We start from the raw sequence: 144,179 nt of genomic DNA, 5'->3' as shown, positions 1-144,179 counted from the left end.
TGCATGGAAATTATGCATTCAATTGAGCAAGAATTGATAGAATGCTTGGCTTCCTGAATGCTGAATCAGTATCCATTTCAAGCATCCAACACATTGCAGTTTGGCAAAAGGGATGTTGTATCATGTGTAAATGGAACACTGCATAAACTTTCACATAACAATTAAAAAGCTCCAAGTTTGTAGTTAAAATATTTTTAATTCTCCTGAAATATTCACAACTCAGTGCATAAAACAGGTGGTGGGTCAGTGGCAATGTGGTTTTGGTGCTACGCGTAGACCCATACTTTAATCACCAAACATTCAGAGTTTGAGTCTTCCTGTCAGCATGGATGTGGTTTGCTGTACAGTGAGATGCATAAGAATTGCAAAGTAAATTGCCCATCGCCATGTTTATTGCCCTTGTTTTACGAAATGAGAGCTTAAAAAAATGAAACAAACATTCAGCTGAAAATTTCTACACCAGCACTTTCATACATAAAAAAGCCAGTCCCTAAAAACACGAAAGATGCAAGAGAAATATGAATGAAAAAAGTTATGGACATTTTGCTGAGCAATACTTGTGCATCCCACTGTACCATTCATTATTTAATCATAATATTGGTCATTCCTCATGTTAGTTCTTAGATCTAAAAGATGAATGGTTTAAACACTGAATGCAGTACTAGGTTTACCATATGATTTGGCACACATGGAACGAAAGTAATGTAAAGCTCCTCATACACCCCGCCATGAAGGCACAGCGCAATGTGGAAGTTGGCCCCACCAGTGCTGTGATACCATAATTTACCACAGCTATACACTAAATTTCATGAAACGTTAAGTGGAAACCATGTTTCCATTAACTATGGATTATGTTTCTTTTAAATATATGGATGAAATCTGCAAACTTCTCTAAAAATGTGTCACTCATGGTGGAATACTGATGATGACTATATATGGTATTTTACAAATAAAACAAATATGGAATACATATTTTCATGATTGCATTTCAACATGCAGGCTACAGTACAACATGTTATTGTATCTCCATTTCATGTTTCATTGCATTTTTGAATTTTAGTTTCTTTTTCTGTTAACAACTTGAATAATACTGGTAATGACACTAAAATTAAAAACTTGCAAAAACGTACAAAAGAAGTTCTCTTCCTGTTTAAAACTGAAATAATACAGACTTCAATTGTCTCATGGCAGTAAAGACACCCAACTAACTGGATTCTCATGGTTCACACAGGAGATGTACTGCGTAGAAATTTTTGCAAAGAAAATTCAGCCTTGACCAGGACACAAATCAAGGTATTTGGCATACCATGCCATTGCTCTACGGACTGAAATAAACAAGAGCTGGCTTAGTAGCTAAGTTAGTATAGTTACTTTTTCAAATTAGTTACTCTATGGGTAACTGAGAAGGGAGGGGGAGAGCCAGCTGAAACATGGTACTGATAACATCATCTCCACTGTAGTCAGTAGAGAATGTGGCACCATGTGCCTTCATGGAATGGTGACAATTTCTACCACCTTTCCACATATGTATTTATTTTTTGAGGGAACTGTATCAATGGGAAACCCCTCCTGAGCTCACCCACCACTGAACACCTTTGACAATGTTATTCTGTTACTTGAGAATTAATGAAATTTTAAATTTAGGCTGTTGCAATTGCATTTGGTTTTGTATCAAATTCCTTAATTGTATATTTCTTCTTCCTAGGTGATTTAATCCAGTAGAAGAGTCCTAAGTTAAGAAAAAAAAGGACAAGTGCAATGTAGTAATTATTTGACAAAATGCAAATAAACAAGTGTAAAGTGAAAATAAATAAAAGTGAATTATAATTATGTACTTGGTTGATTTGAATAAATTATTTATATTATTTGAATTATTATATCTCATTTGAAAATTCCATTTTTAAAACTGATAAGTATTTTAGAGGATTGCACCAATAGCAGGGATGGGAGATTGGTAGTAATGTCAGTAAAATAAAGTTTTTGATCTTATTTTACTTATTTATTTATTAATTTTTTATGTTGAATTGATTCTCTTGGGCTATCGATCAAGTGGGTTGTGCAACTGTTTCTGAGCTTTTGAGAATAATGCCACTACCTTCAGGCTAGAATTACTTCTTTACCTTTACCCTGAAGATGAGAGTAAAGTCAGATCTAGGAACTTCTGAGACTTTTGTAGAATTCATGTGGTCAAGAAGAGAGAATCTGTTCATCACTTGCCTACCGAAAAACATCGGCTTATTATAGCAATGTGTGTGTTCATGAGTGCAATTTGTGATTTATTTGTTGCATTGTGAGAAACTTGAAGTGAAATGATTTTTTTTTTCACTTCAATTACAGATATTTTTGTAATTTTTCCTAATTTAAGTAATAATAATTATTGTACTAACAAAGTAGTCTCATTATGGAAATGTATTTCCACAAATGCTAAAACATAAAAATTTTAAGGTTTGAGGGCTATGTTTTCCTTTCTGCTTTCTATTATGTTTTTCACAGAGTTCCTGAATATCTAAGCAACACTGAGAAATTGTTTGTTTTTTTTGTTCTGAAGGATTGTAAACATATTTCATCTTTTCCTCATAACTGTTTTTCTTTGTGAATGTGTCATATCCTTACAATGCATGCGCGCACACACACACACACACACACACACACACACATACATATTGTAGTAAATGGAGAGGTATTGTTTCGAGTCCACTTTGTTCAGATAGGCTAATTGGGGCTGGACCTACAGTTTTGAAGTGGAATCCAAACCATTGCATTATGCCTCCACCAGGGTATTGATCTCAGGACTCGATCACAATGTAAGAATAATAGCATTGTGCCATCAGCGGGGCCTGGAAGTCTCTAATAAAATAATTAAAACATTGCCTTCAAGAACACGTTAATTTTGTCCAATGAAAATGTATTTCATTGCTGGTTATGGAGTTGGTGGATGCCATACAAATGCTATTTTATTATTAAGTTGTAATTCTTAATTTGGTATTTTTGTTTCTTTCTGAATATTGGATTAAATGTGATAATGATTATAAATTATGGAATGGGTATAATAAATACAATGATACACTAATGTATGAACTGAGTTGTACACCTGGTACCTCTAGCTTTGTGAGACGTTAGCTCACCAGTCCAATACAGAAGCCAGAGGGGGGCTCTAATAGTTCAGTATTTCCCCCCGAGTTAGACAGGTAATTTTTACTTTCTAACTACTGTCTACCTCTGCAAGGGTATGTAAATCAATTGTGTGTTGTGCAAGTGTAAAATTTTCTCTAAATGCCTTAGTATCGTGGAAAACGATTAACTATGCTGGTATTTAGTTTCGAAGTACAAACATTTCTCTTCGTGGGTCCCTTGCAATTATCAATGAAAATATGACAAAGTGCCATAACTCTTATCATTCACAAAAGTTTAGAGTATCTCGTAAGAATTTCATCTGATTTGTGGGTAGTTACCAATGAGGTTATTTTCACCTTCCTTTGTTCTGGTACTTCTATAGGTGCATTCATTCCAAAACTGATCTCGTTGATGGCCAAATTCGGATCTTTATCTGATAGGCTTAAAAATACAGATCCTTGTAACCAAAGTGAGTTTCCCTTTAGCTTCAGGGGTTCGACTCCTCTCGATAACATATCAGCAGGATTGTCCTTTGACCTTACATGCCGCCAATAACACACCTGCGTGTATTCCTGTATTTGAGCCACTCTATTTGCCACAAAGGGTTTCCATGTCTCTAGGACCTTTGCAATCCATGCCAAAACAATCTGCGAGTCTGTACATAAATATAGCTCGTTTATTTGGAGTTTCAATAAAGGTATCACTTTATTAACTAATATTGCCAATATAAGCGCTGCGCACAGCTCAAGGCGAGGCAATGTTAATTTCTTAATACGTGCGACTTTACCCTTGCTGCATAATAAGCGTGAATGAATGTCTCCTCTTGAGGTTACTGTTCTGACATAAAGGCACGCGCCGTACATTCTCTCAGACGCGTCAGAAAACCCGTGAATTTGAATATTTATTATCTTCCCTTTTGGTAAAATACATCGTGGAACTTTAATATCTGAATGTGACATATTTGTGCTTTTAAAGTCTTCCATTGGTTTAATATATCTGAAGATAACTCGTCATCCCAGGATACATTTATTTTCCATAGTTTCTGTAGAAACTGTTTAAACAGTGCAATAACAGGCCCAATAATTCCTAGCGGATCCAAGTGTTGTGCATATTGACTGGCAACTCTGCGTATACTTACAACTTCGTGAATGCTCAAATCGTAGCCGACCAAATTGTTTTCTTTTCTTGCACGTATCGCCGAAAGGCTTTGTTTATCGTAAGGTCTGCTAGAGCCAGCAGCCCTACTATTTCTTTCATTGTTGATAACTGGGTGATTGTTTACACAAAAAGCCATAGGTTACAGTGTTTAATTCGTAGATCATCAATGGTTGGTCGTAAGATTTTCTCCATAATATGCACTGCAATTTTCTATGAGAAGGGTGCGTATGAATCGTCCTATACATCTGCTCGATATCAGATTTTAAAGGCGATTACCTATATGAGTCCTAAAGCGAAGCAGTAACCCGAAAAGATCCTCTTGTAGAACGGGGCCGGCAATCAGCGAAAAACAACTAATGGAACCAAGTAGTGGCAGCGAGGGGATCATTCCAAGAAGTTGTAAAGAATTATTTTAGAAGGCAGCTATCTACAAGGAACTTGTTAGGCCGAATCTTGATAACTACAGAAACTGGGATGTAATATGTTCTTAAAAATACATTTGTAGGTCTAGCACGTGAACTTGTCCCTCTCCAACAACTGCAGTGTAAGTGACAGACATGGAGAACGCTTCCATCAGGAAATATACATCATGGAATACCGTTACAAAGCTAAAGTACATTAAAGTATCAGGCTATTTAGCCCGCGTGTAAAGTAAGTTAGGGACTGTAAACAATTCCCAAGAGGTCATATTCGAAACTTTAGAACAGCGATTGATTTGATCTTGTGGCTGTGAATCTCATTATTCTACATTCCTATAAGTGGCAGAGATCATGTTTATAACAGAAATATCATCGATTGTCAAATAACACTTTAAACCAACTAATGTCTATCATATTTCAGATATTAAGGTGAACGGAGTTTTGATGTTACCATTCCTATTTCAAGCTTAAGAGTGGACTATTTGAACAAGACTTACGTGACTAAGAATAGTACGTTACTTTATCCACAGTTACGACAAGTTAGAATTTACATTGGTAAATTGTATATACTTTCTTGACCTTCAATTCTGCAATAACTTTGACTCCCGTTGTTGTAATGCAAGAAGCGAAAGTAAAAATGCTGATAGTATTAAGCTTCAGGGGTGCAGATAATTATGGCAACAGAATTTTAGGGGATGTTCAAAATAAAATTGGCGTTAACGCATAGTCATAGTTGACCATCGAATACCATATATCAAGGAAATACTTCTACAAAATAAATATAACAAGCGATATCAACTCGTAAATGCTAATTGTTGTCCATAAATTGAAAAGGAAAAATATTCAGTCAAACAATGTAAGTAGTATAATTGATGCAATAACCATTTCGAGAAATGATGACCCCCCTCAGGCAGATTTGCCTACACTTAAAACTAGCTCAACATGCCCATATGAGCTTTTTGCTCAAGTGTGGTACTCTGTCTAATCCAAGATTTTTGTAAAAATGCCCTCGGAATTTTCCTGTGAAATGATGAGCCCCCTCAGACTGATTTGGCTACACTTACAAAAGGCACTTCTGTGAGATTGTTGTCCATAATCCTGTCAAAAATATGCCCCTCTTGATATTGTTTTTGGCCACACCTAAAACTAAGCCACCCTCACCCACACCCACCCACACACACACACACACACACACACACACACACACACATACATATTTACTTCCGGTTTAAGTTTAATTATACACCAGGCCCAACTTGTGTAATATGCAGAGGCCCTCTAGAATTGCTCTGTGACTCTCTCATTTCTTATATCATAAACATATGATTTTTCACTTATAAGAATAACACTACATATGGTGTCATCGGGGAGTGTATCGTGGAATTCACAGATAATTTTAATGTTTGTCCTGTCATTAACCACAACTTGTTTCCTTTTTGAAGTGTTGATGACAAACATGGGTCTCTGTGCTTTGAATTCATCTGGTGTGTAATACATGTCCGTATTGCCAGTAGTGACCCTTTTGTATGCTGTAAATGCTTCATATAATTTGAGGAAATCATCCTTGGACATGTCTAAATTATAATTTTCTCTAGGGAATACCTCATTTCTGCCATTTTTAAGATATATGTTCTTGATGTTGCAGCTATCAAATTTACTTGAATTTTTTTCCTGATTATTGTGTCTTCCAGTCTGAAACAGTACCACCACAAAATCCGGCATGTCATGTTGTATACTGGAGAATGAATTTGTAGCATCAAACTCATAGTAAGTACCAGTGGCAGGTTTCTGTACACATTGATATGTATAAAATTGTAAAGGAACTTGTGGATTTTTTAGGATATAAGCTTTGTATTTAAGAGCATAACTGGCTTCATACTCAACAACCGGGATTCTTAGCTCCATAGTCTGAATAATGCATTTGCCTTCATCAGGTAGGGTATTAGGCAGAGCTGTCCCGGTAGAGTTTATTGCACTGTACCTCATCAAAGCATTATTATCATTGGCAGCTCTTCTAAATGTGATTCTTAAACCACCCTTCCACATAATATCTTTGTAATCTGAGAAGAATCCTGGCAACAGGCGCATGGGGAACAGCATTGTGAGGCTTTTAGATATAATTTTATCACCAGCCTCAAATCCACCTATTTTGTAGTAAGAAGCCTCGGTTTTGGATAATTTTAGTGTGGCCAAAGCTGTGGAGGTAATGCCGGGATAATCTACTCTGTTTATAACAACACCATGCTTTCTGATCTCAATTTCAGAGAACAGATGCGGCACAAAATTGTCTACCAATCTTATATTTGAATTTGCCGGATAATCTGTACCATCGAGCTTTACAACATCAAATTTGATGTATAGATCTGCTCTGTGGGGGTGTATAAAGCCATCCCCCACATCAAGATCAATCTCAATCTCTGTGTTGGGCTGATTTAAATTTGCAAAGGTCCTCCTGTTTGGGGGGAATGATTGTAGCTCATAACTCTCAATATTTTCCATTTTTTTTCTTGTATGTATTTTTATTTAAATATTAATCTCTATGATAGCAGTTGTTGTGGCTCCAGCAAAATCAACTAATTCTTCTTTTTCATTAGTGACCATCAACTCAATGTAATCTATTCTATTATGGCACACAGGAAAATATATTGTTGGGGATGGAGTGTAGATGATTGGCTCCATAAATTCAGAATTAGGTTTAAATGTTGCAATGATGACAGTTTGTTTGTGAGTGCCTATGCCATTTGATTTGGTGATCATACCTTCAGCCACATTACAGTGAATATTTAGAGTTTCTATGGCTAAGAATTTGGGTATATTAATAGCAGTGTGTTTGATGGCCGCTTCAAGTTTTGTGTTGTTCTCAAAGCCTAACAGCTCTCCTATAGTACCCAGATCCACTGTCTCTGTAGCAGATACAATCTCTACTCTGTGAGTGACAGAATTTTGAGTTAAAACTATACCTCTGGGTAATTCAGCATTTAGAGTGGACAGATTATACTGCCCTGGAGTGATGACAATTTTTTGATCCCCAACTGCAATTGTCTTGTTGTGGTGTTTAATATTAGGGATCAAGTACATTCCATAAAATGCTCTGAGAGCTATTGTTTTGGGATACACTATATCATCATGTAATCTAAGTTTCAATATTGAATTTTGGCTGGTGAGATGGAATACCCCCATGATGTTTCAGATACCACAGGGCTTTTTGAAAATCTTCAATTGATGGTTTATTTATTTGAGACATATATATAAGAACAGATAAACACAGATGTCCGCAATTAACATCTTTGAAATTTTGAACACGGGCATTATTGTAATAAAGATTAGTTGATTTTAGATATTTTACTAAATTTTCAGGTGGAACACCTCCAAATGAATCAAACACAAATGCCTCATTTTTTAAATATTTAAGATAACAGATCCAGTGAGTGCCCTGATTTTTGTACTTATCCAAATTAACAATGCCACACTCTTTGTTGAGTGGTTGCTCTGGCAAAGAATCAGACATGTACACACCTCTAAAATGTTTGATGCCCAGTGGCTTGATTAAAGCTTCAATATCTTGGTTTGTAAGCGGCTCTTGTTTTTTTAAACTTATTCATGGCTCTCTTAACACCTTTGCCTTGTTTCTCCATGGCCAGGTTATGGCGCTTCAATTCATCTAATTCTGCCCTATTCTTCTTGGCATCTATTACTGTTTTTGCTATGGCAGCTGATCCCCCAGCCAAGCTCCCAACAGCCCCCAAAGCTGCTAAGATGGCCGGGATAGTAAATATGAAGCCACCCACATGTGATTTTTTTTCTAGATTGCTGTATTTTTTTTAATTGGGGGGTACTAAGTAATAATTTCATACCATGGCCCTTGGCAAGACAAGAATTTTTTTCTTGCGCTGCTTTTTGGTTAAAAGGCTATCAATAGTTTTAAGAGATTTAAGACCTGCATAAGGTATTTGATACATAACACCCTTGGCCTTCATTGTAGGTTTATTATATATACATATTCAGAACCCCCACTACAGTTTTTGTTTTGTGTTCATAGCTATGGTGGTCCCCAATGCTGCTATTCTCTCACTTAAAGAAGCATCTTTGCTTACAAATCTACCAAATGCAGCCTCTTCTAATTTCTTGTCTGCAACATGTCTCTTGTCAAGATCAGAATGTGTGTTGTATGCTATGTCATGGTTTCTACAAGCAGCATCTAGAGGATTAACACCAGGATCGCCTCTGTTTAATCTATGGTCCAATTTTGTGCGTGGACCACAATACTGATAGCCTGGAATGGGTAGTTCAAATGGCAGCTTGTTTATGATGTCATTAACCAGCCCCCGACCCTCAGAAATATTCCAAAATTTAGGTGGTAGAGTATTAATAATTTTTATAAGATATCCAATCCCCTTAGTGTCATTCACTATAAAATTAGACAATTTTGTGCTTATCATGTCCATAATTCCAACCTTTTCATTGTAAAAATTGTGGTTGCCAGCATTTTCCTTTCCCAGCTATCACCAATAACCTATCTACAAGTTTCCTGACATCATCAACCCACACAAATTCTTTGGGCAGGGTGTTGTAATGTTTGATTCCACTGCCAGTTTTGATCTGTGACCATATGGGCTTGATTAAATTGTTGTATTTTGCTCCACTGCTAGACTTGACTCTTTTTTGTGTGGGATCATTGTTCTGGTATAGAGCATCTGATTTTATTAATATTTCTTTGTAATGCTCATAATCTTGATCTGTATAGCTGCCAGGCCTTTTCCTAGTCATCAGTTCCCACAATCCAGGTGTGCCAAGATACTTAACAAAACCACCTCTTTCCCAAGATGAGATTCTGAATATACAATCAGATCATCTCCCATAAATGTTACTCTGAAATTGCCAATTCTATGTATGATGCTACCATCACGCTCTGTGTCAGCATATAAGACAAATACCTCATCTTTGTTGTCTTTAGGTGTGCTTAAATATTTTTGAGCAAGAGGACCCAATTCAATAGGATCCTGAGTAGCTTCAATTCTTCGAGGAGCAACAGGACTAGGTGTATGAATACTAGAAAGTGGGGTGAATGGATAATCTAATATGTTTCTTGCAGCTACAGGTACAAGCTCTGTGATCGAATTTTGATTTTGCTCTGTAACAGTTTTGATATTTTTACCTAATTCACTAATAGCATCAATAATAGGCTGTTCTGTTCGTTTGTGTTTTTCATAGATTCCTCGGTTCTCTTATTTCCATCCCTTAAATCTTTTTACAAGATAATCTTTTAATTTAAGGTCATCAATGATTAGCCTTTTCATGGTTATTTATATATGTTTCAATGTCTAGAAAATTGTTCATTTTATTTCTGTATTTGCTACTATTGGGTGTTCTTGTCATATCAATTGTGACAAACCCATAACTGTCCTGGTTCCAGCACCTACTGCAAAACTTGGAAAAATCATTGTAGCTCAAGTCCCCACCTACATATTCATCATGTATGTGTTTGAGGTTGGTATGATCTTTATGAAAGACTCATATAAAATTGCTGTTGTCTCGGATCAGCTGCTTCGGTATTTTAGAAAAGTCTGTGCCAGGTAGAAACAATCTGTTTTTGTGTCAGCCCTGTGTAAAAAAATTTCTAACCTTGTTTTGATTATCCAGTATAATGTCATCAAACACAACAACAGAATTATCGAGACATTCATGAAGTGGCTTAACATCCGATTCAAAAGTGGCTATATCCAGTCCATCATATAGCTTCATCAGCTGCTGATATTTTAATTGTTCCAAGCTCTTAGAGAAAAGATACAAGTGCCTGTTTTTCCAGTCTAATCAGTTGGGTGCCAATAAAAAATTATCAATCGTTAGTGTAGTTTTACCACAAGCCGATGGCCCAACAATAAGACATCTAAAATTATCAGGCAGCAAGTTGCCATTTCTCTTAATCTGCTGTTCAGGTTCTGGCAGCCTCTTTATAACATCCCAGGTGCTCATATTATCACTTTGTCTGCATCGATCCAGCTGTGTTCTGGAAGTCCTAACCATTTGACAAATAACATGTTGCCTTTTCTGCGGATGATTTTTTCTATGAGATATGTGTCAGGCTGTTTAGTTTTGGTGAGTTCTTCTTCATAGAACCTGCCTTTGAGAATTTCTCCTCGGTGGTCTTTTATTATATATGTGTTAAGGGTCCCAGGTTTAACTTGAACCACTGTAAATAATTCAGTGCTCCAGTTTCTTGTAAAGCCTCTTTTGAATAAGTGCTTATATATGCTGATTCTTACTTGATCACCCACCTTGTATTTGGCTTTTCTTGTTGTTGGCTGATATTTAGGATAATAAACAGTACTGATCAATTTTTGCTCATCAGCTGAAGTTACTTCAGAGGGTTTCATGTTGATTGTGGAATAGACCGAGTTGTTATATTTATGTAGAAGTTCTGGAAGAATATTAATCCATTTATAATTACCTTGAAGTGTGAATTGTTTATACATAAGATTTTTTAGGGTTTTGTTGAATCTCTCTACAATTGAGGCCTTGAGATCACTGTAACTCGAATAATGTTGTATTGACTGGCTTTTAATAAATTGTTGGAACACAGAATTATAAAATTCTTTGCCATTATCTGTTTGCAAATAGAGCGGTGATCTTCCACTCTGATTGATGATTGTCCTGAAGGCTTCTGTAACATATTTTCCAGTCTTGGATTTGAGTGGCACAGCCCAGGCAAATTTTGAAAATGTATCTATGACAGTGAGTAGATACTTGTAGCCCTTGTTGATTTTGTCTAAGTTTTTCAGCTGTCCACTTGCCATTTCCACCAAGTCGCACTGCCACAAATCATCTATGCCTTTTGTAACTACTGGCAATCTCTTAAAATTATGTCTGGCGCTTGTCTGTGTAATTCATCAACAATAATTTGTCTAGACATAATATGTAAACGAGAATATTGCACTATAGGGTGTTTAGCAGCTGATACTACAGGATTTTCTAAATATAATTTGTCTCCTATTTGTATATTAAATTCCAGAGAGCCATCATCTTCAGCATAAGATGTTTCTAATGTATTGGAGTCTGTAAAATCCTCTAACTCTACACTGGTGATTTTTGCTTTGTTATCAGCATTTGTTATTGATAAGATAGGGTAGTGGTGTGCCTGTGGTTGTAGCCAATATTTGATCTTGATTGGTCTCAGTGTGCCCCCAACAAAAAATTGGTAATAAAATTGTGCAGGGGACAGCATATATATTTTGCCACCTGGTGTAAATGGTGAATCATATTCTTTGTTGGGGATGCTGTACAATTCAAGAATTACTGTATGTTTAGGATTCTCGATTATGCCGGTTATTTCTTTTTCTGCTGTAAGCAATCTGCTTGTTACAGATTCAAGGTGCTCATTGATGGTCCTAACAACATCATCATGGCCTGGCTTGATCTTTATGTCCACAACAAGTTTCTTGTATTGTTGCACAATTTCTTGTAGCTGGGTGGCAAAAACAGACAGAGCATTTGCTTGATTGGATTCCATGGTCCCTAGCTGTTCCTTGATATTAGCTACAATTTGCTGTAAATTTTCAACAACTGCCAATTTTGAATTTTGGGTTGTAAGATCATGGACCTGTCTCCAGATATCCTCAAACAGGGCATGCAGTTCATTAATATGTTGATTGGTAGGTAGAGTGGCCACTGTCTGAGTGAGTTGTTTGATCTCTGTCTGGATATTCTTGATATCTTCTGATTTCAATATGCGACTCACAGCTCTCTTAATATTTTTAAGTTCCTGTGATGTAGGCAGATTTGATACAGTATTTTGCAAAGATTCAAGTGCCAATTTCACATCATTTAATTCAGAAGCATCAACCACACCACGCATAGCATCTTGGAGCAAGGCTATATCTGCCTGAGTGGGTGTTGATTGTTGTAAAATTTCAAGCTTTGTTTGGATATCATCAATCAAGTGATGAAAATGAGATAGCTTAGATTCAGTGTTGAGGTTTTCAAGTTTTGTGATCTGTTGCTGGACACTGGCAAGGGTATCTACAATACCAGGCAAGCGAGATTCTAGAGTTTCTTGTACATTTGTCAAATCACTTTGCACTGCTGCTATTATACCTTCAAGATGGGTTATGGTACTTTGAATTTTTCCAAAATCTTCAAATGTTTCAAGTTGCAGCTTAATGTTGGCAACACTCCGAGTTATTGCAATCAAAGCATCAGAAGATGGCAAGTTGTTCATAAAATTTTCAAGTGTCTCAATTTTTTCTTTAACCTCGGCTATGGTATTGTTCAAGGGGTCCAGATTAGGTATCTGTAATGATTGAATCTGTTCTTTTAGAGTAGAAATCACTAGATCAAAATCTTCTTGTGATTTTATGCTTTTGACAATTGTTTGGAGCTGTGTCTGGACATTATTAATCTGCTCTTCCAATTGTTGTTTCAATTGCTCAGAGTTGGTGGCCTGGGTCTTAAATTTGGCTTGAAGAGCTGCTACAGCTTCTTCTAAACTTTGAAAATTATCCAATGTGGCCAAGTCAGTATATTTCTGAAGCAGCAATTTGAGTTCTGAATCAATTTTAAGAAGAGGGTCCATGCATTGTGATTTTAAATTTGTAATTTCTAGTTGAAGACTGGCATTGAGTGTGGTTTGTAAAGCTTGTAAATCACTTCTTAATTTTTTGACTCTGACATCAAGCATCAAAATCTCATCACTGTGATCTTCATGTCCTGTATGGCCAAATATATCATTTGGCATTTTGTTTAAGTCGTTATTTATTATTGAATATCTGATTCTTAATTCTATAAAAAAAGGTATAAGCTTGTCATAGGATCCCGGGACCTCAATATATAAGCAATCACCAGCAGAAACAGTATAAACAGTGCCAGAAATCATGTTTGAGTGCTTTATCCTGTAAATATTTCTCCCTATTGAAATCTTGACATTACCCTCAGGGGTTGTAATAAATTGCAATTGACCACCTACAGGTAATTGGTAATAATTTAAATTATTGTTAAATATATACAATATTTTACCTGTTTTATCATCAATATCTATAAGTATGCTGTTCAGATGAATAATTAACACAGAACATAGTTTAGATATTATATCAGTAGAGGCTTGTGGTGTTGGCAGGTCCATAATAGCCTGTTTTTTGAACACAAATAAGTTCATAGGCATGTTTATTTATTTCAAATCATGCTCTGTAATTGGGCATTGATTGCTATTTTTCAAATCACAATGACCCCATGGTAGAGTATGTATGTCTCATGATAAAATACATCTCTTATCATCATGTGGGTCCAGAGCTATTTTTCTTACAATATTGCTAGTCAATAAGTGATCCACACTCTGAATTCTGGATTCTGATGTTCTGATTGTGCTACATGATTTGAGGCAATTTTTGTAATCTTCAAATTCAAGCTCTTTGTCTACAATCATTCTGCCAATGCCCTTGGCCTTTCTGGCAACAGCGCCACTACATGTTTCAAAACTGTACATCTTGGCCCTTAACCAGGCAAATGCCACAATAACATCACCAAGTGTCTCATCTTTTAACTTGCCAGGCACCTTTTTGTTGTGGGGTTGAATCCTTGTATGTTCACTGGTATCAAAAAATTTAAACAATTCAGGCTGTGATATATCTTGATAAACATCTTCTGTCTGAATATCAAGAACAAAACTATCTGTATCCATATACATCAATTTTACACGATCCTTATAAAAAGGCTTCAACACATCATAGTACAATTTTAACATGTGTAATTTGGCCAATTCCAATATTACAGAACCTACATAAATAAGCTTATCAAACTTAATCTTTGTTTTTTTCATATTAAAAAGTTCCACATTTTCATCATAAATTCTTCTGTAGTTGAAATTAGGCTTTGCAATCAATTTTTTGCTCAGGCTGGGGTCAGTAATTATTTTAACGTCAATATGTTTTCTGACATTTTCAATTGTTTAGCCATATACAGAATTGACCATCAATTTAAACAAGGTCTTATCAAATTGGCTCATTGCAGATGTTCGAAGCTCTGTGTTTGTATCAATATATGGCTTCAACCATCTTGAGTGCCTGAACCTCAAAACTTTTCCAACTTTGGTCACTTGAACACCATGATGCATTAGGAACTGGAGGTTTTTGTAATATAGGACATAATCCTGTTTTGGCTCTAGAGTCATCATCAATTTCTTCTGTTTAGAGCCAGGTGAGCACTTAACCTCAGGAATTGGGAGCAGATCAGAAAAGTCTTGTGTAAATTATCTGGAATTGTCAGATCAACCTCTAAGAAGAGGCCACAGTCACTGTCATCAAAATCCTTAAGATCTTCAATATTAAAATCTTCAACCCACTCAAGCCCTGCATATGGTAGTTTATCCATCATAGCATAACCATACAGGCTGTTTGCATCCACATACAGGCTGTTTGCATCCACATACAGGCTGTTTGGATCCACATACAGTATATAATTTGATGGCAGTGCTGGATCATAATCAGGAATATATTTGTTATTTGCTCTGGCATATCTCTGAGAGCATTGCACCATGCCTCCTCTTATACATTGCTCCATAAACAGATACATGTCCTGATCCTGGATCAGATCCAATTGCATTTTAGTGTTTAAAAACATTGCAGACCATGCTAGGCCCGGCGCACTGTAAAAATACATTGGATCCAGTTTATAATTTTGCATGGAAGATTTTCTGAATGCCTGCAGTATATCAGCTAAGAGGGTCACATCAAGTTTTAAATATGCCTTGTGATAATCACCAAATGACTTGCATTTTAAATTGTTCCACATTAACTGGGCATGGTGATAATCATCATCAGTGATTCCAGATGCTCTGATTTTGCTGTAAAACTCTTGTTGTGGTGGCAGAGAACACTCATCAAATTTAGAAAAATCTGTAACATAATCATATGGATATACACCCTTCCGCCTAATTAATTTCAGGTCCTGATTTGGAATCAAAGCACATGTGATTTTGAATTGATCATCAGATAATTGAGTGGCCAGTGTAGCCAGGCTAGCCGATTAAATTCTGTATGAATCAAGAAATTTTAAGTGAATAGGAACACCATTAACTTTAATTATTTTGCTAATGGCAATATATTTCTCATTATTTTCAGCTAAAATATTTAAATTCTGCTTGTCAAACCCCTCGTACCTGATCAAATGATGGAAATCATAATTGGATGCTCCATGGCAAAATATGGGGACAAATTTTGGTCTCTGGATCTTAATATTACAGCTATTACACAGGGCCATTAAGAATTTACCATCTGTATGAGAATGGTGTTTCACCTTGATATTTGTATCTGAAAATTCAGAATCACATACCGGGCATTTTTCTGCATTGTTGAAATATTCAATCTGATCCTCTGTTAAAGGCAACATGGGTTTTGATTTTAATAAGATATTAGATGCTATGTCACGGCACTCATTTTCTATTCTATGTGCAAATTCTTTGATGGCATCTGCTCCCATGTATAAATATTCTTTACTAACAACACCATCCTGTACAACAACATAATAAAAACTAGAAGGTTGATGTAGCTGGTATGGTGTAATTGAAGATTAATCAGGATCTGGGCTGCAGAATGCAAGAGTTTGAGGTTTGATTCAAAATCACAGACTATATATGCTGGGTGTTCCAACAGGGCTTCAAATTTTTTGAATTTGGCATTTTCACTTGGATTGGGCATTACCATATGAACAGGTTTATAATTGCCACAGTATTTCAGATGCTCAATTAACTTGTTTTTAGCAATTTCTGCATTCACTTCCCGAACCCCATTCACCATTTTTCTACCATCAAATACAGTTAAACATCTTCGGCACAACTTAAATATTCTATTAGATTTGTCTAGTTGTGTTCTGACTAAAGCTTCAAGATTATGTATCACAGTGTAATGGTGTGTATCATCCCCTTCAATTAAGAGCAGATCAATCGGAACAGCAGAATCATCATAAAATGTACTGATTCTGAGAGGTGCTATCAAGCAATTGCCACGGCCAGTAGAACAAATAAATACATTAATAGATAATTGTTTACCATTAATATCCCTGACCTTTTTTTCAAATTTATCAATATTCTGAACAGACATTGGATATTCCAAACCCTCCATTGCTTCATCAAGATCGTGCTCATGTTGTTTATAATAACTTATTCGCTCAGGATGCCTTGAAACTGGATACAAAGCAGCTAAAATACACCACAAAAAGCATTTTTCATCATTATTTTTTATATTAACTACGGCTTGTTTGTTTTTAATATTGGCAGGTAATGGCAAATATGTAGATCCTTGTAATGGGCTGAATTCAGAAATATGAACATAGAGCTTGTGTGAAGAACCGCATAGGCTCCATCCAGACTCTTTTGCTGCAAATTCAGAGTGTTCAATATTCAATTGATCTATCAAACTGCTTATTATTTTGTCTGAATTTGCATTTGAATATACAGCTACAGTTTCTGTTACGTGGGGCTGTGTAAATTTTGTGCCATTTGGCTTCTTATATTGTGTAAACAATTTGAGGGACAGCTTATAAGAGCCATTTTGTGCATTTAGAATTGCCTCCACATCAGGATTTATACTGTTCAAAAAATTCTTAATATCACATTTTGGCTCTGATACAAACCGGTAATCCCTTAATTGGCCAGCAAAACTGCTATGGATAGGTGGTGCATAGCGTGGCTGCTTTGCTGCTCTAGCATTAACAGGTGCTTCATGCTTCCTTTTCAGACCAGATGTAGATGGTTGTGGGGGCAATGTTGATGACTGTGCAGAACAAGTATCTTTATGTTTATATGTGAAATATTCCAGACTATATTTTCTATGGCATTTAGGGCATATTTTTGTGGGAGTTCTGCATTTGTCTGGATTACAATTCTTTTGGTGCCTGGCCCAATTGGGGCTGGATATATTCTTATTGCATTGATTACAATATTTTTGATTTGGCATTTTTGTTGTTGTTTATTATATAAGATTTCCTGGGGTCCAAATCAAAATTCTATGCTTAATAAAAAATATCATTTGAGTTCAGTAGTGTGTGTGTGTGTGTGTGTGTGTATGTGTGTATGTGTGTTAATATTTTTGGCTTTGGTACTTATATAAAATTTCTTGGGGTTCAAATCAAAACTCTATACTTAATAAACCTATGACAGGTTGTCAAAAATTCCGTATATTAAATCAAATAGATTTGAAATTCAATTTATACAAATCTGCAATATTTTTGTGTTTAAAAAATATGAGCAGCACTGCAACAACACAACCTTACTCTTCAACAACTCTCACAATACTGGCTGATATGCAATGCAAAATCTCTTTATATAGCCTAAGCACAGACCGCATTGAAAACATCTGAAACAATAAGCCAATCAGAATATAACACATCATCACATTATGTCATAACCAACCAATCAGAAAACAACACATGTCTAATAATTTATTGCATAATATTAGGTAATAATTTGTTGCAAATCATGATGCAATATAAATAAACCAGAAATAGGCCACAACTTGGCCACAAGTGGACCGGAAGTAGGCAAACCGGAAGTGGACCGGAAGTGGACCGCAAGTAAATATGTGTGGGTGGGTGTGGGTGTGGGTGTGTGTGTGTATGTGGGTGGGTGTGGCTCTTATGAGCATCTTGGCTTAGTTTTATTTGTAGCCAAAAAAAATATCAAGAAGAGCATATTTTTGACAGGATTATGGACAACAATCTCACAGAAGTGCCTTTTGTAAGTTTAGCCAAATCAATCTAAGGGGGCTCATCATTTCACAGGAAAATTCCGAGGGCATTTTTACAAAAATCTTGGATTAGACCGAGTTCCACACTTGAGCAAAAAGCTCATATGGGCATGTTGAGCTAGTTTTAAGTGTAGGCAAATCTGCCTGAGGGGGTCATCATTTCTCGAAATGGTTATAGCATCAATTATACTACTAATGTATAATGTATCTTGTGCTTGCTTGTATGAATCTGAGTCTAATTTTATTCAGTAACCATTTAAAATGATTCTATGTGTCTTTTAGCTTTACTTCTTCTACGATGCACACAATTCCTGTTCATTTCGAAATCATAATTTGTGTTATGAAATGATGGTTTCTCTACAAGACAAATTGACCATTTGGGTCAATATATAATTTGTTATGTACTTTCGTAAAATGTGTTTCTTACTCTTGTCCTCACATCCACGTATCTTCTCTGCAAACTGTGTTACCGGCCGCGATATCAAATGGTCTACAACCTTTAGAGAGTTCCCACATATTACTCAACTAGTCACGAAACCTCATTTTGATAATGTGAAGGAAGATTCATTTCCTTGTACAGCATCACTCAAAAGTATTTGGAGAGCGACATTTGATTCTAGGCAACTTAAGTTAGAGATAGTGTTGGTTGGTTGCATGTACAGCTTGGACTAAATTCTGGATACATACACAATATGCATGTGTGAAATGCAAGAAAGGAATAAAAATATATTACATATTTAAAAATGCAAATAATTCAGTATTATGTCACGAATAACAAATTACTGTATGAAGAATGTAGAGTTCAAGCACCTAAAAGAAACATATAGTGTTAGTTAGCCTCACAGGAATAGATCGTCGTCCTGCAGTGATGAAACCTCTGAATATTTAATGATGTCTAATAATAAGAACCCTGGCGGAGGGGTTAGCAAAGTGCACTACAACACCACAGATCCTGTGTTAGAATGCCGATAAAGATATTTATTTATTTATTTTCACCTATAACAGAGGTCTGGCTCTAATGACAATAGACTTAGATACATCATAAACAATTAAAAAAAACTATTTCAACAATATAAAACAAGGGAAGAAGAAGGAGAGCAAGACTATAGTAATCATTGCGTAAAGAATACTAGCACAAAATTTATAAAAGACATAAATCTAGAAATGACATTTACTGAAGTATAACAAGATGTTTACACTCATATATAAACAAATATACACACATACGAACACAATTATATACACAAACATACCCATGTACACAGAAACATGTACAATTGTTTAGTAGTGTAATTTGTTCAAAATGTTCTTTGAAGGTCAGACAGGAACTGCTTGAATGGCATAGCAAAATCGAAGTCTCGACCTGTTATAGATGTTTGTGTTCCTCTGTCCTGAATGGAAAAAGGTTTTGAGATAAAATTGATATGTGAGTTTGATGTGTAGGCTAGGCTCAATCTTACGGGTCTTTCTTAAAATAAAAAAAAGTGGTTAGCAAATTACGTTACAACTTCGAATCCTGACCTGGGCATGGATGTTCGTGAGTGTCCATTCATCAGTTTCATTACCATCACTCATCCGCATCTTTGTAAAATAGCCAAAGGTGGCACTAAGAACGAAGTAAAATATAGCAAATCAATCATTGAATACATGTTTTTAGGTGTCTAATCTCAGGTAAAATAGAAAACCTCACGCAGAAGATCATATCTTGCCCTGAACTCAAGTAAAATGTATTTCGCCCCGTGAGAATATTAGGTTACAATTTAAATAACTATTAGTTCTTTCGTGTTGATAATCTGATCAATGCATTAATTCTTGTCTGTCAGAAAATATTTCCTCGAACTACCTCTTCTCTCCTCTCCCATCCACTCCCTTCTATTCTTCTCCACTATACTCCTCTCTTCTCCTTTCATTCTTCTCTCCTCTGCTCCTACCTCAAATTTCTCTTGTTCTCTCCTGTAGTCCCCCCTTTACTTGTCTTCACTCGTTTTATCTAGTCTCCTATCTTCGATTACTGACTCCACTGCGCTCTTCTCCTCTTCTCGTTCTACTTATATTTTTCCTCTCGTTCACTCTACTTTCCACTCCTCACCTCCCGTCTCTTCCTCTCCTCCTCTAACATTGTATTTTCTTCTCCTCTCTTCAGCTTCTCCCTCTCGCATCTCCTTTCCTTTCATCTCATTTCTTCTCATCTCTTCTCCTATTCTCTCTTTTCTTTTCTTATTTCCCTATCTTTCTTTTGCCTCTGTCCTCTCCTAATTCCCTGTCCTTTATCCTATACTTCTCTACTTCTTTCATGAAACATTGAGTAATTTGTGATAAAATAATGGTAATAACCCGTGGTGCAACAGCCCGCTAAAGACCGGGTCTACCTACCGACTGCCGACCGCACTCCCACCTACTTCTAATCACTCATTGACCCCACGTGGAGAACATCAAACCAGTTGCCGGTGACGTGTCGTCACCACGACGAACTCCCAGTCGTGTTTGTGGGTTTCAGGGACCGGGTCACTCTACTCGTTTGTAGCTCCTAAATTTCCTCACGATAGTTGGTGGACACCTGTCTCATACATAGGCCGAAATCGTAGGAGAAAATTTGCTACTGTTCCACCAGGAGACTGGAACATGCGCGCGTCAAGTAGCCGGAGTCCATAACCTGACACCTTAGACCGCAAGGCCACATTTTATCAGATCACGCTACAACGCCAGGAGTCCCAGGTTCGCAACCCGGCCACTGAGTACTTTGTGACTGTTCCTTCATTAATTTCATCATATCATCACTCATCCTTATCATCGCGATTAGCCAAAAAAAGGCAGAAATACGAAGTACAGAAACCAAATCAATGAATCAATACTGAATCGTCTGTAATTCTAAATACGTATTATATTGTTTATTCCCTTCGCGCCTTTCACTCATATACAGGGTGAGTCACCTAACCTAACCACCGGAAATATTTCGTGAAGAACAAAAGATATTGAAATACTGATTGCACAGACATAAAGTTAGGAGAGAAACTCATGAAATTAGTGTTCACAATACATTCACCAATGGAAGCAAATATGACTTTCAACACAAACTTTAGCTTTTCAAAATGGAAAACGTTCATTATGTTTAGCGAAATTAAAAGTAAGGACTTACATAGTAAGAATGGCGTTTGTTACATTGCAATACGTCAGTTACTTTCCAAGTAACTGTAACGTGTAGTTGAAATACAAGGACAGAAATAAACCTCAGAAGTTCATTCACATGTCTATCGGAGGATATCAAGAATGAAAGAGGAATATTGATAAAATGTATGAACGGTTTAGGAAGAAATTTAAATCCCTCATTACATTCACACATAAACTGTATTAGTATTACCTAGAAATTTTCAGCTAAGAATGCAGGCTCGACCAGGACTCGAAGTCGGGTCTGTGGCATACCGTGCCACTGCTATAACCACTGAGCTAACGAGCCGGCCTGCCTCATTTCTCGCTGAACTTTTCTAAGTAGTACGTCTCCCGTGTGTGTCTAATCTTCAATGTATTAGTACTGTTCATCTACAGTACGGATTCTCTTTGTCAGAGCATTGTACACATTCAATCACAGTTCATAAATGAATGAATATACAAAGAACTCCTCATTATCCCCCGCCCCTCATTATCAAGAGATGACGTAATGACTGGATACCATAGCATGTCCTGTGTAATCCTGTAGCAGGCTGATTCGTTGCAAACTTCCATGTTTTCTGATATTGTAGGCACACGGCGATAGAATTCCTCCTTTAACCTACCCCACAAGATAGAAGTGTAAAGGTGTCAAATGGGATGACTGGGCTGGCCAGTTTAAGCGCTACGTAAAGGGTCAACGAAGTTAGTAATTAGGTGTGTTTTATACATCGTATATTGACACACCTGTAGATTGAATTGTATCTTCTACAAATATATTGTATAAAGCAACAAACTGCCGGAGTACTAACTGAAGTGAGTATGCAGTACATAGGATACTTAACAACAACAACAACGAAAAACATTGGTTGTGTCAAAAAGGGCAAACATGTTTGTTACGACACAAGTATGAATTTATCACATACTTGTTTCAAACGTCAACTTCACGTTAGAAATACCTGGTAAGTAACTGACGTATTACAATGTAAAAAACACCATTCTTAATGTCTTATGTCTTACTTTAAATTGTGCTGAAAATAATATAGGATCTTCATTTCTTTAAAAATAAATTCTGTTAAATATCCTACTTGCTAACTTGGTTGAATGTATAGTATCCATTAATTTCATGAGCCCTCCTCGTAACTTTATGTATTTGCATTTAGTTTTTCAATATTCATTATTAGTTAGGAAATATTTCCGGTGGTAACGTTAGGTAACTCACCCTGCATACTGTTTATGAGGTAACCCTGAAATTGATACTAGCTACATGTGCAAGGCATAAACACCTTATGTAAGTTAGTTTGCCAAGTATAAAATGTTTTTGTCCTAAGAGTTTTGGTGAACCTTGTACTTTTCATTAGTTTATCGTCAAGAGAGAGATCGTAAAAAGTATTAAATTCACGTTACGCTGAAGCTACATCATCAATAAACGATAATATAGTAGTCAAAGGAGAAATAACTATTATTCTATAGAGATTCTAGAAAGGTACTAATGTTTATAACTTCCTTTTGGAAAATGACAGGACATCAATTTCCCGGGGAAATGGCATCACATTCCCTGTGCAGAAAATCATAATAAAAGAAGGAGTTAAGCATTAGAAAATAAAGGACTTTCTGTAAGGGAGAAGTTATGCATTTAGCGCAGTATAAATACAGCACGTAGTGGTAACTAGAGGCAACAACTGCGAGGTAACTATATAGATTTCTATTCTGAAATTTCTTCCGTACAATTTATATTTTGCAATGCCATTTATATTGGTCCTCTGTGCATGGATCGGTAAACCGGTAAGATAACATCCATTGTGGTAAATAATTAAGAATAGTTTTACATGTGTTATTCAAAGGGGTTGTTACTAATTCCGTGATATCATATCTTGGCAATTGACAATTGAAATATTGTATTTACTTAAGTAGACCTCAGTAAATGCTTGTGATTCTTCTGAAATCCTAAAATGCAGGCATGTTTTTCTGTTTTTCTTGAACTCGAAATTGCCGAAATTTCACATTTTCAGATAAGGCATTTATTATGTGACATTTCATTCGTAGGTCACTTGATATCAGTAGTTGTCTCGCACAAATAGGCAAAATTTCGATTGATTATTTGTTTACCTATTACTGTAAAACACCAAATATTTCCTTTTAATGAAAGCCTGTTTTAATGAAGTTATGCATGACAAAAACAAATCTGCAATTTGTTTATATCTGTCACGTGTTATTAAGCCAAAATCATCTAGTTTGAACGTTAATGAAGAAACATATGTTAAAATAGGTGTTTCTCCTCTGTTTCTCCTATGTTACAAAGAATGAACGGTGTTATATTGCTGCATCTCTCAAAAGTCTTAGGACGGCGATTTTTGATACTTTTCAACTCAACTTACACAGAGCTTTTGTGGGTTGCCTGTAGATTTAGGCTCAATTTCAGGGTTGCCACATGCACAATAGATATGCGTGAAATAAGCGAAAGGAATTAAACCAAGAATTGTGAATTTAAAATTATATTGAAATTCAGTGCTATGTTGCAAATGTCAAAATACTTATCGAAAGAAACAGAGTTCGTCTGCTTAATGAAAATTGATTTTCTACTATTTTAACGTTGATAAGTCTACGCGAAGAAATGAGAGAAGAAGTGTAGGATAAGATAAAACCAGCGGAGGGAAGGAAAGAGAGGATAGAAGTAGAGAGAAGAAGAAATGAGAGGATGGGAAAGAAGATGAGAGAGAGAGAGAAAAAAGGACCAGAGAGAGAGACAGAGAGAGAGAGAGTGAAGAAGCAGAGGGAGAAAGGGTGGAATAAAGGGGAAAACGAGATGAGATGAGAGGTGACGAGAAGACGAGAATAGGAGAGTGAAGAGTATAGGAGGAGACGAGAAGAAGAGATTCGAGAATAGTGTAAAGAAATAAATGGAAAATTGTGCAGTGGATTCTGGAATCGAAGACACGAGAGGAGAAGAGCAATGTGGAGACAAGAGACGAGAAATGGAGGCAATATGATAGGGAAACTGAGGAGAAGAAGGTAATAGGAGAGGGAGAGAGAAAGAAGAGCGGAGACTAGAGAACTAACGATATTGCAGATAGTTGCATAAAATATCGTCTGAGCGTCAAGAATTGATGCATTGATCAAATGATCTACATGAAACAACCAAAAACATTTTAAATTGCGATCTAATACATTCTCGAGGTGAAATTTATTTTGGCTGAGTTCAGAGCAAAATAAGATTTTCTGCTTAAAATTTTCGATTTTCGCCTGCCATTAAAACACTAAAAAAAAAATAATTTTCATACTTATAACAAATTTCCAAAATTTTCTTCTTCTCAGTTCGTTGAAATGAGGATTTTATTCTATAATATTTATTACATCGTTAATGCCAAACGGAACCATCCTATCTCACACGTGAACAGTGAACACAATGGGATATATCTAAAACTTGCGAAAGATGTCTGCAACCGGAAGGGTTTGAACCTACAGTCATTAGGTTGACAGTCCTGAATGGTAACCACTACATTACAAACTTCCGTTCCTTGTGTTAACGCTTAAAAGAGATAGAAGGATCTGGCCAGTGTGAAAAGTACTTGATTTTAACAAACAAAATTAAGCTAGTTTGAATCGACGGAAACATTGAATGGACATTTGCACATGGTGGAAACTATTCGTTCCGAATTTGCGCAAGTAGCCTTGCACTAGCGTAACTAACACGTTCTGCGGCATCCCCGCAACTTTCAGTTGTGCGCCCCTACTCGTTAAGAAACTATTTCCTTTCTAAAATATTAATTCAGGCCTACATTTATATTAGGTATGCAAACATTTGGAAATTCATGCATGTAATTTGAAATTGGTACCAAAGATAAAGACAAACCAGTTTACTAATGATATATCTTATTACAACTGACATTTGATCAATTTTAGTAATATCTTGGATTGTATCCAAAATAATGCCGGGATATAGTGTATTTAGAACGTCATACATTATGCGATTGAACACCTGTTATATGTAATATTACTGTGCTCGTGTTTAAAAAAAAGTAGAAATATTAAACATACAAGAAATTCCTAGTGAGGATAGAACCTTGGACGGCTTGCAGTTCAGTCAGAAACTCTAACCACTGTACCATGTCTTCTTCATCCGCTGGGGCATTATTTCATTATTCTGTAGTCCTAATATTGCAAATACCGTTCGATATATTAAAATTGTACACATATTTGAACTTTAATTTTAAGTTGCTTTGTTATTGTGTAAGAGCTTTTTATTATAAATAATTTGGTATCTCTTGTTAATATACGAGATATTTCTTGAAACTCATTATTATAAGAGTTCGCTTATCTGCAATTTTCGGTTAATCGCTAAGATGATGATGAGTGATGATATAATCAATTTGATGAAGGAACACTCACACAAGTACCCATTCTCATACCGAGATTCGAACCCGGAACACCTAGCATCGTAGCGCGCAGTGCTAAACACTCCTCCAAAGAGGTTAGCACAAATGAATTGAAGAATAATATCATCAACATTAATGCATTTTTAGGTAATAAATATTTAAAAATTAAATTTGCTAAAGTAATCAGACTTCAATGAAACATTGAATAAAATTCAATTTTATAGAAGAGGGTTATAAATAAATTTTAAATATTTAGGATTGTTAAACTTTCTAAAATAAAGTAAATACAATATTCAAAAATATTTTAGATATATATTTAATAAGTAAATGGAGCCATTTGGCTTAAATTCTGAAAGACAACATTTCATTTAACATCATTCGATGGAGACTTTGTCTCTACTATGTGTAAAATTTAAAGTTGGGACGACTAGACTTTACACAAATTCGAGAAAGTTGTATTCTCTAAGCTAAGGGTGGTCATGAGCATCTTTCTCGCTGTTTCATTACCTCTACCAAACTCCACCTCACCCTGTGTGTGTATTCTTTTTTTTTGGGCGGGGGGATACATCCATTTAATTAACAAAGCCGGTTTCAGAATGAATTTTATGTTCCTGGAGCAGGCCACGAAGCAGATGATCAAGATTAGTCATTATCAGAACCTACACAGAAAGAACATGTGTCATTCCGAGGAAGAAATGAGGAGAAATGTCCCTTTACCATTATGGTCTGGGACATGTAACAGGAAACGAAAAGCTGTAGATTCACACGGGTTAAGGATCCTTTTTTCATTGGTCACCTCAAAGACACAAACCTGAAAGGTGCAAATCGAATATATTTTAAACAACAAAAATAATCAAACCCAGATAAAGGCTCGTCTAACCATGTATGCAAAGATGTGTTTAAAGAGGATCACATTTTGGTGCAGTTGCTAGAGTTCACTACGCAAATAGCAATTTTTCATTTTTCGTGTGTTTTTCCCGTGATGATAATTTCCAAAACGTCCAGTGTTCGTTTGCCCAGAACCTGCGGGGCAAATGGGCGTTGCAACACTGTGTGATTTATCAGACTATTCTAAGACAGGCGTTCCTTATTTTCAAATACTATATTGTAGTGTATGTTTCACATCTAATATACAAACCATTATTTTTTAATTTTCAATAGAACGTTTCAGAGTAAGTTTTATAAATGAGTTTAGAGTGTCCGTTTGCCCCAATATATTCAAATTTCGTGTGCACACACACTTACAAATAATTAAGAAACAAGTTGTTAATATTTGGATTCGAAATTAATTTTAGTTAATTACCAATAACCACGAAGCTTAATAATTGTTAACTAAAAATACAACAAAATATGATTTACGTAATATAAAAGTTTACAAAGTTCACTTAGATATTTATCAGTGATTAGAAATTTTAGGAAGGAGAAATTAATATTACTTTTTTATGATCAATTACAGTGTGAAGTTGATGCTGATTGTTGCGTCGTTCTAACATGCCATGGCCATTGTTTATAGGTAAGAAATTAATTTCAATTCATCGTGTGACAATGTAAAATATGTAGTCAATTAGTGTTAAGAAGCCACTGTGAAGAATTCATGTTTCTTTTTACAAGGTGAGGAAAATATGTGAAATGTTATTATTTGTTAGTTATTAGTATGTAACAAGTCTACGTCTGAGTAGTAACACACCGCCGTATAGCAGGTTTTGTGCCCTGAGGGCATATTTATTTTGCATGTTTTTGGTGACGTAATAAGGGAAATTTGCGTGTTTCCGGTGACGTTAATGAGTTGAAATTCTCGGAATTGTGTGTGAGTATGGTTTCTGCGGGTGGGGGATGCGAAAAAACGTGTTTAATATGTAAAACGTTGTTCTTTTTTTATCTTAGTAGTTCCTGGAACCTTGAGAGTTTTGTCGGTCCTTAATTGATAAGAAGATGACGGTTGAGATGCTAAGGGACATGTTATGAAATTCTCGGAACCGTTGCGCGGTAAGTTTGAAATGGGTAGAGGTTAAATTGCTTAAATATGCTGAACGGAAAACGTGACGTAGAAAAGAAGAAGGTATAAAAAGAAGGGATACAAGATAATAGGAACATGTGGAGATGGATGTGCTTTAATCATTTTATATATTTAAACTATTATAAATAAACTCTTACTTATATCGTCCTCAATTCTTGGCACAAAAGCTAATCGGGACTTTAAACAAATGGAATTAAATATCAAAAACATGGGCGGGGTTTATTTCGTGTGGAGGATTTTGATAGGGACTCCAACCTGGAACGTTTTCAATACAAAACAACATTGTCAGTCTTGTTGATTTGCTTTTTAAATATCTGTTCGTGCATAAATGCTAATCGGGACCGAAAACACACTTTTTTAAAAAAGGAGAAAATAATTATTAGGCAATTTGACAACATTGCTAATCGAACCTGGGATCTCTTGATTTCAGCATTAACTTTTATACTAAATTTCCTCTTTAGTTTATTTCCTCTTTCTGCACAAAGCTAATCGGGACTTTTAAACAAATGGAATTAAATACCCAATTTTGTCAAACATGGGATTCGAACCCGGAACTATTTGATTAAAAACTTCAGCTATAGGAATTTAATATTTAAAACGGTGTTCTCTTTTCTCATTTTTAGTAGTTCCTGGAAACCGTGAGAGTTTTGTCGCTCGTTAATTGAAAAGAAACGAACCTGGAAACTTTTGAATACACAACAACATTTTCAGCCATCTTGTTTAGGTTTCTGAATATCTCTTCGTGTTTAAATGTTAATCGGGATCGATAACATCCTTCTATTTTTTTTAAAAAAAAGAGAAAATAATATTAAGCCATTTGACAACATTGGAAATCGAACCCCGGGATCTTTTGATTTCATCATTAACTTTTACACCCTATTTACACATCTTTGTGCACAAAGCTAATCGGGACTTTTAAACATGACTCCATGTGAGGGGTGGGGAATGCGGAAAACATGTTTATAGCGTAAAACGTTGTTCTCTTTTCTCATTTTTAGTAGTTCCTGAAAAACGTGAGGATTTTGTCGCTCGTTAATTGAAAAGAAGTGAACCTGGAACCTGTTGAATACACAACAACATTGTCAGCCATCTTGCTTTGGTTTTAGAATATCTGTTCGTGCTTAAATGCTTATCGGGACCGATAACAGACCATTTTTTTTAAAAAGGAGAAAATAATTATTAGGAAATTTGACAACATTGGGGATCGAACCTGGGATCTCTTGATTTCAGCATTAACGTTTTCAGCCTATTTCCTCTTTAGTTCATTTCCTCTTTGTGCACAAAACTAATCGGGACTTTTAAACAAATGGAATTAAATACCCAATCTTGTCAAACTTGGGAATCGAACCCAGAAACCGTTTTATTAAAAACATCGTAATATTATACAATTAATTGTCATCTCAGGTCATCATGACAATGGGGCCGCCATCTTTGCCGCCATGTTGTTGTTTTTAATTTTGGCCGTAGACTCCCCTTCCATATATTCTATTGAAAGGTTTTCTTGTGCAGATTCCGAATATACGATTACTTTCACTGTAGGTTAATTAGGAAAAATTTTCGGACAGGTTTTTCAAGTTTTCAAATTTACCTTCATTGTGTGCACAAAAGCTAATCAGGACTTTTAAACAAATTTAATTAAATATCCAATTTTGCCACACTTGGAATTCGAACCTGGAACCATTTGATTAAAAACTTCAACTAAAACAATTTTATATTTAAAAGGGTGTTCTTCTTTCTCATTTTTAGTAGTTCCTGAAAACCGTGAGAGTTTTGTCGCAGATATTGATTTCCAGCTTTAATGACAATTTTTAATCCTGCATGAATTTTTTATTCATAATTGAACATTTTTGCTTTTTGGATTTTTATGTGACTGTTGATCTGCATGCACAAGGTGAGACATGTAGATTAAATCGAAAAAAATAATCAATTGACTTCTGTTTCTCAGCTTAAAAATGATTATGATCTCTCATTTTGTGCAAAAGTTATATTACGTATGACCTGAAGGCGTTATTTTTATGTATTCAATATTCAATTCAATATTTGCACGTATAACCATAAACTCACAAGGACATGTCAGCTTAAAACAGAAAAGTGTGTTTATATGTACACAATAATGAACAAGAAAAGCCCGTTATTTAACTAGGTACAGCTTCAAGACAGTAGTCATAAGTAGGAGGATTTTAACATCCCTATTCCCCTGTGGTAGAAAGATTTACACTAAGCATCCCTCGACCTTAAAATATCCGGTAACAAAGAATTATTTCATTGTGTACTAAGAAATGTTCTCAGCATGTTCCTAACGTGCGAAATGTACTATAAATGATAAAAAAAATATTTGTAGGATGCAGTTGAATATTGTAATATTTAGTTGTAGAATATTTTTAATATTGACAATACTCATTTCTATAACTTTTCAGCAATTCCAACACCCCTGAAGCACATTAAATATGAAGTGCTTCAAGAAAGTGTTTGAAAAGTGCAATATTTTTTACAGTGGATAAATGTATTGGAACTTTTCCCTTTCAGGTATTTACACACTAAAACGACACGTTTAGGTGCATCAAATGAAGTACCAACTTTAATGTGTCATTTGACACATTTATTTTCGTGTATTTAGGTGCATATATGAGTTTCATGCATATAAGTGAATCATTTGACACATTTATTTTTATGCATTTTGGTGGATCTTTCGGTTTGATGCATTTTTAATGTGTCATTGTAGTAATAGAAAATGATTCACTTTTATGTGTCAATTGACACACTTTGAATTCTGTGTGTACGTATAGAGGTTTCATTATGATTGATTTGATTGACTCATTGCTTTACTTTACTTCGCTTCTTGTACCACATTTGGCTAATTTGCGAAGATGGGGATGAATGATGACATGATGCAATTGATGATTTAACACGTACAAATGCCCATATCCAGGCCAGGATTCAACCCCGAGACCCCTCGCGTCGTAGCGCGATGTGCTTTATTATGATATGCGATAATTAAGTTCTTAAGATAGTATTTTTAAATCAATTTCAATGTGAACAAATACACATTGCACTAGCAGCAATCAAATGTAGCCAGGCGTCATTAACTCTGATTATAACTTATTTAAGTCGAGCACTTTGTAAACACAGGGTAACAACATATGGCCATAGCTACACAAATATATCATTCATTTTTCCAGAAATATTGCAATATTTATTTCTTTGTCAATAACAACTCACCAGAAAAAATATTAAGTAAGGGAAAGACAAGCGCTGCTGCCGGGCCGCTTGCCGACGAGTCTCGTAGCGAATGTCAGGGAATGCTCTGTAGTATGTAACGAACTTACAAGATGACGATATACATAAAAATATAAGCACGCTCTCGCATGCTGTGTGCCTTTGTGAGAGAGGATAACTGATTTATATTATGGATTTCGAATTGTCTTAACTAGTATTCATTGATTGAAACATTTATACTCATAATTATTAAGAATGAATTTAATAGGGTAACTTGAATGTCAAATATGCTAAAAATGAACAAAACAATAACTTTCTGAATGAATTATTATTTAACATTACACCGTCCTTAATAATACAAGATATTTTATTTCAGTATTACATAAACTTATATGTATTTGAAGCGATTCAGAAAAGAAAATATAGTACACATTTCCTCATGTTTGAATGTTACATAAGATTAGTTACATTGTTCACCAGGTAGTTAAAATTAATGAAATGTGATGAATGTAGTCAATTCTTTTCAGTTTGGTGGTGCTGATAGTGAATATGGAAATACAACTTGAAAATTTTAGTTCTAATTTTAATTTTGCACAGGTTGGTTAAAGAAATTAGGAGAATTTTGCACCAAAACAGGATATTACTAATTTAAGTTGGCAATACTGTACGATATTTCATACACTCAGATATTATTGTTGCTTCGTAATCTTGAAAGTGCTTTTGCATACTGAAATTACCGTCTCGTGTACATTTTTTAGTCAACTTAAATGTGGATATACGGGTTCCATCAGTGGGAAGCGGCAATTTGAGTAGGTCTAATATTTGTCCATTTTCTTAATTAAAGAACAGCAAAGTATAATTAATTAGAAAATCTACTAAACCAAATCAAGGTTCATGATGAGACCTATGAAATTTATGTTGTTTGTATCTGTGCCAGCAATCAAATGGATTAGTGCGAAATAATATGAAATGCTCTTTGCAGTGCCCATGTGGAAAGACCACACTGGACAAAATCGAGATTGCCTTTCTACCCTTAAACTGAGATTTTAGCCTCACAAATACAAAGGTAGAATGTATTCGATGAAAATGTATTCAAATCCGCTAGTGTAAATAAAAAGTTTACTTCCTTCTTTACCTTTGTAGTTTGGATGAACGTAAAGGATCTCGGAATCGGTTACAAGCTTGAAGAGTGCAAAATGTCTGTTGACCATTCTAAGACTTTGAAAGCAATCTTTCTGCATATTGGAGACAAGTTTCCTTCAATTCCAATTGGTCATCCATATTTCATATCAAGAAATCGTATGAAAATAGGAAACATCTCTTTGAAGTCATTAAATGTGGCGATTTCCATGAACATTGTGATGTTGTATCTGCACTGCTAATAGGCATGCAACTAGGATATACGAAATATGTCCCTTCATTGTGTGTATTAATTTTCTTTTCACCGTTATTGTAGAAAAATCGACAAATCACACTGCTGTTGTGGTTGAGTTGCTGACATGCTATGAAAAATTGTCTCCGAAAATCCAGTTCAATTTTGAATTCTAAAGTGCTATTTCATGCTATCTTCAATGCGAATGTTGTACAGCGTAAGGGAGAAAAGATAAACGGAGAAATAATTAATAGAGAGATGGGGGACAAACGAAACTAAATTTGGAAGACAAATAGAGTGAACAGACTGAAGTAAGGAAAATTGAAAAAAAAATAATAAATAAATAAATAGGTGGGTAAAAAGCAAGTCAAAGATATGCTTCGCTGCTATTACATATAGTGCCGTGACTCTCTTCCTTAACCTCTTCGGACCCTGGGTGCAGTAAACGACACACAAATTTAACGTTGCTTGACTGCTTCGAACGAGATGTGCCATTGGCGATACTTTTCATATTAGTGCATCTGGTGGCCGCTAGATGTCATAGGTGTCTAATAAAATGTATTCCAGCGCGCCAGTCGTCGTTGTTGATGAGCGGTGACTTGAATTATCAGCAGCTGCACTCAGACAAAGACGTAGTTATGGTGTAATCATGTAAGTAATAGTTTTACTTTATTATTACACCTTGTGCGAACTTTGTACTGTTGGTGTGGAAATTTGAATGTGTGACTTATGGTCTGAATGCTTTACTGGTAAATTATGGATAATATTAGTCCATGTTTTGCTGTATTCTTTTCACAGGTGTCGTAGACGACACTGTGGTTCTCTATGTTGCTTTTGTTCTAAATTTGAATGAATTCTGTTTCTTCGATAAATATTGCTACAGAAACAGTTTGTTTGATATTTTTAATGCTCTTATGTCCTAAACAATTAACAAATAGTTTTTTTAAAATTTGTTACAGTGTTAAAAGTTCAGTTTTGGAACCTTTTTTGGCCGATTTTGATGGAGATATATCCGTGTTTGTTCTAAATTTGAATTAATTCTGTTTCTTCGATAAATATTGCTACAGAAATAGTTTGTTTGATATTTTTAATGCTCTTATGCCCTAAACAATTAACAAATCGTTTTTTTTAAATTTGTTGCAGTGTTAAAAGTTCAGATTTTGGAAGCTTTGGAGGCCGATTTTGATGGAGATATATCTGAGTTTGAAGGGCTGTCAAGCGATGATGAAGATGCGACGTATACTCCGCCACCAAATGATGCTGGAGAATCATCAAGTGAATCTGAATAGGATGTAAAAGTGATCAGCAATGTGAAAAGAAGCTATCCTCCTTGGCGTCACACAGATGTTTTTGAACCACTGCCTCCTGCGCCTTCATTTGAAGAGGAAGTTTGGCAAGGTAAAGAAGATGAGACTAAAAGTTATTTTTTGAAATATGTTCCATTAAGTGTTTTTGATTTGATTTCCAAATGCACCAATCAGACAAGTCTTGCTCGAACGGGAAAATGTCTGAACACCACAGCTAAGGAAATCAGAAACTTTTTTGGGGTATCCCTGATGATGTCATATTTGGGTTTTCCAAGAATCAGAATGTACTGGGCTGCAGGTACAAAAGTTGCCAAAATTGCAGAAACCATGTCACGAAACCGTTTCTTTTTAATTCGAAATAATTTAAAATTAACTGTGGATGATGATGTGTCCAGAGAAGCAAAATTAGACAAATTCTGGAAAATTCGTCCTTTGTTGGAAAGTGTGCGATCTGGTTGTTTGAAAATCCTAGATCAATGAAAGTATCGATAGACGAGCAAATGATTCAATTTTGGGGCAAGTCATTGATGAGGCAGTACTCGAGGCAAACCGAACCCATGTGGGTTAAAAAACTTTGTGTGTACATCTCCAGATGGTTTGCCTTTAGACTTTTTTTGTTTATGAAGGTAAAGGGGACACAATTATCGAAGGATTTGATTCCCTTAACATCGGAGGGAAAGTTGTAATGAGGCTGGCAAAAACCTTGCCTCCTGGTTACATTCTCTACACAGACCGCTATTTTACATCAGTAGAACTTCTCGATTGCCTCCATATACATTCACTTTGCCAGGGAACTGGAACTATTCAGTCGAACAGAATACCATCTGAAAGTAAACTGAAGGCAGACGGTGAGATGAAGAAAATGGGTAGGGGATTTATTGATCAATCTGTGAGAGGTGACGGGCAGATTGCTATAGTCAAATGGTATGACAATAAGCCTGTCACCCTTGCATCATCTGTGGAGGGTAAGCACCCCACAGGAGAATGCAAAAGATGGTGTAAGCAAAATAAAGCTTATCTAAATGTTGTGCGCCCAGAAATTGTAAAAGCATACAATGAAAATATGGGTGGGGTAGACATATTTGACCGCATCATTGCAGCATATAGGCAGAGTGCAAAGACCAAGAAGTGGACAGTGAGGTTAATACTTCACTTTTTTGATTTTGTCTGTGCTGCTGCATGGATTCAGTACAGAAGAGATTGTGGGGCACTGAAGAAAATACGAAAAGAAATTTTTGACTATCTTCAGTTTAAACTTGAGATCTCAGAGTGGCTTCTGCACTCAGATGGTTCGAACCTTCAGGAAGAGGAAGAGGAAGAAAAAGAAGAGAAGGAACAAAAAGAAGAAGAGGAAGAAAGAGAAAAGGAAGTAACTAATAAAATAAGACAAAGCATCACACCCCTTCCTAGCCAGGCAAAAAGGAAGCATGAGGCCAGACATATGCCTGAAATAGTGGATGGAAAAACCCACCGTTGCAGGTTCCCTGGCTGCAAAAGTGTGAGAGCAAGGGTGTTTTGCACAGCATGCAAAATACATCTCTGTTTAGTGGCAAACAGAAATTGTTACAAAGCATACCATAACATGAAATGATGTTTTTGTCAGATTATTTACAAATTAAAACATATAATGAAGCTTTTTGTCAGTTTAGTTGCAAGTTATAATATGTAATTATGTTCTGTAATTTTATTTGCAACCTATAATATGCAATTATGCTTTTGTAAATTCATTGTAAGTTTATTTGCAATTTATTTTGTATTATTGAGTACAAATAAATAATGAAAATACTTAGTTCTTTGAATTCTTCACTTTAGAATATCGCAACCCTTAAAACCCGGTGTGTCGTATATGACACACTAATTTTCGACAAACTGCTTGAAACAATTTTTATTTTTTTTTATTTTGTCAATTAACTAATTAACCCAATAATATTCAAAATACAGAAGAAAACTCAATTTTTCTACTACTGGGTCTGAAGAGGTTAATAAAACGAGAAAGATGAAAATTCTTCGGAGCAACAATTTTTAAGTATTTTGTCGCCCCAATATTGTCAACGTCATAACATGAAAAAGTCTAACATTTTCACTTAATTCTGTTGTTCTTAACTCTCTGAATACATGTTGGATATTTAACTCTGAATTTCGATCTTCCTATTAGTTCTTTTCGTGCACACACAAGAAACGGTTCCTTAAAACTAGGAATCTAGTTAACTGCCATTTTCAAGTCTTGCATTTTGTTCCACTACATTTTGGAACAGGAAATGTACATAATTTTGTTCCCAGAAATTCATTGCTGATGAAAATACTTTAAAGCTTCAGTGGAATGTTCACTCTAAGATAACTTCCCTTACTCGATACAAAGGTATGTACGTACATAGGATTGGATGATATTCAGCGAACAACTTTCCCCACAATTAACTGCGCGAGAGCACAATTCCTGCCATGATTCCTGAAAATGTTTCGTAAAAAGGTTTCTGAAAACACGTTTGATAAGTATTGCGCTCACAGCTTTTGTGGCAGTGGTTCAAGGTACAAATATAACGATTATATGCCAAATGAAGTCTTTGACCAGAGTATCTAAAAAAAGATGTCATTTCCCACAAACAACGTTGCATAGAGTACCTTAACCCAACAGGGTCTAGTACCAATATAGCATATTTTCTGATTCCATGTAGTTACGTGCTGAATTTAGCAGTTAACGTTAGAATGGCATTTAGACTGTCAGAATTACATGATTGAACCTGTTGACTGTTCCATTAGCGCTGTAACTTGAGGAGAAAGAAGCGAAATATCTTGACCTCAAGATTGTGTTCTACTTGATCTAATATATTACTTACTACATCTTGCAAGGGTTAGGTGTTTATATCTCTAGTCCATATTATGATAACTCATAATTTACATTTTACAAAAATATACTTAATTTAGACTTATTCTAAAATCCTGTTTAAAGAAAAGGATAAACTAAAGCTTAAGGTAAACTCAATATGACGTACATAGGAATATGTCGTACAGGGCATGTGTAAATGTTATATTTGCTACTCTTGTGTCCACGTAGAGGGTCTTGGAGTCACTAAAGATGATAAAGGACTTTTGATTTGCGCAGACTGTGATGTATTATCCCTTGAATTCTGATGATAAGTTATGACACGTCACTTCCTTGTTTATTTGTTGTAATCGATGTTATGTCTTTGCGAAATTTCATTATGTCAATACACTATAAGAATAACATTGTGGTAATTTTTAAAAATTTATATTGCATTTTCTAATGAGAAAGAACAAAATATATTACTCTGCCATATTGGGCACATATGTACTACATAAATGCTACTATTTAACAAAATCTTCACTCTATTTATGTTATTATTTGCAACCGTCTCCTATTTTCAGTAATCGTTCAAAAATGTTTCTTCTATATAATCTTGCCATAAGTTTTACCTTATAGATCTTGTCCACCATTAGAGACAATCGCAAACTTTAGTTAGTTTGTTTCAGGTACCTTACGACAAAAATACAAGGATATGAAGCTTGTTCTCATGGAATGAATTGAGCCTATCCGATAGTGCAGTGGCTAATGCTATCCTCTTGTAATCGAAGAATCCAAAATTCGAATTCCGGTGGAGGGGAATTTAAGAAAGAAATTAATAATATATTTTTAAAAAGTGAATTAAAAATAAACTTTGCCTTGTGAAAATTTTATTTCATTAAAATCTTCCAAAGTACAAAATTGTAAACTTGTTACAAATTTGAAAATTAAGTTCTTGATTTTAGTGTTGTAATCGTAAGTAAAATCGAAAAACTCACGCGGAGGATTTTATGTTCCTCTGAACTCAACTATAGGCACTTCGCCCCCCTCGGAAATGTATTAGATTGTCATTAAAAAATGTTATTGATTATATCATACTGACTCGCGTACTTTCGACGTGGCCTTTAGCATGCGTGACCTTCGACCACGTTGTGGACACAATCACGTTATAGATGGGGTTACTCAATGATCCTAATGACTTTAAAAATATCTGCATGTTGTATTGGATGAAGGGGAACAAGTGTATAAGTTCGCTAATTTGAAAAGTTTAGAAAATAATTTTATGGACGTGCTCTAATATGGTACAAATATTCAACACATTATTGTCTATTCTCATAATAATAAAGTGTGTAATTATTGTCCGTTTCAAAATAGTTAAGATATAACTTATAAACGAATTGAATAGCGACACTATATTGGAAATGCAGTATTTATGTCTTGTGTCATTTTCACATTTTTAAGTGTAACTAGCTGATTACCCGGTTTATAATGAATTCTAACTATAGCGTAAAATGTAACTAATTTTATTTACAGCTATTTAAAAGCACAAGTACAGTATACAAATTATATAGTAGGCTAATATCTTTTAAAATTCACTATAATATAAATTTAACAACAATTTATGAACGACATTTTTAGTTCCACCACCAAGAGCAAGAATAAATAAATTAAACGGCATTGGGAGTGTAACTATTCATCTTAGCGGCCACGAAACCAATTGATTCCACTCTAATATCGGTCGTTTTACATGTCAGCCACTTCCCACCCCATCCCTATGGGTGCAAGGGGTGTCTTGGAGTAGAACGGCAATGGGACTGTCACTATTCATCATACCGACACTGAAAACTATGGATTCCACACTAATATCGGTTGTTTTACATATCATCCCCTTCCCACCCCCACCCCTAGGTGGTGCCAGGGGTGTCTTGGAGTTGAACGGCATTGGGAGAGTCACTATTCACCTACGCGACCCCGAAAACTGGGAATTCCACGATAATATTGGTCGCTTTCGATTATATTTACATGTCACCCCCTTCCCATCCCCACCCCTAGGGGTGCCAGGGATGTCTTACCCCCACAGTATTTCTTTCCAGATTGTAAGTCATATGTGTACCAAGTTTGGTCACGTGAATGTCACCAATTAGCTTAGGGACTCCGAAAAGTATGGATTCGACACTAATGTATGTCATTTTTGACATTTTAATTTTCACCCTTTCTCTTCCCTCATCCCGATAGATAATGAACTTGAAGTGGAACGATATTAGGAGTGTCACTATTCATCTTAGCGAACCCGAAAACTATGGATTCCACACTAATATCGGTCGTTTTTGATTATTTATACATGTCACCCACCCCCCACCTCTAGGGGTGCCAAGGGTGTCTTAAATCCACAGTATTTCTTTCGAGATTGCAAGCGATACGTGTTACAAGTTTGTTGAAATCGTTTCAGGCGTTCGAGAGTTATGCAGGAACAAACATACACACATATACGTCCATTTTTATATATTACATTTAAAAAAATGTTTTCCGTCATTTAGTGCGCTCGGCAACGTGGTTCGGTCATTTGGAAAGTTTTGAACGTAACTTTGTGTGGTACAAATATGCAAAATATTCAAAATTATCTATTTTCTTAATAATAAAGTTATTAAGCAATAATCGTTTGAAGATAGTTAGTTAGATTTCTTGTATAAACAAATTCAATAGCGACATTAAATTGAGAAAGCTTTGTTTACTTCTTTTGCTATTTTCACATATTTGTAAACTAATTGATAAATAATTGTTTTCCGTCATTCCCATCAAATTCCTACCTCTCCTCTGTAATAAATTGTGATGATCATGTTTTGAAATTCCAAAAGTCTAGTATAATTCACTTACAGTAGTTTTCGGGGTGAAAGTAAATAAGTTCCCTAGCAACGCCCGTTTCCATGGACAACAAGCAAGCATTCATGTCATTATACCCCCTAAACATTTAGTTGAAACAAGCACGATGTAGATATTTTCTCATTGAGTATAACGATGTATACGTAATTGAATCTGGACTTAATCATCTTCTTATGTAGATGTCACCCTTGTTTCAGGCACCTTCTCAATACCATGAGTTAGTTCATTCATCTGTGTGCTTTTGATCTGTGAGAAATATAATGTATCTCGACAAGTCTCTAATAAGGTTCAAATATTCAGAATATTATTGTATATTTTCAATGGAGACACTTAATTGGAAATGCAATATTTACGTGTTTTGTCATTTTCACATTTTTAAACGTAATTAGAAAATAATTGTTTTTCGTCATTCCCCTAAAATTCCTACCTTGCCTCTGTAATATATTCTGACGCTTGTATTTTAAAATACGAAAAGTCTAGCATAATTCACTTCCAGTAATTTTCTGGGTGAAATAAACTTTCTTTAAGTTCCCTAGCAACGTCCGTTTCCATGGTGAACAACAAGCACCGCAAACTCTCTAAATAATTGTATGTTTTCTAAACATTTAACTAAGACAACCACGATGTAGATATTTTCGCATTGAGTTCACCAAAATATACGTAATTGTGTCTGGGCTGAAACTTCTTCATGTGTAGATGTCACCCTTGTTTGAGGCACCTTTCTAAAACCAGGTGTTCACTCATCTGTGTGTGATCTGTGACAAATATAATGTAGCTAGACAATTAAGAATTGAAGGAAACAATGTGTGCAAAAGAAAGGCCCGTGGCAACGGTTGCTAAGGACGTGAAAAAGGGAATTTTCACCCTTAAGGAAGGGGAGTTTGAATGATTTTTAAATTTTCGCGGCCTTTTGGGACGATTTCATGTGGGGTCGTAATCGGACATTTTTCGCTTCCGGGGCTTCCTTCATGGAGGACACTTATGTCTGTGAGTCAGTGAGTCAGTGGTGGGATTGGGGCTTTATATATATTGGATAATCTGATCATTGCATCAACTCATGACGCTCAGGCAATATTTTCTCGAAATACTTCTCCTCTCTTCTTTTCTCGCCTCCATCCCTATCTATACTGCTCATCTCCTCTTCACTTCCTTCCTCTACTCTATTTCTTCTCCCTTCTGTTCCCACCTCAAATTTTTATCTTCTCGTCTCTTTTCCCAACATCGTTGTTCTTCACTTATAATTCCTTCTCTTCTGTCTTCGATTCCCCACTCCACTGTGCTTTTCTCATCTCTTCTATTTTTAATCTCATTTACTTTCCACTGCTCTCTTCTCGACTCTTCCTTTTCTATCTTCTCATCTCGTCTTATTATTCTCCTTTCCTCTTCTCTGCTCTCCATCTTTCTCCTCTTCCTCTTCACATGTCCATTCCTTTCTTCTAATTTCTTCTCCTGTCCTCTTCTATTTTCTCTTATCTTCCATGCTCTTCGTTTTTCTTCCTCTTTCGCCTAATCTCTCATCTCCTCTCCTCTCCTATCGTCTCCTGTTCTCTCCTCCCTTTTCCAATCTTTCCTTCTTTTCTTTTGTGTGGATTTATCAACGATTATATGGTGACAGATTGATGTCTCTACTTCTTCCATCAAGTATTTTGTAATTTGCGATATAATACTGAATAATTTGGATTTTCAATACTTAATACCATTTGCTAATCCTTTCGTGTCATCTTTGCATCCTTTGCAATTAATCATTAATGTACTGTGGTAGAATACATTCCGGAATTTTATTTTGTATACGTACAAACCAAAGATTGTTTTTGAATCTTTATGATTAATGTAAGAACGTTTTTTTCAATGTTTTCACGTTCAATGCTATATGTAATACTAATTTTTCTTATTGAAAATTATAGGTAATGCCTTTTTAATTTTGTAGGTTTCCATGATAATGATGAACCTGAAGTCGAATTTATGTTTTTGGAAATAAAACACATTTTACAATTTTAGTTAGAGTTTAACATATACTTCAAAATGATTTTCAAATTTGAAATTTCACTTGTAATGCTCTTATTGCACTCTTAATGACAATTAAAATAAAGCATCACTTATACCATTAATATTAGTTTGATTGCTTTTGGAAACGGTAAATTAAATTGTAATAAATATTAAGATGTTATGTTATGGTCGACTTTCCATCTTGCCAACGAAGACCCCATGGTTGGAGTCCAACCGGGTCATTTGTTTTGTTTGTAAGTATATTTTCCTCAATTTAATCTAATCGCCACTCGTATAGTAGATGGTGACGACCAAAGCTGAGCCACCCCTCTTCACATATTAAATCCCCACAATTTTCATAGAAAATGTTACCAATTTTCCTTGTGAAGGCATGGAATCCATGCAAAGTCATACCTTTTAGCGGTCAAATGGACTCCTTTTTTGCGGCGTTTCTGCTCGCACTCCTGGGGTGAGTTTTTATCATTAGTTTATACTCCTTATTTGTAGACAAGAAAATCTTGCTACACTATTGAAAATGATGATGTTTGTAATATGGTTGGCTACTCCTATTTTATCCTAAATAAACCGGCAATTTCTTGTAACTAATATATCGTATTTTATACTCCAGAATTCGCAAACTCCTTCTGTCTAGTGTAATTTTTTCGGAGAGAGGCTAACTTTTGGAAGCCATTTTGAAAGTTTCGAATCCGAGATATCAAGTGGGTTTATCGTACAGCGGATCATGCGTTAAGATAAACACATTTTGTATTCGACTTACCGTTTCGGAGATAGGCAGCATACTTCTGGTCGCTATTTTCAGTGTTACATCCGTGACCAAGTAGCTATAACATACACCAGGTCAGGCTTCAAGAATCCACAAACGCTTTTATGTCTAACCGGTATGGAAATACGGTCACATTATGTAGTAATAAAGGTTCTACGTGCAGTGTTGCCAACTAATCCCATGGAAATTATCATATTTTCACTCCCTTTAACAAGCTAACATACTCTGGACGCTAATTTTGAAGATCGCCTTACACAAGCACTCCCACTAGCCACATTAGACTATTGAACTTCAGTATACAGTAATATCTCCCAGAGTCTAAACTACAAACGTCAAAGAATTCAGAACTGTTGTGTACATTTGATATTTACCTAAAAGGAAAAAAACATGTTACCGTATTGAAGGAAACTTTCTTGGTTAAACTTTAACAACATTAGAATATACCTATTACCCTCCTTGATGCACAAAATTCTTAACAATGGCTCCCCAAATAATTATCCGATAAGATTTGTTCTCACACAAAATCGGTCGAACTTCTAAAAAGCACAATCTAAAAATCCCCAAAATAAAACCGCTACCTATAACAAGTCCTCCATTGTTACACAGATTATGGAATGGAACAAACATAGATTAATATTATTTGCCATTGTAGTTTTAAGAAAAGAACTAGAGAACTACCTATTGCCCCAACAATTCCAACAAATGCATTGACCTACAACAATCTTAATAAATGAACCTGCACTTACACATTCTTTAACGCAAACTTGTCACCCCCTCCCACAATGCACTACTAATTACTTATTAATTATGTTTACTCCTCAGTATGCATACTGTGTACTGTACATACACTGTATTATTTTATCATTCTATAATCTTCATATTACCTTTATTGTATTAAAAGATCATTGTCTTTTCTCTCTCCTTCTATGTATTTTTTAGTTCATTGTATCTGTAACATGGGTTGGAGTAAGAAGAGCCCAGGAGGCAAAGACATGCCTGCTAAATAAATATGCATTCCTTGCTTAATAATTTTTTGAATAACTTTGGTCATCTATATTTTCACAACCCTTCTTATGCAATGCTTTCATCAAAGGTATATCTTGCTACATGGTGTTTGCATTTCATAACTCTTGCCTTTATGTTAATGGTTCTCTCTAACAGGATAATTCAAGCTAGTTAAAGTTAACTAACAGCTTATGGAATAAGGGATGCCTCAAATAAAAGAAGCACGTCTTCTTGCAATGATTAAATGCATTTTGCTGTGCCCACACGCGATATAAAGATTTAAATGTGAACATGTTGTGCAGGTACTAAACAACTTTAGGTCAAGTTACACTGGAAATTTGAAACTTATTTGATTCATTGATGTGCAATGCAAATTTCAATTCAGGTATCTGAAATTCTCAGGCCGAGGTTTATCAATATCTATGATAATTTCATGATGAGTCTTGGCTTTCAGTAGTCTTCTCACGATAGGATCTTGAAACTATTCTCACTCAATTCCATGTCCCTCTTTTTCTTGTGTTGTAAAATTGCCTTTATAAGTAGCATTAGCCAGTACGAGAAAAATTCCACACCACACAGAAGGCTGAGTCCAAGAAAAACTATAAGAAAACACCGCCATAAGACACTGAAAGAAAATGAAATTAAAATTAGTTTTAAAATTAAGTTCCATGAATACAGGCGCTTAAGTGAAATTATCCTGTACAGTATTTCACACAATATAATCATTCTTCCTGTTTTACCTATTCTAGTTGACCACAAATATTAACTGCATTTTGCATGTTCAACAAACGGCCAAGTAGTATAAACAATCACCGGATCGTCATTTTTTTTCTAAGAAGAAGCAACATTTAAGAAACATTAACTCATAGTGCGGAGTCTTTTGGGTTCCCAATAAGATTTGGAAAGTATTGAGCATTAATCAAATTTTGGCAGAGCAAGTCACCAAAGCCCGATATTGTGCAATGTTTGCATAAAATGCACGTAAAGAATCCTGTGGTGGTTTTAGCTCTAGTTTTGATGCTGTGAATAGCACATTACTGTAATACATACACAGGTGCCTTGAACGCGGAGACAATTATATGAAATAGAAAGGACAAACTAAAGAAGTAGTTGTGAGAACTTTTTATTTGTAAAGTTAACATTCTACCATTACTACACTATGTCACTGGAATACTTGGAGCAAAATCCCGTATTCCGGTGGAGGAGGTAAATGGGTAGTGTATGGAGCAAATCACTGTAACTTGCTACAAAGTATGGCAGCTTTTGTGACGATGTCAATCTCCCATGACACCTTCGTCACATGTGGTGTCTTCGACTTCAATCCGTAGATTTGTACTATCCTTCATGATTGGGGCCATGAATAAGACTGAATCATGCGTCGGCAGCGCCACACAGAGCAGCCACCACCATTTGACTTTGGCCTCGCGAGGCCCGCCCTCCGAGTTGAAGGTCGGCCTCCGGCCTCAAATGGCCTCAGTCTCCGAGCTCCAACTCGGCCTTCGGCCTCACAGGGCCTCAGCCTCCTAAATCCATCTCGGCCTCTGGCCTCAAATGGCCTGAACCTCCGAACTCCATCTAAGCCTCCGGCCTCACATGGCCTCAGCCTCCGACTTCCAACTCAACCTCCAACCTCACAGGACCTCAGCCTCTGTACTCCATTTCGGCCTCGGGCCTCACATGGGCTCAGCCTCCAAGCTCAAATTCGGCCTCCGGCATCACACCGCCTCGGCCTCTGAGCTCCATCTCGGAGTCCGGCCTCAGCCTCCGAGCTCAAACTCGGCCTCGACCTCAGACGGCCTCAGCCTCGCAAGGCTTCTGGAGGCCAAGGCTGAGGTTGAGGCCCGGCCTCTGGAGGCTAGTCATATCTGGTCTGAACTGAGAAGAATTTCTTCTACAGTTGAAGGGAAATCCTGTGTGTGTTAATAGAAGGGGCTAATGATTACACAATAATAATAATCATGTTAGATTTAACATAGAATTTTACGAGGTATGGATCATGTCTATATTTTCACTTTTTTCAGAACATTAGTACCTCAGTTATAGTCTGCTGCGCTCGCGTTTCCTAACAGAGGTGATGAACAGGAGTATATTTTCCTTTTCCAGGAGGCACGCAATAACGACTGTACAATTTCTGGATATGGTTTCTAGATACTCCAGAAGTTACGGACTTTCTCTCCAGAATACACTCAAAATAACAACTGACAAAAGTAAAACAGAGAAAAAGGAACAGACTGACTGCACCCTACGCAACAGAAAGCCAAGCTAGATGATAAATAACGGAATGCAACCTACCCTCGAGGCCAAAAATCACCTCTGGCATGGCTCATATCAACAACTGGTAGAAGGCGGGCTTCCTTTTTGAAGGACAAAGACAGTTTCACAAAGTCCGAACTTCTTAAAAATTCCCGTAGTACAATCTCTCTCAGTGAGAGCTGTTCCTTTGATTTGTTTGTGAGACGTAACCTCCAGCCTCACAAAGCCTCAGCCTCGGAACTACATCTCGGCATCCGGCCTCACACGGCCTCAGCCTCCAAGCTGCGAGTCTGCCTCCGGCCTCCGAACTCCATCTCGACCTCCGGCCTCACAGGGCCTCAGCCTCCAACCTTCAAATCGGCCTCGGTCTCAGCCTCCAAGCTCAAGGTTGGCCTCCAGCCTCACACGGCCTCCGCCTCCGACCCCACAAGGGCCTCAGCCTCCGAACTCCAACTCGGTCTCCGGCCTCACATGGCCTCAACCTCGAAGTTCAAGGTCAGCCTTCGGCCTCACAAAACCTCAGCCTCCGAACTCCAACTCTGCCTCGGCCTAGCAAGGCTCCTGGAGGCCGAGGCCGAGGCTGAGACCGGGTCTCTAATGAGTCCCGGCCTCCGGAGGTTGGACATCTCTGGTGCCACCTAACAGTGCTTCGCCAAGCAACACAAGAGCGCAGACAGACACATCACTACGTGTTCGATCTTCTCCCACAGTCAAGTGCTTCACCAGACACTCTCACTCTCGGTCAAGTGCAACCCCGTTGAGTTTGGATTCGTCGAAACGGTCTCTTCAGTGACCAGTTCCAGCGACTAGTTCCAGGATTTGCGTGGAGTATCAGCGACTTGGAATTCCCCTATGTGAATCCAGCGCAAATTTTGAACTCCCTCCTGGAGTGCAGTTTCTGGCGAATGCCAACTGTCCCACCATGTATCCGAGAGAAGGGTTTCAGAGCTTGCACTGAGCCACCCAGCCTACTAAAGATCGAAGTCTGGCTTGTGGTTCCAGAGAGAAATTCAGAAAGAAAAGGAGTCCAGTTGTGACCAGAATGAGATAGATTCGTCGCTCGTAGATTTGTCTAGATTCACAGGTTTCCCGGAAAGGAGAGAACCTAGAGAGGGACCGAATGTAATGATGCTACAGGGTTGAAGTAAAAGAACGTCCCAATAGGACAGATATGTCATCCAGTAAAGTGATCGCTATTAGTCTCTGTTCGGAACTTAATAACTGTCATGAGGGATTTGAACTCCATTGTGATCCAAAATAATATCCCCACAGGTGTTTTCTTTATTGGAATATTTATTATTGTAACTTTATTTTGTTATTTTGAGATTTGGCATACACCACAATCGCATAGGATTTTTAAAATATGAAAAAGATAATTGTGTATTTTGGCAAATGCACATAAAACCGATACTTGAAAACCTCTTTTTCTTTTGAGCTTTCGTTGAAGTGAACAAGAGTATTCCTCTTGTAGCACCATCTCGAGCTTCACAGACCCTCACGACACTACTACGAACGGTTGCTGGTGGCTACCAAAGGTATCGACGATTTATGACAGGCTGATTTGGTTGAAATGAACAGCGGTAACCTGAAAAATGTACATAAAGTCAAATGAGTCTACAAATATCTCCTGACCGTGTTCGACACCTTTTCCAAATTTGCACGGGACACTGCATCTTAAAGCCAAAATGAGCGAGTGCGTCAAGGAGGCCTTCAAATCCACCTTCAAGCGAAACAGATCACCACGCCACTTGCAGACCAATATTGGGAAGGAATTCTCCAACTCGGTCATTCCACAATTCATTCGAAAGCGTAACATGGAGCAATAGTAGGGTAGCTTAGACAGTTCTACCAGCAACATACTTGGTACGAGCAGTGTTGCGAACTTGTTTTTGCAACTTATTTCTTTCCAATTTTTATAATTTTTTACATCCTTTTACTAGTTAAGCTAACCTACAGGGGGTAAAGCACCAGTCTCATCCTCGGTAGCTTTTTACGATGTGTTTAAACCTTATGCTTGTTTTATTGTAGCCTTTTACAATGTATTTTTGAGCGGGCCTCGGCGTGTCTTTTTTCGATGTGTTTAAACTCAAGCAAATTTCGGAACGCGTCCACTCCGGGTAGAGACACATACTGGTTCGGATCCCACTTTAAACTGTAGGTCCAGTCCCGATTAGTCTTACCGTGCATAAAGTGGACTAAAACACAAACTCAATCAATCAATCGGAACGCGCCCATTGTTAGCAACTTCGAGCCACTGTCGACGTTAAAACACCATATGGTAGTTTCCAGCCGGAATTTGGTAGGCAGGTGAAGACGTACCTAACTGCCGTGTGAGACTGGCATAACGAAAGCACTTAAGGAACGGCTAGGTGCCATAACTCGTTTAACGCAATAAACTGGGGCGACTTTCGGAACGCGCCCCATCCCTCGTGTAGTTAGCTGCCTTCTAAAATAATTCTTTACCACTTTTTGGAATGATCCCCTTGCTGCCACCTTAGTTGATTTCAAGGAACGTGGAGAGTAGTTCTAATTCGCTGATTGCCGGCCCTGTGGCGTAGTGGTTAGCACATCGCGCTACGATGCACATAGTGGTTCGGATCCCACTTTAAACTGTAGGTCTTTTCCCGATTAGCCTTACTTTGCATAAAGTGGACTTAAAGCACAAACTCAATCAATCAATCGGAACGCGCCCACTGAATACAAAGTTGTGGCATAAAGGTGGAAGTTTAGAAACTCAGCCAGACAGAGAAATCATTAATAAGCGGCTAAGTTAAAAAACGCACACCCGGAACTGGAGGCTGTGCGCGACCAACGAAGTTTTCAAAGGTCGAACATATACCACACACAAGTGATTTCAAATATAGATTTTTCTACTCTTACGGCGGCCGGTCATAATTTTGGTAAGGTTCGTGGGGAGCGGGGATTAGGACGCAGACCAAGCAGAAAACAGCAGTGGCGCCGAAAGTTCCGGGGCGGCGAAGGTTAGTACTACGTGCACCTCTTTCTACAGTCTGCTGCGTTTCTTATCGTGCTTCCCTGCTGCTCATTTTCCTTGCCAGCATGAAGATCGACTGCCGTAAGAGTAGAAAAGACCTATAGTTTCAGACGACGATATTTATCACCTGATATGACTAAGTAGACAGTTACATTTCTCAAGATGAGGAAAAATGAAGGATTGGACGAGCTTGGTCTTGGTGTTAGGTACTAGAAAATTTTTGAACCGATAAATGAAGTGAAACGTTCCGAACATGGCAACTCTCCCGTACTCTCCAAGTCGGGAGAGATATCCTATCGAATTTTACAAGATTTCTGCAATATAGTTTCTTTTTCCTTAAAATATACGAAGATAACAATATTTTGTCTCACGCCGTGGCCGTGCCGTGCGGTAAAATGCGTCAGCCTTTGGACTTTGGCTACGGACGTGCACAGGTTCGAGTCTCCTCGGGGCAGCGTAACAACTTCTCCCCTGAGTTTTCGGTCTATGTATGGGACCGTTGGCCACCTACCATCGTGAGGAAATAGGGGAGCTACGAATGAGTAGCGTCAAAGGAATCTACAACAACGACTGGTGGTTCGTCCTGCTGAACACACGTCACCCCGTAATTGGCTGGGTAATCTACCTTCCCACCTCTGGCACTGATTGTTGATGATATTTCAAACTTAAGAAAACATGTATAATTTTTAAAGGGCTAAATGTTGCTTCGGTAGACGAGTGTGTTTCGGTCAACTCACGATTTCATCACCGAAGGTTCTAGTTTCGAATCCTGGCCTGGGTAAAGGTGTAAATTGATTGATTGATTGATTTAGTTTATTTTACTTCGCGTTTTGTGCCTCTTGGCTAATTTGCGAAGATGGGGATGAGTGATGAAATGATGAAATTGATGAATGGACATTTACAAACAACCAAGCCCGACCGGGATTCGAACCCGGGACCCTTGGCATCACAGCGCGATGTGATAACCACTTGGCCACATAGTCGGGCGGTAAAGGTGTAAACCTCCATTTATCAATTTCATCTGATTAGCATTCATCCTCATTGTCGCTATTAGCCAAGAGTTAAGGATAGGGACTAAAAATAGGTAAAATATAAAACTAACGTGAACATTTTAGAAAGTCTTCAAATCTTATCTTGTAAAATTTTTTAAAATTTCTTCAACAGCCAACTAAAGATGTCAGCGACGAGAACAACCCCAACGAGGAAGATCACACCTGCATCAAACACTTAGAAAATTTGTAGAGAACGAAAGAAAATGTAAGTTTAAAAAAAAGGGAAAATGTTATTTTAAGATTTAGGCCAGTGTATGGAACCGCTGACCAGCCATCATCATGGGGAGATTAGGGAGCTACGAGTGAGTAGCGTAATCCGGTCAACAACGACTGAGAGTTCTATACCTCTTGTGGAGTATATGTGAGTGAGGCCGGTCGGTAGGTAAGCCCGAGCCCTCACGGTCTGTTGCGCCACGAGTCATGGTTATTATAACTATTTGTACAATGGAAAAATGCAATACTGAATTTCTCTACTTAAGAAAATCAATTTCCTACTGTTTCGTCGGAGAAGAAAAAACCGAATTGCGAAAGAAAATAGTGAACAAAGGTGCGAAGGGGAGTCGATAGGAGACGTCAGGTAGGTGATGAGATAATTGGAAAAGACCGCGATGGAGGCGAGAAGCAAAGACACACAAGGGCGGAAGAGTAGGGTATATGAGATACAAGCAGGGGAGAGAAGTTGAAGAGAAGAACAATGTGGATAGAAGTGGCGAAACTACTAGAAATGATGAAAAGGAAAGAGCTGAATAAAGGAGAGAATAGGAAACGATATTTAGTTGCAGAGAATTTTGTATGAGTGTTAAGATTTGATGCATTGATGTGGTAAATGCATCTGAAGTTAACAAAATTAATCAGCGAATAATTGATTTACTTTATTTTACTCCGCTTTTTGTGCCACATTTGGCTAATTTGCGAAGATGGGGATGAGGAATGATATGAAGAAATTGACACTGGAAACATCCATGTCCAAGCCTGGATTCGAACCCGTGGACCCTTGGCGTCGTAGCGCGATGTGCTAACCACTCCGTCATAGGGCCGGCAATCAGCGAATTAGAACTACTCTCCACGTTCCTTGAAATCAACTGAGGTGGCAGCAAGGGGATCATTCCAAGAAGTGGTAAAGAATTATTTTAGAAGGCAGCTAACTACAAGGAACTTGTTAAGCAGAATCTCGATAAGTACAGATAACTACTGGGATGTACGAGTAATATGTTCCTAAAAATTAATTTGTAGTTCCAGCATTTGGACTTGTCCCCTTCCAACAACTGCAGTGTAAGTGACAGACATGGATCACGCTTCCATCAGGAAATATACATCATGGAATACCGTTACAAAGGTAAGTACACTAAAGTATCAGGCTATTTAGCCCGCATGTAAAGTAAGTTACGGACTGTAAACAATGCCCAAGAAGTCATATTGGAAACTTTAGAACAGCGATTGATTTGATTTTGTGGCTATGAATCTCACGATGCTAACTTACTAGAAGTGGCCGAGATCACGTTTATAACAGAAATATCATGGATTGTCAAATAACACTTTAAACCATCTATAGCATATCATATTTCAGATATTAAGGTGCACGGAGTTTTGCTGTTACCATTACTGTTTCAATCTTAAGGGTGGACTATTTGAACAAGACGTACGTGATTAAGAATAGTACGTTAATTTATTCACAGTTACGACAAGTTAGTATTTACTTTGGTAAATTGTATATATTTTCTCGACCTTCAATTCTGCAATAACTTTGACTCCTGTTGCTGTAACGCAAGAAGCGAAAGTAAAAATGCTGATAGTATTAAGCTTCAGGGGTGCAGATAATTATGGCAACAGAATCTTAGGGGATGTTCAAAATAAAGTTGACGTTGACAGATAGTCATAGTTGACCATCGATTACCATATATCAAGAAAATACGTCTACAAAATAAATATAACATGCGGTATCAACTCGTAAATGCTAATTGTTGTCCATAAATTGAAGAGGAAAAAACATTCTGTCAAACAATGTATAATGTATCTTGTGCTTGCTTGTAAGAATCTGAGTCTAATTTTATTCAGTAACCACTTAAACTGATTCTCTGTGTATTTTAGCTTTACTTCTTCTACGATCCACACAATTCCTGTTCATTTCGAAATCATAATTTGTGTTATGAAATGATCGTTTCTCTACAAGAAAGATTGACCATTTGAGTCAATATATATTTTTTTGTGTACTTTCGTAACATGGCTTTCTTAATCTTGCCCGCACATCCACGTAGCTTCTCTGCAAACTTTGTTACCGGACGCGATATCAAATTGTCTACAACCTTTAGAGAGTTCCAACATTTTACTCAACCAGTCAAAAAACAAACCTCATTTTGATAATGTGATGGAATTTTCATTTCCTTGTACAGAGTCACTCAAAAGTATTTGGACAGCGACATTTGATTCTAGGCAACTTAAGTTAGAGATAGTGTTGGTTGGTTGCATGTACAGCTTGGATTAAATTCTGGATACAGAGAGTAAGGTTGGGCAAGACTGCGCAGTTTGAGTGCATAATTTTATATTCAAGCTATGAAACTACAGACACACATGAAAAAAGCAATACACATTGCACTATCCTTTGCTAACTCACAGTAAATTTCCGAAAGCTGAATGAACAATATTTGTGCATGAAACAATTACAAAACCGTGACCATGCAAATGCGTAGTCTTACCCGCACCGCGGGGTAAGACTGCGATCAAGTTCGGGTAAGAATGCGCACTTTCTACACAGAGTCACATTTGTATAAAAAGAAACACAAATTACCTAAAAACGTTATTCTCTCGTATGGGATACATTTCTCGTGGCATTCTCAGAGAAGGCATAGTGAATCCCGTCCTTCACTTGGGTTAGGAATCGCCAACACAAATCACAAATAAAGGTTCCTGTTTCATACGAGGTGCAATTTTCATGCCACCAATCGTCACATGTGGAACACTGGATCCAATCCTCTACTGGAGGATCGCTGTACTTCTCATTACAACCTGGGCAATTGTACTCTTTCTTCTGGCGTTTTCTGCTTACTACATCTTCTTCAACAACGATGTTCCGTTTCTGTTTCCCCTGAACTCTCTTCTTACTCTTCTCAGCCAACGAGGCTTTCAAGTTGACTTTGAATGGAGACCCGGTTAACACCTGAGACTGCCTTCGCTTTCGTCGGCGGTGCTGAATATGCTCTGTGAATCTGGTTAACGGAAATGTGCAAACTAATACGCAGGTGGACTCGGCATTAATACAGCTTCTTCTATCCATCAACATTGTAATATTATATACATTCACAGTGACGCAGTACTCAAAACACGTAGTACCAAAATAAGTAGAAAACACCCTCAAAATGTTTTCACTTACCTCTCTCAGCACAACGAATTTCAAACGTATCTTCACCACTGTCCACAGCTAGCTACCATCTTGGACGAAGTAACAGTGGGGCAGTGGTGCCAACTGTGTGTGATTTTCATCTCGAAAAACCGGTGCGCAGTCTTACCCCACCTTACTCTACACAATATGCATATATGAAATGCACGAAAGGAATAAAATGTTATCACATATTTAAAAATGCAAATAATTCAGTATTATGTCGCAAATGGCAAATTACTGTATGAAGAATGTAGAGTTCAAGAACATAAAAGAAACATATAGCGTTAGTTAACCTCACTGGAAGAGACCGTCGTCCGGCAATTATGAAACCTCTGAATATTTAATGATGTCTAATAACAAGAATAGACGCCGACCTCCGTGGCGGAGGGGTTAGCAAAGCGCAATACGACACCAGGTGTACTGTGTTAGAATACCGGTTAAGAGATTTATTTAGCCCATTTATTTATTTTCACCTATAACAGAGCTCTGGCTCCAATGACTTACATACATTTTAAACAATTAAATAATTACTGTTTCAACAATATAAAACAAAGGAAGATGAAGGAGAGCAAGACTACAGTAATCATTGCATAAAGAATACTAGCACAAAATTTATACAAGACATAAATCTAGAAATGACATTTACAGAAGTATATTCATTGATTTGGTGTTTTAAGTCCACTTTATGGATAGTAAGGCTAATCGGTACTGGACGTACAGTTTAAAGTGGAATCCGAACCACTGTGTGTTTCCACCGAGAATCGAACACGGAATCCCTTTATTACAAGGCTATGACGCTATCACTGTGCCATTGGGGAGGCCCTTACAGAAGTATAGCAAGATACATATCTATATGCAGACATTTATAAATAAAGATATATATATATATATATATATATATATATATATATATATATATATATATATATACTCATATATAAACAAATATACACACATACGGGCATAATTATATTTAAAAAAATACCCATGTACACAGAAACATGTACAATTGTTTAGGAGTGTAATTTGTTCATAATGTTCTTTCAAGGATAGACAGGAACTGCTTGAATGGTATAGCAAAATCCAAGTCTCAACCTGTTATAGATGTTTGTTTTCCGCTGTCCTGAATAAGAAAGGGTTTTGATATATAACTGATATGTGGGTTTGATGTGTAGGCAACGCTGCCTCTTACGGGTCTTCCTCAAAAGAAAAAAGTGGTTATCACATCGCGCTACGACGTCAGGGGTCCTGGGCCTGCACCTCGACCTGAGCGTGGGTGCTCTTTGTGAGTGTCATACAATACTGTGGAGACAGAAAACCGAAGATGTTGCTGCAAAAAACGCAGAGCACGTGATATATTTGTTATGTTTATTCAGTTGAGTTGAACGTTATCCACATTACGAGTTGTTGATTTTTATTAATTTTCTCTTCTAACAAACAAGAATATTCTGGAATCATATATCATTTCAGTGTAAAATGGAATATTCTTACAAAAATAAAAATAAAAAAAATGAAATGTTACACGTTCAAAAACACATTTTTCATCTGGAAAATTAAGGTTAAGATATTGTGAGATTATGATACCCTGATGATAATTGTGTACGGATTCAAATATATTGACAAAATGAACGAGTAAATGATTTGTAACTGTGATAATTTATTGCATACCAATTTGTCGTCTCTCTTCTCTCGAGTTAAATGCAACGCTACGTGCGCAAATATGGAATGGTTAGGTTTCCCCATGTGCAAATCTCTATTACGTTTACGTCGATTTGTACTACCTTCGTTTCATTAGTTACAATCAAGCGTTCTTTACACAACTCCTTATATCTCTCTATGGCATTAGCGGATAAATCGAAAACTTGTTGCGTTGTTCTTATCGTTAAATATTGTCAAAATAGAAGTCGTAGGTTCGAACTCGTAACGAGTGAAGAAACTTGTAGCTTGTGTTAGTCATTATCGACGTCGTGTGAAAGGGAATGATTCTGTTTGTCATTAATGGCGAAATATAATAGAATATAACCCCATTCCAACAAACAGAGGGGTGGATGAAAATGTGTAAGTTATTATAAATTTGAAGATGACGAGTTTCACTTAAGAGGTGCCACTCTCAAGAAATAAAACTATTTTCACTACACATTCACTTTCACTAGGAGATAAATATATGAACATAAAAGTAACGAATATTTATGCAACTCTTACACTGAGCAATTTGATTAGTGAAAATAACTGCTGAATATTATAATTTTATTTCAGAATACATTATGCATAAATAATAATCAGAATTGGATCAATAGTTTAAATGTTTTTCAAAGATTAATTTTCCTGCACGGAATAAGTTTGGCCAGTCTGGTGGTACTGCAGAAATTATTTTCTAACCTCACAAATTAAAATTAATTAACATGTAGGACTAGGACTGCGAGTAATAAAAATGCCCAAGCGTGCTCATCTTAGCACCTTATTGCAATGATTTCTTGATCGGATTTGTATTAAGGTTCATTATATGCACAGAGGCAAATCGGGACGAAAGCTACAGCTTCTACTGTAATTGATTTTTGAAGTTCACATTATGCACAGATAGATTTAATCAGGACTGGACCTACAGTTTAAAGTGGTATCTGAGCCACTGTGTAATGGGCCTTCACCGGTGTTGAACTCGGGACACCTTGATTACAAGGCGAAGGCGTAGCCATTACGCGATCGGGGCATCCCTTCTAGAGGAATCCAAATCACTTAATGAAATGTTACGTCAACCGGGAATCGAACCCGGAACCCCTTGATATCAAAGTAGCAATTTTATCGCTAGACTATAGAGGCTGGGAGAACAATTCTAGCCTTTCCAATGCTTAGTATTTAGGAATTACGTAGTATGTGTATTCTTTAATTCTTTAACTTAGTATTTCTCCCCTCAATATTTGCAACGATAAGGATAGATATAACGATGAAACCAATGAGACAACATCACAATTGTCAATACTCGAATGAGGAACTAATGAACAGAAAAGAAACATGACGCTTCTTTAGATTTTGAACGTCGTCCTACTTATAAAAAATAATTTATACACATGTTAGACCTATTCCGAAATATAGTGATTCGATTTACAGAGGTTAATAATTGAGCACATTTAGCTGTATACGATGGTATGCCAACAGCAATCAAAGAACAATCTCACATACACTGAATACGTCCACCTACCAGGCGGCAGCAGACTTCGTTGGAAGTTTGGCGACTCACAATTGGCCAATTCCTTAGTACAAAATGATCAGTGGCCCCTAGATTTCTAAACACATCGTAATATACTAACCTAGCGATCTAGGAAATCTACTTGAACGTTGTACTTGCCCCAATGGAAATTTCATAATGGAAAATGAAAATTTTACTTTTTAAGTTTTCGGTCGAAATGCGTCTACCTTACTACAAAAATCTATGGGAGCTACAGGGGGGCTGAGGCCTGATTTAGGGGAGCTTCAGCCCCCCCCCCTGTGGCGCCGTCCCTGCAGTGCAGAGAGTGCCTCGTGTTCTCCAGGGACCAGTGTTGCCAAATGTCAGGAGCGTACATCGGCTGCATGTGGGATAGGTCTGCGTACAGTTCAGACGATTGCGAAGGAAGCCAGGTCGTCGATCGGTGATACAGGGTTGGTTCTTTTTCGCTCGCCTGGCAAACGTCGTAATCGGCGAAAGAATGTTACGCACTTGGACGATTTTGATAAAGGGATATTGCGTAATATTATATTTGATATGTACGCAAATTTCGAATTTCCTACTGCAGTGAAACTTAAGGCTAAATTGAAGGAAGTTATCGGGTTTGCAGGCAACACGTGGCCAATGTTAAAAATTTTGAAGAACATGGGGTTCAGATATTGGAAAGGCAACGACGGGAGGAAATTTTTAATGGAGAGGGGTGATGTAGCTGCGAGAGTGATCTTCCTCAGAACCATGCACGAAATCAGAAAAGCTGGTGCTGCAAATATATACTATTTAGATGAAATCTAGGTCAACCAGAATCACACGAAGACAAGTTGCTGGAGAATGGGTGATGATTCTGGTGGGAATCATTAGGAAAAGGTGCTCATCTTATAGGGTGTCACGCTGGTTCAGCTGCTACAGGCTTTGTGCACTAAAGTAAATTGATTTTGCGCTTCAAATGAAACAGTACTTACTATCATTCAGAAATGACGTCTGCCATGTTTCAAAAGTGGTTTCACGAGCAGTTCTTGCCGTTTCTTGCTCCTGAATCCGTTATCGTAATGGACAACGCGAGCATACATTCCTTGCAAATGGATAAAACGCCTTGTACGAACAAAAGGAAGGTGGGTATTATGGCATGGCTCTGTAACAAGAACATTCCTCGCACAAGCACGCAAACCCGAGCAGAGTTCTTGCAGTTCGTGGAACGTCGTACACCAACTCACAAAGTTATGAAATCGATAGAATTGCAAGAGAATGTGGTCACAGAGTTGTTCGTCTCCCACATTATCATTGTCAGTACAACCCGATTGAAATCATTTGGGCCCAGGTGAAGGAGTACATACCCGACAAGAACAAGACTTTCAAAATTGCCGACGTAGAAAAACTAACTCACAAAGCAATAGATAGAATAGGTGTTTCCGAGCGCGCAGAGAAAATACAAGAAAATAACTTCCAGCGTGAAATAGTCAGAGACGATGACATCGAGCAGGTTATTATAAATTTGGAAGACACGGATTCCGAAGAACTTGAATCAAGTGACAAGGTTGACAGCAGTACGGAATGAGCGTTATGTAAGTAAATCACATCTTAATTTTTCTTTCCAGTTCATATTATCCATGCCAGGAAGTTGTTTTGTTATTGCGAGTCCCACAACACCGGCGCTTGGTATCTGCGGTGCGCCGCGAAAGAATGAATCAAGTTCTTCTCTCGTTTTTTCAGTAACAAAATAACATATCGCTCTTGTCAAGGTCAGCCGCTTTCATATCGCTCCTCGACTTTTTTTTTTTTTTTTTAAGATTGTTACGCCGCAGCCATATCAGCAATAAACGATAATAATAAGGTAGTCAAAGGAGAAAGAACTATTATTCTATAAAGATTCTAGAAAAGTAATAAAGTTTACAACTTTCTTTTGGAGAATGACAGGACAACAATATCCTGGGAAAACGGTATTACATTCCCCGTGCAGAAAATCATCATAAAAGTAGGAGTTAAGTATTAGAAAATAAAGGACTTTCTGGAAAAGAGAAGTTATACATTTAGCGCAATATAAATACAGCACGTAGTGGTAATTATAGACAAAAACTCCGAGGTAACTATGGAGATTTCTATTCTGAAATCTCTTCTGTACAATTTATATTTTGCAACGCCATTTATATTGGTCCTCTGTGGATGGATCGGTGACGAGGTAGGATAACATCCCATTGTGGAAAATATTTTAAAATAGTTTATATGTGTTATTCAAAGCGGTTGGTACTAATTCCGTGATATCATATCATAGCAATTGACAATTGCAATATTGTATTTACTTAAGTACACCTCAGTAAATGCCTATGATTCCTTTGAAATCCCAAAATATAGGCATGTTTTTCTGTTTTTATTAAACTCGAAATTGCCGAAATTTCACATTTCATTTTATTATTTGACATTTCATTCGAAGGTCACTTGATATCAGTAGTTGTCTCGCACAAATAGGCAAAATTTCGATTGATTATTTGTTTACCTATTACTCTATAACACGAAATTGTTCCTTTTCATGAAAAGCCTGTTTCTAATGTATTTATGCATGACAAAAACAAATCTACAATGTGTCTATATGTATCACGTGTTATTAAGTCAAAATCATCTAGTTTGAACGTTAATGAAGAAACATATGATAAAATAGCCGCAAGAGTGTTTCTTCTATGTTACAAAGAATGAACGGTGATATATTGGAGCATCTCTCAAAAGTCTTAAGACCGCGATATTTGATACTATTCAACTCAACTTACACAGAGCGTTTGTGGGTTGCCTGTAGAGTTCAGGTAGAGTAGAGGCTCAATTTCAGGATGGCCACATGCACAATAGATATGTGTGAAATATGCGAAAGGAATAAAACCAAGAATTATGGATTTAAAATTATATAGAAATTCAGTGCTACGTTGCAAATTACAAAATACTTATCAAAAGAAATAGAGTTTCTCTGCTTAAAGAAAATTGATTTTCTACTATTTTAACGTTGATAAGTCTACACGAAACAAGAGAAGAAATGAGAGAAGAAGTGAAAGGATAAGATAAAACCAGCGGAGGGAAGGAAAGATAGGATAGAATTGGAGGAAAGAAGAAATGAGAGGATAGGAAAGAAGATGAGAGAGAGAGAAAAAAGGGTCAGAGAGAGAGACACAGAGAGAGAGAGAGAGAGAGAGAGAGATGAAGCAGAGGGAGAAAGGGGGGAAGAAAGGGGGAAACGAGATGAGATGAGAGGTGACGAGAAGACGAGAAGAGGAGAGTGAAGAAGAGAGGAGGAGACGAGAAGATGAGATTGGAGAATAATGTAAAAAAATAAATGGAAAATTGTGCAGTGGAGTCTGGAATCGAAGACACGAGAGGAGATAAGAGGAGTGGAGACGAGCGGTGTGGAGACAAGAGGCGAGAATAGGATGCAATATGATAGGGAAACTGAGGAGAAGAAGGTAATAGGAGAGGGAGAGAGAAAGAAGAGCGGAGACTAGAGAACTAACGATATTGCAGATAGTTGCATAAAATATCGTCTGAGCGTCAAGAATTGATGCATTGATCAAATGATCTACATTAAACAACCAAAAACATTTTAAATTGAGATCTAATACATTCTCGGGGTGAAATTTATTTTGGCTGAGTTCAGAGCAAAATAAGATTTTCTGCTTAAAATTTTCGATTTTTACCTGCGATTACAACACTAAAAAAAGGAATTTGATATTCATACTTATAACAAGTTTCCAAATTTTTCTTCTTCTCAGTTCCTTGAAATGAGGATTTCTATTGTTTAATATTTATTTCATCGTAAATGCCAAACGGAACCATACTATCTCACACGGCGTGAAAAATGAACACAATGGGATATACCTAAAACTTGTGAAAGATTTCTGCCACCGGATGGATTTGAACATACAGCCATTAGGTTGACAGTCCTGAATGGTAACCACTACCCTACAAACTTCCGTTCCTTGTGTTGACGCAAGATATAGAAGGATCTGGCCAATGTGAAATGTATTGTACGTGCAGCTCACCTCTTACGTGTATTGTGTAAAGAATACTTGATTGTAAGAAACAAAATGAGGCTAGTTTGAATCCACGGAAACATTGAATGGATATTTGCACATAGCGATACTATTCGTTCCGAATTTGCGCAGGTATCCTTGCACTAGCGTAACTAACACGTTCTGCGCCCTCCCCGCAACATTCTGTTGTGAGCCCCTTCTCGTTAAATAAGTCTTTCCTTTCTAAAATATTAATTCAGGCCTGCATTTATATATGGTATGTACAGATATGAAAATTCATGCATGTAATTTGAAATTGGTACGAAAGATTAAGACAAACCAGTTTAATAATGATCCTATCTTATTACAACTGACATTTGATCAATTTTAGTAATATCTTGGATTGTATCAAAAATAATGGCGGGATATAGTGTATTTAGAACGTCATATATTATGCCATTGAACACCTATTTTGAAGCCAGGGTAGTAAGTTAATTTGCAATAACAGGACTTAAGTATTTTGTCTTGTTTTTCTCATTTTGAATATTAATTTTAAGAAGTGGACCATGCCTCGCTATCAACTCTATGATATTTCCCGGTCTTAAGAGTAATTTTTATAAATGAGTTTAGAGTGTCTGTTTGCCCCAATAAATTCAAATTTCGTGTGCACACACACTTACAAATAATTAAGAAAACAAGTTGTAAATATTTGGATTCGAAATTAATTTTAGTTTATTACCAATAACCACCAAGCTTAATAATTGTTAACTAAAAATACAAGAAAATATTATTTACGTAATATAAAAGTTTACAAAGTTCACTTAGATATTTATCAGTGATTAGAAATTTTAGGAAGGAGCAATTAATATTACTTTTTTATGAACAATTACAGTGTGAAGTTCATCAAGATTGTTGCCACAGACTGCAATGCCTTGGTGATTGTATATAGGTAAGAAATTAATTTCAATTCATCATGTGACAATGTAAAATATGTATTCAATTAGTGTTAAGAAGCCACTGTGAAGAATTCATGTTTCTTTTTAGAAGGTGAGGAAAATATGTCAAATGTTATTATTTGTTAGTTATTGGTATGTATCAAGTTTACGTCTGACTAGTAACACAACGCCGTTTAGTGATCTGAGGTCATATTTATTTTGCATGTTTTCGGTGACGTAATTGGGGGGAATTTGCTGTTTCTGGTGACGTTAATGAGTTGTAATTTTCGCAAATGTGGGTGAGTATGATTTCGTGGGGTGGGGGATGTGAAAAAACTTGTTTAATGAGTAAAACGTTGTTCTTCTTTTATCTTAGTAGTTCCTGGAAACCTTGAGAGTTTTGTAGGTCGTTAATTGAAAAGAAGATGACGGTTGAGATGCTAAAGGACTTGTTATGAAATTCTCGGAACCGTTGAGCGGTATGTTTGAAATGCGTAGAGTTTAAATTGCTTAAATATGCTTAACGGAAAACGTGACGTAGAAAAAAAGAAGGTATTAATAGAAGGGATACAAGATAATAGGAACATGTGGGGATGGATGTGCTTTAACCATTCTATATTTAAACTATTACTTACATCGTCCTCAACTTTGTGCACAAAAGCTAATCTGGACTTTTAAACAAATGGAATTAAATATCCAACTTTGCCAAACATGGGATTCGAACCCGGAACAATTTATTTAAAACATCAGTTTTAACAATTTTATATTTAAAACGTTGTTCTTTTTTCTCATTTTCAGTAGTTCCTGGAAATCGTGAGAGTTTTGTCGCTCGTTAATTGAAAGGAAACGAACCTGGAACCTTTTGAATACACAACTACATTTTCAGCCATCTTATTTTGCTTTTTGTATATCTGTTCGTGCGTAAATGTTTATCGGGATTGATAACACACTTCTTCTTTTTTTTTTTAAAAAAAAAAGAGAAAATAATTGATAGGCCATTTGACAACATTGGAAATCAAACACCGGGATCTTTTGATTTCAGCATTAACATTTTCACCCTATTTAAACTTCTTTGTGCACAAAAGCTAATCGGAACTTTTAAACATGACTCCATGTGAGAGGTGGGGAATGCGGAAAACATGTTTCATGCGTAAAACGTTGTTCTTTTATCTCATTTTTTGTAGTTCCTGGAAACCGTGAGAGTTTTGTCGCTCGTTAATTGAAAAGAAGTGAACCTGGAACCTTTTGAATACACAACAATATTGTCAGCCAACTTGTATTGCCTTTTGAATATCTGTTCGTGCATAAATTCTAATCGGGACCTATAACACGCTTTTTTTTAAAAAAAGATAAAATATATTAGGCAATTTGACAACATTGGGAATCGTACCCGGGATCTCTTGATTTCAGCATTATCTTTTACCGTCATTTTGTTATTTTTAATTTTGGCCGTAGACCCTCCTTCCATATATTATATTAAAATGTCTTGTTGTGTAGATTCCGAATATTAGAATTAAGTTTCCAATTTTGCCAACATAGGGAATCGAACCCGGAACCGTTTGATTAAAAATATCATCATTAACCATTTTATATTTAACTATTATCTATATTGTCCTTCTCTCTGTGTACAAAAGCTAATCGGGACTTTTAAACAGATGGAATTAAATATCATTTTGACAACCTCGGGAATCTAACCCGGTATTTAATAAAAGATTCTACTTATTAAACATAAAAGCAAAAATACCATAAATATTTTTTTAAACCAATGTTCTAATTAATATAATTGTTATAAGTTTACCTAAACATGAGGTAAAGTTAGGTGTGCTAGGAAGATATTGAGAAAGGAGGATTTTAAAGGTGGAAACGAACATTTCGCAAGAAAGGGCAGGAAAAGAGGTGTATCGTGATTGTCTCAGGCAGCTGAAAACGTGATCATGTTTTTCTCCATTGCCAAAGAGATGGAGACTCAAACGAATCCTATCTGAGTTGTAATAGTTTTATTTTGCTCACAGTAACCAAGCTTATATATGCATTTCTTCCAGGGAAGGGGTTCAGTGGGAAACGGAGATTTATAAAAAACAAAAGGTATATTTCTTAATCGTTGAACTTTGGTATAGAATGAGCCGGAATCATTCAAGGACATCTGGACCTACAACAAGCAGAGCCGGGTTAAATTCTTTGTCACGCATTCACTGAAACCACTGCCAGGTGTTTATCTTCTTTATTCTTATCTGTCTTCCTATGTTTTACCAATCAATTTTCGACACACCAAATTCAAATATAGGTCCCGATTACAGGGTGGCGACAGACCTGGAATACCGGGAAAACTCAGGGAATTTGATGTGTCAAAATGTCAGGGAAGTGTCAGGGGATTTTGTCTTGATTGACGTTTTTTATATTTATTTATAGATATCGTTATGCAACTCTGCACGGGAACAAGAAATCTTGTTGCGCAGTTGCTCCAACTCTTGGCCTTTTTATGCACAACACAACTACGGCGTCAGAAACCAGTGATGGCAGGAGGAGAGAGAGAGAGAGAGAGAGAGAGAGAGGGAGAGAAATTACCGGAGGGGCAGAAAAATATGTTAAGCCTCTAAATATTACATGGAAAATGCATTGAATTATCATTCTTTTCTTGTTCGGATGAGAGTAGTAAGGGGACAGAATTGTCAACAGATGGAGGGGATAAGAGCGGGTGGCGCCGTCCGATAGTTGTCGGACATCGTAGTAAGGCATTTTGTTGGACAAACTGAAGGAACATGGAAACAAATAGGCTCCATTCATACATATGATTTTTGTCTAATATCGTCACCCGACAAAGTCGCTTCCTACACTATGCGACAAAAATTGCATGCATGGCACTCGTATGGAATTGATTTTTGTTGGATGTCTTCGGACTGCAACATCCAACAAAAATCGCTTGCATAAACAAGAAGAGCTTTAGACTGCAAATATGCTTCTGCAATTTTATTACTCTTCTGGCTCACTTCACCTTATTTAATGTAGCAGTGCTTACGAAGGTTTTCTTTCGTCATCCTGACGTATTACTGGTTTCGTACAAGTTAACATACGTTTACAATGACAATGCACTATTCTTAGATATCAAGAATAATCGAACAAAACGAATTATATATATATATATAGTGAATGCTATTACGAAAAAGTGAAATATAAATCTGCATTGGTGAACGATATAAAAATTGGCAAGTACATGCTCCCAACCTCAAATTTACTGCAACACTAGTATTGCAATGAAATTAACGCCACTCTCTGTCGTGTCTGTTTAAACTCGTGAGAAATGGTCATTAATCTTTCACTGAGTGAAGTTATTGTTTAATATTATGAAATATAATACTAATAATAAATACGTAAATATTTGAATATCATATTTACACGAATCATTCCATCATAAAAGCAAATAACTTTCTTCAAGAATTGACTTTTCTCTGCCAGCCCTGCAAAATTTTTACTTCCCATCTACTGATTTATACGAGGGGTGGCCAGAGAGTAATTTCCAATTAGTAGGGACATTGATTTTTGCAAACACGAAAACCGTGAAAAATGGTGATTGCTGGGAAGTTGTGTTTATGAATGTGCAGTGATGTCTGGACACATTTTTCGCCCGTTCGAAATATCGAAATAATGCGAATTTGGCAAAAAATGCGAATTGTTGGCGTTTTTACCGATTTTTTTAAAAATGTCCTAAAACAACGAAAAATTCCATGAAATCCAATAGTAAAAAACAAAAAAAAACACCAATTTGAAAAAAATAACAAAAATCAAAATCCCTACCGATTAGGCATAAATAAAACAAGAATATCAGTTGTAATTAATTGCATTAGTAACAGTGAGTCCTAACCTAATTTTCGGCATAATCAGCACCGTTGTTCTGGCATTTCTCGTAGCATGGAACTAAATTTTGTATGCCTATGGCATATGTGTCTGACAGCAAAGACTGGAACTATCTCTATCGCTGTGTAGCTGTCAAATCCTTGTCCTGTCAGAAACTTCTTCAGTTGAATAAAGAGTTGAAAGTGGGTACAAGCAAGGCTAGGGCTGTACAGGGAGTGATCCAAGATCTCTCACCTGAAGTGATGCAAAGGGCTCATTTGTTTAAAAGTTCCGATTAGCTTTTGTGCACAAAGAGGAAATGAACTAAAGTGTAAATAGGGTTTAAAAGTTAATGCTGAAATCAAGAGATCCCGGGTTCGATTCCCAATGTTGTCAAGATTAAAGGTTGGTAATTCTTGTGTGGGTGAAGTGAATTTGTGCCTGCGGCGGGTGGACAACCAAGAAGGTGCAGTTCTGCGGCGCACCAGCGCATGAGATGTTGGCCTGGAGTCTTCTTTCTTAGTTTTGCGAAGTGTGGATGAACTCTTCATCTCGGAATTTACGTTGAGTTTTCCATTCTTTGATAAGTGGTATACAAGCGTGTCACTATGAATGTGATAATTGGTGTAAATGGTAAAGAGGGTTATGATACTGTGATATAATAGCATAAAGAAAATGCATGTATTTAGAAGTAATAGTTAATTTAGAGCGATATGACTCTAACCTTACTTTAATGCTAACTTGGAAATCCCATAAATTTGGAATGCTGTATTAACAGGGTATAGAAAGGAATCTTTATGTGAGCCAAGTGGGTTATTCCTGTGGCGGACCAAAGGTCAAGTAGGCGTAGCGTTGCGGCGGGCAGAAGCACGTATTGATTTCCTGATCTTGAAATTTAGGCATAAGTTGAAAAGTTATGGATACATCCAGGGCATACGCAGGGTTCTTCCTACTGGGAATGAGTGAATCGCATTGGTGATTCGTATTGTACATATTGTATCTATGTAAGGGTATCATGTTTGTAATTATGTAAATGTATGTTATTGAGTGTATATGTCCTAACAATGGTTAGATTATAAGGTGATAAATGTAACTATTTTTTGTGATGCAAATAAGTCGATAAGGGTCGAGCCCCTTGTTGGGCGCCAAATATGACAGATATCGTCATATGGCTGGTTTATCTTACCTTACCTACACACAGGTGGGATGATTAACGGTGATTTAAACACGTCCAGGTACCCTGAATAGAAGTAATTCAGAAAATTCACGAAAGATGGAGTATAAGTGCTGTTAAAATAATCACTGCTCACGTTAATATGAAAGAAATTAATGTTGGAAGGTCCCAATCGAAATTTTAAGAATTAAACTATAAATTCTCGAGTTGCGTCTCGTGTAAATATCAACATTATGATAAAATCCATTTTTATTCATATTTAAGCTTTCTGGTAGCACTTTTTGACGTTATGTTATAATATCCTTTATTTTAATAATAAATGCCGCGAAAAATTTGATGTCGCCTCTTGCACAGGGACATTTCGGGCTGTCAGCGATTTTACGGGCTCTTTCAATTTGTGCACTTAACATTAAAAATTAATTCATACAGCGAGTTATTTTCCTCTCCATATTTCGCACAAATAAATAACTATTAATATTTAAGTCTTTATTATAATAAGATTTTTGATACATACACATATATATTCATGTTCAATATTATGTTCACAAATATTGTTTTTGTTAACGCGGAAAAACGTGTTGTAAAAAAGAGTTGTTGGAACTTGGAGGGAAATCTTGGTCGGGAGATGATGGACGGCGGTTGATGTGCGAAAGATTGACAGAGAGAAGAAGTAATCTTCGGATTATTTAGATACCCGACAAGACGAGGGCTATGTCGTAGTGAATCAAAAGGATGAAAAGTTGGAGATCAGCTGGACTTACACGTAAAATATGATGCGTCAGTAGGACATTGGTATAACGAAAGGAAAAAGGTAGCGATATGATCCATGTGCTCCAAACCAACCGGCAAGGAGGTAAGCCGTTGTTTAAAGTAATCATCAGCTATTAATGCTGAGACAAACGGCTGTTTTTGTTTGCTTGAAGTAGTATCAGAAGTCGCCTGTTGCTCATAAGAAACAATCATGTAAATTTTAACATTGGCAACCAATAAATAAGTCCAATAGATCATGAACTATTTTTCACTTGGAATTTACATTTGAATTATTCTAAATTCAGTGCATGAATCCATGTTCTACTATATGTGTATTCTCTTTCAGCAGAGAGGAATTTGGGTGTGCTTTTGATGTATCCAGCATTATCATTTGTTTTAAGCAAACTCACCAAGTGGTTGGAGATAATAGTGAGATATTTCTCATCTACGCTTATCACAGATCTTAGACAGTATTAAGGTTTGGGTTGTGTTGGGTTTTATGAACAATTAAATTCATCCACGTTTCTGAGAAGTAAGGATATTCAAGGACGAAATTGAGTTATCAAGGATTGAGTGCAAGTTTGGGAGTAAGGGTAATAGTTGACACTCCAGATGGGTATAGTAATACTTTGAAGTATTATTGAAATTTGAACCTGAATGTACATAGGGAACTTCAGAATTTGTTAAGAAGTAACAATTTACTATTTTAGACGAATGTTAGTTTCTTAAGCACCTAGGTTTATGCATATATATAGTGGTATAAAATAGTTTATTTTGTGGGAGATTGAAATTTCAATCTCAGCAGTACTTCTACAAGAATCAGCGCTTTCAGCGTACTGGGTGTGACACATGAGGGCCATCTGGAAAATACAAGATTGATGTGGTAGTAATTTTGATGTCAAGGGAATTTTTTTCGGGTGCTCTCGTGACGTGATTGCGTGCAGGTAACCCTCACCTCTGACGTATCGTCATAATGGCAGCCCCCATTGTCATGATGACCCGAGATGACGATTAATTGTATAATATTACGATGTTTTTAATCAAACGATTCCGGGTTCGATTCGCAAGTTTGACAAGATTGGGTATTTAATTCCATTTGTTTAAAAGTCCCGATTAGCTTTTGTGCACAAAGAGGAAATGAACTAAAGAGGAATTTGGCTGTAAACGTTAATGCTGAAATCAAGAGATCCCAGGTTCGATTCCCAATATTGTCAAATTTCCTAATAATTATTTTCTCCTTTTTTAAAAAAATGGTGTGTTATCGGTCCCGATAAGCATTTAAGCACGAACAGATATTCAAAAAGCAAAGCAAGATGGCTGACAATGTTGTTGTGTATTCAAAAGGTTCCAGGTTCACTCCTTTTCAATTAGCGAGCAACAAATCTCTCACGGTTTCCAGGAACTACTAAAAATGAGAAAAGAGAACAACGTTTTACGCAATAAACATGCTTTCCGCATTTCCCACCCCTCACATGGAGTCATGTTTAAAAGCCCGATTAGCTTTGTGCACAAAGAAGTTTAAATAGGGTGAAAATGTTAATGCTGAAATCAAAAGATCCCGGGGTTCGATTTCCAATGTTGTCAAATGGCCTATCAATTATTTTTTCTTTTTTTTAAAAAAAAAAGTGTGTTATCGATCCCGATAAACATTTACGCACGAACAGATATACAAAAAGCAAAATAATATGGCTGAAAATGTTGTTGTGTATTCAAAATTTCCAGGTTCCTTTCTTTTCAATTAACGAGCCACAAAACTCTCACGCTTTCCAGGAACTACTAAAAATGAGAAAAAAGAACAACGTTTTAAATACAAAATTTTTAAATGCTGAAGCTTTTATTCAAATGGTTCCGGGTTCAAATCCCAAGTTTGGCGAAATTGGATATTTAATTCCATTTGTTTAGAAGTCCCGATTAGTTTTGTGCACACAATGTAGGTAAATTTGAAAACTTGAAAAACCTGTCCGGAAAGTTTTCCTAATTAACTTACAGTGAAAGTAATCATTTATTCAAAATCTGCACAACAAGACCTCTCAATAGAAAATATGGAAGGTGAGTCTACGGCCAAAATTAAAAAAGAGGAAATGAACTAAAGAAGAAATAGGGTATAAAAGTTAATGCTGAAATCAAGATCCCAGGTTCGATTCCCGATGTTGTCCTATTGCCTAATAATTATTTTCTCCTTTTTAAAAGAAGTGTGTTTTCGGTCCCGATTAGCATTTATGCACGAACAGATATTTAAAAAGCAAATCAAGATAACTGACGATGTTGTTTTGTATTCAAGAGGTTCGAGGTTGGTGTCCCCATCATAATCCTCCACACAAAATAAACCCCGCCCATGTTTTTGATATTTCATTCCATTTGTTTAAAAGTCCCGATTAGCTTTTGTGCACAAAGTTGAGGACGATAGAAGTAATAGTTTAAATATAAAATGATTAAAGCAGATCCATCCCCACATGTTCCTATTATCTTGTATCCCTTCTTTTTATATCTTCCTTTTTTCTACGACACGTTTTCCGTTCAGCATATTTAAGCAATTTAACATATACCCATTTCAAACATACCGCTCAACGGTTCCGAGAATTTCATAACATTTCCCCTAGGTAGTTGTATTGGCTATATAATGAGCGCACTTATAGCGTAGAAAAGAAGAGGTTATTTGATTGAACAGCCCGATTTGCCTATACTTAAAACAATGCCAAGAGGGGCTTATACCCCAATTCTTCAAGTGTGATATGCTCTTATTTTTAAGAATTCTGAATTCTAGTGTAGAAAAAGAAGAAGCCTCTCAGACAGATTTGCCTATACTTAAAACAATGCCAAGTTCCCATATGATTTTATTGTTTACAGTGTGTTTTTCTGTCAAAATCCCAGGAATCTTGAATTGATATAAAGCTCATAGCTACTGGGTCTCAGAACCTAGTGGAGTGGGGTGCATAGCCCCATGGTTTTTATTGTCTTGTAATCAGGAGGCTCGGGTTTGAGTCCTGATAAAATGTGAAGCCTCCCCTGATGGCAAAATGTTAATATTGTTGCCTTGTAAACAAGAGGCTCGGGTTTGAGTCCTGATAAAATGTGTAAGATTGAAATACATGTGGCAGAATAATATGTCCACACGTGAGATTTTGAGAATAATTATTGCTAGTTGATATACAACTGATAGCTCCCAGATCTGAAACCTGGTAAAAAGTGTTATAAACAGCATAAAAGAGCAAAATTATTTTATATTGGGGATTACCAGAGGCCTAGATACTGCTGTTGTCTGGGTATAAAAACACCAGCTCAGCCACTAACTGCTGTTATAATTGATTTGGCATATTGTCCATAGTTCTGTTTTTTTTTTTGGACCAGGAAATTTTATATAAATAAACAACAAAAATGCCAAAACAAAAATATTGCAATCAATGCAAAAAAAATATATCTAGTTCTAATTGGTCTAGGCACCGGCATATTTGCGACCGTAAGAAATGCAGAAAAACTACTAAATTGTGCCCAAGATGCCATAAAATATTAAGCAAGGCATATTACAAATGGCATAAGTGTAATTCTTATGTACAGTCATCAATATTGCCCCCACAACCATCTACATCTGGTCTGAAAAGAAAGCATGAAACACCTGTTAATGCTAGAGCAACAAAGCAGCCACGCTATGAACCACCTATCCATAGCAGTTTTAATGGCCAATTAAGAGATTATCGGTTTGTATCAGAGCCAAGATGTGGCATTAAGAATTTTTTGAACAGTGTAAATCCTGATGTGCAGGCAATTCTAAATGCACAAAATGGCTCTTACAAGCTGTCCCTCAAATTGTTTACACAATATAAGAAGCCAAATGGCACAAAATTTACACAGCCCCACATAACAGAAACTGTACCTGTATATTCAAATGCAAATTCAGACAAAATAATAAGCAGTTTGATAGATCAATTAAATATTAAACACTCTGAATTTGCAGCAAAAGAGTCTGGATGGAGCCTATGCGGTTCTCCACACAAGTTATATGTTAATATTTCTGAATTCAGCCCATTACAAGGATCTACATATTTGCCATTACCTGCGAATATTAAAAACAAACAAGCCGTGGTTAATATAAAAAATAATGATGAGAAATTCTTTTTGTGGTGTATTTTAGCTGCTTTGTATCCAGTTTTAAGGGATCCTCAGAGAAAAACTTATTATAAACAATATGAACACGATTTTGATGAGGCAATGAAGGGCTTAGAATATCCAATGTCTGTTCAGAATATTGATAAATTTGAAAAAAAGGCCCGGGATATTAATGGCAAACAATTATCTATTAATGTATTTATTTGTTCCACTGGCCGTGGCAAATGCTTGATAGCACCTCTCAGAATCAGTACATTTGATGATGATTCTGCTATTCCGATTGATTTGCTCTTAATTGAAGGGGATGGCACATATCATTACACTCTGATACATAATCTTGAAGCTTTAGTGAGAACACAACTAGACAAATCCAATACAATATTCAAGTTGTGCAGAAGATGTTTATCTGTATTTGATGGTAGAAAAATGGTGAATGGGGTTCGGGAAGTGAATGCAGAAATTGCCAAAAACAAGTTAATTGAGCATCTGAAATACTGTGGCAACTATAAACCTGTTCATATGGTGATGCCCAATCCAAGAGAAAATGCAAAATTCAAAAAGTTTGAAGCCTTGTTGGAACACCCAGCATATATAGTCTGTGATTTTGAATCAAATCTCAAACCTCTTGCATTCTGTAGCCCAGACCCTGAGGAATCTTCAATTACACCATACGAGTTACATGAACCTTCCAGCTTTTATTATGTGATTGTACAGGATGGTGTAGTTAGTAAAAAAGATTCATACATGGGAGCAGATGCCATCAAAAAATTTGCACATAGAATAGAAAATGAGTGCTGTGACATAGCATCTAATATCTTATTAAAATCAAAACCTATGTTGCCTTTAACAGAGAAACAGATTGAAGATTTCAACAATGCAGAAAAATGCCCGGTATGTGATTCTGAATTTTCAGATGCAAATATCAAGGTACAACACCATTCTCATACAGATGGTAAATTCAAAATGGCCCTGTGTAATAGCTGTAATATTAAGATCCAGAGACCAAAATTTATCCCTATATTTTGCCATGGTGCATCCAATTATGATTTCCATCATTTGATCAGATATGAGGGGTTTGAGAAGCAGAATTTAAATATTTTAGCTGAAAATGATGAGAAATATATTGCTATTAGCAAAATAATTAAAGTTAATGGTGTTCCTATTCACTTAAGATTTCTTGATTCATACAGAATTTTATCGGCTAGCCTGGCTACACTGGCCACTCAATTATCTGATGATCAATTCAAAATCACATGTGCTTTGTTTCCAAATCAGGACCTGAAATTAATTAGGCGAAAAGGTGTATATCCATATGATTATGTTACAGATTTTTCTAAATTTGATGAGTGTGCTCTGCCACCACAACATGAGTTTTACAGCAAAATCAGAGGATCTGGAATTACTGATGATGATTATCACCATGCCCAATTGATGTGGAACAATTTAAAATGCCGGACATTTGGTGATTATCACATGGCATATTTAAAACTTGATGTGACCCTCTTAGCTGATATATTGCAGGCATTCAGAAAATCTTCCATGCAAAATTATAGACTGGATCCAATTTATGCAGCCTAGCATGGGCTGCAATGTTTTTAAACACTAAAATGCAATTGGATCTGATCCAAGATCAAGATATGTACTTGTTTATGGAGCAATGTAGAAGAGGGGGCATGGTGCAATGCTCTCAGAGATATGCGAGAGCAAATAACAAATATATTCCTGATTATGATCCAGCACTGCCATCAAATTATATACTGTATGTAGATGCCAACAGCCTCTATGGTTATGCCATGATGGATAAACTGCCATATGCAGGGCTTGAGTGGGTTGAAGATTTCAATATTGAAGATCTTAAGGATTTTGATGACAGTAACTATGGCCTCTTCTTAGAGGTTGATCTGACAATTCCTGATGATTTACACAACATATTTTCTGATCTGCCCCCAATTCCCAAGGTTCAGTGCTCACCTGGCTCTAAACAGAAGAAATTGATGATGACACTGGAGCCAAAACAGGGTTATGTCATATATTACAAAAACCTCCAGTTCCTGATACATCATGGTGTTCAAGTGACCAAAATTGGAAAAGTTTTGAAGTTCAGGCACTTAAAATGGTTGAAGCCATATATTAATACAAACACAGAGCTTCGAACATCTGCAAAAAGCCAATTTGATAAGGCCTTGTTTAAATTGATGGCCAATTCTGTGTATGGCAAAACTATTGAAAATGTCAGAAAACATACCGATGTTAAAATAATTACTGACCCCAGCCTGAGCAAAAAATTGGTTGCAAAGCCTAATTTCAACTACAGAAGAATTTATGATGAAAATATGGCACTTTTCAACATGAAAAAAACAAAAATTAAGTTTGATAAACCTATTTATGTAGGGGCTGTGATATTGGAATTGGCCAAATTACACATGTTAAAATTGTATTATGATGTGTTGAAGCCTTTTTATAAGGATCGTGTAAAATTGATGTACATGGACACGGATAGTTTTGTTCTTGATATTCAAACAGAAGATGTTTATAAAGATATGTCCCAGCCTGAATTGTTTAAATACTTTGATACCAGTGAACATACAAAGATTCAACACCACAACAAAAAGGTGCCTGGCAAGTTAAAAGATGAGACACTTGGTGATGTTATTGTGGCATTTGCTGGGTTAAGGGCCAATATGTACAGTTTTGAAACATGTAGTGGTGTTGTTGCCAAAAAAGGCAAGGGCATTGGCAGAGTAACTGTGGAAAAAGAGCTCCAATTTGAAGATTATAAAAATTGTCTCAAATCCCAGAGTTTAATCAGAACATCAGAATCCAGAATTCAGAGTGTGGATCACTTATTGACTACAAATGTTGTAAGAAAAGTGGCTCTGGACCCACATGATGATAAGAGATGTATTTTGTCATGTGGCATACATACATTACCATGGGGTCATTGTGATTTGAAAAATGGCAATCAATGCCCAATTACAAAGCATGATTTGAAATAAATAAACATGCCTATGAACTTATTTGGGTTCAAAAAACAGGCTATTATGGAGCTGCCAACACCATCACCCTCTTCTGATATAATATCTAAACTAAGTGCTTTGTTAATTATTCATCTGAACAGCATACTTACAGATGTTGATGATGAAACAGGCAAAACATTGTACATATTTAACAATAATTTAAATCATTACCAATTACCTGTAGGTGGGCAATTGCAATTTATTACAACCCCTGAGGGTGATGTTAAAATTTCAGTAGGGAGAAATATTTACAGAATTAAGCACTCAAACATGATTTCTGGCACTGTTTATACTGTTTCTGCTGGTGACTGCTTATATATTGAAGTTCCGGGATCATATGACAAGCCTATACCTTTTTTTATAGAATTAAGAATTAGATATTCAATAATAAATAACCGCTAAAACAAAAATGCCTAATGATATATTTGGCCATACAAGACATGAAGATCACAGTGATGAGATTCTGATGCTTGATGTCAGAGTCAAGAAATTAAGAAGTGATTTACAAGCTTTACAAACCACACTGAATGCCAGTCTTCAATTAAAAATTAAAAATTTACAATCACAATGCATGGACCCTCTTCTTAAAATTGATTCTGAACTCAAATTATTGCTTCAAAAATATACTGACCTGGCCACATTGGATAATTTTCAAAGTTTAGAAGAAGCTGTAGCAGCTCTTCAAGCCAAATTTAAGACCCAGGCCACCAACTCTGAGCAATTGAAACAACAATTGGAAGAGCAGATAAATAATGTCCAGACACAGCTCCAAACAATTGTCAAAAGCATAAAATCACAAGAAGATTTTGATCTAGTGACTTCCACTCTAAAAGAACAGATTCAATCATTACAGATACCTAATCTGGACCCCTTGAACAATGCCATAGCCGAGGTTAAAGAAAAAATTGAGACACTTGAAAATTTTATGAACAACTTGCCATCTTCTGATGCTTTGAGTGCAATAACTCGCAGTGTTGCCAACATCAAGCTGCAACTTGAAACATATGAAGATTTTGGAAAAATTCAAAGTACCATATCCCATCTTGAAGGTACAATAGCAGCAGTGCAAAATTATTTGGCAAATGTACAAGAAACTCTAAAATCCCGCTTGCCTGGGATTGTAGATACTCTTGTTAGTGTCCAGCAACAAATCACAAAGCTTGAAAACCTCAACACTGAATCTGAACTATCTCATTTTCATCACTTGATTGATGATATCCAAACAAAACTTGAAATTTTACAACAATCAACACCCTCTCAGGCAGATATAGCCCTGCTCCAAAATGCTATGCAAAATGTGGCCGATGCTTCTGAATTAAACAATGTAAAATTGGCACTTGAATCTTTGCAAAATACTTTGTCAAATCTGCCTACATCACAGGAACTTAAAAATATAAAGAGGGCAGTGAATCGCATATTGAAATCAGAAGATATCAAGAATATCCAGACAGAGATCAAACAACTCACTCAGACAGTGCCCACTCTACCAACAAATCAACATATTAATGAACTGCATGCCCTGTTTGAGGATATCAGAAGACAGGTCCATGATCTTACTGCTCAAAATTCAAAATTGGCAGTTGTTGAAAATTTACAACAAATTGTAGCTAATATCAAGCAACAGCTAGGGACCATGGAATCCAATCAAGCAAATGCTCTGTCTGTTTTTGCCACCCAGCTTCAAGAAATTGTGCAACAATACAAGAAACTTGCTGTGGACATAAGAATCAAGCCTGGGCACGATGAGATTGTTAGGACCATCAATGAGCACCTTGAATCTGTAACAAGCAGATTGCTTACAGCAGAAAAAGAAATAACAGGCATAATCGAGAATCCAAAACATACAGTAATTCTTGAATTGTACAGCATCCCCAACAAAGAATATGATTCACCATTTACACCAGGTGGCAAAATATATATGCTGTCCCCTGCACAATTTTATTACCAATTTTTTGTTGGGGGCACATTGAGACCAATCAAGATCAAATATTGGCTACAACCACAGGCACACCACTACCCTACCTTATCAATAACAAATGCTGATAACAAAGTGAAAATCACCAGTGTAGAATTAGAGGATTTTACAGATCCCAATACATTAGAAACAGCCTATGCTGAAGATGATGGCTCTCTGGAATTTAAAATACAAATAGGGGACAAATTATATTTAGAAAATCCTGCAGTATTAGCTGCTGAACACCCTATAGTTGCAATATTCTTGTTTACATATTATGTCTAGACAAATTATTGTTGATGAATTACACAGACAAGCCAGACAAAATTTTAAGAGACTGCCAGTAGTCACAAAGAGCATAGATGATTTACGGCAGAGCGACTTGATTGAAATGGCAAGTGGACAGTTGAAAAACTTAGACAAAATCAACAAGGGCTACAAGTATCTACTCACTATCATAGACACATTTTCAAAATTTGCCTGGGCTGTGCCACTCAAATCCAAATCTGGAAAATGTGTTACAGAAGCCATCAGTACAATCATCAATCAGAGTGGAAGATCACCGCGCTATTTGCAAACAGATAATGGCAAAGAATTTTATAATTCTGTGTTCCAACAATTTATTAAAAGCCAGGCAATACAACATTATTCGAGTTACAGTGATCTCAAGGCCTCAATTGTAGAGAGATTCATCAGAACCTTAAAAAATCTTATGTATAAACAATTTACACTTCAAGGTAATTATAGATGGATTAATATTCTTCCAGAACTTCTACATAAATATAACAACTCTGTCCATTCCACAATCAACATGAAACCCTCTGAAGTAACTTCATCTGATGAGCAAAAATTGATCAGCACTGTTTATTATCCTAGATACCAGCCAACAGCAAAAAAAGCCAAATACAGGGTGGGTGATCAAGTAAGAATCAGTAAATATAAGCACTTATTCAAAAGAGGCTTTACAAGAAACTGGAGCACTGAATTATTTACAGTGGTTCAAGTTAAACCTGCGACCCTTAACACATATATAATAAAAGACCACCGAGGAGAAATTCTCAAAGGCAGGTTCTATGAAGAAGAGCTCAGCAAAACTAAACAGCCTGACACATATCTCATAGAAAAAATCATCCGCAGAAAAGGCAACAAGTTACTTGTCAAATGGCTAGGACTTCCAGAACACAGCTGGATCGATGCAAACAAAATAATATGAACACCTGGGATGTTATAAAGAGGCTGCCAGAACCTGAACAGCAGAATAAGAGAAATGGCAACTTGCTGCCTGATAATATTAGGTGTCTTATTGTTGGGCCATCTGCTTGTGGTAAAACTACACTAATGGTTGATAATTTTTTATTGGCACCCAACTGGTTAGACTGGAAAAACAGGCACTTGTATATCTTCTCTAAGAGCTTGGAACAATTAAAATATCAGCAGCTGATGAAGCTATATGATGGATTGGATATTGCCACTTTTTAACCAGATGTTAAGCCACTCCATGAATGTCTCGATAATTCTGTTGTTGTGTTTGATGACATTATACTGGATAATCAAAACAAGGTTAGGAATTTTTTTACACATGGCCGGCACAAAAACATTGATTGCTTCTACCTGGCACAGACTTTTTCAAAAATACCGAAGCAGCTGATCCGAGACAACAGCAATTTTATATGTGTGTTTCATCAGGATCATACCAACCTCAAACACATACATGATGAATATGTAGGTAGGGACCTGAGCTACAATGATTTTTCTAAGTTTTGCAGTTGGTGCTGGAACCAGGACAGTTATGGGTTTGTCAGAATTGATATGACAAGAACACCCAATAGTGGCAAATACAGAAATAAAACCAACAATTTTCTAGACATTGAAACATATATAAATAAACATGAAAAGGCCAATTATTGATGATCTTAAGTTAAGAGATTATCTTGTAAAATGATTTAAGGGATGGAAATCAGAGAACCGGGGAATCTATGAAAAACACAAACAAACAGAACAGCCTATAATTGATGCTATTGGTGAATTAGGTAAAAATATCAAAACTGTTTCAGAGCAAAATCAAAATTTGATCACAGAGCTTGTACCTGTAGCTGCAAGGAACATATTAGATTATCCATTCACCCCACTTTCTAGTATTCATACACCTAGTCCTATTGCTCCTAGAAGAATTGAAGCTACTCAGGATCCTATTGAATTGGGTCTTCTTGCTCAAAAATATTTAACCACACCTAAAGACAATAAAGATGAGGTTTTTGGCTTATATGCTGACACAGAGCTTGATGGCAGCATCATACATAGAATTGGCAATTTCAGAGTAACATTTATGGGTGATGATATAATTGTATATTCAGAATCTCGACTTGGAGAAAAAGGTGCTTTTGTTAAGTATCTCGGAACACCTGGATTGTGGGAATTGATGACTAGGAAAAGACCTGGCAGCTATACAGATCAAGATTATGAGGATTACAAAGAAATATTAATAAAATCAGATGCCCTATACCAGAACAATGATCCCACACAAAAAAGAGTCAAGTCGAGCAGTGGGGCAAAATACAATAATTTAATCAAGCCCATATGGTCACAGATCAAGACTGGTAGTGGAATCAAACAATACAACACCCTGCCCAAAGAATTTGTGTGGGTTGATGATGTCAGGAAACTTGTAGATAGGTTATTGGTGATAGCTGGGGAGGAAAATGCTGGCAACCATAATTTTTACAATGAAAAGGTTGGAATTATGGACATGATAAGCACAAAATTGTCTAATTTTATAGTGAATGACACTAAGGGGATTGGATATCTTATAAAAATTATTAATACTCTACCCCCCAAATTTTGGAATATTTCTGAGGGTCGGGGCCTTGTTAATGACATTATAAACAAGCTGCCATTTGAACTACATATTCCAGGCTATCAGTATTGTGGTCCAGGCACAAAATTGGACCATAGATTAAACAGAGGTGATCCTGGTGTTAATCCCCTAGATGCTGCTTGTAGAGACCATGACATAGCATACAACACACATTCTGATCTTGACAAGAGACATGTTGCAGACAAGAAATTAGAAGAGGCTGCATTTGGTAGATTTGTAAGCAAAGATGCTTCTTTAAGTGAAAAAATAGCAGCATTGGGGACCACCATAGCTATGAACACCAAACAAAAACTGGGGTGGGGGTTGTGAATATGTATATAATAAACCTACAATGAAGGCCAAGGGTGTTATGTATCAAATACCTTATGCAGGTCTTAAATCTCTTAAAACTATTGACAGTCTTTTAACCATAAAGCAGCGCAAGAAAAAAAATTCTTGTCTTGCCAAGGGCCATGGTATGAAATTGTTACTTAGTACCCCCCAATTAAAAAAATTACAGCAATCAAGAAAAAAATCACATGTGGGGGGATTTATATTTACCATCCCTGCCATCTTAGCTGCTCTCGGGGCTGTGGGGAGCTTGGCTGGGGATCAGCTGCAATAGCAAAAACAGTAATAGATGCCAAGAAGAATAGGGCAGAATTAGATGAGCAGAGGCGCCATAACCTGGCCATTGAGAAACAAGGCAAAGGTGTTAAGAGAGCCATGAATAAGTTTAAAAAAAACAAGAGCCGCTTACAAACCAAGATATTGAAGCTTTAATCAAGCCACTGGGCATCAAACAATTTAGAGGGTGTACATATCTGATTCTTTGCCAGAGCAACCACTCAACAAAGAGTGTGGCATTGTTAATTTGGATAAGTACAAAAATCAGGGCACTCACTGGAATTGTTATCTTAAATATTTAAAAGATGAGGCATTTGTGTTTGATTCATTTGGAGGTGTTCCACCTGAAAATTTAATAAATTATCTAAATTCAGCTAATCTTTATTACAATAATGCCCGTGTTCAAAATTTCAAAGATGTTAATTGCGGACATCTGTGTTTATCTGTTCTTAGATATATGTCTCAAATAAATAAACCATCAATTGAAGATTTTCAAAAAGCTTTGTGGTATTTAAAACATCATGGGGGTATTCCATCTCACCAGCCAAAATTCAATATTGAAACTCAAATTACATGATGATATAGTGTATCCCAAAACAATAGCTCTCAGAGCATTTTGTAGCATGTACTTGATCCCTAATATTACACACCACAACAACAAAATTGCAGTTGGGGATCAAAAAATTGTCATCACTCCAGGGCAGTATAATCTATCCACTCTAAATGCTCAATTACCCAGAGGTGTAGTGTTAAGTCAAAATTCTGTCACTCACAGAGTAGAAATTGTATCTGCCACAGAAACAGTGAATCTGGGTACTATAGGAGAGCTGTTAGGATTTGAGAACAACACAAAACTTGAAGCAGCCATCAAACACACTGCTATGAATATACCTAAATTCTTAGCCATAGAGACTCTGAATATTCACTGTAATGTGGCCGAGGGTATGATCACCAAATCAAATAGCATAGGCACTCACAAACAAACTGGCATCATTGCAACATTCAAACCTAATTCTGAATTCATAGAGCCCATCATCTACAATCCATCCCCAACATTATATTTTCCTGTGTGCCATAATAGAATAGATTATATTGAATTGATAGTCACTAATGAAAAAGAAGAATTAGTTGATTTTGCTGGAGCCACAACAACTGCTATCATAGAGATTAACATTTAAATAAAAATACATACAAGAAGAAAATAGAAAATATTGAGAGTTATGAGCTACAATCATTCCCTCCAAACAGAAGGACATTTGCAAATTTAAATCAACCCAACACAGAGATTGAGGTTGATCCTGATGTAAGGGATAGCTTTATACACCCCCACAGAGCAGATCTATACATCAAATTTGATGTTGTAAAGCTCGATAGTACCGATTATCCGGCAAATTCAAATATAAGATTGGTATGATAATTTTGTGCCGCATCTATTCTCTGAAATTGAGGTCAGAAAACATAGTGTTGTTATAAACAGAGTGGATTATCCCGGCATTACCTCCACAGCTTTGGCCACACTAAAATTATCCAAAACCGACGCTTCTTATTACAAAATAGGTGGATTTGAGGCTAGTGATAAGATATTATCTAAAAACCACACAGTGCTGTTCCCCATGCGCCTGTTGCCAGGATTCTTCTCAGATTACAAAGATATTATGTGGACGGGTGGTTTAAGAATCACATTTAGAAGAGCTGCAAATGATAATAATGCTTTGATGAGGTACAGTGCATTAAACTCTACAGGGGAAGCTCTGCCTAATACCCTACCTGATGAGGGCAAATGCATTATTCAGACTATGGAGCTAAGAATCCCTGTTGTTGAATATGAGGCCAGTTATGCTCTTAAATACAAAGCTGATATAATAAAAAATCCACAGATTCCTCTACAATTTTATACATATCAATGTGTACAGAAGCCCGCATCTGGTACCTATTATGAGTTTGATGCTACAAATTCATTCTCCAGTATACAATATGACATGCCAGATTTTGTGGTGGTACTGTTTCAGACTGGAAGACACAATAATCAGGAAAAAAATTCAAGTAAATTTGATAACTGCAACATCAAGAACATTTATCTTAAAAATGGCAGAAATGAGGTATTTCCTAGAGAAAATTATAATTTAGACATGTCCAAGGATGATTTCCTCAAATTCTATGAAGCATTTACAGCATTCAAAAGGGTCGCTACTGGCAATACTGACATGTATTACACACCAGATGAATTCAAAGCACAGAGACCCATGTTTGTCATCAACACTTCAAAAAGAAAACAAGTTGTGGTTAATGACAGGACAAACATTAAAATTATCTGTGAATTCCATCAGGCATTACCTGATGACACCATATGTAGTGTTATTCTCATAGGTGAAAAATCATATGTTTATGATGTAAGAAATGAGAGAGTCACGGAGTAATTCTAGAGGGCCGATTCAAACACAGAGGCCCCTTTATTACAAAGCAACACTTTGCTGTCAGGGGAGGCATCACATTTTATCAGGATTCAAACCCGAGCCTTTTGTTTACAAGGCAATAAGCCATGGGACTATGTCCACATTTTATTGAGAACCCAGAGCTATATCAGCTAAATACAATTCAAAGCTGGACTTTGAAATGTTGAATAAATATGGTGTAAGTCCCGCTCAGGCATATATTAACACAACAAGACAAAACTAGAATTGTGCTCAGGTTTGCATGACAATATCCAAGAAGCCAATATTATCATTACTAGGAATTTTCTGTTTGAGTTAATAATATGATGGATGGCAAGTAATTTTCTCTGAAGGGGTACAGTGTAGATAAGAATTTCTCTTTGAGTCCCATGACAAATGACATGTAATTTCCCTCTGAAAAGGCACAATATAGATTATATTTCCTGCATGCCAGCAGATATAATCTCCCAGGCATACAGAAAGAGGCCAATATTCTCTTTACTAAGAATTTTCTCTTTGAGTAAATAATATGATGAATAATATGTTATTTCTCTCTGAAAAGATACAGTGTAGATTATATCTGCTGGCATACAAGAAATATAATTTCCCGGGCAAGCATGATTTATTGCTGGCCGAAACATGGGACTGATCAAAAGATTAGAAAGAACATGGAAGCAATTAATTATGTTTGCTCGCTCCTCTCCCATTGTATTGATCGGGCAGTTTTGCCTGCATAAAATTATAACAGCAGTTAGTGGCTGAGCTGGTGTTTTTATACCCAGACAACAGCAGTAACTAGGCCTCTGGTAATCCCCAATATAAAATAATTTTGCTCTTTTATGCTGTTTATAACACTTTTTACCAGGTTTCAGATCTGGGAGCTATCAGTTGTATATCAACTAGCAATAATTATTCTCAAAATCTCACGTGTGGACATATTATTTTGCCACATGTATTTCAATCTTACACATTTTATCAGGACTCAAACCCGAGCCTCTTGTTTACAAGGCAACAATATTAACATTTTGCCATTAGGGGAGGCTTCACATTTTATCAGGACTCAAACCCGAGCCTCCTGATTACAAGACAATAAAAACCATGGGGCTATGCACCCCACTCCACTAGGTTCTGAGACCCAGTAGCTATGAGCTTTATATCAATTCAAGATTCCTGGGATTTTGACAGAAAAACACACTGTAAACAATAAAATCATATGGGAACTTGGCATTGTTTTAAGTATAGGCAAATCTGTCTGAGAGGCTTCTTCTTTTTCTACACTAGAATTCAGAATTCTTAAAAATAAGAGCATATCACACTTGAAGAATTGGGGTATAAGCCCCTCTTGGCATTGTTTTAAGTATAGGCAAATCGGGCTGTTCAATCAAATAACCTCTTCTTTTCTACGCTATAAGTGCGCTCATTATATAGCCAATACAACTACTCCCCTAGCTTCTCAGCCGTCATCTTCTTTTCAATTAACGACCGACAAAAACTATCAGGGTTTCCAGGAACTACTAACATAAAAAAAAGAACAACGTTTTACACATTAAACACGTTTTTTCGCATCCCCCACCCCATTTCTTCGACAAACTAAAGCAATGTTTTGAAGATTTTGTAGTTCTGAAACTACCTGACCTAAATAAACCCTTCACAGTACAAGTGGATGGAAGCTTAAAGGGGTTCGGATGCACGTTGTTGCAGGAAAATGAACAGGGTCAACTAAATCCTGTTTATTTTCATTCCAAACGGTTGAAAGAGAAACATAAATCAAAAACTATATATGAAATAGAATTAATGGGTTTAATGTTAGCTATCGAGAAATTTGGTTTCTATTTAAAATTTAGACCATTTACGGTTCAGATGGATTCTATCGGTGTTACATGGATGATAAGAAGAAATATCCATTGTATGCTCGCTATTTAGAAAAGCTTTCCGAATATCAGTTTGAAATCTCTCACATTTCCACCACAGCTAATGTTATTGCCGATTTTCTCTCACGCATTTACAACAGTCAAGAATTTGATACCAAAAATTTGGAACTTGAAGAACTGCAACATGTTAATTTGAGAATGTATTTTCATCCATTATTCTCTTTATCATTTGATTTGGAACAGAAAAAAGATAAAGTATTGTCCCGAATCATAGATAAAATAAATAATAAAGAATTGGTTCCAGATTATAAGTTAGTTAATAATATTTTGTACAAGTAAACTCGTGCAATAAATCAAACGTTTAAAATATGTGTACCAGAACATTTACAAAATTCGATAATCGATTATTTTCACTCGAATGTAATTTGTGGATCCCATTGTTATTGGGTAAAAACACTCAAGAAAATACAGTCTAGATTTACGTGGGAAGGTATGAAAAATCACATTCAACGGTTTGTAAGTAGTTGTGATGTTTGCCAAAAGGCAAAGAAAAGAAATGTACCTGCGTCTAATGCTTTGATGTCAGAAATCATAAAATTACCCTTGCAACGTAACTTTGTGGACGTAATAGGTCCGTTACCAATGTCTGGTGGAAATAAGTTTATATTAATAATGGTAGACGCCGCTACTAGGCTTTGTGTATGTCACGCAATGGCTAAGATTAGTTCTAAAATGTGTGTCAAATTACTACATAAAACATTTATGTTACTAGGAGTACCTTATGAATGTGTAACTGATAATGCAGCTTATTTTAAAAGTCAATATTTCACCTCATATTTATACTCCATGGGAATTCGTCATATTACAATTTCGCCATACCATGCGGCGGCAAACTTGAGTGAAAGATACATTTCTACTATTAAAAGTTCCATACGAACTTATATACACAACAGACAAGACAAATGGTCAAGTGTTTTACAAGAAATTGTCTTTAGTATCAATTCAGTATATCATGAAACCTTAAAGATGTCTCCGGCAGAATTATGTTTGGGTAGGAAGTTGTACTCTCCTCTAGAAGTTAAGTGGCAATTTATCTTGTCGGATAAATATCTTGAAAAACAAGATTTAATAAATAAATGGGAACTTGCCATTGAAAATATGGTTAAAATGTGGCATAAGCGAGACAAAATGTATAAAAAAAAATTTGCAGACATAAGATTTTCCGTAGGTGACTTAGTTTTAGTAGAGACGCATAAAATCTCTAGTCTAGCACAAAATATAACGAAATCATTGAGTATGAAATATGCTGGACCTTATCAGACAATAACATTTCTAGGGGGTAATAGTGTTTTATTAGAAAATGTAAATGACTCCAGGAAAGTTCGTCGAGCTCATGTTAGTCAATTGAAAAGGTATCTGTCTCGACCTCACGATTAGAACTCCCCAGATTTTTTTCTTTATCGCCGTGCTACCCAAAACACGTGTCAGAACTCCTTGTGTTGCGTCTTATATGTGTAACCATCTGTTTCTTGTATAAGTCTGCTGTATAGACATGTCTTTATTTCACGTTGTACCTGCCTAACTGACTCAAGGTCAGACTTTTGAATTCCTTTCCGGAAATGTGTTACTGAACGAATGTTAAAGATTACGTAATCTAGAAATCCAAAAACAATGTTGCAAATCCATTAATGATGTGTCGACACATACATTTGTAAATAATTTGTATACTAATTATTTTTATATGTGAAAAGTAATCAAAATAATATACATATGTTTGATTTATAAATATTATACAGGGTGTTCATGCAAGTTACGAAGATACTGTTCTCGATTTTGCATATTTTAGGTGGGGTCTGTACGCCTAGCTTTATGTCGCGACACACAACATCAGATTTATTGGAATAACGGCGCTGGCTACCCAGAACATACTTAAATTAGAATGGTATCATAACTAAGGTGTAATTTTTGTAAATTACCCCCGAGTGGGGGAGGTTAAGACCACTTTGTTATGTAAACGGGTCTTTCAAGATGTTGTGTACACTAACGAACTCTATGGTTAAATATAAGAAGTAGAGATGACGTCAGGCGTGATCTGATTGGTGCTGCACAAGACGAGCTCGAGTGTTCAAGAGCTACCAGGAAGGCTGAAGCACTCGAGTTCTGGGTAGCACGCCGATCTGATACACTGCACGTACACTAGCGTTATTCATGTAAGGTAGAGTTCGTTAAGTCTAATTGGTATTTGGTATGTGTCTTTAATTTAACTTAGATGAATTAATGGAACGATAGAATGGTTCCAAAAGATTTTGTTAACCTTATTATATTTTCTTCACTTTGGTTTCAATACGTGCAATAAAACTCATGTTAATATATAACTTCATCTGGTTTCTTTGAAACATACTGGTTTTAATTGTAACATCTGTATTTTTCAATGAACATTCTCGAGACGCAAAGGACTATCTATAGCATGCTCCACTGCGCGGTCACATCAGCCTCGTTTCCTCACGGGAGTTTGGTTTTCTCGAAGGAACCGAGGGTGGTTATAAATTTGAAATGTTACTCAATGGTTGGAAGTTAGTTTGAAAGGTAAATAGAATAAATCATGGTAAAGGTTATTGAAAGTTTTCAATCTTGTGTTCTGACAACTATTATTCAATCCCCTTACCTTTACTTTCCATGTGCATGACTGTCTGTGGAGAGAGTGGGTCATGGAATTGAACAATTACTTGAATTGATACTAACACATAGGGCCTACTTTTTTTAAAAAAAAATGCTGCCAGTTTATCATACAAACTCCTGTAACTATTTAAGGTCAGAGTGGGCTTTCCTTAAAAGTGGATCCATTGGCATTCCTTGAAATAACCCTTCCGTGTACTGAATGCAAGTAATTTTTTTTGTTCTTATATTTGATATTTTGAATGAGAGTCTTAAATTTATTATTGTTATTACAGGATCGTCCCTAATAGAATGCATGGAAATTATGCTTTCAATTGAGCAAGAATTGATAGAATGCTTGGCTTCCTGAATGCTGAATCAGTGTCCATTTCAAGCATGCAACACATTGCAGTTTGGCAAAAGGGATGTTGTATCATGTGTGAATGGAACACTGCACAAACTTTCACATAATAATTAAAAAGCTCCAAGTTTGTAGTTAAAATATTTTCAATTTTTAATATTGTGGCATTTGCTGTTTTAAGGGCCAAAATGTACAGCTTTGAAACATGTAGTGGTGCTGTTGCCAAAAGAGCCAAGGGCATTGGTAGAGTAACTGTGGACAAAGAGCTCCAATTTAAAGATTATGAAGATTGTCTCAAATCACAGAGTTCAATCAGAACATCAGAATGCATAATCCAGAGTAAGGATCACTTGTTGACCACAAATGTTATAAGAAAAATTGCTCTGGACCCACATGACGATAAAAGATATTTTATCATGTGGTATACATAATTTACCATGGGGTCATTGTGATTTGATAAGTGGCAATCAATGCCCAATCACAGAGCAGGATTTGAAATAAATAAACATGCCAATGAACTTATTTAGGTTCAAAAAACAGGCTATTATGAACCTGCCAACACCAGCATACAATCTATAATATCTAAACTAAGTGGTTTGTTAATTATTCATCTGAACAGCATACTTACAGATGTTGATGATAAAAAAGGTAAACCATTGTACATATTTGACAATAACTTAAACCACTATCAGTTACCTGTAGGTGGCCAATTACAATTTATTACAACCCCCAAGGGTAATGTCAAGGTTTCAGTAGGCAAAAATATTTACAGGATAAAGCACTCTAACATGGTATCTGGCACTGTATATACTGTCTCTGCCGGTGACTGCTTATATATTGAGGTCCCGGGACACTATGACAAGCTTATACCTCTTTTTATAGAATTAAGAATCAGATACTCTATAATAAATAACTACTAAAGCAAAATGCCAAATTATATTTTTGGGCATAAAAGGCGCGAGGATCACAGTGATGAGATTCTGATGCTTGATGTCAGAGTCAAAAAATTAAGAAGTGATTTACAAGCTCTACAAACTACACTTAATGCCAGTCTTCAACTAGAGATTACCAATTTACAATCACAATGCATGGACCCTCTTCTAAAAATTGACTCAGAACTCAAATTGCTGCTTCAGAAATATACTGAATTGGCCACATTAGATAATTTTCAAAGTTTAGAGGAAGCCGTAGCAGCTCTTCAAGCCAAATTTAAGACTCAGGCTACCAACTCTGAGCAATTGAAAAAGCAACTAGAAGAGAAGATTGGTAGTGTCCAGACACAGGTCTAAAACAATTGTCAAAAGCATAAAGTCACAAGAAAATTTTGATCTAGTGATTTCTACTCTAAAAGAACAGGTTCAATCACTGAAGATTCCTAATCTGGACCCTCTGAACAATGCCATAGCAGAGGTTAAAGAAAAAATCGAGACACTTGAGAATTTTATGGACAACCTAAAATCTTCTGATGCTCTGAGTAGTGTTGCCAACATCAAGCTGCAACTCGAGACATATGAAGATTTTGGAAAAATTCAGAGTACCATAAGCCATCTTGAGGGTACCATAGCAGCAGTACAAAATGATTTGACAAATGTACAAGAAACTCTAGAATCCCGCTTACCTGGTATTGTAGACACCCTTGTCAGTGTCCAGCAACAGATCACCAAACTTGAAAACCTCAACACTGAATCTGAGCTATCTCATTTTCATCACTTGATCGATCATATCCAAACAAAGCTTGAAATTTTACAACAATCAACACCTACTCAGGCAGACATAGCCCTGCTACAAGATGCTATGCGTAGTGTAGCTGATGCTACTGATTTGGATGCTGTGAAATCAGCCCTGGAGTCTTTGCAGAATACTGTAGCCAATCTGCCTACATCACAGGAGCTGAAAAATATTAAAAGAGCTGTGAATCGCATACTGAAATCAGAAGATATTAAGAATATCCAGACAGAGATCAAATAGCTTACTCAGACAGTGGCCACTCTACCAACTAATCAACATATTAATGAACTTTATGCTCTGTTTGAGGATATCAGAAGACAAGTCCATGATCTTACAGCTCAAATTCAAATTGGCTGTTGTTCAAAAATCTACAGCGAATTGTAGCCAACATCAACGAACAGCTAGGGACCCTAGAATCGAACCAAGCAAATGCTCTGTCTGTTTTTACCACGCAGCTTCAAGAGAGTGTGCAACAATACAAGAAACTTGCTGTGGACATAAGAATTAGACCAGACCACGATGAGATTGTTAGGACTATCAAGGAGCATCTTGAATCTGTAATAAGTAGATAGCTTACAGCAGAAAAAGAAATAACTGGTTTGATTGAGAATCCTAAGCACACAGTATTTTTTTTAATTGAACAGTATCCCCAACAAAGAATATGATTCACCATTTACACAAGGTGGCAAAATATATATATGCTGTCCCCTGCATAATTTTATTACAAGTTTTTTGTTGAGGGCACACTCAGACCAATCAAGATCAAATATTGGTACCAACTACAGGCTCACCACTACCCTAAATTATCAATAACCAATGCTGACAACAAACCAAAGGTCACCAGTGTAGAGTTAGAGGATTTTACAGACCCCGATACATTAGAGACAGCTTATGCTGAAGATGATGGTTCTCTTGAATTTAATATACAAATAGGGGACAAACTGTATTTAGAAAATCCTGTGGTATCTGCTGCTGAACACCCCATAGCTGCAATATTTTTGTTTACATACTATGTCTAGACAAACCATTGTTGATGAACTACACAGACCAGCCAGACATAACTATAAGCGATTGCCAATGGTTACAAAAGGCAAAGATGATTTGTGGCAGCCTGACTTGGTTGAGATGGCAAGTGGACAGTGAAAAACTTAGACAAGATCAACAAGGGCTACAAGTATCTACTCATTGTCATAGACACATTTTCAAAATATGCCTGGGCTGTGCCGCTAAAATCCAAGACTTTAACATGTGCTACAGAAGCCTTCAGGACAATCATCAATAAAAGTGGCAGATCACCGCGCTATCTATGCAAACAGATAATGGAAAGGAATTCTATAATTTGGTGTTTCAACAATTTATTAAAAGCCAGTCAATACAATATTACTCGAGTTACAGTGATCTCAATGTCTGTATTGTAGAAAGATTCAACAGAACCCTAAAAAGTCATATGTATAAAAAATTTACCCTTCAAGGTAACTATATATGGCTTACTATCCTACCAGAAATTCTAGATCGATATAACAACTCGGTCCATTCTACAATCAACATGAAGCCCTCTGAGGTAACTTCATCTGATGAGCAACAATTGATCAACACTGTTTACTATCCTAGATACCAACCAACAACCAGAAAAGATAAATACAAGGTCGGTGATCAAGTAAGAATCAGCAAATATAAGCACATATTCGAAAGAGGCTTTACTAGAAACTGGAGCACTGAATTATTTACAGTGGTTCAAGTTAAACCTGGGACCCGTAACACATATATAATAAAAGACCATCGCGGAGAAATTCTCAAAGGCCGATTCTATGAAGAAGAACTCAGCAAAACTAAACAGCCCGACACATATCTTATAGAAAAAGACATCCGCAGAAAAGGCAACAAGATACTGGTTAAATGGCTAGGTCTCCCAGAACACAGCTGGATCGAGGCAGACAAAGTGATACTATGAACACCTGGGATGTTATAAAGAGACTACCAGAGCCTGAACAGCAGACTAAGAGAAATGGCAAACTGCTGCCTGATAATATTCGCTGTCTTATTGTTGGACCATCGGCTTGTGGTATACCTACACTAATGGTTGATAATTTTTTATTGGCACCCAACTGGTTAGACTGGAAAAACAGGCACTTGTATGTCTTCTCTAAGACTAAACTAACTAACTAACTCCCTAGCCTTCTTAAACCCGAGGGTTCATGGCTGCAGCAACACAGGCCTTCCATCTTTCCCTATCTTGAGCAAGTTCTATATACCCTTTTCCATTACTACCGATTTCCCTTAGGTCCATCTCAACGTTGTCCCTCCATCTTCGTCTTGGCCTTCCTACAGGTCTCTTACCATCAGGTTTCCCAACAAGAATCCTGTAAACTTCTCTTTCCTCTCCCATTCGTGCCACATGGCCTGCCCACCTAAGTCTTCTTGATTTAATTATTCGAATAATATCTGGACATGAATACAAATTATGCAGTTCTAAATTATGTAACCTTCTCCACTCACCTGTCTCCTCATCCCTTTTAGGTCCAAAGATTTTCCTAAGGATCTTATTTTCAAATACTCTCAATTTATGTTCCTCTTTCAATGTAAGGGACCAAGTTTCACATCCATATAATACTACAGGCAAAATTACTGTTTTGTATATTTTAACTTTTAGTTTCTTAGATATTAAACGAGAAGCCAAAAGTTTATGAAGAGAGAAGTAACATGCATTTCCTGAATTAAGCCTACTTTTTATTTCCTCTTTAATATAATTTTCATTTGTTAATATTACTCCTAAGTATTTGAATTTGGAAACTGGTTCAAACGAGTTGTTATCAATAATTAGATTTTGATTATTACCTAACACTTGGTTTCGGACTGTAAGCATATATTTAGTTTTCTCTTTGTTAACTTCCAAACCTATCCCCTTAGCAGTTTTGAAAAATATTTTAGCATTATTCTTAATTGTATTCACATCATCCCCCAGTAAGTCTACATCATCTGCATATGCTAATAACTGAGTCACAAGATTTAATTTTAGTCCTTCTTTAGTTTCTTTTACCTTCCTTACAGCATATTCTAAAGCAAAATTAAAGAGCAATGGAGATAATGCATCTCCTTGTTTTAAACCATCATGAATTGTAAATATGTCAAACATATTAATACCCACACGAATTTTACTTTCTGTTTCACTCGTGCATATTTTTATCATACTAAGAAGCTTCTTAGGTATTCCAAACTCTACTAATATATTATATAATTTATCTCTTTTGAAAGAATCATATGCTTTTTTGAAATCAATGAATAGCTGATGGACATTTTGATTATATTCCCACTTTTTTCAAGTGTCTGTCTGATGTGAAAAATTTGATCTGTAGTTGATCTGTTACGTTTAAATCCACATTGATAATCACCTATAATTTCATTAGCATATGGGGTTAGTCTTGTTAAAAGAATGTTAGATAATATTTTATATGTTGTTGAGAGTAGAGAAATTCCACGGTAATTATTGCAGTTCATTTTATCACCTTTTTTAAACACAGGAACAATTATGGATTCTTTCCATTGTTGAGGGATTTCTTCTTTATTCCATGTTAAACAAATTAATTTATGAATTTGACATATTAATGAATTTCCACCATATTTAATTAACTCAGCTGGTATTAAATCAATGCCAGGTGCTTTGTTATTCTTTAGCCTTTTAATAGCATCTTTAACTTCAGTCAAGTTAGGTTCTGGAACTAAATGTTCTGCTGTGTGTACTTCATTTACTTCTGATTTATCTCCTACATGAACATTTAAAAGGTCATTAAAGTAGTTCTTCCATCTATTTAGAATATCGCTTGGGTCAGCTAGAAAATCACCGTCTTTATCTTTTATCAAGTTTACTTTAGGTTGCCACCCCTTTCTAAACTCATTTACACCTTTACATAAATCTCTGATATTTTTATTTTTGCTGTTTGTTTCAATTTCGTTAATTTTGCTTTTAAAGTAATCTCTTTTTTTACTTCTAAACGTGCGGTTAACTTCTCGCTTTATTCTATTATAATTGTTTAGATTTGTATCATCAGAGTTATTTAACCACTTAAGTCTAGCCTGATTTCTTATTTCTATTAGATTATGACATTCATTATCAAACCATGGCTTACTTTTTCTCGGTTTATGGTATCCTATACTTTCTTTAGCTGCTGATTCTATTGCATTACGTATGTGCTCCCAATTCTTATTTACGTCTGTTTCATTTATATTTCCATCATCATTTAAATCCTGCAAAACATCAAGTCTATTTGACAGTTTAATTTGGTAATCTTTCTTAATTCTTTCATCAGTAAACTTTCCTGTATCAAATTTTAGAACTTTTAGATTCTGTTGCTTATGATTTATCACTGAGAGTCTTTCTCTTAATTTAGCAATTACTAAATAATGGTCACTGGCACAGTCAGCACCTCTATGTGTACGAACGTCAATTATACTAGTATGCCTTCTCTTATCAATGAAAATATGATCTATCTGATTATGAGTTTTACCATCTGGAGAAGACCAGGTATATTTATGGATATCTTTATATTTAAAAGTGGTACTTTTCACAATTAAATTCTTTGAGGTTGCAAAAGTAATCAATCTTATACCATTGTTACGTTTAGGCCGTTCGCCGGCTTAAACTGCTTGGCTGCAAGAGGATGTGTGTATGAAGAATGGAATAAATTACGCTCATTGCTCCTTACCAATATTTAATAGAATCTCACAAGTGAGGGGGGGAGAGATCACGCACGAGCCAACGAGATATGTAAACACTGACAATGATAAAACCCAAAGTGTCACCACTGTACCTGATTTCCTTCGCGGTTCCTCGGCTGGGTCACGACGCGGCGCTCTATCGGTCCATCGAAGGTGTCATCAGTGGGTTCGCCCAAACCTTTTAAATGGACCGACTTAACACTGTCACTCGCAACACACCTCGCGCTTCGCTCCCTCGACCAAGACTCTCCCGGCGACCTCTCGTCACCCGGGGACTGCTGGCGTTTTTGATTACACAGCATTTTATTTCCGGCTCGTGACACCATTATCATTACTTAATTCATGAAGACTTTCTTTACCAATTGTGGGTTTAAATGTCTCTTCTTTGCCAATCTGTGCATTACAGTCACCTAACAGAATTTTCATATCATACTGAGAAAACTTATCAAAGACCTGTTCTAACTCTGTATAAAAATCATCTTTAGTATTATCATCTTTATCTTCCGTTGGTGCATGTATGTTTATTAAAATAATTTTAGACCACCTACCCTGTAAAATTGCATATGATATCCTATCATTAATAAATTCTTCTGTTTTAAGAGACGAGATAATTCTATTATTTATGAAAAAGCCTGTTCCAAAATTATGATATTCAGTACCACCATAGAAAAAAGTATAATGTTTAGTTTTACAATTCCCTTCTCCTGGCCACCTAACTTCCTGGACAGCTACTACATCTAATTTATACTTAACTATCTCATTAACTGTACACTGAAATGCCCCAGGCCGGTAAAGGCTCAGAACATTCCAGGTGCCTAATTTAATATTCTTATTCCTAACGTAGATCTTATCCTTAGTCCAGGGACCTCCCAAAGTAGTCCCCACCCGGAGATCCGAACGGGGGACTATTTTACCTCCGGAATATTTTACCTTGGGAACATCCATGGCCTTATATTGCTGTTTCTTGACATTTTTTTTACAGTGCAGAGTTGTCAGCTCTACGCCTAACCCCCAATATGAATGGAGGAACTACTACACAAGACAAACACAAACACATTAGACAGCACTATTACTACACAAGACAAATAGAAACACATTAGACAGCACAACTACTACACAAGAAACACACAAACACATCACAACTATAACACAATATAAACACAAACACACCACAACTACTCCACAATATAAACATAAACAAACTACATACCACAACTACTACACAAGACAAACACAAACAAATTAGACAGCAGAACTACTACGCAAGACAAAACAAACATACTAGACAGCACAACTACTACACAAACATACTAGACAGCACATCTATAATACAAGACATATACATACACATCACATATATATTTATTTTCACCTATAACAGAGCTCTGGCTCTAATGACAAAAGGCTTAGATACATCAAAAACAATTAAAAAATTACTCTTTCAACAATATAAAACAAAGGAAGAAGAAGGAGAGCAAGACTACAGTAATCATTGCGTAAAGAATACTAGCACAAAATTTATAAGATACATCAATATAGAAATTATATTTACAGAAGTATAACAAAATGTACATACTCATACTATAAGCATGTATATATTCATATATAAACAAATATACACACATACGAGCATAATTATATATACAAACATTCCCATTTACTCAGAAACAAGCACAATTGTTTAGGAGTATAATTTCTTCATAATTTTCTTTAAAGGACAGACAGGAACTGCTTGAATGGCATAGCAAAATCGAAGTCTCCACCTGTTATAGATGTTTGTGTTCGTCTGTCCTGAATAAAAAGGGGTTTTGAGATATAATTGATATGTGAGTTTGATGTGGTTAGCAAATAGACCGTGAGTGTCCATTCATCAGTTTCATCACCATCACTCATCCGCATTTTTGGAAATTAGCCAAAAGTGGCACTAATAGCGAAGTAATATATAACAAATCATGTTTTTAGGTGTCTAATCTCAGGTAAAATAGAAAACCTAACGCAGAAGATCATATCTTGCCCTGAACTCAAATAAATGTATTTCGCCTCGTCAGAATATTAGGTTACAATTTAAATAGCTATTACTTGTCTCGTGTTGATAATCTGATCAATGCATTAATTCTTGTCTGTCAGAAAATATTTCCTCGAACTACCTCTTCTCTCCTCTCACATCCACTCCCTTCTCTAATTCTCCACTATACTCCTCTCTTCTATTTTCATTCTTCTCTCCTCTGCTCCTACCTCAAATTTCTCCTGTTCTCTCCTCTATTCCCCTCTTCACTTGTCTTCACTCGTCTTATCTTGTTTCCTATCTTCGATTACTGACTCCACTCCGCTCTTCTCCTCATCTCGTTGTACTTATCTTTTCCTCTCGTTCACTCTACTTTCCACTAGGGATGGCCAGATCCGGATCCTGGCGGATCCGAAATCCGGATCCGGTTGGTTCCGGATCCTAAAATTTTTCGGATCTTTACTCTTTTACCTTTCATAACATAAAATTTAAATTTCACATTACTCTTATAATTTTTATTTATCGGGAACACATTTAGTCTTAAGTTGTAGCTTCTAAATGTTTAAGTTTCTCTTTTCTTTGATATATACGTGTTTTGCTTCTTTTATTGTTGTTTACTACTTTCAATATTTTAATCGCAACTGCATAATTTTACAGTTTAGTTTCGTAAATGTGAGATACGTTCTTGTACATAAGCAAAGTTTAATTGTTAGTAAATCAAAAAACATATTCATAAGTTTCTAATGATCAAAAGTACCGTAAAAAGCAGAAAACTTTTATTTGTATTTGTATTTGTGTACTTTATGCATGTGCGGATAAATGTAGTGAGTTTGCAACCTCTCTCTGCTCTGCAACCCTCCAGAAGTTACTTCTACCGTTATGCCTCCAACAGAACCTACCACCCCCCCTTGAAATGGACTCCACTGCTCTAGGGCATGTCCACCGTCACCCTCTCGCCGAGGACAAAAGAACCGGCTGCTCCCTGGGTCTCTAAATAGCAAATGTAAACGTCAGGTCATTATTCCCCAAACTTCAGGAAATATGCATCGAAATTACAGAGAAACAGATTGGCATTCTTGTTATAACAGAAACGTGGTTAACTTGCAATATAACGGATAATGCATTGAAAATTCCAGGTTATGACTTAATACGCTCTGATCGCCATTACAGCATGGGTGGGGGTGTCTGCATATACGCACGGGAGGGACTAAAACTGCATCCGTTGTCTTTCGAAATTGAAGGAGAGTTTGACGTTGAGTACCTTGCAGCTACGGTTGAAATAAAAAAGGAACGTCTCGGTATTTGTGCCGTATACAGGCCTAAGACTATTCCATATACACGGTTGTCAATTTTAGAAGATATATTGACCGAAATGTATCCCTTAGTTAATGACCTTGTTATAGCTGGAGATTTCAACATTAATTTCTTACATCCAGACTGTGCTGACGTCGTTTACATTCAAAATTTGTTTAATCAATTTCAATTAACGCAAATCATCAATAAACCGACCAGAATAACCTCCACGACTAAGTCATTAATTGATCTGACGTTTGTCAGCAACATGCAAAATATAATCCAGCATGGTGTCGGTGAGCCAGTCAGCAACAGCGATCATAGAATGACCCACGTTGTACTTGCGTATACCAAACCAGAAAGCGTGAACAGAATTATATACCACAGAAAATACGGTGATATTGATTATGATAAATTCGTGAAGGATGCAGAAAAAATTAACTGGGGAAAATATATAACACCGATAACTTGGATATGAAAGTAGAGTATTTCAATGTCAACTTACTTGATCTCTTTGACAAGCACGCGCCAGTTCGTAAAACACGAGTTCGTAACAAACGTATGCCGTGGATTACATCGAATGTGAAGCTGTTGATGAAACTAAGGGACAATGCGTTTCGTAAATTCAAGCGAATCGGAACTGAATCTGCATGGAAAGAATACAAAGAATTGAGAAATTTCACGACATCCGTTATTCGGCAAGAAAAAAAGTGTTATTTTGAGCATAACATCAATAAAACACCAAGACAACCAAAGCATTTATGGAAGCAGCTGAAATCTGTAGGCATTGGCTCAAATAAAAATGATCTCCCCTCCACGTTTGACAATGCGAACGAGATAAATGAACACTTTATTAATTCAATTAATAGTCTAAATATCGACCAACGTCTCATATCTCAAGAATGTTTAAAATTTAGTAACCAAAAGTTTAATAATATGCTTCCCGAATTTGCTTTTAAAAAAGTGGATGGCTATACTGTAAGAAAATGTTTGTACGAAATCAAGTCTACTGCTATTGGTGCAGATGGAATATCAACTACAATGCTGAAGTTATCGCTACCTTTTATGTTGCCTATTATCACACATATTATTAACTTTTCGCTCGAGAAATCCGTTTTTCCCAGGAAATGGAAAGAAGCTTTGATAACACCACTCACTAAGACGACCCGACCAACTAATGTAAACGACCTTCGACCTATTAGTGTTCTGCCTGTGTGTTCAAAACTACTAGAAAAAATAATCTATAAACAGACATTTAGCTTCATTGCCCAAAACAATATTCTTCCACCCTCACAGTCAGGATTTCGGCCGGCACACAGCACTGCTACGGCTTTGCTGAAAGTCACAAATGACATCCTCCAGGCTATGGATAAGAAATTCCTCACTGCATTAATATTATTGGACCTGTCCAAAGCATTTGATACGGTACAACATAAATTACTGCTCAGTAAACTGAAATATTACAGTTTTTCACAATCTACCCTTAACTGGTATTTTTCATACCTAAGTAACCGAAATCAACGTGTAAAACTGTCGCCTACTTTATTATCTAATAATTTATATATTTCATCTGGTGTTCCACAAGGATCTATACTAGGTCCCTTATTGTTTACGATTTATATTGCAGACCTACCCTCAGTTGTCAAATACTGTAACGTACATTCATATGTTGATGACACTCAACTAACCAAATCATTCAATCCAACAGAAATTGCCATAAGTATTGAATACATAAGTAATGATTTAGGTGCGATATAAACATGGTGTGATGCAAATGGCCTTAAAATTAATGCTAATAAGTCATGTTATACATTTATTGGAACTCGAAATGCCATTGGTTCGGTCGAGCACACTAATGCAACAATTACAATAAATGATGATGTCATACCTAGAGCTCAAGTAGTTAAAAGTCTTGGACTGATATTTGACACTCGTCTATCATGGAATGAGCATATTAGCTGCCAAATCAATAAATCATTTGGAACACTTAGATTCTTGTTTAAATTTAAAAAACTATTATCTTCAGAAATCAAGCAGCGATTAGTTGAAACACTTATATATCCATTTCTCGACTATTGTGACGTAGTGTACTCTGGTAGAATAAATAAAACTTTACAAGCAAAGATTCAAAAATGCCAAAATGCGTGCATGCGGTTCATATTTTGCATCCCGAGACGTGAACATATTTTACCTTCCATAAATAATAAGAATATCCTCAATATGTACCGTAGGCGGCTACTGCATACATATTGCCTTATACATAAAATTATTACATCTGGCAAGCCGTCGTATCTAGCAGACATGTTGATCCCTCGCACCAGTATTCACAGTCACCATACAAGAAACAATTTCAAATATAACCTTCCACTCTGCAACACACAGGCATATCAGTCGTCGTTTTCATATTTTGCTGCAAAAATATGGAGTGCCCTACCTAAGACCATGTCGAGCATATCTAAAATAGAATCTTTCCGAAATGAAGTAAAGAATTTTCTTTTGGCAGAGCAGAGATTGTGTTCAAATACTATGATGTAACTTGTATGTTTATATTATGTATTTTGTCTACATGTTTTTATTTTTATTTATTTTTCATTCATTTTATTTTATTTTTATGTAGTTGTCTTTTCACAATTTTTGTATCATGTTATTCATACATTTATTACAATTATTTTATCAACAGATTTTGTAACTAAATCATACAGTTTATTGCACACTGTATAAATACTGTAATAACATATGTATAAGAAATGTAAATTTAAATGTAATCGATGACACGGGTTAGGTGGCAGAACAGCCTCAGGCTGAACCTCGCCCACGTAAATAAAGAATTTGAATTTGAATTTGAATTTGAATACACTTACAAGGGAGGTCTTAAGTCTCCCCCTCCGATTTCCATGAAACTTGGCAGGTGTATAGAGGCCCCAACCCTCAACTGTCAAGATGAGGAGAAATTGAAGTGGGGATCTGACCCCGAAACTACGTAAATATGGCATAGGAAGAAACAGGGGGCATAGGGCCTCTCTATACACCTGCCAAGTTTCATGAAAATCGGATGAGGACACAGGGGTCAGATCCCCACTTCAATTTGTCCTCATCTTGACATTAGAGAGGTGGTTGCTCCCTAGAACAAATTTTTTGCCGAAACAAAGAAACACGTATTTCTTCATTTGGGCCCCACTATACATCTGCCAAGTTTCATGAAAATCGGATGAGGACACAGGGGTCAGATTCTTACTTCAATTTGTCCTCATCTTGACATTTGAGGGGATTTTGCCCCCTAAAACAGTTTTTAGCGGAAACAAAAAAACACGTGTATCTTCATTTGGGCCCGTTTATACACACACCTGCCAAGTATCATGGAAATCGTAGGGGGACACAGGGGTCCGACTCTTACTTCAATTTGTCCCCATCTTGACATTTGAGGGGATTTTGCCCCCTAAAACAGTTTTTTTTAGCTGAAAAAATAAAACACGCATTTCTTCCATTGGGCCCCACTATACACCTGCCAAGTTTTATGGAAATCGGGGGGACACAGGGGTCAGATCCTCACTTAAATTTGTCCTCATCTTGACATTTGAGGGGGTTTTGCCCCATAAAACCGTTTTTTAGCTGAAACAAAAAAAACACTATTTCTTCATTTGGGCCCGTTTATACACACACCTGCCAAGTATCATGGAAATCAGAGGGGGAAACAGGGGTCAGATCCTCACTTCAATTTGTCCTCATCTTGACATTTGAAGGGATTTTGCCCCCTAAAACCGTATTTTAGCTGAAACAAAAAAGAAACACGTAATTCTTCCTTTGGGCCCCACTATACTGCCAAATTTCATGGAAATCGGAGGGGGACACTTAAATAACCTCCCTTGTTAGTCTTACACTTTGTAATTATTTAACACTGCATATATTATAATGTTTTATTTCAGTTTGTAAAACTGTAACTGTAGAACAATTGTATAATTGTTGTATAACATTTCTATCTTGTTATATATGTTAAAGGTTTCATCCTGGAATGGAATGTCTCACATTTATGTGTGTTTTCATTTCCAATACATTCGAATGAATACATATTCGTTTCAAAGGCATTTACACCTCTGACATTTGTGCACGAGTGTGTTAGCCGATGCGTAGCAAAGTATTTTAGGAACAACACTTGAAAAAAATTCTTCTAGGACTAACGAAAAATTTCTTTGTAATCGAAGATCATAATACCTTTTAAGGTGTGGTAATATTATAATGGGATTGAGATACGAAACTCTCGGATCCGGAACTCTCGGATCCGGATCCAGATCCGAAACTTTCAGACCCGGATCCGGATCCAGATCCGTAACTTTTGGATCCGGATCCGGATTTTTCGGATCCGGATCCGTTTGGCCATCCCTACTTTCCACTCCTCACCTCCCGTCTCCTCCTCTCCTCCTCTAACTTTGTATTTTCTTCTCCTCTCTTCAGTTTCTCCCCCTCGCATCTCCTTTCCTTTCATCTCATTTCTTCACATCTCTTCTTCTATTCCCTCATTTCTTCTCTCATTCTCGCATTTTTCTTTCGCCTCTGTCCTCTCCTATTTCCCTGTTCCTTCCCCTTTACTTCTCTACTTCTTTTATCAACCATTGAGTCATTTGTGATAAATTAATAGTAATAACCCGTGGTGCAACAGCCCGTTAAAGACCGGGCCTACCTACCGACTGCCGACCGCACTCCCACCTACTTCTTCTCACTCACTGACCCCACGTGGAGATCATCAAACCAGTTTCTGGTGACGTGTGGTCAGCACGACGAACCCCCAGTCGCTTTTGTATGTTTCCGAGACCGGGTCACACTATTCATTCGTAGCTCCCAAATTTCCTCACGATAGTTGGTGGACACCTGCCTCATACATAGGCCGAAATCGTAGGAGAAAATTTACTACTGTTCCCCCAGGGGACTGGAAACTGCGCGCGTCTCGTTGCCTGAGTTAAAAGCAAGACACCTTACACTGCACGGCCACATTTTGTCAGATCACGCTACAACGCCAGGGGTCCCAGGTTCGCATCCCGGGCTGGGCGTACTTTGTGACTGTTCCTTCATTAATTTCATCATATCATCATTCGTCCTTTTCCTCGCGAATGGGCAAGAAAGGGCAGAAATACGAAGTACAAAAACCGAATAAATCAGTCAATACTGAATCGCTTGTAATTCTAAATACGTAATATATTTTACATTCCCTTCGCGCCTTTCACTCATATACAGGGTGAGTCATCTAACCTAACCACCGGAAATATTTCGTCAAGAACAATAGATATTGAAATACTGATTGCACAGACATAAAGTTAGGAGAGAAACTCATGAAATTAGTGTTTACAATACATTCACCAATGTAAGCAAATATGATTTTCAAAACAAACTTAAGTCTTTCAAAATGGAAAGTGTCCATTATGTTTAGCGAAATTAAAGGTAAGGACAAATATAGTAAGAATGGCGTTTGTTACATTGTAATACGTCAGTTTCTTTCCAAGTAATTGTAACGTGAAGTTGAAATACAAGGACAGAAATAAACCTCAGCAGTTCATTCACATGTCTATCGGAGGATATCAAGAAAGAAAGAGGAATATTCATAAAATGTATGAACGGTTTAGGAAGGAATTTAAATCCCCCATTACAATCACACATAAACTGTGTTAGTATTACCTAGAAATTTTCAGCTAAAAATGCAGGCTCGACCAGGACTCGAACTCGGGCATCTGGCATACCGTGCCATTGCTACAACCACTGAGCTACCGAGCCGGCCTGCGTCATTTCTCGTTGAACTTTTCTACGTAGTACATCTCCTGTGTGTGTCTAATCTTCAATGTATTAGTACTGTTCATCTACAGTACGGATTCCCTTTGTCAGAGCATTGTACACATTCAATCACAGTTCATGAATGAATGAATGTACAAAGAACTCCTCATTATCAAGAGATGCCGTAGTGACTGGATACCTTATCATGTCCTGCGTACTACTGCAGCAGGGTGATTCGTTGCAAAGTTCCATGTTTTCTGAGATTGTAGGCACACGGCGATAGAATTCCTCCTTTAACCTACCCCACAAGATAGAAGTGTAAAGGTGTCAAATGGGATGACTGGGCTGGCCAGTTTAAGCGCTACGTAAAGGGTCAAAGAAGTTAGTCATAAGGTGTGTTTTATACAGCGTATATTGACACACCTGTAGATTGAATTGTAATTCTGCAAATATACTGTATAAAGCAACAGACTCCCGGAGTACTAATTGAAGTGAGTGTGCAGCAGATAGGATACTTAACAACAACAACGCAAAACATTGGTTGTATCAAAAATGGCAATCATGTTTGTTACAACAGAAGAATGAATTTATCACATACTTGTTTCAAATGTTAACTTCACGTTACAAATACCTTGTAAGTAACTGACGTATTACAATGTAAAAAACACCATTCTTAATGTCTTATGTCTTACTTTAAATTGTGCTGAAATTAATATAGGATCTTCATTTCTTTGAAAACAAATCTGTTAAATATCCTACTTGCTAACCTGGTTGAATGTATAGTATCCATTAATTTCATGAGCCCTCCTCCTAACTTTATGTATTTGCATTTAGTTTTTCAATATTCATTATTATTTAGGAAATATTTCCGGTGGTAACGTTAGGTAACTCACCCTGCATACTGTGTATGTGGCAACCCTGAAATTGATACTAGCTCGATGTGTAAGCCATCAACACCTTGTGTAAGTTAGTTTGCCAAGTACGAAATGTTTCTGTCCTAAGAGTTTTGGTGAACCTTGTACTTTTCATTAGTTTATCGTCAAGAGAGAGATCGTAAAAAGTATTAAATTCACGTTACGCCGAAGCTACATCATCAATAAACGATAATATAGTAGTCAAGGGAGAAGGAACTATTATTCTATAGAGATTCCAGAAAAGTACTAATGTTTATAACTTCCTTTGGGAAAATGACAGGACATTCATTTCCCGGGGAAACGGCATCACATTCCCCGTGCATAAAATCATCATAAAAGTAGGAGTTAAACATTAGATAATAAATGAGTTTTTGTAATGGAGAAGTTATGCATTTAGCGCAGTATAAATACAGCACGTAGTGGTAACTATAGACAAAAACTCCGAGGTAACTATGGAGATTTCTATTCTGAAATTTCTTCCGTGCAATTTATATTTTGCAACGCCATTTATATTGGTCCTCTCTGCATGGATCGGTAAACCGGTAAGATAACACCCATTGTGGAAAATAATTAACAATAGTTTTACATGTGTTATTCAAAGCGGTTGGTACTAATTCCGTGATATCATATCATAGCAATTGACAATTGAAATATTGTATTTACTTAAGTACACCTCAGTAAATGCCTATGATTCTTTTGAAATTACAAAATATAGGCATGTTTTTCTGTTTTTATTGAACTCGTAATTGCCGAAATTTCACATTTTCGTGTATAAGCATTTATTATTTGACATTTCATTCGAAGGTCACTTGATATCAGTAGTTGTCTCGCACAAATAGGCAAAATTTCGATTGATTATTTGTTTATCTATTACTGTACAACACTAAATTTTTCCTTTTCATGAAGAGCCTGTTTCTAATGAAGTTATGCATGACAAAAACAAATCTGCAATTTGTTTATACGTATCACGTGTTATTAAGCCAAAATCATCTAGTTTGAACGTTAATGAAGAAACATATGGTAAAATAGCTGTTTCTCCTATGTTTCTCCTATGTTACAAAAAATGAACGGTGTTATATTGCTGCGTCTCTCAAAAGTCTTAGGACGGCGATATTTGATCTTTTCAACTCAACTTACACAGAGCTTTTGTGGGTTGCCTGTAGATTTAGGCTCAATTTCAGGGTTGCCACATTCACAATAGATATGCGTGAATTTAAAATTATATAGAAATTCAGTGCTATGTTGCAAATGACAAAATACTTATCGAAAGAAATAGAGTTTCTCTACTTAAAGAAAATTGATTTTCTACTATTTTAACGTTGATAAGTCTACGCGAAAAAAGAAAATATGAGAGAAGAAGTGAAAGGATAAGATAAAACAAGCGGAGGGAAGGAAAGAGGGGATAGAAGTGGAGAGAAGAAGAAATGAGAGGATGGGAAAGAAGATGAGATAGAGAGAGAAAAGAGGGTCAGAGAGAGAAACAGAGAGAGAGAGAGTGATGAAGCAGAGGGAGAAAGGGAGAATAAAGGGGTAAACGAGATGAGATGAGAGGTGACGGGAAGACGAGAATATGAGAGTGAAGAGGATAGGAGGAGACGAGAAGAACAGATTGGAGAATAGTGTAAAGAAATAAATGGAAAATTGTGCAGTGAAGTCTGAAATCGAAGACACGAGAGGAGATAAGAGGAGTGGAGAAGAGAGGGGTGGAGACAAGAGGCGAGAATATGAGACAATATGATAGAGAAACTGAGGATAAGAAGGTAATAGGAGAGTGAGAGAGAAGGAAGAGCGGAGACTAGAGAAGGAACGATATTGCAGATAGTTGCATAAAATATCGTCTTAGCGTCAAGAATTGATGCATTGATCAAATGATCTACATAAATCAACCGAAAACATTTTAAATTGCGATCTAATACATTCTAGGGGTGAAATTTATTTTGGCTGAGTTCAGACCAAAATAAGATTTTCTGCTTAAAATTTTCGATTTTTACCTGCGATTACAACACTAAAAAAAATAATTTAATTTTCATAATTATAACAAGTTGCTAAATTTTTCCTCTTCGCAGTTCCTTGAAATGAGGATTTTATTCTTTAATATTTATTTCATAGTTAATGCTAAACGGAACGATCCTATCTCACACATCATGAACAATGAACACAATGGGATATATCTAAAACTTGCGAAAGATTTCTGCCACGGAAGGGTTTGAACCTACAGCCATTAGGTTGACAGTCCTGAATGGTAACCACTACCCTACAAGCTTGATTGTAAGAAACAAAATGAAGCTAGTTTGAATCGACGGAAACATTGAATAGACATTTGCACATGGTGAAAACTATTCGCTCCGAATTTGCGCAGGAAGCCTTGCACTAACGTAACTAACACGTTCTGCGCCCTCCCCGCAACTTTCAGTTGTCCGCCCCTACTCGTTAAAAAGTATTTGATCCTAGATCCACCAAATTTGGTATATCTTTCATATATAAGAATTAGTAAAACATAATCATTTTGCTTCAGCATTTTGTCTGAAAGAATTGTTTCTCTTGTTTTCAATATGAATAAACATGAACTTAACACATTATAATAAGTATAGATCAATACATAATAGATAAGTATAACCAAAATAGAGTACATTCATTTTGGCTCTCGGCAAGGATAGCGTGTGACTGCAGACAGCGCGGCATTCGACCCGTGGCTTCCCGGTTTTTGTTTTTTTGTTTTTTTACGCACACATCTTTACCATTCAGACAATTATATTAATAATTTTAAAGAGTACTAACCTGTGTAGTGAGAGTTGCTTTAAGTAGTGGCCAACTGCATTCACACTTTCCCGGCATCTTTTTAAAATAAATTTTGATTTACATATTCCCAAAAAATAATTTAGATCGCTCATAACTTCTGAACAAATGGTCACAGAGAGTTCCGGATTTTTGCATTTTACTCACCATATCATTCACTCGTATACAAGTTTCTCTAGTTCTTATCTGGGAATCAACTTGGCACACATTCCTAAAAGAAAATTTTGATCGCTTATAACTTCTGCACGAATGGTCACAGAGAAATATTCTTTTTTGCATTAGGGCGGTTCAGAAATAATTGAAGCGTTACAAAAATTTAATTCAAGTTAACTATTGAACTTACGTTAATGGAACCAGTCCAGAACGATCGAGGAACGCAAACAGTTTGTGCGTGTATGTATTGTTAAACAGAGAGTTCACATCTCTGCCGCTAGGCTACACTCAAATCACCTACATAACTCGCATCACTCGCCGTGTTTTGTGCAATGTTTTGGTCTCCAGGATCACCGGACCTTATACGGTATAACTTCTTTTTGTGGAGTTTCATCAAAGACGGGATATTCGTCTCACCTGTGCCGCGTGATTTAAGGGAAGTATCATAGCATCAATAGACACTATCGACAGCCCATGTTGATGCGAGTATGTCAAGAACTAGACTATCGTTTCGATGTGTGTCGTGTCACTCGTGGTGCACACATTGAACATTTTTAGGTGTAAAGAAAACTGTTCCTCTTTCGCTCTGGTTTGGTTTCATTAAAGTAAGTTCAATATTTCACTTGTAATAAATATTTGTAACCCCTTAGTTATTTCTGAAACAGCCGGCACAAGTTTCACTGGTTGTAATCTGCGAGTCAACTTGGCCTACATTCCCAAAATTAACTTTCATCGTACATCGTGGTTAGATCCCATTTTAAACTGTAGTTCCAGTCCCGATTAGCCTATCAATTAACTTTGATCGTTCATAATGTGAATGGCCACAGAGAGCTCAGGATTTTTGTTTATACTAAGCATTTCATCCTTCACAAGTTTCACTAGTTCTTATTTGGAAATCAACTTGACCCAACCTCACAAAATTAAATTTGATCAGTCATGACCTCTGATTGAATGGTCACAGGGTGCTCGGTTTTTTGTTTTTGTTCTTTTTTGCAATTTACTCAGCATATCATCTACTATAATACAGGTTTAGCCTTAAAGAAATACATATAGACTCTCTCAAAGTATTACAGAAAGTAGAGTTTTCATATTAGACCTGAACAACTTACATGGTTTGAAGAATACGTCCTGAAATTTACATTGGTAAGTTACAAGTGTTCTAAGTGTGACCCTTTTGTAGCACGACAAATATCAATGAGATAGTCTATTCCTTCCTAAACAGGATTTTTCTCCTTGCACAGACAACCAGTTTCCTGAAAGTTCTTTCTCCAATCGTAGATTGACTGCCTTGTGATTGGTTGTTTACCATACCGTGTTCTAAAACGATAGTAACAAAATTTGTGTTTGCAAATTCAATCACGTAGAAAGCATTCTCCACCTGGCTAACGGCCATACTGTCCAACGTACGTTAAGGATGCTCGCGTGAAGCTGACGTCACGAAGTCAAACGAAAAGCTGAGGTCGTAAACTTGAAGACTTTCTCTATACAACAGTACTAAATGCTTTCTGATGTAACAAAAAAAAATCAATTTATAAAGCTTTTAAAGTGTCTACTTTTTTAGGCTAACCCTGTATTATACAATTTTCACTGGTTCTTTTATGTGAATCCTATTCCTTCTTTCAAGGTTAGGATCCCCAAATGAACTCACAAAATGTCAGAAATTATACAGTTTAGTTCGGAGAACATTCAGCAAGCTGTTTTTGAACAATATGAACCTATGCTTAGTTTTAAGTTTACATTTTATTCAGGAGTAGAGAAATATTTCTCCTGTCTTCTTTCCATCTTGACCTGAAATGCCTTGCCTTGAGCGATCAAGATATTACTTATGCTTTATAAGGAATAATTCCAAAAGCACATAGCTGAATTATTTAATTGAAAAGAATGTGAGAAATAGAGTTATTTTTCACCCGAAATAGTTTTACATGCAGAACATATCTTAGGCATGTGGAAAATTACTAGTATGTCTCGTAGTTTTCTCCTGCATGAAATCTTATATTGCACCCTAATTAAGTGTTTCATTATCCCGCAAAAGTCTACTTGTAAATATATATGAAAATACAATACTATTTCCCCGAACATATATTTTACCTAGATAACCATTGTACGTACAAATTACAGAACTCGAACAGCATAAATGATTCTACAACCAACAAGAGACCATGTGTTCATCAATACATCTTGTATGATCATATGTAAACATCATATGATTTACAAAATTGAGCATTGGATATTTCAAATTTCCTCGCTATCCTGAAATCGCAAATGACTGAAAAAAATTGCAATATACATTTACAACATCCATATAATTTGGTGGAAACAGTTACATCGAGCTACCTCCGAAAATCAATAACAGGAAAGCTGTGTTGAATATACAAAACGCCGATTACAAATGTCTTCTCTTGTGAATCATCCATCCAACATCCAATAATATACATAAGATCTCTCACTACGATCGCCCTCAATATATTGCCGAGTTTAAAAAAGCAACGTTTCGTATCAAATAGCCAGTATATTTTTCAGCAAATTCCTTTCTCAAATAGCTTTATAATAACTTTATTCTGGAAATTGGTGCCGTAATTGTTTCTAATTTCGATTTTGCTTTACTATGAAAATGCTGTTAGCATTGTGGTAAACTCAAAGCTTTGTAATGTTGTGATGGAAATAATGAACATGTAATAGAATATCTCATTATTATAGGTATTGTCAAGAGTACTGGTAATATACTAACGTGTCAAGATATGCAATTTTTGAATTTCCAATCAGGTTGCATAATATTTCAGTTTCCAACTTAAGTGTACGCACACTCGCAATTAGCCTATGCATGCAAATGTATTGTTGAAAGGGACTGTTGACATAAATAACAAAATTTCTGTATTTACCTTCAATTACGGTTACCACTCTTACCTAGAATTAAAATAATTAATACCTAAATTAAAGAATGAAACGTCATTTCATGTAGGGAAAATAATGTTGGATAAAAGTTCCAATGAGAGACATGACGTATCTTCCTGTGAACAAAACTGTGAGTCAAGCAATTTTCTCCTCCGAAGCCAACTTAACTTTGATTGGAAGATCAAAATTTTCCCAACACTTTATACAGTAGTTGCATAGCTGCCAATTAAGTATCGAGAGACAGTGGACTTAGCCAAATTGAATGTGACATTTGTTTTGAACTGTTCCAAGCTCCTTATGTTTAAAATATAAATATTAAATTTGTTATATATCATATTCAATATGATTCATCACACCTTTTGTTTCTGATTTCTTAGTTTCTGAATTTTGATTTTCAGGTTTCCAATATGAGGAGAAAGCTTACATTCAACGCTTGCTGCAGATAATTACACACGTTTTGGAATTTAGTTAGAATGAATCACACTTAGATTAGAGCATTTTCTGTCTTTATATTTTCCTGATGGAATAGCAATTGTATTGTCATTGAAAATGATAAATAACTTTCACTAATAATATTAATATGATTATAATAAATGGTAACTTAAATTACAACAAATTTAAGAACACCAACATTTTACCCTGTATATATTTATATACATTTTAAAAAAAAACATTATTTAGCTACCCTTGATAAATAAATTCCTTATCCAATTATTTGTGTTCCCGAAGACAATGACCTTGCGGTCCACTGGTTTAATTTCCAGATTTTTCTGGTGCCCGATAGAGAATATTATATATCAGAAAGTAATAGAAGGAAATGAAAATGTTTATATTGAGGAGCTAGCTCTATTGTTGACTTGTACGTAAAAATTAAAAGGTGTACTTGAAAACGAAACATTACGGAGACAGGATCTTCTCTTCGATTTGGAATGCAGACCTTACAAATTCCATTACTTGCCTCATCCGTGGAAAGGTACCAGCCTGACAGACGGATCTGAATCGACAGTTATTGGAATTTGTATTTGTTGTATCGTAGCTACAACTAAAAGTTACAAAAAAGACAGTACCTCCAGCCATGTTTCCTCCTTCCCTTATTTTATTATTTTAGTATTTTATTACCGGGATCTAAATATAGGGTGAAGAAAAGGGACTAGCGAGAGGTTGTGTAAATAGGCTCAGACCTTTTTAAGTTGAGAGTGACGCCTCCGTCCTCGAGGTACATACCTGCTCTCTTTCTTCCACGATGTTGACTCACTTTCAAACCAAATCCAAAACTGATCCGATCTTCTCAGATCGGTTTGGTTGCTTCGCTATACAAATTCAAATATCTGTCGATTCAGATCCGTCTGTCAGGCTGGTACTTTTCCACGGATGAGGCAAGTAATGGAATTTGTAAGGTCTGCATTCCAAACCGAAGAGAACATCCTGTCTCCGTAATGTTTCGTATTTCAAGTACATCTTCTAATTTTTACCTACAAGTCAACACTATATTTGTGATTCGAGTTCTCCGCTCTTTGTAACACATAGCCACCATACAGGACTTTACAGTACTGTTCATCGTTTGAATATAACATCTTATGGATTGGTAGCACCTTAAGGAGAACATTCTTGGACTCTCAAAATCCTACTGTCCATTCTGTGGTGCAACAAATAGATCGGAATGGCCTCTATCTTCCTCCATATATTTCTCTTGAGTTCAACAGTTCTTTGAGTCTTGTGGTGTACACTCTTTTTTTTAGATAACCCTACTGGAAGATGTCCTGTGGGGCTATATCTGGTAATCTGGATGGTCAATTTACATTGTCGAATCTCGAAATGAGGCAACCAGGAAAATGGTTTAGAAGGTTACCTTTGGCACTAATCCTGTGTGACCGTGACACCACCATTTTGTTGCATCACATTCATGTTAGACCGAGGAGAAAAACGTGACGAATATGTCATTGTAGCGCTCAGCAGTGATTGTATAAATAATATATTGCTCGACTGTATTCACGAGGTGTTAAATGTCCTCTGCACTAACAGACATTTAAGGTCGCCGATGCGAAGATTTTTTAACTATATCGGTTTCAAGGATGTTTTTCACACCATGCAGGATTGTCTTCTGATATGGTGCTTCACGCTTCTTAAAATGTTTTCGGATCGTCTTTTTGATGTAATGCTTAAGCTTTCACTAGTGAGAAACGCTTCGACATCATAAGCAATCTTAACCGAAGTCCACAGCACCATAATTTGCTAGAATAATCAATTGTAAATGGTATTATTTTGAACTCCCAAGCTCTGGCTTCCAAACGCAATACATTTGAAAAATATTAGAAATTTCCTACTTGTCTGAAAATACAGAGAAATATGTTTCCCATCAAAAGATCTAACCTGTATATCGTAATAAGTGAGCATGCAGCTTACAGCTTTTCATTTGTGCATTGTCATGGTGGATAGTACTGTGGAAAATTATGTCTTATGAAAGAACCTCTTAGCTGGACATGCCATTTAAACACATTCTGTAACTTTTCTGTCAATGCACGTCAAAATTGCAATGTAAGAACACGCAAGATTCTGTAAAGAAAGTGCAACGACTGTACTTTGGTTGTCGCTGGGAGAAAAAGTCCGCTCATGGTATATGGTACATGTCAGAGTTTACAAATGTATCTTTTAATATGGAGAATAACTGAATAACATCGCCAGATATCGGCGCACCTGGCACTGCAATCTGACACAACCAATGACTTCGTAATTTAAGAAAAACATACTTTGTGTTATGAATATGGCATGATTATTATTGCAAGTGGCTCATCTCTCTCTCACTCTCTCTCTCTCTCTCTCTCTATCTCTCTCTCTCTCTTTCTCTCTCTCTCTTTCTCTCTCTCTTTCACTCTCTCTACCCTACATAAGCTCGAAGGTTCATGGCTGTAGCAATAAAAACCTTCCATTAGTTCCTATCCTCTGCAAGATCTATCCACTCTTTTCCATCCCTACTGATTTCCTTTAGTCTATTCTCAACATTATTCCTCCATTTTCATCTTGGCCTTCTTACTGGTCATTTACCAACAGATTTCCCAACAAGAATCCTGTAAACTCTTCTTTCCTCTTCCATTTGTGCTACATGGCCTGCTCATTTAGGTCTTCTTGATTTAATGATTATCATAATACCTGGAAATGAATACAAAATATATAGGTTTAAATTATGTAACCTGCAAAGAACTCCATTTCTGCCTTTTATTAATGTCTTTCTTTCGTTCGTATTGTGACACCAAAACTCCAATGTAAGTCATCTTAATCTTATTGTAACGAGACTGTGATTTGATGACTTAAATAACACTGTCTCGATGACTTGTGAGATGGAAAGTGAATAGAAGGAGATTAATACTTCACTCTTGCAATTGATTTAGACGCTGGAATCACTGTTGCCTACCCCTAAGTATCAGTATTGCCCATCTCCTCGATAGCACTGGTTTTGCATGACAGGTGCTAACAATGATTAAAATATCAGGCTGACATGCCAATAAAATCCAAGCTTCATCCGTAAATATTCGATTCGCCTAAATGTAAAGACTCTAATTAAATCACTACTCCAAACGCAATGCACTCCCAAATCCTAAGAGATGAACCCCTTTTTAAGTACGCCGTAAATGGTGTAATGATCACAGGCTACAAACCCTTTGTTACTTAATGCAAATTGAGATTGACACAAGCGCTCTGACAGGATGGCAATCTATGTTACAATATACCACCTACCCAGAATCCCTACTGTGAAATTCTCCATCATGCTTACTGATGTCATTAACATTAACATTACTCAGAGTGACCAATACGAACCTCACCCTGCCCTCTGTAAAGGAATACTGGCATTAGTACACATATATCAACATTCAATCACTCTGGGGAGCTCTTCCAGGTTATATTGTAACACCATAGTTTAGAACATGCGTTTTTTTATTAAACAATAGGAAGGATGAAAATTGACTTTGTATATGAATAGGATACTCAATTGTATCTTTCATAATTTAATCCTTGAACAGCCAACATCAGCAAGGAACTACACAACTGAATAAATGAGATACAAACTCATTCGATACTTCCAATGTGAGTACACTTAAGGCTATAATCTGTAAACACTTAACGCGGTGTCTTTACCCAAACTATCATTAGACTCAATACTTCCTTTGGTAACTGAGAAGCGATTTTGAAAATAAAATAAGTGAAAATTGGACGGTTTTCAAAATAATTAAATTAACAATTTTTAACCGTCAAACTAAAGATCCATATCACAAAGAATGATATTAGCTGAGGAGATAATAATCACCTCTTCAATTAGCGAATTATTACATGTAAACAATGTCACATGACCTTGAGTTAACACCCACTAATACATCATTTATTGTTCTTACAAGTGAATTTCTTTATACTTCACGTAATACTTAGTCAGAATGGTTTCAATAACCCTTATGATATGTTCGTTTAAGACTAGTCAGCTGTATTTGCCCAAAATGGCTAGGCGACGTTCATTGTTCCGAACCACGTTTTACGAGAACACGTAATCGCCATATATGGCCATAAATATTATCACACGCATGCTAGCATATTAATTGTAATGATGATTAGTTGAGGTCACTTTCCACTTGCAATGTTCTGAATGCACTCGAATAGAAGGTGATATACTAGGTACTTAAGTTTTACTGCGTATATCCACCAAGAGTTCGTGACAGCCGTCATAAATTTCCAAATATCGGGCTTCACTTTGATTTACAATTCGATATATGAACCGTAATACCATCCACTGGTTTTAGTTGACGTTTTGTGCAATTCCAAACAACTGGCAATCCCTCGATGAACGTGATGTAAGCCGATTCCTTTTGGCTTATTCCAAACAGACGTCCATTGTCCTGTCCATTTTGTTCAACGTGCAGCGAGTCCTTCCCGAACCGTTCCATCAACCTGCTCACGCAAGCGATTCCTTAGTTCAGTTCAGCAATGTTGGATTCGTTATCCAGTGCACGTTTACATGCACATCAAGATATAAATTAGTATTTTTAGTATCAATCATGTTATTTGCACACTATGGTTGATGCCACAATAATAATATTCTCAAACAACTTAATAGAAAAAGAAGAACTGTGCTGATTTGAGTCACCCGGTGAGCGGAAGACTCGAACTGTCTGTGAACTGTTCTTTAAACCATTCGGTCAGCTGTACGGTGCACAGCTACCACCAAATGCGCAATCCCGGAACAGGATAGTTCATAATGTTGGTTGACTGATAAATGCAATTCGGAATTTTGCAGCAATATCAATTATGAACACACATTTGATCGTTAAACCAAATAAATACACTTGAAAAAAGCATTTAGGACGTGGATTGTCATAGTACAATATATTTTCTACACGTTATTATTATACAAGATTTGTCCAGAAAGAAACCGGCCGATCAAATTTGCCCACCAATCAAACAACCCGCGTTGGTTAATTTACTAGCGCCAAGTAGAGGGATCCTTCCGAAGTACCATGCCGTTGAGTGCACGAATCAACGTAGTTTAGTTTGTAATCTGCTAGGAGTTACGTTAAGTCGTGTTGCATGACTGCGGTGATTTTCTCATACACCGAAAATGAAGATACTATAGGCCCTCTTTACTCTTTCGACGGGCTTTCTTTATCTGCACAAGGTAATTGGGGAGCGTGGAATACGCAGGAGACCAACGAGACAGCAGCGGTGGTGTCGAAAGTTACGACGTCGCTGGGAGGAATCAGTAGCGTAAGAAACACGTTCTGCGCCCCACCCCCGCAACTTTAATTTGTTCGCCTCTACTCGACCCCCTTTGATCACATAGCCATGGTGTTGGCCATGTTTCTTATCTTGCTAACTCATTATGCATTATAGCTAATTGGTAGTAAGTCCAGACAGCAAAACAACAGAATCTGCTTTCTCTTTTTACACAAGTGGTAAAGTCCTTGCACTGTAATGAAAGAGGTTCCAGGTTCGATATCTGGTGAAACAACAACTCAAACTTTATGCATTACGGTTACTCGGAACTGCGTGAAAAACGCCAACAAAAGCCCCAGCGGAAATCGAACGCCAGACCCCCTGGTTACAAGTCTCCGAAGTCAGCCATTTCTATTTGTGTATAAAGGTTAATTTGGAATAGTAACTCATTTTTTAAATAATGTTATTCTGCGATTTGCCAGCATTGCGACTCGAACCTGGAACTTCTTGAATAAAACAACACCAGTGTCAGCCATCTTGTTTTGCTTTTCGAATATCTGCTCGTGCATAAAAACTAATCGGGACTCATAACACACATTTTCATTTAAAGAGAAATTCATATTTGACAATTTGACAACATTGGAAATCGAATCCGGAACCTCTTGATTAAAGCATTTACTTTTACAACCTTTTTCCAATTTAGTTCATTTCCCTTTTCTGCACAAAAGCTAATCGGGACTTCTAAACAAATAGAATTGAATATCCAATGTTGCCAACATTGGGAATCGAACACTTAACCATTTGATAAAAAAATCAGCTTTAACTATTTTATATTTAAACTATTATCTATATCGCGGGGCGAAAAACTCCATCCGTTAAAATCACTTTGGATAAAGTTTATCGCCTGTTCTAATAAATTGTTTAAAAATCCACAACATACACAGATAGGCTAATCGGGGCTGGACCTACAGTTTCAGGTGGGGCCAATTCTACTGTGTACCTATATAAAATCGCTCTTTTAAAAGTGTATCACAAGTCCCAATCAGCCTCTGTGCGCAGAGAGAGTAATTGTTTTAAAGGGCCACAATATACACAGATACGCTAATCGAGACTGGACATGATAGGAATAAGTATGGGGTCTTTCTGCTACTCCGCAGCTACGAAGTCAACAGAAAAGTCAAGTATCTCGTTACGGAACGGTTCTCTTGTGGCATTTATGTGTAAGTTCTCAGTTTCTTTATTTTCAATTGTTCTGCTTAGCAGATCTGCCTGACCATTTTCCTTACCCTTCCAATAGTGAACTTGAAACTGGTAAACTTGTAACTCTAAAGACAATCTCGTCATCCTAGCATTCCAATTTTTTGAGCTATTTAGTCACTGTAAAGCATGATGGTCGCAAATGACTGTATATTTAATACCAGCTACATATTGTCTAAATTTGGAAATGAAAAAAATTATACTCAAACACTCAAGTTCAGTAATTGTGTACTTTTCTTTTATATGGAATCAATGTTCTCCTTACATAATAAATGAAACAAGGGACCCCGTTATCAATTTGAAACAGATAGACCCCTATGCCAACTCTACTCGCATCGGTCTGTATGAAAAATTCCTTTTGCATGTGAGGATGATACAACGTAGCTTTTCTGGTCATGGCATCCTTCATAGATAAGAAACTATTTCCTTCTTTTCTGCTCTACTCCCACTTTTTGTCTTTCTTGAGCAAGTCTGTAATATTTTTAAACATTTCTTAATAACTGTGAACAAATTTTCTTAACCAGGCAAAAGAACCTAACATTTTCTGCAGCTGTTTTCTAGGCCTGGGAATTTCAATTATCGACTGTATCCTATATTGATTTATGTGAATGCCTTTCTGATCAATTGTAGGCCTAAATAATTTATTTTTTCCTTGCAAAAGAAACTTTTCTTGAATTTGATGGTCATGTTAGTAGCTGCAATCTTTGAAAATACTTCTCTTAAGAGTTCTATGTCTTCTTCAAACGTTTCTGTCCTAATACACAATTCATCAATTTAAATCATTACTTTATCTGAAAGTGTATCCCCTAGTGTTCCATTCATAGCTTCAGTAAATGCTTGCACTTTATTTGAAGAACCAAAGACTAACCTCTTACACTGGTAAAATTTACCATCAAAACTAAATGCTGTAAGCGGTTTAGGCTGCTCTGTAATCAATATCTGGTAAAAACCTGAAAACATGTCTACCGTAGTTATGCACTTCTTGCCTTGAAAACCTTGCAAGGCTTCATCTATTCTAATTGGCTTAGTTTGAATTACTTTTTGGTGTAAGTTGACATTACGCATGTCAGTGCAAATGAGTAGCGATCCATTAGATTTCGGTATTACCACCAGGGAGTTGAGGTGATGTGATTCACTAGATTCTTTAATATCCCACTTTAAAAGTTTCTCTAAATGCTCCCTAGCTTGAGCCTTATAATTATACGGTATCGGATAAGTCTTAGCTAGACCACTTTACTTCCTTGTTCTGTGTTTAATAACAACTCTCTTTCCTTCAGGTCTAGCTTAGCCTCTAGTGCAAAAAGTAAATCCAACATAATCAAAATTCTCGCTGGTGGTTCCTTAACTATTAAAAACTGTAATGTTACATCCTTACAACCAATATTCAAATGTGTAATAAATTTCCCAATGATGTTTGTCCTTAGTTACCACTATAATCTATCAGTATTATGTTATCTGTATTAAGCAAGGTAGGTTTTGAGATCTCACTAGTTATTTCTCTCCAAACACTCTCAGCCATTACAGAAATTTCAGCCCAGAAATCTACGAGTGCCTTATATTCTTTCTTATTTAAGCTTACATTAACAAATGATCTACATTTTCCCTTGTTTCTTATATTCACTGGCAATGAAAGGTTCTTTGTATTATAATATTCCTCATTATCTTCAAAATCTTTATAAAAATTTAGGTCTACTCTACAAATTTCAAATTTATTGTCATCATTCACCAATTGCTTTACTTCTGTTTCCCCATCATCGGTATCAATTGAGCTTCCCCCTTGCCTACCTCCTGTAAGAGGGAAGCTTAGGCATTTAAAGATCTTGTGGGCTGGTTACCAGTTCTAAACGTAGGGCTATTTGGATTCAAAGTGGGACTTTGCTCAGGTTCTCGGGATCGATCCCACTTATGCACAAGTGGAACTCCAACCCTGGCTACCCCGATTGATGCCTATTTGTACCGGAGAGTTTCTTCTCCCGTTACGATAGCTGAAGTTACAACTTCCCCTGTTGTGGTAATTGGAGTAAGAGTTTGGCCCGCCCCAGTATGAGTTATTCCTGCGTGCATTAAAATTCCCGTTGCTGCCCCTCCGGAAGTTATTTTCAGACCTTCGTGGGGGACTCGGTCCGAACCTGGGTCCCTCTACCCTTACATGCCTAGTCTGAAAGTTATCCTGTCAGTTCTGAGGGAATCTGGGTTGGAACCTCCATTGGTCATTCCTTTGGCTATACTAAGAGACTATATCTAGCCTAGCAACAATCTCAACTACCACCTCCAGGCTGATATATGGATGGATTAGTAGGGCTTCTTTGACTTTATCGGGGAGTTGGTTCGCAATGATCACTGTTCTTTGTTGGTCGGTCATGCCAGTCTGAATATTATTAAGTAAATTGACCTGCTGCCAAAAATAAGAAAGGATGGAGCCCTTACTACCGTCTGTATATCTGCTGTTCATTACTTTGGCTAAATATGTAGACTTCGACGTATCTGATTGCTACGTGGACAGAAACAGTGCCTTGAAATCTGAGTAGTGTAAAAATTCCATTACACCTGTAGATACCAATTCTTGGCAATCCCACTAACAACTTTCAGTGAAGCAATATTTGTGTAACCCCAAATGGGGATCATGGGCGTTAATGGGTTAAGATTGAAATAATTTCGGTTTTCTCTTATTTAGGGTTTACTAAGGGGTCGTTTGCACTTTTACGATTTTCAATCACATCCCATAATATTTCTAATTTCAATTTTAATGTACCCTATTCACTATTAGACTATTTGCGCTTAAAGTGGTGTAAAGACGAACTGTTCCTGGGGTTACCCCAATCCCCGAAATTGACGTCTTAGTATAATCTTTAATTGGACAAATAAAATAATACGTCTCTAAATGGATTACTGAAAACTGGGTCTGTTATTTGATCCAGACCAACATTTTCCTCTAAGTTGAATGAAATTCAGACGGATATAATATAAGGGAAGTGAGAGTCTGCGAAACTAGGATGACAAGGAGATCGAAAGACAAGGTAATGAGCTGAGGGAGAGGAGAGACAGAAACCAAGGTGATAGAAAGCGAGGAATGTCGGTACGAAAACCGCGTTTTAAGGTACAGAAGGGAAGCTAATAATTGGGCGGAACACGAATGCAGAACACGACGCTGTAAAGGCTAGTAGCTGCAGTCACTTTTTTCCCCTTCCACGCAATACTTTTCCCTCGCCCGAGTTCATTTGTCAAGTCCCCTCAGTCACTACTTGCGCAGAGACTTGCTTCGTTTTCTTGCTGCAGAGAGTCCCTGGACAGAGTTATACTGAAGGAAATAATTCCATGGAAATAGAGAAAAGGATAATGTGAAGGAGGAAGAAGTCAAAGACAAAATTCAGACAAAACCAGTAGTAGCTGAGAAAGGTAATAGAAAGTTATGAAACTCGGAGGTGACATACAAGAAAGAACAATAAATAGAGACCTGTGCATGGATGTTCGTTGTTAGTATCCTTTCATCAATTACGTCATGTCATCACTCATCCCCATCGTCGTGATTAACAGAAAGTGGCAGAAAAGTAACTCTAAATAACAAAGGCAGGTGAAGTAAACTACGCAAAATGCGAAAAACGACATACAAGAACAGATATAGATATATTTATATGTATATATATATAGAGAGAGAGAGAGAAAGAGAGGGGGAAAAAGAAAAACAGAAATGGAGAGAGAACGTGTGGCTATATATTCTTCTGAATCATTTCAGTTGTTATTCTTGATTAAAAATATTTGGTGAAAGAAGCATACTAACACTTATTTGGGCATCAACATTTTCCAATTGAATGCTGGGAATCCTTATTTGAGTAAGTTTTTAAGTCCACTTTACACACAGAAAGGCTAATCGAGAGTGGACCTCAGCTATGTCAATGGCCCCTGTAGAGTGTTCATGACCATTGAATAGGCGAATAGTAATTGTGTGTTGACAATTGACAGTGGAGATTGTAGGAGACCGTTGGTGTCTATTGTTTTCATGATACTTCCGTAATACGATATATGTAAGAAGGGTATTTTGTGAATCATTAAAAAACTCATTGAGGGAAGCATCCTCACACATGGTACCTTACCCCGATGTACCTAGGTGAATTTAGATCCACCATTATCGCACCCGTTGTCCTGGAACAACAGAAGTATTTAAATTATTTTTGTATTTCGCCAAGAATACATTCAAATTAACAATAGTTACCTTGCCCACAATGTGTATGATTTAGCTCAAAATCACCTCTCACAAATTCATGAGTTCACTAGATATTCAATACAGTTCTTATGTCCGCAGAGTCCGAAATTATGGGATAAGTTGGTCCAAAACACTGACAATGAGGAGAATTCATGATTCATTATTTGCAGTGAACATAGCAAAAAGCCAAGATGGTTTTATTTACATTGCATATTTCAATATTTAGCTTGAGAATCAAACAATTTCAAATCTCGGAAGAAAAATTCTTTAAGAGTGTCTTTCTGTTTTTTCTATAAGTGTAAAATGTCTCAATAGAATCATGGCGTAATATGTCGTAAAATGATAGTAGTAGAGAAATGGAGAGTTCACCGGACAAATCTGTTTGATACCGTAGCCTATTTTCTCCAAAATTAATCTATATTTTCATATCTTCTGGTGGATTTAGCTAAGTTCTAGGTGTAGCAAAATGACCAACCATGCTAGAACCCTCATACTAAGGTGATTAACATTCTTAAATATCTAGCTTGGGAATTCTACCCTTAGAGTCATGTGACACTCTGTTGATTAGTTGTGATGTATTTAACTTATGCTTCAAACAACTCTACTGCCAGGTGGTTAGTCTTGTTTAAGAATGGTGTCAAGGTAGTTTCTTAGGTATGAAAAAACTACAGACTACTTGAATAATAGTTATTTTTTAGATACTCTGCTTTGCTTCTACCTAAGGTAGTTTTTTAAATATGCATAAAAAATATAATTTTTACTCATATTTGCTGAGATCTAGTAAATACTACAAGTATGTTACTTATTATATACTTTTATTTAAGAGTTAAATTTTATAATATTTGGATCTAAATAATATTTACAATCAGAAGAGTTTTGACAACTAAAATTGTTCTGTGACTCTTCCATTCTTCACATCATATACAAAATTCTTCTCTGCAATAAGACTAACACTACATAAAGTGTTGTCAGGAAGAGGCTCGTGGAATTCACATACAATTTTGATATTAGTTCTATCATTGACTACCACTTGTTTTCTTTTTAATGTGTTAATCACAAACATTGGTCTTTGTGCCTTGAATTCACTGGGAGTGTAGTATACAACTACGTTTCCTTCAGTTACTCTCTTGTAAGCAGTGGAAGCCTCATATAATTTAAGAAAATCATCTTGTGCTATGTAATAATAATCCTTATCGCGACAGCCCATGAAGGGCCTTGGCTTACCTACCGACTGCCGGTCTCCCTCCCACACTTTCCTTCGTCACCTCTAAGCGTGGAGATCTTCAACCAGTATTGGAATAGTCGGGGGGTCAGCCCGACGTATCCCCAGCCGTTATAGTAGGTCGTCCCGACCGGATTACGCTCACTCACTCGGAGCTCCTCAATTTCCTCACGATGGTGGGTTGCCACCGGCCCTATGCGTAGGCCGAATAAATTCCGACCAGAGCCGGATTCGAACTTACGCCGTCCCGCAGTGAACGCCTTAACCCGCTCGACTACGGAGGAGGACATCTTGTGCTATGTCAAGATTATAATTTTCCCCGGGAAAAATCTCATTACGTCCATTTTCTAAAATCTTTTTCTAGACTGTTCTCTCTCCCAGTCTGGAACAACACAATTACAAAATCTGGCATATCATACTGTATACTACTGCATTGATTAGTGGCGTCAAATTCATAATGTCCACCAGAGGCTAGTTTTTGGACACACTGATAAGTGTAAAATCCAATAGGAACTTGTGGATTTTTTAGAATATTTGCTTTGTATTTGAGGGCATAAATGGTTTCATATTCTACTACTGGTATTCTTAGCTCCATGGTCTTGATGATACACTTGGCTCTTTCAGGTAAGGTGTTGGGTAATGTTGTACCATCAGGATTCAAAGTACTATAACGCATTAGTGCATTACTATTATTAGCTGCCATGCGAAAAGTAACCCTCAAACCACCTTTCCAATCGATGTCCTTGTAGTCTGAGAAGACACCTGACAGCAGACGCATGGGAAATAGTATTGTGTGTTTTTTTATCAGAATATTGGTTCCTGATTCCCCTGCCTGGTAATATGTTGCATCTACTTTGGAAAATATAATTGCTCCTATGGCAGTAGAAGTTATGCCAGGATTGTCAATTCTATCTATCACAGTACCTGGTTTTCTAATTTCTACTTGAGAGAACAAGTGTGGTACAAAATTATCTACTAGTTTTATGTTTACACCAGGGGGAAATGCTTTATTATTTTCTTTTTTTTTTTTTACTACTTCAAATTTAATATGGAAGTCAGGCCTGTGAAGATGTATAAAATTGTCACCCACGTACACATCAAATTCAATTTCACGATTGGGTTCATTGAGATTAGCAAATGTACGACGTTTGGGAGGAAAAGATTGTAATTCATAACTTTCAATATGCTCCATGTTAATGGTTATTTTATATATGAATTTCTATATTTGCTGTTGTGAAGGAACCAGCAAAATCTACTACTTCTCCTTTTTCATTGGTTACTACTAACTCTATGTAGTCTACACGATTGTGAGATACTGGAAAATAGATAGGCGTGGAGGGTGTGTAGATGATAGGTTCCATGAACTCAGAATTTGGTTTGAAAGTTGTTATGATTCCAGTTTGTTTGTGACTACCTATGTTGCCATCAGAATTTGTAATCATTCCTTCTGCCACATTACAATGGATGTTCAAATTCTCCATGGACAAGAATTTAGGAATATTGCCACCTATGTGGTTAATGGCAGGCTCAAGTTTTGTAACCTATTAAGTTACCAAGTGTACCTAGATCAACTGTTTCAGTTGCATAAACTACTTCTTCTTTGTGTGTAACAGAATTTTGTGATAGTAACACTCCTCTAGGTAGATAAGCTTGTAATGTTGATAGATTATACTGACCAGGAGTAATAATAATGTTTTCATTTCCTACTGCAACCCTATTATTGTGTTCTGTGATATTGGGAATAAGGTACATACTGTAGAAAGCATGAGAAGCTATAGATTTAAGATAGAAAATATCATTGTGTAAGCTAAATTTTAGTATTGAAGTCTCACTAGTGAGATGGAATATTCCCATGATGCTTTAGATGCCACAATGCCTTCTGCTAATCTTTGATTGTTGGGTTATTTACATGAGATAGGAAGGCCAGCATAGAAACACATAGGTGGCCACAATTTACATCCTCAAAACACTGGATATGCTCGTCACTATAATAAAGATTAGAAGTATTAAGATAACTAACTAAGCCTGATGGTGGTATTCCACCAAGAAAATCAAAAAGAAATGCTATGTTAGCTTGTTTGTAATAACAAATTCAGTGAGTGCCTTGATTTTTGAAACTATCCAAATTGACTTCTTCACACTCTATTTTATATGCTCCCTTGATAGGTAAGGAATCTTACATGAAAACACCTCTGAAGTATTTACTTTTCAGTAAATTAATCATATTTTCAATATCATAGTTGGATAATGGTTCTATTTTTTCATATTTTCTCAACACTTTAATACACTTGCCTTTCTTATCCATTGCCAGATTATGACGTTCTTGCTCATCTGGTTCAGCTTTGTTTCAGCGTCAATTACTGTTTTTGCTATTGCTGCACAACCCCCTGCTAGCCTCCCCACAGCACCCAGAGCTGCTAAAATAGCTGGAATACTGAATTTGAATCCACCAGTGTGTTTCATTTTTCTAGAACTCTCCAATCTTTTCAACTGAGGTGTACTAAGTGTTAATTTCATTCCATCACCTCTACTCAAACAAGATGTTTTCGTCTCCTGTTGTTTTTCAGTGAGGAGATTGTCTAAGTATCCTAGAGATTTTAAATCTGAATAAGGTACTTGGTATACAAAACCTTTAGGTGTCATCATAATGGGTATTTATATACATATATATTTAGAATTATAGTCCAACCCTAATTTTTGTTTTGTATTCATGACAGTGGTTGTACCTAATGCTGCTAATTTTTCATCTAATGAAGCATCTTTGCGGTTTAGTCTTCCAAATGGTACTTGTTCCAATTTTTTATCAGCATTATAACGAGAACTAAGGTCATTGTGAGCATTGTAGTCAATGTCATGGTCTTTACAAGCTGTATCCAAAGGATTAATTCCTTTGCCTCTTTTCTCCAGTCTTAATTATAGTTTATAGTTTAGTCCCTGGACCACAGTATTGGTAACCAGGTAAGAGCATTTCTAAAGGAAGTTTGTTACTAATATCATTAACTAAACTCTGACCTTTCCAGAATTTGGGAGGTAGAGTATTAATAATTTGAATAAAGTATCCTATGTCTTACTGTCAATTACAATAAAATTGGCTAGTTTAGTATTAATCATAACTACAATGCCTATTTTATTCATTATAGAAATAATTATTGCCAGCATTGTCTTCTCCTGCTATGACCAACAATCTATCTATGAGTTTTCTCACATCACCCAACCACACAAACTCTTTGGGTAGAGTATTGTAGTGTTTAATGCCACTACCAGTTTTGAGTTGATTCCATATAGGTTTAATCAGATTTTTATATTTGTCTCCACTGCTAGATTTAACTCTATTCTGACTAGCATCATTGTTTTGGTATAAAGCATCAGACAGTATAAAAATTTCTAAGTAACTCTGGTAATCTTCATCTGTATAATCTCTAGGATGTTTCTTGGTGATGAGTTCCCACAGTCCCACAGTGCCAGGATATCTACACCAGCTATTTGCTCCACCCAAATTGACCTTTACCTCATCTCCTTGAAATGTAACTCTAGATTTTCCAATTTTGCAAACTACTCCCTCATTAGGCTCCATGGTTGGATATAACCCAAACACTTCATCTTTGTCATATTTCCCAGTACTCAGGTAATCTCTTGCCAAGGGACTTAACTCATTTTTTTCTGAATTTCCTATGGCCTTAGTAGGTGGTTGTTGGAGTACTAGAGGAGTATGAATACTAGGTAATGGTGTAGGAGGAAAATATGCATAATTTCTGGCAGCAAGAGGCACTTGCTCATTCATAAGTTTCTTATTTTGTTCTGTGACACCCTTAGTTTCTCTACCAAGACCACTGATAGCATCAATAATAGGCTGATCTTGGCGCTTGTGTTGTTCATAGTATCCTTTATTCTCAGATTTCCAGCCTTTAAATCATTTAGCCAAATAGTCACGTAAATTCAAATTGTCTTCAATTTTAGGTTTTGTCATTTTTGTTCATAGGTTATTTATAACGTTACAACGTAACTTATAATGACTCAACATTTATAAAATTGTTAATTTGGTTTCAATATTTTCAATTACTTGGTTTTAGAATCATATTAATTGTAGCTAATCCAAATATCATTTTTTTCCAGCAGGAAGAGCAGAATTTTGAAAATTGATTGTAGTTTAAATCTCCTCCTACATAGTCATCATATACATGTTTAAGATTGGTTTGAAGCTGACAAATCAGACAAACTGGATTTATATTATCACGAAGTAACTGTTTGGGGATCTTAGAATAAGTCAGAGACAGATCAAAACAGTCTATTCCCCTATGACGACCCTGAGTGAAAAAATTACGTACTACATTTTAATTTTCTAAAATTACAACATCAAAAACTACAACTGACTTTTAAAGACAATGGTCAAGTGGATTTATTTCTGATTTAAAGGTAGCTATGCTTAGTCCCTCATACAGTTTCATGAGCTACTGGTATTTGGGTTGTTCCAAACTTTTTAATAAAACATACAAGTGTCTGTTCTTTCAGTCTAACAAATTGGGGCAAGCAGGAAATTATCTAGAAGTTGTGTAGTTTTTCAACAACGAGACGAACCTACAATGAGACACCTAATCTTGTCAGATAGCAACTCAACATGTTTCTTTCTAGTTTCTAGTAAATCAGGCAAACGTCTTACCACATTCCATGTTGTTGTCATAGAATTATATGGTCTGTAGTAATTCAACCATTTTCTGGAAGTCCCAGCCATTTCACAAATAACTTTTGTTTTCTTCTACGTAATACTTTCTCAATAAGATGTGTATCTGGGTATTCAGTTTTGCTAAGTTCTTCTTCATAAAATCATCCTTTCAATATTTCATTGCAATTGTCTTTTATTATATATGTATACCATTTCCCTGGTAAGACTTCAACTACAGTGAACAACACTGTACTCCTATTTTTAGTAAAACCCTTTCAAAATGGTGTTTCAATGAACTAACTCTTACTTGATCTCTTACTTTGTATTTGTGTTTCTTGGTTGTATGTTGATAATTAAGACAGAAAACAGTAGAAATTCGTCAGATTTAGTTACTTCAGCAGGCTTCATACGTATGGTTATATGTGTAGAGTGATTGTAATTATGAACAAGATCAGATAAAATTGTTACCAACTTATAGTTACCCTGCAAACTAAACTATTTCCACATATCATTTTTCAATGTCCCGTTGAATCTTTCAATTATGCTAGCTTTCAAATTACAGTATGTAGAATAATGTCTAATCATGCTGGACCATTAATTTGGTCAATGTGGAATTGTAAAATTCGTTTCCTGTGTCTGTCGTTAGGTGACGAGGTATTCTGGCTTGTTCAAAAATAGACTTAAAGGCCTCAGTGACAGAATCTGCTGTTTAAGATTTCAGAGGAACAGCCCAAGCATATTTACAAAAAGTGTCTATTACAGTAAGCAAATACTTAAAACCATGATTTGTCTTATGTATGTTTTTCAAATTTCCTGTGTTCATTTCAATCACATCAGCCTGCCAAAGATCATCAATTCCTCTTTTTACCACAGATACTCCTTTGTAGTTACGACTAGCCGGTCTGTGGAGTTCATTAACTATATATCTTGTCTAGACATTGTGTCTGGTAAGAGAAGATTACATAAAAGGGATTATCCTCAGGGTACAATTGTTTAATTTCAAATAATAATTGGTCACCAGTTTCAACATCAAAAACAGATAATTGTTTATCTCCATGTATTTTATATTTATTGGTAGTATTATCCCAAGATGCTATTGGTATTTGAATTAAATTATTTTCTTTTTCTAGTGAAAAGTGGCACCTCAAATTGTTATCCCTTTTTCAAATATCCGAACTTCAGAAATTGAATAGTACCATTGAGGAAAAATTGATGAGTCTGTGAGTAAGGATATAATTTGTAAATATTACCAGCCTTAATACGTTCAGTGCCCTCTAGTATTAGAAACACTGTGAAGTTTGACAATCTCAACAGAGAATAATTTACTAGATTCTACTTCATCCAATCTGCTCAACAATGGTTCCAAATGTTCTCCTATAGTACGAACAATCTCATCATAACTAGGTTTAATTTTCACATCAACATACAGTTGATTAAATGTTCATTTAAATCATGAAGCTGAGTGGTGAAACTTGATAAGGCTGAATCTTGATTTGTTTCTATAGTCCCAATTTGAAGCTTAATATTTGAACTCTCCACAAGACTCAATTTGGAACTCTGGCTAGAAAGATCATGTACTTGGCATCTAGTTTTCATAAATAATGACTGAAGTTCACTGACAATTTGGTTGGTGCGCAGTGTGGCAATAGTTTCTTGAATTTGTCCAATTTCCACCGGAATGTTTTTAATATATTCAGATTTTAGTATTCTATTTACTGATCTCTTCACAGCTCTGAGTTCCTGAGAAGTAGGTAAGCTACCTACAGTATTCTGAAGTCTTGTCAAAAGCTTTTTTCACAGCAGCATCTAATTCAATGGCATTAGCAACAGTACTTAACGCATCTTGGACTTGTGTTATATCATTTTGTGTAGGTGTTCATTGTTGAAGTGTTTCTAATTTGTTTTGTATGTTCTCTATCAAATGATGAAAATGAGATAATTCAGATTTAGTGTTCAAATTTTCTATCTTATTATATGCTGTTGGACTATATCAGAGTTTCAGTAATGCCAGGTAATTTTGATTCCAGTATTTCCTGGACACTCATTAGTTCATTTTCATTGTTGTCAAAATATCCTCAATATGGGCTATAGTATTTGAATATTCCCAAAATCCTCGTAAGTTTCAAGCTGGAGTTTGATGTTAGTAACAATACGAGAAATGGTATTAAGTTCAGTGGAGGAGAGTAAATTATTTATTAAATCTTCGAATATTTGAAGTTTGGCTTAGACTTCAGTTATGGCAGTGCAGCTCACATGTTTGTATTTCCATTTTTATATATTCCAACGTAGAAATCTCAAATGATTGAAACTACTCACGCAAATCAGCAATTATACTATTATAATCTTCTTGAGTTCTGATACTCTGGATAATAGCTTGTAGTTCTGTATGAATACTGTTTATTTGATTATTTAGTTGTTGTTTCAGTTCTTCTCCATTAGTAGACTGATCTTGTCTGAATTTCTCAACCTCAGTTTTTTTAATTTGCCTACAACTTCTAAGTTTTGAAGATTGTCTATTGAGGCTAAATTAGTGTAATCTTGCAGTAAGGATTTGAGTTCAGCTCAAATTTGAGAATAGTATCCAGACACTGAGACTGGAGGCTATCTTAGATTGGAGACTAGAGTTGAGAGTTTCTTGAAATTTTCGTAGATCAGTACGTATTTTTTTATTCTAATATCATGTACAAGAATTTCATCACTGCGATCATTGTGTTTTGTATGACCAAAAATATCATTAGGTATTTTGGTAAAGGTTATTTATTATAAAATAGATAATTTTAAACTCCAAGAACAGAAGTATGAGTTTGTCGTAATCTTAGATAGTTTCAAAAAAACTTGAAAACTTTGAAAAAAAAAAAAATTTGATTTTTTTTAAAAAAACAAAACAATAATATTTGAAAAATTTTAAAATTTTGAAAATTTTGAAGAATATTAAAAAAAATAAAAAATTATAAATTTGAAAAGAATGAAAAATATTATTTGAATTTTAACTTTAATTTTTTTGGGTAGGACCTTATACTACTACATTACTCTAAAACCACTTCTTTTCTAGTTTCTCAGATACTCTTATATGTAAAAATAATTTCTAAAGATAGTCCCTTGCTTATGGGAATACATAGACTATAGCTGCCTTATTAAGAAAATTCATATTACTTCTAACACACCCTGTTGTCTCATCTTGTTTTTATGGTATAGCATAGCCTAAATAGTTCATCAAAAATGTAAGAACAGTCTTAACTTAACACAACTCATGGCTTATGATAATACATAGAGTATAGCTGCTTTATTGAGAAACTACATATTACTTTTAACACACCCTGTAGTCTCATCCTGCTCTTAAGGTATAGCATAGCCTAAATAGTTCATCGAACATATAAGAATAGTTTCTACTTAAAACAATCATTGCTTATGGGAATACATAGACTATATCTGCTATATTGAGAAAGTAAATATTACTTTTAACACACCCTATAGTCCTGTTTTGTCCAGCAGGTAAAGAAAATAGTAGAATGTGGGGATATTAATTTTCCACAGGCAGACTTCGTATTGACGTTTCTACTTCCGAAGCAAATTGTAGCAGCATACGACATTCCAATCCAGTACAGGAAAAAAGGCTTTCGGCTATGGTGCAAAGGAACATGTTTTTAGTTTTCTCATTGCTTATATAAGCATAGTAGTCTTGTTATAGAACATTTAATCTGGTAAGTATTAGGCATTTCGGTGAAGATTATTCATTATAAGATAAGTGATTCTCAACTCTATTAATAAAGGTATAAGATTATCATACTCCCTTAGCAACTCCATATACAGACAATCATTTGCAGATATTTCATATGTGGTGGCAGTATTCATCTTATCATATTTAATACAATAGATATTATTCCCAGTAAGTATTTTTATCTCACTTTTGTTCTCAGTATTTATTGTAAATTGCAGTTTCCAAAAAATGGGGAACTTGTATTAATTTAGATTGTTATTAAAAATATAAAAGATTTTACCAATATCATCATTGTAATATGTTAGGATACTGTTCAAGGAGCTAATTAGTAGTCCATTTAGTTTAGACAAGAAATTAGTAAGATTTGGTGAAGCTAACTGAACAGGCACATCCATAGCTTGTTTTCTAAACCAAAATAGATTCATGGTTATTTTATTGGCAAATATTACATTGGTTGTCATCTCCTAGGCAATGGTGACCCCATGGTAATGTGTGTATTTCACATGAGAGAAACTGTCTCTTGTCATGCTCTGAATCCAGGGTATTTTTTCTTAATTATTGTAGAAAATATATGATGAATACTTTGGATTCTTTTTTCACCCCTCATTTTGGGAGACTTAGTTTTGAGACAGTTGTAATAATCATCAAAGGAGAATTTATTCTCTACTATGGTTCTACCTACTCCCTTGGCTTTTTTAATAATATATTTTTCTGATCTAATTGCATACATCTTTGCTCTCAATCCAATAAATTCTTTGATAATATCATTACTTTTTTCATCTTTTAGTTTACCTGGCACCTTTTTATTGTTGGAAGGAATATCAAAGTTAGGAGGGTATGAAGATGTGTCAAAATTATCAACCAACTTAGGATATTTTATATCTTCATACAGATTAGGTGTCATGATATTATAAATAAAATTGTGTCCATATACAGAAGAGAAAGGTCATCATTATAAAAAGGCTTTATTGTATTATAGTGAAATTGCAACATGTGGAGCTTAGACATACCCACAACTGAAGCTCCCACATAGATGGGTTTGTTAAATTTGAACCATGGCTTTTCAATTTGGAAAACTAACAAATCTTCATGATATATTGTACGAAATTTAAATTTTGGATCTGCCACTAATTTATTACACTTTCTTGGATCAGAGACTAGTCTTACATCTACATGCTTTCTAATATTCCACATGGTCTTACCATAGACAGCATTATTCATCAATTTGAAGAAATCCTTATCTAAATCTGAAGTAGCTTCTGTTCTGTGTCTTGTGTTAGTTTCAATATAAGGCCTCAACCACTCCTTATGCTTGAATATGAGGACTCTTCGAATTTGCACTTTATGAACTTTTTTCTCTATTAAAAATTTGAGATTCTTATAGTGTATGACATATCTCTCTTTAGATTCAAGAGTCATCAGAAGCTTCTTTTCTTTTGATTCAGGTGGATACTTCAACTCAGGGGCTGGTGGCAAATCAGAAAACAGATTATGTAACTCTTGAGGAAAAACAAGATCTACCTCAGCAAAGAAACCATACTTAGTCATCAAAATGTTTCTATCCACTCAAAATCACCATAGGGGAGTTTCTGCATCATTGAATACCCATGCAAATTATTCACATCAACATAGAATATATAGCTAGTGGGTTCATTTGGATTCTATGCTTCTGTCATAAGCATATTGTTGGCCCTAGTATATCTCTGTGTGCATTGTACCATGCCCCTACGTATAGCTTTTTCTACAAAAGGAAACATATCCACATCTGAAATTAGCTCCAACTTGATTTTTGTTTTTAGCAACATAGATGCCCAAGCTAACCCAGGCAGAATGTAAAAATGTGCAGGGTCCAATTTATAGATATTCATAGACAATTTTCTAATAGCTTGAAATACATCAGCAAGAATTATCACATCTAATTTTAAATAAGCATCATGGTAGTTTTCCAGTGTCTTACCCCCTAATTTATTTTACATTAGTTGTGCATGATGGTAATTTATCTGTAATATTCTTTTCTCTGAGTTGCCTGTAGAACTCCTTGAGAGGAGGAAGAGTTTCATCGTTAAACTTAGTATGGTCAGTTACATATTCATATGGATAGACCAATTTTTGTCTAATATGTTCTATGCCTAAGCAAGCAAAAATATTAGTTGTAATTTGGAACTGTTCATAAGATAATTTGTTGGCAAGAGCATCCAGGCCAGCAGGGAGAAATCTCATAGAGTCTACAAATCTCATCTTAATTGTACAGTTTTCAGAAATCTTTACTGTTTTGCTAAGACTAATGTATCTTTCTTGATTTTCTGCTAGAACATCTATATGCTCTGTATGAAAATTTAGATGCCTAATTAAATAGCGAAAATTATAGCCACTGCCATTATGAAAGAATTTGGGGACAAATCTGTATCTTTGAATTTTGAGATTTCATCTATTAATATATTCCACTCCCGTTCTCACTCTAGCCTCTTCGCTACGTAAGTTGCACATGCTAACATCCCACACTCCAAAAATTTTTCCCACGCATACACTCCCCCTCTCAACCCTTCACTTCCCGTGAACGCAATGCACTTCTGCATAAGAACGAACACATTTTTATTTAAAAAACCCATTTGCTGGTACAGTCATGTTAGAAAAATCTGTCGCATGGAATTTTTTCTAAGTCCAACGTCTGACGAAATTATGTTGGTAGCTCTGAAACAAGGAAGTGTTGTGAAATATACGATCCTCCAATCAGAGTGAAGTTTGATTCGGAGGAACAAGAGGCGTGACTCACTGTCATGTCCACAGGAAGTTCAACAAAAGCAGCATTTTCAAACATGAGATAACCTCCTTATTGGTTAAATATTGTTTCAATAACACGAATCAGCAGAAAGATTGCGCAAAAGTTTAATTTGTTGCTTTAATTGCCTTTAATCGTTTCAAAATAGTATTAAATTGGCCCAATTATAATTCACGAACTTAATATATGTAGTCATGTATGTATTTGACAATCATATATCACTCATTAGAACAATTTTCACATTGTTTTCACTACGTGAGATGACATTTCATTTAAATTTACGATAAAATAGTGGTTTCGGTGTTAGAACAGTTTTCATTAATTAACCTTTTGCCGCCCAAGGCCTTTTTCACATGTAAGCCTCTCTGTCACGAGCCGATTTTGAGCAAAATGCAGAGTTTCAATTAAATTTGTGTAGATCGGAGGCTAATTGTCCTAGAAAGATGAGTGATATACCGTTCTACGCGGAATGAACCAGAGATTCAGACTATATGATTTTTTTGCAAACTCGGCGTGTATATATGGCGGGGGAGTGGGGCTAACTCTCAAAATTCCAAAATTTCGGGAAAAAAATGTTTCCCCACCCTCCCCTCAAGCAAAACGTACATGATAGTGTCGACATGCACATGGAAATGATCGCTAACATGTAAGGAACACAAAAATATTTGCATTATTATAATATGACCAATGTAACTTGAGTTATCCCCCAAAAGGAATTGTCGGCACACCACTGATTCAACCTTCAAAATGCAGCGGTACCTTGAAATGACTTTAGCTCAGAGACTGACACAGCGTCTCGAACGAGACGCTTGGGACAGTGAGGGTTACATTTGGGTATATCGTTCGAGACGCTTGGACGGCAAAATGTTAATTTAGAGATGCATTGTTATTTGTTGAGTTAATGATTAGGTTAATTCGTTATTTTTCGCGGAAAGAGGGAACTACAGCTGAAAGAAAATACACAAATTGCATTATTGAGGTCAAGAGTTCGTTTTAACATCACATTTTACACACATAGGCTAATCATGACTCGTGATACATTTATATTGGAATCTGAAACATTATGCGACCTGACTAGAACTCGGAAAACGACACACTGATTACAAGACGTCGATACATTACCACTATGGTCTACTGAACGCCAATAATAATGAGGGGTTGTGGGAGTGGGAAAGGGGAGACGGAAAGTAGAAAATAAATAGTATTTTTTTGCGGTATGTAATGTAATATTTATACATATACAAACCTAAGAAAATATTTATTTTGATACATGTGTGTGGGGGTGGGAAAGGAAGAAAAGAGAGGAACAGGAAGATATTGGAAGAGATAGGCCGAAGAAGTGATTGTAGAAAATGTTTTATTTAACGTTCAATAATAAAAGCAATCAAATCAATAATGATTATCTAATAAATACCATATTTCATGAAAATTTGTTTTAGAAATGGGAGCGGGGAGCTGTTTGTTTAAGTTCAGTGCAGGATAACAAGTGAAGGCACATAGTGGTTCGTATCTTACTTTAAACTGTAGGTCCAGGCCCGATTAGCCTATCTGTGCATAAAGTGGACTTAGAATTTAGTAGGAAAATAACGTCGATCTAGTATTTTGGATTTTAGATGCGTTGAGATCACTAAAATTTTCAATTCTTATAATAAGAAACCTATCCTCATATAACCATTTTGAAAGAGAGAGACTTAATTGTATAATCTTTCGTTTGTAAGTTTCAAAGAAGACTAATTCAAATAGTAACAATGGGAATGAACCAATGTTATGAAAACTTTTTGCCACCGTGGGGATTTGAACCTACAACCAACCCAGTGCGATAACCACTACCCCACGAGTTCGTTCTTTCATACGGCATGATTGTAAGTTAAGACCTATTCGATCCATGTTCATTAGAAATATAATCCCCAACCGCCTCTTTATAAACAACACACGCAAACGCTCCTTTGTAGCAAATGAAATAAAGGTGGTATGAATGTAACAAAATATTTAAGCAAAATCTACTATATTTATGACGCAATCGTTTTACATGGAGAGGTTACAGCTTCGAAAGTTGAGGTTGTTACGTGGCTTCTTTTAGTGGTATGGTAGATATTGGTATGGCAAAGTTCTATCGTGCACTAGCCAGCAATCTCCGAGAAAGAAACTTCATTTTTTTAAAAGATGGTAAAGTGGTTCGGTGATAGGCTATCAGTATCACACGCTGAAGGTTATAGGTGTAACTTCTGTTCGATTAACCCTATTATTATTACATTGAGCAACTAAGTATTCTATTAAATTAATAATTTAAAGAAATAAGAATGTTATCTATTTTTAAAATATGACACTCCTTTCTAATGATTTTTCAATGTTATTTTTGAAAATAATTTTTCAGAATATGTTTTTGAATTTCTCATCATTTTACAAATATTTGCATAAAAATTATCCACTTGTTATATTCGACGAAATGTCATGTGCAGCTAGAGTTATATATTTTTATTTTAGGGAAAATTATCAAGAAACAAAACAAATAAATACCTTTGACATCATTTTGTGAATTGTATTTATTTTACATTATTTTTTGTTCACCATGCATAGTTGTATTCTTGTAAAACATGAAGAACAATATATCTCTCTACATTTCGCAAAGCAAATAATATACAAATTTTCGTAATAAGTAAAATGCAATAAATAATTTTTCGTTTTAATAAAGAATGAAATCGCAGGGTTAACCGAAAGGGGAATCGAACAAAGAATTTTACACCCCATAAAATGCCTTGTAGCCTTTGCAATGCAGTGATGTAAATTCAAGTAATAAAATTTCATGCAAAAGCGCACGTTATAAGATTGTTTAAATATATTAACCCAAATCAATGTGTCCATAATTTATTATACTGTCAGCCATTCGGCACATCTCGTTACAAAATCTCAGCATATCACCATTCACTAATTAATCGAATTAAATATTGATCCACTTCACAGTTCAATGTGCAACAATAGTTTCGTCTCATATCACGTGAGACGTAAACTCAATTCAATTCTCTCATTGTATGTAACTTGTATGTTGAGCTCATGTAGAAATATCAATTATGAGCTCTAAGCTAAATTTGACGCTACAATCGCTTGATCAACTCTTGCGTCTCGCTGCCAGACATTCTACGTTCTTGTTTGCTCCAGGTCGCTTCTTCATTTCATTATCATTGTTTTTACCTATGTTTCATTCTCATCGTCGTTATAAAAATACGTAATGTCAACTGTTTACAGTAGATAGAATCTACTGTTATCAATTGTAGTACTCTACTGTGTCTCTCGGAAATCTACTCAAAATCAATGATTTCTTACAGAACACTTTCAGTAGACCTAATGTGTAATTACAGTTGAGGAACTACAAGTGAAATATTCTCTTCAGTACTACATGTAATGTTGCATGTAGTGTGTTTTAATTTGAATTTTAATTCAAAATTTTGAGTGCGTCAGCACTTAGGCTATTTTGCACCTGCCACTTTATACGGGGTCCAGCCTGTTACCAGAACTAAAATAACATAACTGTAACGTCGTGTTGAAAGTAAAATATTAAAATATTCTGAATTTGGTCAAAAACTGAGGCTGTAAAGAGGCACTAAGCACACACAAGGACAAAAGACAGGACAACACAGAAAATTATACTGGCCATGGGGCCAGTCGCCAGAGCCTCGTTCGTCTGCAAACTGAAGTCCTGGGTGTACTACGTGGAAGCAACAATTGGATGTACTTCGTGGAAAGTCATCCCTTACACCCTTGTAGTGTGTTTAGCTCAGCATGATAGATGTAAATATAACTTTTTAATCCCCCTGATTAACAATTTGTTTTTATATCTATTTAAAATCTAAACCAACATCACTTCCATGTAGTACACCCTGAACTGCATTTGCAGACTAACGAGTCTCTGTCGTCTGGATCTACTGCCAGTATAATCTTCGTAGTACTGTGTGTGTGTTGTCCTTGTTTGTGCTGAGTGTCCCTTTACAGCCTTAGCTTCTAACCCAGGTAAGGATATTTTAGTTTTCAGACACGGTTTTATTTTTGTCATGATAAAGGGCCGGGCCCCGTATAGCGTGACGGGTGCATAATACCCTAAGTTTTGATGCACAGAATTTGTAATTCAAATTTAAAAAATCTTAACATAGATGTTTCAAAACACCTTTTGATCAACTGAAACCAGTACAGTTGAGAAACTGCAAATGAAAATAGTTTATTCAGTATTGTGTATAATATATTAAGCTTAATATTTTGGCTGTAGATATTAATTTCATTCCTCCTCATTATTTTTTTGTATTTATATATTTTTGAAAATCTGAACACAGTAGATGTTTCAAAACACCTATTGGTCTACTGAAAACAGTAGACAAAAGTTTCAGAGGAGTAAGTACAAAAGAGACATGAAATAATACTCAAAGAAGTCAACCATTTTGAATTTATGTTACCTACTTTTCTTATTTCACTTTCCAAAACCTAGGAGCTCGAAATAATACATTGCATACGACTTACTAGACAGTCTGCTTTTCCGTGATTGATTCGTCGTGCCCAGTCGGGGATTACTACCGTTCAAGGTAAAAAGGGAAGAGGAAGAAAACCACCACAGTACCATGACGTATGAAGTATCATGTTCACAGGCATCCTGACCTTGTAAATGTGGGAAACACATTTCACGCTGGTTTCCAGAATCTGGAACGAACGGTGGAAGAGAAATCGTTTGTAACATTTAACAGTGACATTTCGCATTTACAAAATATGAGATATGTAGACTTTGATTTATTTATTATAGTACACGGTAGAGAATTACTTACCACGAAAGTCAAGTTCTTAATTGAAGACATCAAAATCTACTCCAGGTTGTAGTAGATAGGTTAATAAGGTTTACAAGATTGCTAACGACTCTGAGGACAAACTTTCAAAAAAGGTTATTGATTGAGAAAATGGGAAATTGTTAAAAATAGCGGCCTAGTTGAGTAAAGGTCCAAGGTTCGAATCTCTTATAGAACCGGCTATTTTTTCAACTAATTTTTGGTCCGTAATAGATTTAATGTATTGTCGACATTTATAAGAAACAAAATATAAAAACTATCCTCCTCCGTAGGGGTGCGGTCTAAGACTCTGTGCTTTGGACTCCGACTGCAGCGGGACGGCTTGGATTCGAGTCGTCCTGGGTTCTAGGCCTGTTATGTGTGTAGGACCGATGGCAACCCACCAACGTGAGGAAATTTGGGAGCTACGAGTGACTGGTGTAACCTGGTTACAGATATCTTCTATAAAGGCTGAGGGTTCGACGTGCTGACCAACGTCACCTCGTTGCCAGCTGAAGATCTCCACACCTCTAGGTAGGATTGTGGATGGGAGACTGAGAGTCGGGAGATAGCCCAAGGCCATTCGAGGTTTTAAAATATGAAACTTATTCCTTCCGTAAATCTAATTTCTCGTCATTGTCACGTGAGATTTTTTTTCAGTATGACTCCTGCAATACTAGTTAGTTCATAAGTGAGATAATGAGATGGACAGAGACATATTATATACAGGGTGATTATAAAGGTATAGTACAAACGAAAAAAAAACAGATACCTCCCATGAAATAGAGACGAAAGTTCCCCTTCCACTTTGCCGAGAGATGCCTCAATGAGGAGCTAGACAACGCCGAAAATGTGTGAAAATGAACTTCACACCTCTGTACAGCCAGTACCAGTGAAGATAGAAAGGCGGAACAAACGAAGTCAAAAGGAACACCAAAGTCGCCCATCCGAAAAAACACTAGGCGGCAGCTGCGCAACGCATGCGCATGGGGTTCCACAAAGGAAATAGGAGTGTCCCGCAAGACAAGTGAAGGGAAAGGGTAGCGATCGACAACGGTAGGGAGAAAAGAAGCTATGAAGCATGAAGCATCAATTGCACAGCGGGAAACAAACACCATGACTGAAGCAGTGCAGTCGAGAAAAGTAGTGCGGGGTTGCACAACCACGGGAGGACGACGTAGGATGTAAAAACACACCGAGAATGCAAGCAAAGTGGTCCGTGACACTCGACAGGCAACAGACGCGTACATGGTTCGGGGCAGAAATGGCGGCGCTGGCGGTGCAGCGCAAGGGGACCCTACAAAACACAGTGGGGAGACACCGCAGCAAGAACAAAGCACGGTGCAACAAAAGAGAAAGAGGACCGGACGGGGAATGGTACCTGCCAAGGAGACAACAAAGGCGGGACGAGGGATTCCCCGTAGCAGCACCGAGGGGATGTCACACAGAGGTCGTGCGCCAGCAGGACAAACACAGCAACTACGGGCACAGGAGGTTATTGATAATGAAAGGTGCACGTACAGATAGGACCACGTACCCCGTAGTGACGTTGTAACAAACGTCGTGATGGGGCCCAATCAGCCTCTTAGAAATGAAACCGGAGGCACATCGCTGGGTGGGAGCGGGCGAAATGCTGCTGGAGTGTCGTACGGACCCCACCACTCCGTACGGTGGACGACACTAACGGACGAGGTCGGAATGTTTCCATCCCGATCACCAGGTCCACCGTTCCCTGACCTGACGCGGGTGCTTGCTTCCGAGCGCAACCCCAGCCGAACAACTCGAGTCCCTCCTCGGCCGCAGCCTTCCGCTCCGAAACCAAGCGTGGCCTCACACCACCGCAGCCGCAAACTGCCGCGTGGGTGTGAGACCGGGCCGAGCAAGGCTCGACATATAAACTGCGTGGGACAATCGTGTAATGAAGCTACGTGGGGGTATGCACGTCTGTTCAACTGCTGGGTTACCCCACATTGGTGTACACAAACACCACACGATCGTACGTAGTGCTCCCCGTCGGCTCGAGCAAGACGGACGAAGTACATGTTGTGGGTGAATGGGGCAAGAATGAAGGACGCTACATGTGTTCCACGATGACAAGGCCCCAGAGTACATGGCCCCACATGACGGCAGTGGTCAGGTAGTGAAGAGCACAGGCACGGGTGGCTCAGGAACGTCAGCTGAGTGTACCACAGCGCCGTGCGGACGTGTGGGCTGATTGGAAGTGCAGCGTCAGGGAGCGTGTCAGTGAAAGAGCCGGTGCGGTGGTGGTGTGCTTGACGTACGACAATTGAGTACGTTGTTTCGAAGCCGTTGTGACCAGTGTGTGTGTGTGTGTGCCACCTGTCCACTGAAGTACAGTATTCCATAATTGGCACTATCCTCACCGTACCATGGAACGCTACACATTTGTAGAACTGAGGGACATGCATTTTGTCTACGGCCTTTCAGATGGCAATGGCCGAGCAGCTGCACGCCTTTATCGCGGACGGTATCCGGACAACCCGACAGCAGGTTGTTTTCGAACGTGCACCGTACCCTTGGTGAATCGGGTGTGTTACGTGCAGGCCATCATGTCGGTCACCCAAGACATGTGCGCACCGCGGCGGTCGAAGAGGACGTATTTGCTCGCGTGGACGACACACCGTCCTCTAGTACCCGTAGCATTGCACGTGCAGTGGGAGTATCACAGTCGACAGTGTGGCGTGTCCTTCATGATGATCTGCTGTATCCCTATCATCAACAGCGAGTCCACGCGTTGCAGGCTGGGGATTACCCACGACGTGTGGAATTCTGTCAACGACTGTTGCAGTTTTGTACCGACGATCCCCGTTTTTTGCGCCATGTGCTTTTCACGGACGAGGCAACATTCACCCGTTAGGGCATCTTCAATTGCCGAAACAGCCATGTGTGGGATTATGAAAATCCACATGCAGCAGTCGAGGTGCACCATCAGACCCAGTTTGCAGTGAATATCTGGGCAGGTATCATCGATGAACAGATTATCGGTCCATACCTGCTGCCACCACGTTTAAATGGCCGCCTCTATCGCACCTTTCTTGCATCAGTCCTTCCAGAGCTGCTAGAAGATGTACCCCTCAACGTGCGACATCGTATGTGGTTTCAATTGGATGGAGCGCCTGCACATTTTGATGGCACAGTGCGAACCCTTTTGCACCGTACCTACCCACAACGCTGGATCGGCAGAGAGGGCTCCGTCCCCTGGCCCGCCCGTTCGCCTGACCTCACACCAATGGATTTCTTCTTGTGGGGCCATGTGAAAACACTCGTCTACGAGACCCCGGTGCCTGACAAGGAAACATTGGTAGCGCGGATACTTGCAGCATCGGCCGAGGTGTGTACCATGCCAGGGATTTTTGATAGGGTTCGCCAGAATTTCCTGCGACGCTGCAATGCCTGCATTGAATGTGGTGGTCGTCAATTTGAGCAACTTTTGCAACGACGTCAGTCCGGGGTACGACTACGTACTGTAAGTGCACCTTTGCGTGGCAATAAACCTCCTGTGCCCGTAGTTGCTGTATTTGTCCTGCTGGCGCACGACCTCTGTGTGACATCTCCTCGGTGCTGCTACGGTGAATCCCTCGTCCCGCATTTGTTGTCTCCTTGACAGGTACCATTCCCCGTCCGGTCCTCTTTCTCTTTTGTAGAACCGTGCTTTGTTCTTGCTGCGGTGTCTCCCCACTGTGTTTGGGGACTCCCCACGCGCTGCATATGTTTGTTTCCCGCTGTGCAATTGTTACTTCATGCTTCATTGCTTCTTTTCTCCCTACCGTTGTCGATCGCTACCCTTTCCCTTCACTTGTCTTACGGGACACTCCTATTTCCTTCGTGGAACCCCATGCACATGCGTTGCGCAGCTGCCGCCTAGTGTTTTTCGGATGGGCAACTTTGGTGTTCCTTTTGACTTCGTTTGTTCCTCCTTTCTATCTTCACTGGTACTGGCTGTACTGAGGTGTGAATTTCATTTTCACACGTTTCCGGCGTTGTCTAGCTCCTCACGGAGGCATCTTTCGGCAAAGTGGAAGGGGAACTTTCGTCTCTATTTCATGGGAGGTATCTGTGGTTTTCGTTTGTACTATACCTTTAGAATCACCCTGTATATGAGTTCACTGTTTAAAAGACAAGCATTAAAACATTTTTATATTCACATACCTCTTTACAAATTCCTGAGCACGTCACTACAAATAAACCAATCTAGTGCACACTAGAGAATAGGCATATCAATACCTATGGGGTATCCTACAATTACAGTCAAACCACAACATCAATTTTCGAAGCTGTGGCTCTCCATGTAAAACGATTGCGTCGTAAATATAGTAGATTTTGATTAAAAGTTCTGTTACATTCATACCACCTTTATTTCATTTGCTACAAAGGAGCGTTTGCGTGTGTTGTTTATAAAGAGGCGGGTGGGGATTATATTTCTAATGAACATGGAACGAATAGGTCTTAACTTACAATCATGCCGTATGAAGGAACGAACTCGTGGGGTAGAGCTTATCGCACTGGGTTGGTTGTAGGTTCAAATCCCCACGGTGGCAAAAAGTTTTCGTAACATTGGTTCATTCCCATTGTTACTATTTGAATTAGTCTTCTTTGAAACTTACAAACGAAAGATTATACAATTAAGTCTCTCTCTTTCAAAATGGTTATATGAGGACAGGTTTCTTATTATAAGAATTGGAAATTTTAGTGATCTCAACGCATCTAAAATCCAAAATACTAGATCGACGTTATTTTCCTACTAAATTCTAAGTCCACTTTATGCACAGATAGGCTAATCGGGCCTGGACCTACAGTTTAAAGTAATATACGAACCACTATGTGCCTTCACTTGTTATCCTGCACTGAACTTAAACAAACAGCTCCCCGCTCCAATTTCTAAAACAAATTTTCATGAAATATGGTATTTATTAGATAATCATTATTGATTTGATTGTTTTTATTACTGAACGTAAAATAAAACATTTTATACAATCACCTCCTCGCCCCATCTCTCCAAATATCTTTCTGTTCCTCTCTTTTCTCCCTTCCCTACCTAAACACACATGTATCAAAATAAATATTTTCTTAGGTTTGTATATGTATAAATATAACATTAAATACCCCCAAAAGCACTATTTATTATCTACTTTCCGTCTCCCCTTTACCACTGCCACTACCCCTCATTATTATTGGCGTTCGCCAGACCATAGTGGTAATGTATCGACGTCTTGTAATCAGTGTGTCGTTTTCCGAGTTCTAGTCAGGTCGCATAATGTTTCAGATTCCAATATAAATGTATCCCGAGTCGTGATTAGCCTATATGTGCAAAAAGTGATGTTAAAACGAACTCTTGACCTCAATAATGCAATATGTGTATTTTCATTCAGCTGTGGTTCCCTCTTTCTGCGAAAAATAACGAATTAACCTAATCATGAACTCAACAAATAAAAATGCATCTCTAAATAATTAATTAAATCCTTCATTACATCCAAACCACTATTTTATCGTAAATGTAAATGAAATGTCATCTCACGTAGTGAAAACAATGTGAAAATTGTTATAATGAGTGATAAATGATTGTCAAACACATACATGAATACATACGTTAAGTTCTTGAATGATAATTGGGACAATTTAATACTAATTTGAAACGCTTAAAGGCAATTAAAGCGACAAAGTAAACTTTTGCGCAATCTTTCTGCTGATTCGCGTTATTGAAACAATATTTAACAAATGGGGAAGTTATTTCATTTTTGAAAATGCTGCATTGGTTGAACTTCCTGTTGACATGACCGTGAGTCACGCCTCCAGCTCTTCCGAATCGAACTTCACTCTGATTGGAAGATCGTATATTTCACAACACTTCCTTGTTTCAGAGCTACCAACATAATTTCGTCAGACGTTGGACTTAGAAAAAATTCCATGCGACAGATTTTTCTAACATGACTGTACCATGCAGTTATAAATTTTCTAACATTCTGGTTATGGTGTTCATCAATCCTGTCTCCCATCTCTTCCGTTATTGCGAGAGGATCTTCGGTGTTCTTGATCCTTCTCCCCGTGATTTTAAATATGTGATCCTTCATGACCATCTGGCAAGGCACGGCGAACGCCGGCGAACTATCGGAAATATCGATTATTCTATGGATGTCATCTTTTTCTTTATCCAACACGACTTTCAAGATCTGATAGAGCAGCTCCGCAGGAAGGTCGGTTACGTTAAGTGTTCGAGAAGACTCCATTTTATAAGTCTTTTTCACCTAGTGCCATTACATTACACTTCTTGCTACGAGAAACTCGTTGATCTTGTTCCGATATTTCTTCTGGTACAGTTTGCGAGTCATGTCTATCGTCGCGAAGCCTTAGTCGTCGGCATTCCAGCAATGCGAAGAGAGAGATTCCGGAACGCCTCGTACGACATGTCTCCGCCGACAAACTCGTCGTACGCATGCTTGAGGTTGTTATTAACAGGCACAGAAAGTTAGCGTTGTCCTTGATCAGCTACTTGGGGATTTTGGAGAAGGTCTGAGCCAAGTAAAAGCAAACCATGCCCTTGTGGCGGCCTCGAGTGAAGTAAATTCGCACCTCGTCCTGATTTTCCAGGATGACGTTGTTGAAGACGACCACCGAATTCTCACTACTCTCTTCCAAAAGCACCATCTGCGAGGCAAAGGTGGCTATTCCCAGATTGCCGTAGATCTCTGTCAGTTGCTCGAGACATTTGGAAAAAACGTACAGCTGCCTCTTCTCCCAATCGAGCCAGTGGGGAGCCAGGATGAAATTGTCTACCATCAACGTCGTTTTGCCGCATCCCGAGGGGCCCACTATGAGGCATCGAATGCTTTCGGGGAGCAACTC

General features: G+C 36.7%; 2 long non-coding RNA genes across 2 annotated transcripts; both read left to right on the top strand.

The window, feature by feature from the left end:
- Positions 1-23,253: 23,253 nt before the first annotated feature.
- Positions 23,254-49,813, top strand: LOC145992652 (uncharacterized). The gene is made up of 3 exons (XR_014442189.1): positions 23,254-23,350; positions 27,398-27,454; positions 49,721-49,813. It is a non-coding gene; the product is annotated as an uncharacterized LOC145992652 (long non-coding RNA).
- Positions 49,814-50,841: 1,028 nt separating this feature from the next.
- Positions 50,842-109,615, top strand: LOC145992653 (uncharacterized). The gene is made up of 3 exons (XR_014442190.1): positions 50,842-50,944; positions 61,062-61,118; positions 109,384-109,615. It is a non-coding gene; the product is annotated as an uncharacterized LOC145992653 (long non-coding RNA).
- Positions 109,616-144,179: the final 34,564 nt, after the last annotated feature.

This window comes from Lepisma saccharinum, chromosome 9, assembly GCF_977018435.1.
Source record: "Lepisma saccharinum chromosome 9, izLepSacc3.1, whole genome shotgun sequence".
In the NCBI taxonomy this organism is placed as follows: Eukaryota; Metazoa; Arthropoda; class Insecta; order Zygentoma; family Lepismatidae; genus Lepisma; species Lepisma saccharinum.
Note: the sequence above shows the minus strand (reverse complement) of the source record. Positions and strands in the feature narration are given on the sequence as shown.